Here is a 144179-nt window from a genome sequence, read left to right on the forward strand (position 1 = left end):
TACAATTCATATTTTAAGGTAGAAACATTAAATTTGAATCAACATCAGCATTCTTAGAAAAATAGCAATTAAGACACTTAATTTTGCTGCTACCTGGTTCTCTGCCTTGGCATCTATGTGCATTCTCTGTCTCAGGACATGACAGAAAGTGAAGTGCATACGTGCGCACACATGCACACACACATACACACACACACAAATGCAGACGTTCTCTAGGAAAGGTAGAAGCCTTCTCCTAGGCCTCTGCCACTGGGGACACTCAGCCTGGACCCTTTTGGCCAGGGCAACACCCACATCCCCTCTCCTGGCTCTTTTCTCTTCCACTACACTCAACACACCTAGGTAAATAGGTCACATTCAGATCCTGAAATTGCCATAGGGACCTAGACTAACATAATAACAAGATGTACATTCTGCAATGTGGCACTGAGAAGGTATGGTAAGCATGGGCTGTGTGTGGAGCTGGCATTAGGAATCATCTCCTCCCTTAGTAAGTACCTGGTGTAGCATCCAGGGAAATACCTGCTCAGATCTCCTGCTGTAAGGAGCACAGTTGACTTTCAGCCTCAGCTGTGGCCTTGCCAGATCCACCACTGTGTTTATGCTGAGATCATATTTCCCCTGGGCTGCTCCTAGTCAGTGATTGAGCACAGCAGGGGTATTAGTGTAGGCCCATTGTTGAGGGATGCAGTATTCCTCTAACGGGCAGCTTTGGCTCAAAGATTCCCCATTGGCCTGGTCAAAACTTTCTTATAACTGCTTGCAGTCTTAGGATCTTCTTGATCAATATTCTTTCCTTCCCCCTTAGCTTTTACAGTTGTCAGACGTGCATTGTTGTCTGGTCTCTCCCTAGTCCAGCTTTCACTTCCTTCCCTTTATCCTTCACTAGTATTTTCTCAGTAAAACTTGTGTGCATACAATCCCATCATGGCGTCTGCTCCTATGAGGACCAAAATTGAAACCTACCCCCATTCTGGGACTTTCTCTGTCCCATCCTCAGACTAGAGCTACAGGGTACAGTTATGATTAATATCAAGAAATCTAAATTTTTTAATTCTTTTGTGTTTGGGGTTTTGAAAAACTTTTCATCTAGAGCCATCCATTAAATGCAGCTAACCCCAGGTAGAAATAACAATAAGCTAAAGCCTTTCACTCTTAAGAAAATAAGATAGTTTGAGTTATTTTGACTGTAAAGATAATTAAGATTATAATAAAGATTGTGAGGCTAATAATAAAAGTTATTAAAAGTTTTATGGGATAGCAAGGGCCATTTGGCTCCTCCCCTCCCCATCCTGTGTTCCTGTAACAGATAGTTTGGGAGCTGTTTGTTCCAGCGCATAATCATATCTCCCACAAGACTCAATCACCTCTCCCTTTCCCCACCTCCAAACTTAATCAAGAACCTGAAACAAAGGTTTCTTCTTTCTGGGAGAATTGAGAATTCTGATTAAAGCAACATGGCTAGAAGAGTGTGGCTAGAACTGGAACAGCCCCATGGAGTAGGCCGTTTCATCAGTCAATGTCTGACCAGGAGACTAGAAACCATTTTACTTATTTACAACAGAGGAAATCTAATACAGGGAATGAGTTATGCAGATGAGGACCAAACAAGGAATGGGGAGGTTGCCCTGAGATTAGCAACAGCAGAAGGGAACTATACTATCCCTAGCTGAAGAGACACAAGAAAGAGATCATGTTACCGGGGCCCCAGGGCTGGGGTCTGGGATGGAATCTACACCATGGTAATAAAGAGTCTGAGTAGGTGTAGGGGTGCCTGGTGGCTCAGATGGTTAAGGGTCTGCCTTTGACTCAGGTCCTGATTCCAAGGTCCTGGGATAGAGCCCCTGGTTGGGCTCCCTGCTCAGTGGGAAGTTTGCTTCCTCCCCCCCCCTCCCTCGCCCCCCTCATTCCCCCTGCTCATGCTCTCTCTATCTCTCTCTCTCTCAAATAAATAAATAAAATCTTAAAAAAAAAAAAAAAGAAGAGTCTGAGCAATTACATGCAGAGAAAAACTACTTAAGGTAGCTTTGCTCAGAAAGCATTTATAAGGTTCAATCCACCCTGACTGACAACCACAAGGAGGGGGACAATTTTCTAAAGAAGGGTCATGGCTATTTGTCAGATGGGGACAAATTTTGGCAGACAAAACAACACAGTTTCACTACATTCCTTCCGTTAGTTACATAATTTCAAAATGCTCTTACCTAATATAGAATAATTATCCATTTACTAACCCTGTAATTAAAGAGTAGGTATCAGTAGGTGCTCAACCAACTGATTAGTGATATTAGGCTTTAAAGTCATTTTAACTTTCATCCCAGTCATGAAAAAACAAAAATAGCATTATTCTACAGAGAGCCTACCAAAAAAAAAAAAATGCTGAAACCAGTAATTGATTTATATGTAGTATCTGCATACCTGTGTGTAATATAGAGCTGGCTCCTCTTTCCCTCCAAATTTATTTCTCTCTTTTTTTCATTGGAATTGACTTTTAGCTGGGCCCAGAGCCCTCTATCTGGAGACTACATTTCCCATTCTGCCTTGTGACTGAGGATGGCCATGTGACTTTGTTTTCATCTATGAAGCGTAAGAAGGTGCAATGTGTACATTTTCCACATTACTTGCTTAAAAGGAAATTGCTTGCTCTTTACTGCCTCTTTTTTATTCATGCCACCTGGAACACAGACATGGCAGAGTATAGTACCTGGCAGAGCAACAAGATGGAAGGAAACCAGGCCCCTGAATTGCTTCGTGGAAAGCTGTCTCCCAAAACTGACTGCCCCACTACACCTTTAAAGTATAGAGAAATAAATTTCTACTTTATTTAAACCAGTGAGTTTTCTTATCTCTTCCTTGAGCCACATACCCTTTACCCTACGTGATATAATATATAAGGTATTATATTCTAACTAATTTGATACGTGAAGAATCTCATCAAAGAATGTCTAGATCAATTTTTTAAAACTTAGATAAATTCACTTGCTCTTAGAAGAATCAATGTCAACATTTAGGGATATATGAAGAATATCAAATACTTTGACACTGCAAGGTCCATATTTGCATCATCATGCTATTTATTATCACCAGAGCCTCATGCTCAATGTTGCCTGTAAAGATCTTGGAACTGTCAGAGACGTTAGAAAAAAAGCATAGAATAGAGGTTAAGTGCATAGAACCAGGACTAGAATTGCTCAAGTTCAAATCCCAGTTCCTCTTATTTATTAATGGTATAATCTCAAGCAAGTTATTTAAACTCTGTCACTTCAGTTTCATCTGTGAGATGGATGGGGGTAATAACAGCCTTTAATTTATCAGGTTGTTGTGAGTATTAATTGAGATAACCTACTATTAAGTAAGGTATTTAAACATCTGGTAACCATTCAATTAAAAAGTATATATTGTTTTTATATTATTTTATATCTTGGAATCTTAATCAGAGAAAGTCTTTATCAGAAAAGTACCTCTGCAGTCTGTAGAAAGAGCAAATTATTCTAGATATAGCAATAATGGTTGGGATTCATTGTTTGCACACACAAATTAGCAAATTCTGGACTTTGGGCATCAAAAAGACAGAGGTATTTTTGTTGTACTGCCCAAACATCTTTGATACACCCACAAATATGCCTAAATGGCAATGCAATAAAAGTAATGTCTTAGCTCTATTATTCTGAAGCACTGTATCTCAAAACATTATCCTATAAAGAGAAATAACTCATAAGAGGGAGATAATCAGTGTTGATTTTCAACAATTCTGTAGAAGGACAAAGGAGTCATGATCAAATTATGTAAAGCCATTTCTTTGAAGCTTTTGTTCTCTGTGATAGCATTTATTTCCATTGGATTACTTCTTCTTGGTCAGGTGTGTACAGGTGGCTCCTTAGTAAACACCTTTCAACAGTGATTTTATAGTGTCTGTATTCCATATGAGACCGTCACATTTTTTCCAGGTGCAGGCTTACAATGTTGTGCCAAGAAAAGTGTAAATAAGCACCATGGCTTATACCATTTAGTTCATATCCTTGTTACAGTGTTTGTCCCATTGTGTTATGACCAGCTGCATGAATGTCTGATGCTCTGAGTTCCTCAAGGGTAAGCAGTATCATCTCTGTATCAGCAGTATTTTAAGAAGTGCTTAGCCTCTGGTAGGTATTCAATAAATGTTTAATATGAATAAAAGTAAATATGTATCACATTATGGAAATCATCAACTTGCTACATGATTGAACAGTATTTTATTTATCTATTGCAGTGTAACAAACTACCAAAATGTAGCTGCTTAAAACAGCATACATTTATAATCTCACAGATTCTGCAGGTCCTTTAAATTGGTACATGGTTTACCTAGATTCTCTGCTTCAGTATTATTAGGGACTATTCTAGAGTCTATTCACCACATAAATAAGATGTAAGTACTTAGTCCACTCAAATGAAGAAACTTCCTTGGGTTCACATGCTAATTCATGAGAATGTCCAAGGGTCTGCTCAAATGCATTAATGCTCCAGACACCTGAATGTTACAGGGCAGACAGTCTTACACAAAGATCCTTACAATTTGAATGGATGAGTTGAACCCCAAAATCACCAGACCATTTTGTTGGGATGAATGCCCAACTAGAAGTCCTTTAAACTGGTGACTGAAATACGAACATTGAAGGTATGCAACATCTCTCTGCTAGCCTGGGAATTCAGAACCGAAATATCTCATGTGGTCCTTGGCATGCTCCAGGTGATTCCAACCATTTGGATAGCCAGCCAAAAGCACTAAGCATGCATACAGGGCAGCAAATGCACAAGAACCATCAATAACGGGAGAGGTATTAATTAGCTATTGTTACAATAATGGTGCATAACAAACAACTCCAACATCTCAATGACTTACAGAAGCATTTATTTTTCTCGCTCAGGGATCACAGGTTGGCTGTGGCTCACATAATCTCATTTGGGCTTGGCTGTGCCAAAGTGGGCTAGGCTGGACTCCAGGCTTTGGGCTGGGTTCAGGTCTGTTCCACATGTCTTCTTCATTCTGGGACCAAAGCTACACAGCGGATGTTCATGTTCTGCTCATGGTGGATGACAGAAGTACAAGAGAAGCAAGTGGAAACATTACAGAATTCTTAAGGCTTGGGCTCAAAAGTGACATGCTATTACTCCTGGTCACATTCTATTAGCTAAAGCAAGTCATATGCCTAAGTTCAATATCAATATGATGTGGAAGTCTACTGTGCTTACTTTAGTGGGAAGCAATACAAAGTCCCATGACAGAACATGGTGAGTAATTCCAATACAAAGAGAGACTAAAAAAATGGGAAGTAATGAGCAAAGGCAAGCACAAGGTAGCAACCTTAGAAGCTGGTCAAGTTGCCTGTGACACTATAATGAGCTCCCTGCTTGCTGCTTTAAAAGAACAAGGCGCACCATCACGTAACTAACAATTCAGGCCGTGCATTGATACAACACTATCCTCCCTTGATATGTAATCCTCTATAAAATACAAAATCTACATTATGGTAATATAATAAAGGTAAAGATTTTACAAGCACAAGGGCCTTAAAAATTATAGTTCCCATGGCAAATATAACATAGCTTTTTGTGCCCATATACTGTAAAGACAGAAGTCCTAACTATAAACAGTAATGGGAAATCATGCATATTCAGGGATGTGGGTGATGAAAGAGTTATGGGTTCAGTTAGAAAAATTACTTTGGGAATTTTGTCTTATGGATGAAGCCTCAAGTAATGTAAAGCATAATACAACTGTATGTTTAATAGGTGACTGAATAAAGTAATTTTCATTCAAAAAGGCTGCAATGTTGTAATCCAAATAAAAAGAAACACATTTTCTTAGATGTATTATGGATAGTGCCAATATTTTATTCCTGTGTTTTTGTTTCAAATTTCAGTAGTTTTCTTTAACTGATGGTTCTTTGTCGGGATCTATTTCCTCACAAATGAGTCGGCCTCATGAACCTGGCAAACTGACATATTATGTTTCTGTTTACTTTTTAACTCACAGACCCTCCAAAGAGCATCTGTTCTCAACTCTTATTTACCTATACAGTTAAAATGGATTAATATGGAATCATTTGCAGCTTGCCATTTAGCTTGGCTTATCTGAAGGACATTAGATGTTATCCTATCTTTAATTAATTAATTAGATATCAAATTCAATTTAAATTACATAGAAACACCAGAAGTTGAAACACTATTCTATCAAAAATACTTATAGAACATAATGCTATTCCTTCCAATATAATGCTATTCCTTCCAAATTCTGTAGTGTCATAATAAGTGTCACATATGCAGCCAACTTCTGATATCCAATTATCAATTCATTTATGTATGCCTTAAGACATGAACAGATGTATTCCTGAAAAGCTGGAGAAGAGCTAAATTCCATATATCAGACTATTCTCTCATTTAACTTCTACATCTTATGTTAAAATATTGAGAGGTATATTCCTAGGGCAAAAGCCTTTAAAAGCATGTCTACAATTTGGGCTCACAAAGAGACTGTCTAGAGATGTCTCACAGGCTACCTTACAATTTCCTGTTAAAATGCCCATAATGATACAGAAAAGAAGGAAGACTGGCATAGCACTGTGGGCTTAAAATGAGGTAGGAATAGTTGCTAAAGTCCAGGTGGAATTTCCAAACTGTTTTATTGATGATGATGGACTGAAAACAGATTCTTAAACTACTTCCCTTAAGTTCTTTCCTCTGATATAGACTATGACAGATGATTTCAAAAACCAGGGGAAAAAATGTTACCTCCCCATCCCCATCTGCATTTAACTCTGGCATGCAGCTATTTTGCTGACCATAAACAGCAACTGAGCCAGTGAGAACTACAGTTCTGTCATCCACTGTCTCTTTCCCCACCTAATTTCAGTAGCACCTATCTCTCCATGCATTCAGAAAAAATTCCCAGAAAGAACGTGGCGGAAAGAGGGGCAAGGCAACAGGTTATATGTTGGGATTTTTAGTTAACTCAATGAAAAGTGCTATAAATGGGATAGAGACAGAGAGGGCAAGAAGAAGACTGCCTGCTGGGTGAGTAGACCTTGCTCATATGCTACACTCTTCAAATAAGAATTTCAAACTGCTTCATCAGAGAAACCAATGTTGAAGGCAGGAGAAAAATGCAACATTAGACCAATAGACATATATTAATGTATTAGAACAACACTATTAGTTTTGGAGAAGTGATTCTTTTTTGTGTGGGACAGATGACTCCCCTGGCCTTGGGCACTGATTCAGGTCATGCCCCCTGTATTCTAGTTATTAATATTGTGTAACAAACTACCCCAAACTTGGCAGCATAGAACAACAATCGTTTTTGTTATGTTCACAGATTCTGTGGGTCAGGAATTGGACAGGGCACAGCCAGGATGACTTTTCTATCCTTCACCCCGCCTGGGCCTCAGGGGTAAAGACTCCAAGGCTAGGGGACAAGTGAATGGTTGGGGCCTGGAATCTCCACCAATCATGTATCTGGCATATAGGCTGGGAGGACTGGAAGCCTGGGACTGCTCATCAGAGCCCCTACACGAAGCCTCATGAGGTTTGGCTTCATCACTGCATATGGTGGCCTGAAGATAATCAGACTTATACATGGCAGTTCAGAGCTCCGAGTGTGGTGAGTGCTCTGGGGCAAAAGGGGAAAGTAGCATGGCGTTTGCTGGCCTTTCCTTGAAAGGCACACAGCATCACTTCTGCTGCAGTCTTGGGTACCAGTGAGCCTAAACCCACCCAGATTTGAGGGCAAGGGCATGACCCACTTTTCAGCGGGAAAAATGTCAAGGGAGATATTGCGTCATCTTTGGAAAATAGAATCTGCCTGTTATTGACTATCTGTCTCTTCTTCTATGGCTGCCACAATAGATTTAGTCTCTTAAACAACACAAATTATCATCTTCTCATTCTCTAAGTCAGAAATTTGACACAGATTCCACCAACCTAAATCAAGGTGTCAGCAGGCTGCATTCCTTTCTGGAGTCTCTAAGGGAGAGTCTGCTTCCTGTTTATTTGGGTTGTTGACAGACTTCAGTTCCTCGAGGCTGTGGAACTGAAGCCTTCATTTTCTTGTTCACTGTCAGCTGAAGGCTGCTCCCAGTTTCTAGAGGTCACCCACATTCCTTGGCTAGTGGTCCTCTTGCTTCATCTTCAAAGCCAGTAACGGCAGATTGGGTCCTTCCTAGGTATCACCCGTTTGACGCTTCTATCATCACATCTCTCTGACCACAGCCTGGAAATGTGGAAAGGTTCTCTGCTTTAAAGATTCATGATTAGATTGGGCCCACCTGGATAATCTGAATCATCTCTCTATCTCAACATCCATAACCTTAGTCACATCTCTTCCTTTTGCCATTTAAGGTAACATTCCAAATTCCAAAGACTAGGGTAGGGCATGGATATCTTCGGCAGGAGCATGATTCTGCCTGCCTGCTTACCACAAACTAAGATGCCTACCCACATTTTGAAATTCTCCTCTTGTGGTGGTGCCATCCCTGGTTAAAATGTACTACCTTAGGGACTTTGCACATTAATCTGACCTTCAGGTTTAGGTTTGAGAATAGTCAAGGACATTTGCTCGGTCTATTGGAAAACACTGGGCTCAAACAATAGTGCACTCCAAATTCCAACATGAAGAGAAAGGAAAAAAAAAATCAATTTAGGGGTCTCTGAAAAAATACTGTAGCATCTGGGAGCAGAAACACCACCTTATTATTCAAAGGAAGATCATGGTTCTGAAAAAATAAAGTCTCTAAGAAATACATTAAAATTTTACTAAATATATGCTTGAAATAATAAAAAAAAATGTCCAAGAACATGGCTTCTTGTGAGGAGAACAGAAATGACAAGACTGACATAAAGAGGTCTGTGAAAGGAAATGGATTGAAATGAGAAATAAGAATATAAGAAGACCCCAAATACAAAAGCAGAATTAAAATCTACACAGAACTGACTAAAGGGCAAAACTGACACTGCAAAATAACAAGCCAGTAATGTGGAGGACAAACTGGAGAAATCCTCCTAGGATGCATTATCATGGATTTAGGGCTCTTGGTTGCAAATAACAGGAACTTCATCCAATCTAGCCAATGAGTCTTCCTTTGTTCTAAGAATGTTCAAGTGGAATCTGCCACTTGCAACCAAAATAGTTCCAAAATAATTTGGATAGTATATATCAAGTTTGAATAAAAATAATTATTAAGGCTGATTTAACATATATACATAAGACTTTTTGCTTCACAAATAGAAGTTGTGCCTTTTCAACTCTCCATGGAATAATGTTCCATTTAACTATTTCTTCCTTCTTATAAAAGTCAGGTGGAATTAAATGACTCTGATGATTGTCATCTGAGCATATATATTTGTGTATTTTTATGTAATATATTATAATTCATTGCAAAAAAAAGTCCCCAAAACAGAAAGGAAAACAACCAGAAAAACTGGGAAAAGACAGAGGTATGAAATTGATAAAAATAAAAGCAGAGATTAATTAAAAAAAAAACGAATAGAAGCATTGATAGATTCATTAGGTACTTCTTTGAAAAAGAAGGCAAAATGTAAAGACATATTAGTTTTCATAGAAAGTGGATATAAGCAAAGGATATGGAAATTTTATTGGAAAATTATTCAAACAATTTTATGAAACTAATGAAACTTTGATACCAAGCCTAAAAAATGTAATACACAATTTTATGTAACAGGATCAAAACCCACAACTGACAGATGTTCATAAGTGGAATTAATCAGTTATAATAAAATAATAATCTGCCATTTTTAGTTGTATGTAGGCTTCTAATGTAAAGATGCTCTGATATTAGGAAATCATATATACATATCATATCTTTAGGAAAAAGCAAAAAACTTCACCTCAGTAGAGATTGAAAAAGTTATTTAATAAAGTGAACTTTCATTCCTGATAGAAACTCTTAATATACCAAGAATAAAATTATTTCCTTCATAACTATCCTAAACAATAGCCCAAGTAATTCTTAATAATAAAATACTACAGCACTGTTTCTTAAAATGTCATTTAACATTTACTCAATTTGGGAAAATTGGCTAAATTTGGTGGTAGTCAAAATGGGGATGGGGGTGGGAATAGATTAATTTAGATCATCATCTCACAGGATATCAAGATAATTTTTAGATAGATTAAAAAATGAAATGCAAAAACTGAAACGTTAGATTACCAGAAGAATTAATTAATTAATTAGTCTTGAGGAAGGGTGCTAAAAAACAGCTTAAATCACAAGGGATTAACAGATTTAACTCCAATAAAATTTAAATTTTCTGTAAGTCATAAAACATTTTTATTGACCTTTTTTAGGTCTTTATTTTTTTAGAACCTAAAACTTTAGGTTCACAGCAAAATTGAGGGGAAGGTGCAGAGATTTTCCATATACCCCCTAGTCCAACACATGCATAGCCTACCCCATTATTAACATTCCCCACCAGAGTGGTACACTTCTTAAAATTGATGAACCTGCATTGAGACATCAATATCACCCAAAGACCATAGCTCACATTATGGTTCACTCTTGGTGTTGTCCATTCTATGGGTTTGGACAAATGTGTAATGACATGTATCCATCATCATGGTATCACACAGGCATTTTCACTGCCCTAAAAATCCTTTGAGCTCTACCCATTCGTCCCTCCCTTCTACCCTCCCACCCCTAAGTACTAGTCACAAAAAGTCAAATACTGTAAGATTCCACTTACATCAAGTACCAAGGGTGGTTAAATTGATAAAGACAGAAAGTGGAATGGTGATTACTATTACCTATTACTCTTTCTTACTGTGTCCATAGTTTTGACTTTTAAGAAGAAATACAAAGGGCCATAAAACTTACAAAAAATGCAAATTAAGGAAAAACAAAAATAGTAACAGTTCTTCGGTCTCAAAAATAAACTAAGACTAATAAAAGATGATACCCTAGAATTATTGGATCCAAAGTCATAAATTTACATAAATTTCTTAATACATATTGCCAAATTGGTTGCAAGCTTCCTGTAATTTGGTGTATACACACAAGATTTATATAAATTCATACCCTTAGACCCAATAATTCTACTTCCAGTTACCTTTCCAAAAGAAATTAATCAGCAATGCAGATAATGAGTTTGTAGAAAGATGTTTCCAGAAGATTATAATAGATAAATTGGAAATAACTTAAAATGATTAAATAGTTGTAACAATTATTCCATGAAATGGAATATTATATAGACATTACAAAGAATTTTAATAACTTGCAAAAAACACCAACAATACCCCACAACAGTACCAACAATGTGGTACTGTAAATGGAAAAGGGATACAAAATTATATGCAGTATGATCCCAATTGGTTTTAAAAAATCATTTATAGCTATATATATTCTGCATAGCACTCATATGATATAGTAGACAAACTAGGAGAAACCCACCAAAGTCTTTACAGTGATTATCTCTTGGTTGATAGTTTAGAGACAGTTTTGACAGTCTTCTTTATTCTTTTTTTTTATAGCTTACAAATTTTCTACAGTGAACATATATTATTTTTATAATGAAGTATTATTTGGGGGCACCTAGGTGGCTCAGTTAGTTGAGTGTCTGACTCTTGATCATGCACTGGGCATGGAGCCTACTTAAAAAAAAGGTATTATTTTTATAGCCAGAAAAAAAGAGAGACATTTTAAGATTAGCTCTTCTCTGTAGAACAGAGCATTCCATTATCAAGTTATTGTGAGGCAAGTTAAAATCTGAGGCTTGCACTTTCTTTCCTCCTTGATGATGGTTGATAGAAACTGCTTTATTTCATTTTAGGATACTCTAACTCCTAAATTAGTTTTCTTTCTGGCTGCTCTCGTGGTGAACTTCTTTGCAACAGGCTTGTAAAAGATTAAAACAGCCCCGTTATTCATAATAGCCAAAAGGTGGAAGCAACTCAAGTGTCCGTCTACAGAAGAATAGCTAAATAAGTTGTAGTATATACATACAGTGGAATATTATTCAGCTTTAAAGAGGAAGGAAATTCTGTCACTACAAATGCTACAACATGGATGAACCTTGAGGGTATTTTGTTAAGTGAAGTAAGCCAGTCACAAAAAGTCAAATACTGTAAGATTCCACTTACATGAAGTACCTAGGGTAGTTAAATTGATAGAGACAGAAAGTGGAAATGGTGATTCCTGGGGGCTCCGGGGCGGGGGAGGAGAAAATTAAGAGTTCTTATTTAATGGGTATAGAGTTTCAGTTTTGCAAAATGAAAGAGTTCTGAAGATTGATTGCACAATCAATGAGAATGTACCTAACACTACTAAAAAATTACACTTAAAAGAGAATAAGTTGGCAAATTGTATGTTAAGTATATTTTACCACAATAAAAAAAAAAAGATTAAAACAGAAAGAGAGAGATAAAGGACACAAAGGAAGTATAGATAGCTCTATCTAGCACAGGCATGGTGTACTGCACACTAGCAGAACCTTAGAACTGGACCACTGGGAACTCACCTTTGATTACTGCAAGTCTTCATTTACTAAATCTGTTCCCTGCTTTATTAATTCTGTGAGATGAAAACTCTGCATATCAACTTGTCATCAATTAATGGATACTTGAATAATTTGTAGCACACCCACATGGAATTAAGCTTTCTTAAAGCTGCATCTTTATAGGGGCTCTTAATCTGGACACCACCACTGTGAAGTGGTCCATGAATGGGTTGAGGGTGGTCTTTATTTCCATGCAAAATTCTGTCTGTAACCGAATATGTTAGTTTTATAAAAGAAGCCCCTTTGCTCTTAGCAGATTTTCAAGGGGGCTCCAAAGTTGAGAACCACTGTTACAAGGAGTATTCCCTACATGATTTAGTCTGCTAAATTTCACTACCCACGTACTCTGGCTATCTCTCTAACAATATCTAAAAACTATCTCTAAGTCAGGATTTTATGGATATAACAGACTGAGAGTGATTGACACTTCACTATTAGAAGTTCATGATGTATAGTTTCCTCCATCTTTAGCTTGAGCATGAGTACATAGAGCAGACAAATGTGGTCTAAGTTTTAGTCCAGTACATTCCAGATTCCTCTGTTTTCTGTCTATTCAAGGTCTACTGGTAATTTTTGTGTCCTAAACTATTCTTGTCTTGCCTGTATTTCTGCTGAGATGTAACTTTTTTTTATTAAGACCTTCCTTTGTGAATATTTCTCCATCTTTGCTTATGTGCTTGCTCAATATTCACTTAAAAACCGTAGTTTAAAAAATTCTTGGCAGTGAACCAAAATTAGAAATGTATTTTATAGTATAATCCATTGCACGTACACTCATATATACATATATATATGGAACAAAATGTCTCGAAATAATACCCTGACTGCATGTGAAACATTGATATTTTCTTTTCTATTCTATCCCATTTCACTCCACTCCTTGTTATTCTATGTTAGTTATGAAAAGAATTGCTACCTGTGACCTGAATCCGTGGTTCTCAAAGTGGTTCTCAAATTTGGCTGTACATTAAGGTCACTTAGGGAGCTTTAAAAATACTGATGCCTGAGTTCATCCTTCGTCTCTGCCCCCTTCAATTCCCACCAACCCAAGGTTGTGATTTAATTGATCTGGGGAAGGACCTGAGCATTGGGATTTTAAAGACGCAACCTCCAATCATGGGGAATCATCTGATGTGTAGCCAAGGTTGAGAAATGGACTTAAATAGATTTCACCATCCTCTGTTAGGTCTCATCCCTCAGGGCCAAAAGCATCGCTTGAAATGTCCTCTTTGATTACTGTTTGATGCCATAGAACTTAAAAATATTTCTATTACATTTCTTTTATTTTAAAAATAATATCTATTATCTCTTTATTATTTATTCAAATGCACCGTATAAAAGACTGAGGCTTTCATTTGCTCTTGTACCTCTGACCTTGTGTAAACCATTTGCGATCATTTCCAGCATGTGGACTACACCAGTTCTTCTCAAACTTTAATCTCAAATTTTAACATGCATCAAAATCACCTGAGATCTTTGTAATAATAAAGATTCTGGTTCAGTATGTCTGGGATGGGGCTTGAAATCTGCATTTCTAATGAGTTCCCAGGTAAAGCTGATACTGCTGGTCCATAAATGGCACTTTGAGTTGGAAGGTACTAGACAAAGTTGCCTCAACTCACCTTTCTAATTGGATCCTTCTCTATTCTCTGGCTAGCTAGCTCTATGTTCTTTCCCTTAGTTATTTACAATTTTGCACAAACCTTGATGAAGTGAGTGGTTTTTATTTCCTTCCCATTGATAGGACAAGTGACCTCCTGATTAGGACTCAAGAGGACAGGGTATCCTCTCCCCAAAACCAAATGAACAGATGTGTGAAAATTAGGAATCTTAGACATCAGAGCAGTAAACACCCACTTTGCTATTGTAATTTGAGTGGGTTTCCCTGATTGTATGTCCCCTGCTATGCAGGTGGTATGTGTGTGTGTACTCACTTGTAATACAATAAATTCCCACATTGTAAGCATTCTTTCTAATCATTGAAACTGAGTAATGATTTCACAGCAAGATAATCTGTACTTGAATTTAACACTACCCTACATTGAGGTATTTGTTTGCAAGCCGGTCTCTTACCAGTGTATAGGCACTTTGAGTTCAGGGACTATACCTTACTCACCCTTGTATTGTCAAAGAGCCTATTGGGCACTCAATGAATATTGATTTGTTGAATTGAATAGTGGTAGTATTAGTTATTAATTACCAGATAATGCTCAGTAGTACTCAAATCTCAGTAATGCTCAAATCTCGGTGGCCAAAACTAATTGGCATTTATTTGGCTCATCAGTCTGGATCATCTGATGATGTGTCAGATGGTAGGCTCACTATTGCCAGGTGACAGAGATGACTGGGCATTTTCCTCTCATCCACCAGCAGACTAGCCCACTCATTTTCTCAAGGTGGTGGCAGAAGTGCAGGCATGTAGGTTGAGACAAGTAAGTGCTTTTCAAGCTGCTGCTTGCACATATTTAATAATATCCCATTGGCCCGAACAAGTTCCCTGACTACCCTAGAGTCTGACTGAAAGGGCACTACAGAGGGATACGGCAAAGGACGACAGTAAAGAACTGGAGCCATTTTTGCTCTTAATCTACCACAGCGGTTTTCCTTTCCTCCTTCATCCTCATGATTTCATTCCCCAAGTCTAAAATTTCTGCAATATGTGGAAACACGATAATGATGCTGAAGTCCTTCCTGATTTTAATTTTGAAACCACTAGTTAGTTCTGCCATAATAGAGGCTTGATCTGAAGTGATTTAGTCAAAGACACGAAGACCCCGATTTTCACTGGAGTGCAGCCTGGGTTTCATTATAGTCCATTCTCATGTCAGGTGTATCAGCCACAATCCTACCCACCTGCTGGTGCGCCATCCTTCCAGGCACTGGGCCAATATGCAGGGAAGCAGACAGCCATGTGTTTTAATCAGCATCTGTATCTTGATTTTTTTGGGTTGCTCTTTGAGCCATGTTAAACAAAAACATAAAAATTACCTTAAAAGCACCTTGATGAAAAGACACTGTTACCAACTTTCTCATCAGATGGGAAGAAAATACTGGAGATAAGTGGCTAGCATCACTGAATTCACTGAACCCCAAATAAAAAACCTAATAAATGTCTAGTTTAACAAAACGATCATAAAGAAACCATTGATTGTAATAACAAGAAAAACTAAATAACCAATGATATTCTCGGTGTCCCCTTACTCGTCTACTACAAGGAGATATATTACATGAAACATATGCACATAATTTAGAGGCAAATAGAATTGCTTAAAAAGAGATAATCAATTGACAGCAATAAAATTTAGACCAAAAATGAAAAAACTATTAAGCCTAGCAGTAACATTGATTAGATCTCTATTTTCTTATTTGGTTAGTCCTAGGAGGACCATTGAGTTGCTATTTTGTTTAAGCTGGTGGAAAGGTAAACTAATCTCGTTTAATGGGCAGAAGATGCAGAAGCTGTGCTTTCTCTCTTCATTGCAAAGGATGGATCAGGGTTATGAAGCTTCAGTAAGATTATTGGTTTCAATATTATTTATTTCCTGGAAAGTTAGAGACTTGTAGATATCACACCTCAGCTCTGGGGGGGAAAAATATTCAGCCGGCTCCAAGTAAAATTGTGAAGAAGGTCAGATTTGCCAGATCCCAGTCTCAGCCTTTTCCTTCAGGAGGTACTCCACTGCAAATCATCATTCGGGATCATAAATGGAGACCTGTGGTTTTTCTCCCTACCCAAAAGACCTGAAGCTCATTTGCATGTCCATGTTAATGATGGCTAACAAGTCAAAACATTTTTTTTTTTTTTTGCACCCAAAGGGAATAATGTTCCTGAAGAAAGATTTTATTGGTGAAGGCATAATACCATTTCTACCCCTAAAATGATATCAAGGCAGCTGTCCTTTTACAGGGCAGAGTATAGTTTATGATATGTACCAAAACAAAAACCATACATGGCACATCAGATACAAAGGGAGAGTTTAGGGACATCTGTTTATGTATGGCAGATTGAAGACCTCTGACAGTTTCCCCCTTCTAACATCCCGCCAAAAGTACAGCAAAGAATAAACCCAAATGGCAATGTCTCCTAAGAAAGGAGACAATGGCAAATGAAGATGGTTAATATTTCAGTAAACTGACAGCAGATGGCCTCATGGTAACTAACTAGTATCAGCGTTCTCCACTCTGCTAAGGTTTTGTGGGATGGTGGCAATGGTGGAGCTGAGGAGGTGGTGGAAGAGCACACCCCTTTCTTTCTCCACTGTGGATTGCTTGAGGGCAGAGAGTGCTCCTTTGTATACACTGGACATGTCCTTGAAAGCTGGGTAAGCAGTAACTTCACAGTAAATGTCTGTTGAATTGGACGGAAGATTCTCCCAAGAACTGAGAGTTTACTCTGCTTGTGAGCCAATAGGTTAGCCTGCCACATGGATGTTGACAGAAGACATGGGGTTCCAGCGACAGAGACAAAGGACTTTATTACTCCTAGCACAACAAGCTTCATGCACTTCATATTCCCATAAGGTCCTCTTGCTCCCCAAGTTCCACAAAAGTGATGCAGAACACATCAGGTGAATGCCTATTCATGACTTTGTGTCATAGCTGAGAAACCATAGCTTAGGAAACCCCAGCCTTTTATAATCTTTTCCTTCATGACATGCAAGCCAACTGTTTCAACATTTGCCTTGGGGGTTGGGGGCAGGAAATAGTATCTTTGTTCTACTGGACAGCAAACAAACTTTCCTCTATTCCAGAGAGAGACACTATCCCTACCTTCCAAAGCTATCTGTTATATACATGGTCTTGAAAAAAATAATGGATAACAAAATTGTCAGTGCTCCTGTTCCTAAGAGATGCAGAAATGCAAGAGACCCATGGAGAATTGTCTCCCAATCTGTCTCTGAAGAAAGTCATGAGACTCTTTTGATTCTTCCGATAGCAAAAACATACCACTTTAGCCTGTGAACCAGTCCTTATGGTCCCATAGAGTTTCAACTACGAATTGTGAAAATATACCACAACTACCTTGCCAGTTACTTGCCTGTTTTCTCAGCCCCAAGCCTACTTATTTATAGGCTGTTCTGTGATGTTGGAACTGTCCAAAATGACAGCTTCCAGAGATATTCTACTGATCGGAGGCATTGATAGGAGGAGGGAAGGCAGGGGAAGGGGATAATGGGTCCTCTCCTGGTTTCCAGCTCAGGTTTGCATGCCTCCAAGAGGAGAGGACAGATATAACCGTAGCCTCCAGCTTCCTTTGGTACTTCCAAAGTCAGCCTGCAGCTGCCTCTTAAGGCCTATATAGCAGCATGCTGTTGGAAGAGCAGCCCTGCCACCCTCCCTCATCCCTACCCAATCAAGCACATGTCCTAGCACCTGCCATACTATCCCCAGAATCCCACTTCCATTATCGTCCAGCCCTGTCTCCTTCACTTTCTAGCACCTACATGGTTATGCCCCCTTCTCAGAGATTTGAGCAAAAATCAGCTCTGTGAAGGTATCCTTTCCTATCCTATAAATCCACGGAACTTTTAGATTCTAGCAATACCATCTTATCCTCTTTGCTTTCTTAGTTCTGGAGTGGTAGCTTTCCTGGTGTTTTCTATAGGTTACCTCAGCATCCTACTTTCAAATTTTCAGTGCCTACGTGTCAAATCTCTATATTGAATACCTCTGTTTGAAATACCTAGCATGGGTTTTGCTTTCATGACTGGCCTTTGGCTAATATACACTACTCATAGAATGATCTCATGTTCTAATCCAGGGTTTAAATTTTCATTTTCTCTTAAACTTAATTTCTATCTTTATCAAAGAACATAGTTCAAAATACCAAATAGTACAATAGGCCCTTGTTCAGTGGCGTGATGGTTAACGTTTAACAACCACCTGTCTGGAAGAAGAAAGGTCTTTACTTATAATGTATGCTGATTTCCACATTGTAAATGTGCCATCCATAACCAATTTCAAGTGACTGATGTGACATGACTGGACACAGAGTTGGGAAGAGATGTGTACCATCAGCTTTTGTGGGCCAGCATGAACCAGCTCCAGACATCACTGACCCTTCTACATTCTTCCTCACCTTCAAGGTGACCGCTTTCAGCTCTTGTAGCCAGCATGTTTAGTTTTGACCTCCATATTGCCACGTGTAGATAACTGAAAGGAACCACCTCTTTGTCCCAATGCAGGCACAGAAAATAATTGGCATTTACTCATCACACTCTTTGTCCATCCTTCACTTACTTAACTTCTTCTCCTTCATGCCTCAGTTTTTTTTGTTTTTTTTTTTTTTAAGATTTTATTTATTTGACAGAGAGAGAGAGCCAAAGAGCACAAGTAGAAGGAATGGCAGAGGGAGAGGGATAAGCAGGCTCTGCACTGAGCAGGAAGCCTGAGACAAGGCTCGATCCCAGGCCCCTGGGATCATGACCTGAGCCGAAGGCAGTTACTCAACCATCTCAGCCACCCAGGCACCCATTCATGCCTCAGTTTTAATGGCATTTCCTGAGAGAGGCCTTGCCTGACCACCCCCAATTTAAATTTGGTCCCATCTGCTGGTCATTCTTATACACCTTTATTCTTTAACTTCATGGCACACACCCCCATTTGTAATTCTATTTAGGCTCACTTATTTATTGTGTGTCTTCCACTAGTTTGGAAGCTCCATAAGGTCGGGGATTTCATGTTTTGTTCCTCACTGTATTCTTGCACAGTACTTGGAAAGCTCTTTGAATAGTACTTGCACATTGTAGCTGCTGAATAAATATTTGTAGAATGAATGAATAAAGGAATGAAAAGATAAGAAAAAGAATGTATACCTAATACATGCTAGGTACTCTCCTGAGTTATTTCACACATGTTATTTCATTTACTTTTAACAATGCTCCTACCAGGTATCAAATGCTATCTCCATTATAGGAATAAGGAAGTTATCTCAAAGAGGTTAAGTAACAGGCTTCAAAGTGTTTTCACTAGTGTTGGAATTTTACATAAAAATTAGGTCTTGGTTCAAAGCCTTGCATTTTTGTGCTCCATCACTGCTGAGTTAATATTCAGCCTTATTCCTCTGCTTAGGCCTTAAATTGTACCTTATTCCAAGTTCCCATATATATTGATTGGCAGGCCTTCTTGACCTGAACAACAACAACAAAAAATCAAATCTGATCCTTAATTATGTCTTTGGCCAAATACGTAACCACTTCTTGTTCTTGGTTCCTCCTGGTACTTTAAAATACACGCCTACCATTAAGTGGCTGTGATTCCAATCCTCTCATACAGGAGTGAAATTGGATAAGGTAAGAGGGGTTGGCTGCTGGTGGGCCAGGCTAAGGAATTTGAACTTCATCCTCTCAGCAACATTAGCTATTTTAGCAATCAAAGTAAGGGATGCTAGGGTGCCTGGGTGCCTCAGTCGGTTAAGCGTCTGCCTTCGACTCAGGTAATGATCCCAGGGTCCTGGGATTGAGCCCCAAGTTGGGCTCCCTGCTCAGTGGGGAGCCTGCTTCTCCCTCTTCTCCCCACTTGTGCTCTCTTGCTATCTCTGTCTGTCTCTCTCAAATAAATAAATAAAATAATTTTTGAAAAAGATTTTATTTATTTATTTGAGAGAGAGAGAGAGAGAGCATGAACAGGGAGAGGGGCAGAGGAGCCCGATGTGGGGCTCTATCCCAGAATACTGGGATCATGACCTGAGCCAAAGGCAGACGTTTAACCGACTGAGCCACCCAGGTGCCCCTAAACAAAAATCTTAAAAAAAAAAGTAAGGGATACCAAAGTGAAGGATTTTTCAGAGAATGAAGATGGTGGCAGAATATAGGGTAGGTTGGAGTGGAGAAATGCAGGAATTTTGTCTCAAGGTGTCTTGCTTAAATCTATGTTTGAGATGTTAAAGACCTGAGCTAGGATGGTGTCAGGAGAGATAGAGATGAAGGGATGAAAATAAGGGACCTGAAAAGAACAATCAGCACAGTTCAGTGACAAAAGAGTATATTTTGTGGAAGGAGAATAGGATGGTAGAATTGGATAGGGCTCAGCCACTTACTAGTCACATGTCTTTTGGCCTTATCTTCTTCATATGAAAAGTAGGAGGCAGGCCTAGATGATCTAGGTCTCTTCCAATTTGAAAACTTTGTGATTTGGGGCGCCTGGGTGGCTCAGTCGTTAAGCGTCTGCCTTCGGCTCACGTCATGATCCCAGGGTCCTGGGATCGAGCCCCACATCGGGCTCCCCACTCCGCGGGAAGCCTGCTTCTTCCTCTCCCGCTCCCCCTGCTTGTGTTCCCTCTCTCGCTGTGGCTCTCTCTGTCAAATAAATACAATCTTTAAAAAAAAAAAAAAAAGAAAGAAAACTTTGTGATTAAACGAATAAAAATTAATGCAAGGATTTATGAAGTAAAGGACAGTGAAGCCCATTTACAGAAATGAGGAAGGTGGATACATGCCTAGCTGTGCTCAACTATACGTGTGTATATGTGCATGTGTGTGTGCAAGAGAAGGAGGAGAAGGAAGAACAGGAGATAACCAGCATAAATCAGGACCTTTTCATATGGTAGTAGATAATCATCATGAAAATACGTCAGCACGTTTATCAGCTTGTTCTGCATTTGTCCTTAATCTTACTGGATCTTCCTATACTGCAAAGGCTGGAAATCTAAAAACTGCAACTTGGATTCTGGCTGCAAATTGTATTCAATCCGTTAGATGCGTGTGTCCTAGCTTTGGAAGGCAGAAATGAGGTGAAGGCCATTTGTTTTCTTTGAAGAGCAAAGTAATGGAGACATGTATCTAAAGGGAGTTGAGGTGTCCAGATTTGCTATTTCAGTGTCTGATCACCAGATTCATGGGTGCTGAGATACAGTACTGGGAAACAGCTTTCTGATTTCTAGATCAGGCTTCCTGATGCCTGATACTCCAACTCTTTCAAATGATTTTGCAAGCATCTTGCTCCCCATGTTAAATCTCTTTTTTGTTAAAAATATCTAGAAATATTTGTGTTGCCTGTATTAAACTGACTAACACAGAGTTCAGATTCAACACAAAGTCGGCTTGGTCCATTGATTTCAAAGTCATCCTTTTTGCTTACAAAAAGCCCACAATTTTCTTTCCTATTAAGAGAACAATAGAATCTCCATGTGGGAAATGTCACTGGAGTCTTCTAACAAACATATATTCCTGTCCATAAAGAAGAGAAAAAATCTACTCCATTTTAGGATGGCTATGTGGTCAGAGGCTAGATCACACCTGGCTTTTCCCAGGGACTTGGGTCAACTGCAGAAAGGAAGAGAATGAGACAACAGGTATGCTAAACTGTAAATCCTGCAGGACACCCTTTAATTCCTATGTCATCGTTCCTGGTTGAGAAGAACATGAGAACCCATCCGAAAGAACAAAATACTGAGGAAAAGTGATTGCCCTTGTAGATGAGAAATCCTCAAAAATCAATGGCATTGTCATTTTGAGTGTGTCTTACAGGTATGTACATTTGAATGGATTGTTCACATTAGTTTTCCAGGTGTGGTCATACACCAGCAGCATTAGCATTACTCAGGAATTTGTTAGAAATACAGATTCTTGGGTCTTACCCCAGGCATACTGGGATCAGAAACTCTGAGGTTGGTGCCGGGTAATTTGTTTTTAAATCCTGCCGGTGATTCTGATGCCTGCTAGAGTTTGAGAATTACCAGTCATCAATATGTATTCACAAAGTCCTTCACAGTCAATGATGACTGAGTTTTTCCTATGGGTGTGATGATCTATCAGTGGGGTGCCTACAAGTGCATGACTGACGGCTGTGGATAAGGAGGCTGTTTGTGAGTGCTGGTTTAAGCTCAGGGGTTAAATAACTTACCCAAGAGCAATGGTAGTTCACTGAGAAGAATTTTAGTTTTTCTTTTGGAAATATGTTCAAAATATTTACAAAGATGAGAATAATAATATTTCCCCATATAGGAAAATTTTGGTGTTTTTTTAAATAAGTGTATAATCATGAAAATTATGTATAAATAATATTGTTCAATTAATAAATGAATCATCTTGAAAACAATTTTAGAGACTTGTCTGTGACTTTATTTTTCTTAACATAAAATATTGAGACTTAAACATATGTCCATGCGATATCTCTCAGAAACAGAACCATAATACACTTTTTATGTTTTTTATTTTCATTTTATTTTATTTTTTGATTAATTAATTAATTAACTATTTAAAGTAATCTCTGCTGCACCCAACATGGGGCTCAAACTCAGGACCCCGAGGTCAAGAGTCACATGCTCTACCAACTGAGACGACCAGGTGCCCCCATATTTTTTAGATGAAAGAAAATTCTAAATAGTTTAAGTGGTAAATAATTTTCAGTGATAAATAATGAGATGCCGCCTGAGTTCATAATACTTTAATATATTATTATTTTGCCTAAAACATGTACAAAACAATTTAATATCAGGCGAATATAGTTATGGAGACAGATGTTATCCTGGATCACCTTACCCTTTAAATAAAGAATACAGGTTAATGCTAATTAGTTTTAATAAATGTTTTCAAAGTATATAAGTAGGCATGCCAACTGAATATTATAAATGGATTCTTGAGATCAGATCCTTTAAAGCCTTCAAAAGCATAGAGCCATTTTAATATTATCAAATGCTGAGTCAATGTATTTCACCATCATCAGAACCGGGAATGAGATATTCGGGGCGCAACTAATAATACTCAGACCTTGCTCATATTGTTTCATGAGAGTCTACTTTTATGAGGCGAGTCCTATCTCTATGAATAATTTGTTCCATAACCCAACTCATTCTGTTGGTTAAAATTTGGGTATTATTGCATTATCTTGTTGAGGAAAATAGAGTAACATCTTGAACAGCCAAGTAGCTCTTTTTATTCATTTTCAATAATAATGTAAAAATGAGACCACAAATTGATTTATGCTTGTGGCACTATTTGAAATAAAAATGAAGAAATTGTCTCTTTTACAGGGTTCAATTCTTCAAGGAATCGCAGCAATGTTCTTCTCTCTGTGTTCAGCTAATGTTTTGTTGAATTTTAACCATTTCTTTGCTTTTATAAAATTTCTGATGGGATTTTTCTGCTTAAAAAAGGTTTATGCTAACGTTAACATATATTTTAGCCTGAAGGAATATATGAAGGGCAAGGAAAATAAACACATTAAATTGAATGAATGGAATTGTGTTAATGATTAGAATGGATCATTCAAGGATGTAGCTGAATTTTCCCCCAAAGTGCCTATTTCAATCATTCCTACCTTTTTGAGAGTGAATTGTTTAGTTACAGCTTCCCATCTCTCTTGAATCCTTAATCTCTATCTGGCTCCTTTACTTCTGCCAGAAACATGCTCACTTTTGCTCTTTTCTAAATTAAAAACCTTCCCTTCACTCTGCACTCCCCTCAAGCTATTTTCCTATTGTTCTCCTCCACTTTACCACCAAATCAGGAGCCTTCCAGGGTCCCTGCCGCCATTCTTTCGCCACCTGCTCATTTAACTCTCCCCAATGTGGTTTTAAGCACAGCATTCTGAAAAATCTCTACCTCTTACGGAAGGAAAAGAAAGGAAATGTTATTAGAAAGGAGGAAACAGAAAGGTTCAATCGTGTTGATAATATTCTATTTCTTTAAATATTTTCATAGAGATGAAATATTTTGCAATATTTTTTAAAGTAGCTTCCACCATTGCTATTGTACTAAAACTGGCCAAGAGCAATAGCCTCCCTCCTTCAACTTTCCACATGATCTGATGCTACTGATCAAACTTTCTTTGTTTAAAAATTGTTTTCTGACTGTGAAATATTACTTATCATAAAAATACGGACAATAAACTTATTTAAGTATTTAAATTAAATTCTTTTTTTTTTTTAAAGACTTTATTTATTTATTTGCGAGAGAGAGAGAGAGTGAGTGAGAGAGCACAAGCCATGAGGCGGGTGGGAGGGGGGAGAGGCAGAGGGAGAAGCAGACTCCCTGCAGAGCAGGGAGCCCGATGCGGGACTTGATCCTGGGACTCCAGGATCATGACCTGAGCCGAAAGCAGTTGCTTAACCAACTGAGCCACCCAGGCGCCCCTAAATTAAATTCTTAATGAAGAGGGGCACCTGGGTGGCTCAGTTGGTTAAGCATCTGCCTTCGGCTCAGGTCATGATCCCAGGGTCCTGGGATCGAGTTCCGCATCGGGCTCCTTGCTCAGTGGAGAGCCTGCTTCTCCCTCTGCCTCTGCCCCTCCCCCCCTTGTGCTCTATCTTTCTCTCTCTCTCTTGCTCGCGTGCTCTCTCTCTCAAATAAATAAATAAAATCTTTAAAAAATAAATTCTTAATGAAGAAGCTTAAATCCCTCTTATTCCCATTATCCAGAGATAACCATTGTGAACATTTTTTTTACTGCAAGGGTTGTGTATGTGTCTGCATATTTTACTTAGTAAAATTTCTGTTTTGTATTCTGATTTTCCTCTTAATATTAAATTAAAGGCATTTCCCCAAGTCCTTTCACTATTCTTCAAAAGCACAATTTTAGACAACAGCTTGATATCCTGCCCTGAAAATATGCAATTATTTATTTAACTGACCCCATTCATTAGAACAATCTGCTCAATTGATCCTCCAGGACAACATTCCCTGAATACTTGTCTTATTCCAGGCAGTCTTCAAAGTATTTTGTGTTGCTTATCTCCTTTTGCCCTCACAACAGACTTCATCTGACCAGAAGAAGAGATCAAGGGATAAAACAAGAATGCTCAGTTTCTGTGTCAATGCTCTTTATGTCTCCTGACCTATTCTTTCTTTCCTTCTGTCCTACCCTTCCTTGACCTCAACTACCCCCTCTCTGTAGACCACTTCCAAATCTAAACTTGTGTTCCCAACTTCTCTTTGGAATTCTGGGGTCTCAATGCTTAACTGCTTCCTGGTCTACTACCCCAGGATGGCCACAAAACACCTGAAACTTGAGATGGCCTGACCCATCCTTTTCCCCTACAAACCTGCCCTTCCTTCTTTCCACCCCCAGCCCAGTTAGTGGCCATACAACCCAGGCATCATCTTTCCTTTTGCCTCATCAGTTGCCAAGGCCTGCCCTACCTCCTTTATATTTTCCAAAACTATTATTTCTCCTTTTCCTCAGTGACTTTTCAAATGACTTACGTATTACCTCTCATCTGGACCATTTTAATAGACTTCTGAGGAACTGTCTTGACTTCCATCCCTTCTAGTGTCAATTCATTCTATCTGCCATTGTCTTATTAGTCTGGCTCCACTTTGTTTATACACCTGCACTGGTGCTTCATTCCCACCCCAGCAAAGTCTACATCCCTGGGCCTGATATTTAAGACATTATATCTTCGGGCAAAACCCCTCATTCTGTCAAAAATGATGTCCACACACTCTTGTGCTATTGCTCTTATTCTTCTTTCTACATGGAGTGTCTGTTTCCCCATTCTTTCTCTCCTCCACCCTCCCACTTTATTTGTGCTAAGGATGCCCATCTGTCAATATCCATGTTACTGTCACTCTTGCATGAATTCTGCCTTACCCTCCCATTTGGGACAAATCTCTTCCAAAATTACTTTATCTTCTTTTTTGGACCATATCACTAAAACTGTAGAACTGTAATGGGAGAAACTCTTGTGTCCCCTACCACAATATGAACTCCTGGAGGGCAGGAGTGTGTGTCCTACATCTTGTTGGTCTCCCTGGCACCTGGCACAGTGCCTGGCTCATAAACTGCTCAGTAAATGCTTGTTGAGCATGGGAATTAATAATTCTGCTGACCAGTATAACATATCCACAACATTAACTCCATTTCCTTTCTTTACTTTAACTCTATAATTTTGGCCTGCTTCACTTTCTGTCCACTTTCATACCTCACAGATTACTTGCACCAGCCCCTCAGGAAGCCCCACTTACAGTATCCTTCCCTCCTCTAGTAACAAATCCCAAACTATTAGGTTGACATTTACTTGCCCATGCGTTTCCTATCCTAGGAATTCAGTTCTCCAGCACTATTCAGAGAGGTACATTATATAAGCGTAGATGCTCTTGGTTACAAGTGACAGAAACCCAACTCAAACTAGCTTGAGCCAAAAGTGGGCCTTTATCTGAAGGATCTGGCAATAGCTAGCAGAACCAGAAGAAGAGTTTCAAAAACCTGCTTGGTATTGGGGATCTCAGCATTTGGAACTGGGGACTCCATTGCCATAAAGACACTCTTTCCTTCTTGTTCTTTGTCTTGCTTCTAATTAGTTTAATCCTGGCTTGGCTTGGCTTAGCTTCATTCTCTCCAACTGGAGACATTAGAGGCAAAGACTGGAGATAAGAAAGGGAAAGAAAATCCAGGAAGGGGTAAATAAAGATCACCAGTCCTTAAGTTCAGCACTCATATTTTTGCCCAGGTATGGTAACCAACCTAGCCTGCTAGTCTGCCTAAGCCAACCTAAATTAGTCTTTGTCATTTATAATTAAGAGTCCTGACTAATGTAAGTAAATGATTTTTCACAGGACTGGCTAATTTTTAGGAGCAATTTGGTAAAATGCAGTGACTTAAAAGTGGGATTGAGTCGTTCACATTGTTGAAATGTGTCAGTAGAAATGGCGGGTTCTGTTTCAGACCTCCCCCAAATTTGGATGATTCTGTATGCGCACTTTCAAGGGAGGCATACTCTTTCATCTTTAAACAACTTTTTATTTAAGAAGAAATTTCAGATTTCAACCCCACTCACCAAGTTCTCAGATTCATATACTCGTAATATGCCTTACAGATACTCCTTATCGCTTTCCTCATTATCACTCCTTGTTTTGTATAAATTGCTGTTATGTTGAGCTTTCTTTCTCCCTTTAATTAAGGCAGTTATCCATTTACCACTTTTATCTGAATTATTACAGGAAAATTTATTTTCCCTATAAAAATAATTAGCTTTCTTAACTGCAGTTTTATTCAGTAGTGCCTAAATTTATAACAGTTCTCCGTAAGGTTTTTACTGTGGGGAATTTAACTTCTTTTTATTTAAAATATTTTTGGAGCAGTCCAATTTTCTTTACCTTTGGCATTTCTAAATTCTTAGTAAATGACCAGTAATCCATCTGTTGCTAGATGCTTTGGAAGCTTCCCATTAGCTATGATGTGATGCAATGCTATGCTAAATTAAAATTTATATATTCTTTGATTTTCTTTTTAATGGCTATTAGAAAACTTTTATCTTTGAGTAATGGATTATTGAATATCCAACATGACATCTTTTTATTTTTCTCTGTTCATATTATCTGTATTAATCCACTTCTACATGATCAGATGAAAGGAAATTCTGCATCTGAATTTCTAATGGGCTTTGAAATACATTGTTTCTTTGTATGTTCAAGTATATATTCGGCATAAAGAAAGACCTGTGATTCCAAAATGTTACCTGTATTTCCATGTTTCAAAATTTTACTGGAATCTATTGGCAATATTTAAATAATCTGTATTATGATGACCTGGTTCACAATATAGAAACATGCAATAGTCAGAATTTATGGGTTTCTTCTTTAAAACACCAATTCTGAATAATGACAAATTAAATTGATTTTCTTACCCAAAACGCACATTGCCTTCTGTGTTTATTTTCTTTTTAAAAACTAATCTCAACTATAATAAATCCACATATAATAGGATTGTCTTAAAGAGAAAATTAAATCAGAAGGTAAAAGGAGATCTGTCTTTCTAGAATCAGAGCATATATATTCCATAATACATTTCCTTCTAGATCAGTGGTCTGTGAAGCCTTGTTCCATATTCAGGGTGGTCTCCTGAGTGTCCTGTGAACTAATGCCATGTGGTGGTAATATTTATACTTTGACAACGTCTGTATTTGGTCTTTGGCATAAATTAGCAATGCATTTCCTGCTCTCATCAAAAGTAACTTCACATTTCTTATTAATCTCAGTGACATTTATCTGACAGTGGAAATTGGGAGAAGATAGTAAATAAAATAGTTGGTTTCATGGATTTTTAAAAAGTATTTTTATTGTGGTAAAATATACATGACATGAAATCTGCCATTTTAACCGTTTTTACATTAATTATGTGGCATTAACTGCATTCACTGTGTTGTACAGCCATCACCACTGTTTCCAAAATTCTTTCATCACCCCGAACAGAAACTTTGTACCCATTAAGCAATAACTTCCCACTGCCCCCTTTCTTCAGCCCCTGGTAATCTCTAGTCTACTTTCTGTCTCTATGAATTTGCTTATTTTAGATTTTCCGTATAAATAGAATCATACAATATTTTCCTTTTTGTGTTTGGATTATTACCCTTAGCATAATGTTTTCAAGTTTCATCCATGTGTCAGAATTTCATTCGTTCTTATGGCTGAATAATATTCCATTGTACAGATACCACATTTTGCTTATCTATTCATCTGTCAATGGACACTTGGATTGTTTCCATCTCATGACTATTGTGAACAGTGCTGCAGTGAACATTGGTATGCAAGTATCTACTTGAATCCCTGTTTTCAATTCTTTTTGGGCCTATACTTAGGAATGAAATTTTTGGGTCATGTGGTAACTCTATGTTTAGCTTTTTGAGGAACCCTTACACTGTTTTCCACAGTGACTGCATCGTTGCACATTCCCACCAGCAATGTACAAAGGCCCAATTTCTCTGCATCCTTGCCAACACATATTTTCTGTTTGTTTATCCATTTGTTCATTAATTTATTTATAGCCATCCTATTAAGTTTGAAGTCGTATCTGTTGTGGTCTTGATTTACATTTCCCTGATGACTAATGATATTGGACACCTTCTCATGTGCTCATTGGCCATTTGTGTATCATCTCTGGAGAAATGTCCCTTCAAGTCCTTTGCCCATTTTTAAATTGGTTCATTTGTCTTTTTGTTGTTGAGTTGTAGGAGTTCTGTATATAATCCGGATATTAAACCTCTATCCTATATGTGATTTCCAAATATTTTCTTCCATTCTGTAGCTTGTTTTTTACTCTCTTGTTTTGTCCTTTAATGCAAAAAGTTTTTAATTTTATGTCCAGTTTATCTCTCTTTGTTGTTGTTGACTGTGCTTTTGGCATCATGTATAAGAAACTATCCCCAAATCTAAACATGAAGATTTGACCCTATGTTTTCTTCTAAGAGTTTTGTACTTTTGGCTCTTAGATTTAGGTCTTTAATCCATTTTGAGTTAATTTTTGTATATGGTATAAGGGTCTTCATGGATTTTTTTAAACTAATAAAGAGTAGATTTAAAAAATGTTTTTGAAAAAGAGAACCCTTGTACACTGTTTTTGGGACTGTAAATTGGTATAATCCCTATAGAAAATAGTACGGTGGTTCCTGAAAAAAATGAAAAGTAGAACTATCTTATGATCTAGGAATCCCACTTTTGGCTATATATCTAAAGGAAATGAAATCACCCTCTTGAAGAGGTATCTGCACTCCCATTATCCATTACAAGATTATTCACAATATCTAAGACATGGAAACAACCTAAAGGTCTGTTGATGGATAAATGGATGAAGAAAAACACACACACACACACACACACACACTGGAAAATAAGCCACAAAAGAGAAGGAAATATTGCCTTTTGCAACTATATGGATGGACCTTGGGGGCATTATGCTAAGTGAGAAAAGACAAAAAAACAAATATTATATGTTCTCTTCAATGTGGAATCTAAAAATGCTGAACTCATAGAAATAGAGAGCAGAATGGTGGTTGCCAGGGACTGGGTGCTGGGGGAAATGGGGAGATGTTGGTCAGAGGGTATAGACTTTCAATTAGAAGGTAAATAAGTTCTGGAGATCTAACGTACAGCAGGCAGTTAACAATGAATAGTTATAGCTAACTAACTGTATTATATACTTGAAAGTTGTTAAGAGGAAATCTTAAATGATCTCACCACACAAAAAAGAAATGGTAAGTATGTGAGGTAATGGGGTGTTAACTAACCTTATTGTGGTAATTATTTCACAATACATTTGACCCTTGAACAACACAAGGGTTGGGTCACTGACCCGCTGTGCAGTTGAAAATCTGCATATAACTTTTGGTTCCCCCAAAACTATTGTACTAATAATCTCCTGCTGACCAGGATCCTTACCAATAACATAAACAGTTGATTAACACATAGTTTGTATGCTATATGTATTATATACTGTATTCCTACAATAAAATAAACTAGTATCAAGAGATAGTTTTAAGCAAAGACCACTCACCTTGTGTCATAGATATCTATTGCATGAAATATAACCAGTGTGAAAATTTAAAGTGAAAACTGTGGCTTATGGACGAGAAATTTAAAAAATAAGCTATTCTTTAGGTGGAAAAGTGCAAGGGAGAAGGGCTGGTCTTATAGATAACTATACATGTTGTTTAGCTGAGATGTTTTGAGGAGGTTCTTACTTACCATCCCCTAAATACCATCCTTTGGCTTGTCAGGAAACCAAACATTAGACACATTTTCTTTTCATTAAAATATTGACAACCTTTGGTAAAAACAAAATTTAAAAATATATTATCATAGAATTATTAAAACAAATTAAGTCATTTTCAGAGTCACTCCAAGAAAACTTGTGTCTATCTTTTAGAAAACCATTGATATGCATAGAAATTATCAATGTTTGTATAGGGTGGGGAAACTAGATCTTGTACCCTAAATTTTTAGCCACCCCAGCTCATTTAATATTCTTCTCAATAAAACCACTGTCATGATCATCCTGGTTTTGCATATTTGCCTCACATGGTCTCAGTAGCAAAGTTGAGGCAGGGTTGGAATACTTCCAAGAAAGGTTACTAAAGCAGGTTTTTATTCTGGCTGCGTATTAGAATCACCTGGAGTGTTAAACACACACACGTATGTATGTATGTATATGTATGCATATATATAAATATACATAACCATTTTTGTGAATGTATTGATTAAATATATATCTTACATATGCTGATCATATATATATGTATATATATAGGTTATATATATACACACACTGATTATATATACAAACACAATGCATATTCAGAGATCTCATATATATATATATATATATATATATATATACACTGATTTTATATTTTTATATATATATGTATGTATGTGTATAAACATACACACACACACTTTAAATAGATTGGGATAGATACTGAATATATCATGCTTGGGCCCTGCCTTCAGAGATTCTGATTAAATTTATTCACGTGCAGCTCAGAGAGGAGGTAGTTTTAAAAGCTCCCCCGGTGATTCCAATGTGCAGCCAGAGTTGAGAACCATTGTGCCAGATGAAAGGTAACAACAGGAAACAGATAGTAATAACAAATATTAAGAGTACTGTGAAGCCACATACCTGGTGTCTAAAACATGGCCTGCTCTTCCGATCTTGCAGACCTGCTCTAACTCTTTCTCAAGGTGTCAATAATCATTCTAGCATATACCTGGAAGAAGCCCATGCCTAGAAACCCTGTCCCTTTAAAATTGGGGGCAGGAGAGCTCGATTCACCTCCTAACTTCCACTTTCTTGTCTGAGGACCTGCCTTTTCCCCAGTGGTTGACACTGGAATGTTTAACCCTTTTAGAGAAGAACTAATCAAAACCATTACCCATCACAGAAAAATCATTATCTGTAGCTTTATATCTTCCCTGTCCCTTTTCTGCTTAGCAGCAGGTGTTAAAGGCCTTCAATCTGTATGTAGGCTCAAGCCAAAATTATTCCTCACCAATAGATAGAGCTTAGAGTGAGTTTTACTGACATCAGTTAACAACTGTTCTTTACCTATCAATCTGCGTGTTCTGAACATTAGCCCAAGTAGGACTTTTTGTATACTGGGACTCAGCTGGTGGGCATCCTCTTTAAAGGACCAATCCTGAAGCCTGGAGCTGGTTATTTCCCACAGCCCTGGCCTAATATATTCATGACTGGATGACCTCCCCCCCACAATTCCTTTCACTGCTTGCCCGAAGTAGAGGTCCCAGGATACCACCTCGTATTTTATATTTTATACATATATGTATGTATGTACCACCTCGTTGAGCTTGCCTGACCATTTTAGCTCTCCATACCTTAGTCCAAATTATTTCATGAGACTTCTTAGTAAAACATTTGACTTTCTGTCCCATTAACAAACAATAAATCCTCCACCCCCACCCTCACCCCACCAACAGGATCCATCCAGAACACCAGAACATGAATGAGATGAATGAGTCTCTCTGCACATGTTAAGAAAGGGCAGCTTCTGGAATGAACTGGATTCCTCTGATTTGGCAGATGGAGTCTTCACAGTATTGACACAAAGGTCATAGGATGGTACTGTACACTAATTTGGTGAATACTGGGTGAACTATGCATGTCACACCTGTAACTGTTTGGGAGAAACATAAACTATGACTGGTACTGATGGTAGGGGGCTGGAGTCTAGAGACATTGGACACCCAGGGAGGGTGAAGGAAAATAAGAGCTTCCTGAAAGGGAAGTAGAAGTCAGCATTGAACTTGGCCATCTTCTGTTTCTAATCGGGAGTAGGAAACTCCTGCTGGGGGGGCAGGGTGCAGAGAGAAGCCTCAAGAATTATGTCTGCAGTGAGAGACAAATCTGAGTGAGAAGAAGGAACTAATTACATTTTCCATGCTTTTGGCAAGACCCACTGCGAGGCCTTGGTCAAGGTCTCCTGCAACTGTTTTTGTCTGCATGAATCATGGGAGAAAGGTTGAGTAGGTACCATATAGAAGTGTCAGTACATAAGGACTGCATTAACAGATACAAAGTAAGTGGGCATGCACTTCCCCATCACAGCTGTGACTTTCTACAAGTGAGTTCACTCAGACACATCTCTCTATTTTGTAATGAAGAACATTCTTTAAAAAGACAGAGAAAACCAGGGTGCCTGGGTGACTCAGTCGGTGAAGCATCCGACTCCTGATTTTGGCTCAGGTCATGATCTCAGTGTTGTGAGATGGAGCCCCATGTGGAGCTCCACGCAGGATGTGGATCCTGCTTAAGATTCTCTCTTTTCCTCTCCCCCTCCCACCCCTTCTCCCTCTCTCTTAAAAAAAAAAAAAAAGAAGAGAAAACCCCATGCATTAAGGCTAAGCACTGTCATCACATAATAGGTATCAAGGTTCCTGTTTTGTCAGGATCAAGGGGAGAAACAGAGCCTCTCTGCGTGACTTAGTAAGGCAATTACACTTACCCCTGTGGGACCTGGCGGGGCTGTTAAGGGTGTTGGGCCCGAAGTTGTGGTAAACAGGTCAACCAGACCATCAGGAAGGAAAGACAGACATGGTCAAAACCAAGAACAATCTGAGATCTGTGAGGATGGATGGAAAACTTTTTCCATCTCTAACTCCAACCTTTTTTTTTTTTTTTAAGATTTTATTTATTTATTTGAGAGAGAGAGAGAGAGAGAGAGCATGAGCAGGGGGAGGGGCAGAGGGAGAGGAAGGAGCAGACTCCCTGCTGAGCAGGGACCCTGGGATCATGACCTGAGCCAAAGGCAGGCGCTTAACTGACTGAGCCACCCAGGTGCCCCTAACTCCAACCTGTGGCGCTATGTGTGCCCTGCGGGGGGAAGCTGGTGCCTTTTGCCACTGACAGAAGTATGCTGTTCTGAGAGAGAGCACTGTTAATTCTGTTAATTCTTCTTTCATAATTGCTCCTATTCCCTCATTTCTGCCACTACTATAGGTCATGTTGAGGCTATTTTCCTGACTTAGATCTCTTTTCTCTTTAATTCATGTCCTGTGACAAGCACCATACCTGTGCTCCACTTTCAATGACTATCCCTTGTCATGTTCTTCATTGACTGATTCCCTACTTTGTTAACCTGCTTTGCCACTCAGAACCCCAAAATGGGGGCCATGATTTTACTAGACTTCCCAGGGACTTGTATGTTGTCTCTGAAGCTCAGCCCACAATTCCTACCTGCATTTTGTCTTCCTGAGAGAAGAGTGGACACTCCTGGCTTGTTGAACTCAAGCATGGCTTTGTGATTTGCTTTGACCAATAACATGGTGGAGGGAGGGTAGTTGTTGAGCAGGGGACCTTGCACCAGTTACCAATCCCAGGGGAGCAGAGCACCATGCACTGGTTATCAGTCCCAGGGGAGGACTCTAAATGCTTCTGCCCACGCATCTTGGTATTGGAATTGCCAAGGAAAACACAACAAAGTCAAACACTGGATGGAAAAATGCTTTACTTACATAAAGAGGAGGTAAGCCAGATCATCTTGAATAGTGGGTGCTCGTTCCCCATAGCCAGTGCATCTCTCCTGCAGCCAGCGCAGGGCAGTTCACCTAGGCACAGCCCTCTTGTGCTGCAGAGGAAGGACCCTCAGTCCTTTTCCCATGGAGGACAAAGATAACAGTGAAGTTGGTGCCATTTGAAGCATATACTTTAAGCAGAACAGAAGAGCAGCACTGAGCCTGAAACAAGGAAAGATATTCCCACACAAGGTGATGAGCCCAGGATGGGCTTTGTGGGCTCTTTATCTCTTGATAAGGAAGCCTTATAGGCCAAGCAGAGGCCTTGTGTGATTCAGTGGGGGTCAAAAGACTGCACACATGAGACTCTTTGCCAATAGCTGTGATGTTTGACGTGGGCATTTGTGAACAGTAAGAAGTTGACATGTTCTTTGTTATTTGCCACACTGGATTGCTCCATCAGCTTGGGTCACAGAGTGAAGACAACATGCAGCAGAGCATGGCTATCCCCCAATGGACATGAAATGTGAGCAAGATATAAACCTTTGTCAACTGATCCATTGAGATGAGGAAGTGGGCAAATTTGAGAGCTATGCCTACAACAGACAGAACGTGGTGATGGATTGGACGTGAGGTAGAGAGAGGTGTCATGGATGATTTCTAAGTCCTGGTTTGCGTAACTGGATGGGTGCTAGAGCAATTCACTGTGGTCAGAGGGGTTGCAGAGGGTGCAGCTGTTTGATAATCAGTAGTGTCAAGGTCTGCTGATAGCCATCGAATTGTAAAAGCAGATGAGCCAGGAGCTCTGAATAAATATTTGCATCAGCCACACCAGCAAGACTTGAGAGCCTGGAAACTCCACACACCCAGTGCAATGGCAGTGGACCGATTGCAGGAAATGGGTAAGGCAGGCAGGGGAAGATCCATCCTGGGTAGGTATGTTGTAAGGCAATTGTGTTGGTCCGAACAGGTCATTGGGGTATAACACAGGTTATCTCTCCTGTGGCCAGATGAGCCTGGAAATATCAGCTTGGGTGAAGGCAAAAACAGTCCCAGGCTGCAGCTATGGACACAGCAGATGGGAAGGGCTGTGGGCCTGAGGTTCAGAGACAACAACATTCAAGTCCCTGGGTAGTTTAGTAAAATCATGGCCCCCCGTCTTTGTGGTTCTGAGGGACAAAGCAGGATAAAGTAGGGATTTAGGCAATGAGGAATATGACACCACTGCTATCTCTTCCACAGGAAGCTTGAGAGATCTTTTTAGAATGTAATGGATCACATCACTCACCTGCTTAAAATAGGTCAATGGATTCTCTTCACTCTCAGCTTAAAGACAAACTCCATACCTGGGCTACAGGGTCTCTTGCTGTCTGACCCTTGACTACCTCTCCAGTCTCACCCTGTACCATGTTCCCCTCATGCTTTAAACTATAGCCACAGTGAAGTTGGTTTATTCCTTCAAATTCCCCATATTCCCATAGGCCTTCTGCCTGTGATATTCTCTGTGCCTGAGAAGGTCTTCTTTTTCTGCTTCATCTGGTCAGTTTCTAATCAACCTTTAGCTTTGACCTCGATTTTTTTTTCCCTTAGGGAATCTTCTCTTTTTCCTCTAATAGGTCAAGTTCCTTTATTATGTATTCTCATGGCCGTTTATCAAAGCTACACTTTTAATTTATTTGTAGTTCTTTAACTAATATCTGTCTCCACACAATACTGTATGATCTAAGGCAAGAGTCAACATATTTTTTTTCTGTAAAGGGCCAAATAGTAAATATTTTAGACTTTGTGGGCCAAAAGTCTCTGTCACAACTACCCAACCCTGCTATTGTAGTGCAGAAGCCACAGACAAAATGTAAGCAAATGAATGTGGCTATGTTTCAATAAAACTTTATCTACAAAAATAAGCATGGGTTATATTTTGTCCACAGCTCTGAGACTTGCTGACCTCTAATCTAGAACATTAGACATTGTCTGTTTTGCTTACCATTTTATCCTAAGTCCCTAGCACATTGTTTTGTATACAGCGGGTACCAGTAAATAGTTCCTGACTGAATGAATGCTGAATGAATTCCATTCACTGCCATACAAATAGACTTCAGCCATTCTGTCTTTTCCATATTTATATACTACCAGGAATACCTTCTCCCAAATCCAAATTGGCTTTTTCTTCTCAAGACTCTTCTTTTTTACTACTTTTTTCATAAAGCTGTCCATGATTACTTGAGTTTCCAGTGCTGGGGTTCTAAACTCTAATAGAAGTAATTTTTTATACCAGTAACTTGACCAAACACACTTAAAATAGGACTTTATAGTTTAACAAGCTCTTTCCCAAGTTTGGCACTTTGGGCCAAAGTCCCTTGAGTCCTGCTTGCGTCTGAGAAGTGAGAGAGGGGAAAAATAGTGAGAACCAAAAATAGTGACAAATTATCCTACTGTATATGTGTCAATAAGAATGCCTTATTCTGGTACTTGTACTGGGGTAAGATGTGAGCCCACGATGCAGAGGGTGAAGATCACATTACTGAGGAGACAACATCTAACGTAACTTCTTTAAAAAAAAAAATCCACATATTACTTACAGTTGGTTTAAGATAACACCAAGAACTTACTTTAGTTCCCCCCACCCCCCCAACTGTCATTATGAAAATTTTAAACATAAAGGAAGTTTGAAAAAAACAACTCAAGGAGCATCTGAATACCTACCATTTGGATAAAACGATTGTTAACATTTTGCTATACTAGCTTTATCTTCTCTTTATATATTTTCTGATCCATTTGGAAGTAAGTTACAGACATCAAGCATTCCATCTTAAATAATTCATGTGCATCTTTTAAAAGTAGGGGCATTCTACTACATAACCATTATACCATTAGCAATGCTTCCTACTATGATCTAACATCTGGGCCATATTCAAATTCTCCAATTATCCCCCAAACTGTCTTTTATAGCTGTATTCTTTAAAAACATGATCCAACCCATTTGGCTATTAAGTGAGTGTGATCCTTTAAAGCAAAATAGGAATTCTTGAATATAAAATATATAAAAAGTCCAAAGCAGAGAAAGCAGGTGCAAAAACAGGGCATGTTGTGGAGAAACAGCAGAGCAATAGTCTGTGACCCAACAGCACACAGAATTGACGGAAAATGTCTTTGAAGGAGTATAAAGAACCAGATCATGAATGGTCTTGAGTATTACTCAGAGGAGCTTTGGATTCATTTTTCTGTTGAGGTGGGTTTTACCATCCTATAAAATTGGACAATGTCAGGACTGAATACTCACCTGTAGGAGCAATCTCACCAGTGTGATATTCATTAGCACTAGTCTCCTTTTCACCCAGCTTCTTTCACTATAGCATTTTAGATTATTGTATTTTTAAAGTAGCCCTCTCCATCTATTGGCTTATAGTTGACCGAGTCCTAGTCTTTTCCACAGGATAGGAGTTTAGATTATTGTCAGAGGGACGGCTGAACATATTATTCCACCAAGGGATGGACTTGCCTCCTCATAGAGCATCCTGTGAGTCCTAGGCAGCTGAAGGCCACCGGGGAACTTGACCCCTTTCTTTCCCCCAGAAAGCCTGTCCTAGACACCTCCATCACGGCTTCTCTAAGGCTGGAACCTATGCTGTGCTGGTCATTTATATGGATGAGTATTTGCCTTTTCTGATGTAAAAGTGGAAATTCTTTGAACTAGTTATAATTAGATTACCATTGATGTGAAAACCACATAGAATTCAGCATCTTTTCCTTTTATTTATAGTTGAGGACTTAAAGGCCAAGAGACGGTAAATTACTTGTCTAGGGTCACAGTACAAGACAGTGCTGACTAACTCCCCTCCAGTGGGTGTACGGCTATGTGTCAGTCCCTGAGTTCTGTGCTTTACCTAGTGTCTCTCTGATGGGGTCACCTGATGAACTCACCTGGCATCAGACGTGCAGGGAGACTGGTAGTTGCTTTATTTCTCTATATCTGCTTTGACCTTCCTCACGGTCCTCCAGCCCTTGAAGAGCTATGACAGTGTCCACTCACTAACTACTATTTCAGTCTTTCTCAGGTTCAGCTGTTTCTTTTCAGTTTAATCACTCAAGATATTCAAAGTATAACTTCTAATTATAATTCCTTCGGGTAAAAGATTAGACTCTTCTTGGATTTCCGTTTTCTGCCTCTCTTTTCCCAAGAATGGCTTCTGGACGTTTGGGTGAGGACAAAGAAAAAGGACTCTTGGGTCCACACTGTCTGAGGTTGGGTTTCTCAGAAGCAGACCTCAAGATGAGGATTCTTTAAAGAAATGCCCCCGGGGTGCCTGGGTGACTCAGTCATTAAGCGTCTGCCTTCGGCTCAGGTCATGGTCCCAGGGTCCTGGGATCCAGCCCCGCACCGGGCTCCCTGCTCCGCGGGAAGCCTGCTTCTCCCTCTCCCACTCCCCCTGCTTGTGTTCCCTCTCTCGCTGTGTCTCTCTGTCAAATAAATAAATAAAATCTTTAAAAAAAAAAAAAAAGAAATGCTCCCAAGTAGTGTCTGAGAGAGTACTCAGGGGGCTTCTAGGGTGCTGGGGACAGAAAAGTCCTTTATATTGATCTAGATAGTTGTTTCACTGGTGTGTTCATCATTAGAAAATTTATCGAGTGTACCTCGCTCTAGGTAGCAGGTGGATAAAGCTGCTTCGGTAGCCTGATGGTGTCCCTCCAAAGGAGAGTGTCAGGTGCAAGCACTAGAGGTGAAAGCACACTTGAATTGTATGTGGGTGGGTGTTGGTGCACGCAGAACTTGTAAAGGGATCCAAGAGGGTCTGGGCAGAGCACTGACAGTGTCCACCTCATGGTGTCTTCTGGCTTATCTGGTCTTTGTGGAACTGTCCTTTATCTACATGGTCGCATCTTACCACATAGGCCAAGAGGATAGACTGAATTACACAAATTGATAAAGGGGTAGCGTGTGTAACCGAGAGTACAATTTCCTGGCTTGGTCAGGACCTGGAAGTCTCCCACAAGTGACCATCCACTGTATAACCTATGCATCCATAGGCATACCTATTTGGCCTTGCCATGGTTCACATTGGCACACCCTCCTGTGGTCATGGCTTAGGCAGTTTACCACATGGTCCCTGCTGTGTGGTGACCTTGTCCCTTGCCACGGTGAGTTCCAGAAAGCCCTTTTGCTCTCATCTCAGTTTCTTTTCTATCTCCTCTTGGGGCCATGGGAGAACTTTCGAGTTCTCTCTACACCTTTGACTCAGAAAAAATCAACCACAGCTCTTGCTCTGCCTAACCATACTCTTGTTTGACTCTAATGGGGCTGTCCCTGAAGTTGGAGTCAGGACAGCCTGTGAGGCAGTGTTTTCCCATGCCTTCATGCTGCATTTGGAAAAATACTCTCTGGTCTTCATTTCCTTCAACTCTCAAACATGCTATTTCCACACTTGATCTTAGCCAAAAGGCCGAGAAGCGATTCAAACATGCTATTTCCAGAAGAGATCATCTCCTTCCTCTTTTGTTTCTCACTTCCCTAAATCCCTTTGTATGGGAAGCAGCAAGTGTTGGGCTTTCCATTTCCTGTATATAATATCCTCTTTACCTAGAGCATCCTCTTTACCCCATGGCCTTGGCTGAATGTGGATGGGATACTTATCTTCACTGTGGAAGACACTCTGAGACTCTATAGAGTCAGCTTCTCCCTTGACAAGTTAAAAGGGGAGATAAGGGAATTTAGAAATTCCTATTGTTTTGATAAGGCCCAGCTTTTAAGTCTAGCTGCATATTTGAAAATTCTATTTTCCAAGTCAGAGGCCAAACTATAGCTTTCTTTTTCTTTGCATTCCTGTTTAACAATCTCAATTCCCCCCAAGGCAGATGGATGCCTCAGGCTGCCTAGAAAGAGCTGTCTCTAGCCGAAAGTGTAGCGAAAAACACATTAATGTTATTATTAGAGCAGTACAGTTCTGACCCAACATTCTGACTCACAACTTGATGGTTGGTATCAGGTTTTAGATTCCATCTAAAAATACTATCTGGTTAGAAGACAAAGTGCCTGAGGCCAGTATCTGCTCCTATCAGCAAGTCATTGATGCATGTGCAATCTGCTTTCTCGATATCCCACTCAGGGTGTGGTGCCCAAAATTGTAAGAAGGGGCAAATGATCACAAAAATTATCATTCCTCATAGTAGACTATTATTTTTTCACAATACACTATGATTTCAGAAAATGGCATAACTTCCTTGTTAGTGGGCTCTTTAGTCACCAAACCAAATAGTCTTCTATTGATTTTTCCTTTTGCCTCAGACTCCAATAAGGCTTTGCATGGTACTGTAACCTCCCCAGTCTTTCCTTAAAATTTTGGCATTTTGTTCATTATAGATATTTTTGCGTTAATTTTGACTTTAAAAATTATACATTAAAATATTATATGTCTTGATTGCTGAGTTTTGGGTACTTCCACAAACTTTGCTCTTGGGGCAAGGGCCTCACTTGCTTCACCCCAGTCCCAATCCTCTTGTTCTCAAGATCCAACTCCACAAAGCCTTCTCTCATGTCACTAAAGGCATTCAATATTTTCTTTGAACTCGTATCTCACTTTTCGTTACTATTCTCATGACCTTACAACTAGAATCATCTATGTACATGTCTTTTATCCGCTCTCTTTCCTTCAACTGTTAACCACTTAAGGTTGGAATCCTGTGTGATTCACCTTTGCTTCCTTTTAACATCTACTAAAGTACCTTGTATAATAAAGGTTTAAGGAGTGAAGCACATTCTGTTTCATAATGAAAGAAAATGTAAAGTATGTTCTAGCAAAATTTATATCAGAATGGTTACAGCTTTTTTAAAAAGCAAGGAGGCTTGGATAACTTTTAGCCTATCTTGTAAATTTGCTTATATTGAACACTTTATTCTTGTAGAATGCAGTATAAGTGAATTATCACTGTATTTCACTAAATTTCTGTCCCCTTACCATGCTATGACTGATAGTATTCAGAAAGGTGGTAGAGAAATACACTGAGAAGAGGGATAAAAACCTGAAATTAAATGTTTGCCCTTGATAATCTACAATAAGGATAATCCACATGCAGACACCCAGAAGTTGATGGTACAATTTATCTTTAAGCAGGTTGATACAATGTTGCCACAGGACATGACACAGTAATTTATTTCTAAAATGTTAGATTCTGTTAGTATTTTCAGATCAAACTTTGTTTTCTTCTTGACATAATTGATTACTGCTTTCATTGGGATTTATTTTAAAGTAATTCTGAACCGAAAAACTGCAAGGAAAGTAGAAACTGCACATTTCTCTATTAGGGCAGCTGTGTCTAGAACAGCACAGCAGAATTCTTTTTTTTGCTATTTGATTTCTCTATCTCTTTATTGCTCTATTCATTGTAGATAGAACTGCAGGTCACACATCAGTCTTTTGAATGAAGATTACTTAGACACACAGACTGAAAACATCCCATCATCAGCAGTAGTGATTTCTTACATGAAACACAGAAATTTGAGGGTACTGTGAATGAATTATGCTTTTTTAGGATACTTGACTTCCACCACACAGCCAAGTCCTTTGTTGCCTTCCCTCACATACAACAGTTAGCTATTGCTGTATAACAAACAACTTCAAATTTTAGTAGCTTTAAACAACAGTCATGTATTATTTCTTATGAATTCACGGGTTGACAGGGAGGTTCTGCTGATCTGGAACAGGCTTGCCTAGACTTGAGTAGCTCACTCCTAGGTCTGTGGTCAATTGGTGGGTCAGCTAGGGGCTAGGTGGTCTAAGACTCTCCAAGATGGGAGTTTATCTTTGTCCCACAGTGTATGTGATTCTGTAGCAGGGGATCCTGGGCTTGTTACCATGGCAATGGTGTGGTTTCAAGACAAAGAGAACAAAAACATGCGATCTTCTTCAAGTTTAGGTTCGATACTCTCATACTGTTACTTCAGCTGCATTCTGTTGGCCAAAGCAAGACATAAGACAGTCTCAAAATCTCTTGGATGAGCTTCAACGTCACACTGCATGAGGTATGGATACAGGGAAGGGAATAATTGGGGTGGGCCGTTTTTAGAATCATTCTATCATACGATGGGAGATGTTCTCTTAAGATTCTATATAACTTATTTCCCAAAATATTTGCATACATTTCAGAATCAATAGAGTTATGCAAAAATTTTTTTACATAATAAACACAAATTTAAGATTAGGTGTGACTTGCAGAATTCTAAAATGGCCCCAAAGATTCTTGCCCCTTGGGGGTACAGCCCTCAATAATCCTCTTCCTTTGAGTATGAGAAGGATCTGTGGATATCATGGGATAGTTATTCCCTCAATTAAGTCATTTTATATGGCAAAAGTCATTTTATATGATCCAGATTCCTTGATTATGTGACATTTTCCTAAGATTATCTTTGCAGACTGGAGAAGCTCTCCTCTGGTTTTGAAGAAGTAAGCTGCCATGGGGTGAGACGGTCTGAGAGGACCATGTAGCAAGGAACTAGGAGGACCTCCATGGAGCTGAGATGGCACCTGACAGCCAGCCAGCAATGCAGGGCTAGTCACTAGGAAATGAGAGGCAAAGATGACCAGTACAGTAGGAGAATTTCTAGTCAATGGTAAAGATCAGCTGTGGCTGCCAAACATGGTGTTTTCTGTATCTCCTCACCACCATTAGTTGAGGGCTACTTCCAGGGGCATTAACTCAGCACTTCTGACCTGCCCTGTGTACTCTGATGGAGTCTCTCCATAGCCAGGAAAAAGTCTTTGGGGATGGATGTGCAGGTAGTCATTATAGGCAATCTTTGGGGGTGGGGATAAATGCTGAGGAGGACGAGTGGGGTCTCAGTATGTGTGAAAAATATCTAAGTCTGGGGACAGAAAGGAAAGGTTACATGAGAGTTCTGGCAGAAAAGTGGTTGATATGACACACTATGAGCTCTAACCTGGATAAGGAAGGGAATAAAATTAGGAAGGGGTTGATTGGTTGGGAGGGAACAGGAGAGCTCCTTGAACCTGGATCTCTTATGGAGGTCAGAGCAGGTATAAGAGTAGAGAAATAATCAAGTGAAGAGAACTAGTCATTGTGGTTAAAAAAAAGTTGTATATTAGAGTTGAACTTTTTACAGATGGCCCCATTATAGATGAGGACAAGAGCACAGCATGATCACAGGAATGGGTTGTTGAAATAGAGAAGGTGTAGATTATAGGACCTGAAGAGGTTCAGGAGCTGTGAGGCAGGGGTGTTGAATGATCCTCCCCCTGGATATTTATTGGACAATGTAAGATTTGGTCTGGAATAGTAGACTGTGATCAGGTGCCAATGTTTTGATGATTGTGAAGGAAAGACTAGGGCATGAGTAGTCTGTAAGGTTCATGAGGGCAAGGGATACCATTTCTCATCATCACTGTGTTCCAATGCGCCAGTGTTATGCTGCATAGTGAATTACCTCAATTGGCTCAATTAGTGGCTTAAAACAACAATAAACATGTGTCAGCTCACAGTTTCTGTGGGTTAGGTATTGAGCAGCTTAGCTGGCATTTGGCAGGCAAGTTGGTGTTAGTTGTTGGCAGTTCAGTTCTTTGCTATGTGGCCATATACTGAGGTACAGAACATAAAAGGAGAAATAAGTTTGCAGTTCTAAGAATGGGGGGTTCAGTTTGGAGCATTTCCCTTTAAGACACCTAGGGATGACTTCAGGGATTGCCAAGGACCGTTAGATATATGAGTCTGGTGGCCAGAGGAATAGATGGGATGGAAATAAAGATTTAGTAGTCATCAATACATAGACAGTAACTGAAACCATGGATGAATGAGATGGCCGAATGAGAAAGCTCAGGGGAGGTGATGGGTTCGTGGGAGAATCCATAGCTTCAATTTGAGAAGGTTGTCTGGGAGACACTGTTCCTGGAGGAGGGTCACATTTCAGTCATGACAAACAGTCCCAGAGAACATAGAGATATCAGCTACCAAGGTAGTAGGGGAAGCCAGATGAATTGGGGGAAGAACAGGGTCATAAAAGCATATGAGGACATGAGAGAATTTCTAAGAGTGACAAAGATGAGGGTTATAGATGGAAATATTCACAGGGTATAGAAGTTGGGTTAACAGTTTTTCTGCATTATCCCTTATTAGAATGCCGGGGTTGGCTTCCTATAGGGGTTGGCCCTGTGATAGGTGCTATCCTGAGTTTTTAGGACACAGGGCCTAACCAAGCTAAAAATAGAAGAAATCATGATTGATTTTCAATATACTTGAGTGGCAGGTGATGACAAAATCTGGCATTGTTGGTGTTCTAGCTGGAGTGGGGTATATCCCTTATCAGATTCCTTACCTGATCCCAGATGCCTGTACCTGGAGCCATGGACTTTGCATAAGAAGCCACTGTAACACCTGAACCTAGGATCAGAACTCTTCCCACCGCACCTTACTTCCATCATCTTTGTATCTCAGCACAGGTAAGCTGACTCTTGTTAGCAGCTTGCTGAAATCCACCTTCCCAGGCCTTGTTTTGCTTTGGAAATCTTGCCCAGATGGTTGGGGCTAAGACATTCCCTTAAAGACTCTCAACCTTTGATAGAATTACAACCGCGTTGGCTTGGAGGCCTGAACTATCTCCTGGTGAAACCATCAGCTAGATCCCTTAGAGCTAGACCTGGGGGGAGGAGCTGTGCATGAGATAACAGCCTGGAGAGATCAAGCACAAGAGGCAAATCCAGAGGACGGAGACCAGAGACAGACCAGGATCCATGCATTTGCTTCTACAGATACAAGATCACAGTGAGAACAGACCAGAAACAAGAATTAGTAAGAACCATAATCAACATTTACTGGGTGTTCACTATGTTCCAGATCTTGTGCCAAGCTGCCCTGCATATCTTGTTTCATTTTCATAGGAATGTTATGAGGTAGTCCTGTTGTCATCCTTACTGTATAGATAAGGAACCGAGGCTTAGAGAGCTTCAGTAATTGGCTCACGATTACACAGCACGTAGCAGAGCCACATTCATACCAGTGCATTCTCACCCAGAGCCTACCTTTCCATCCAGTATGCTATCTCCTGAGCTATAGCGGAGAATACTGTTGGTGTTTGGGGGTCTTCTTCACTAATTTTGATGTAGTTATTGGCCGAAGCTCCAGATGTCTGTGAGAGCCTTCATGACATCCATTCTATTTCCATGCCTTGGCTTATGGCTCCAAATAGAACTTCAGGGAAAAGCCAGTTCCATGAGGCTGGTTCTGGGAGGGTGTATCAGTTAAGAAAATACTGGGCTTAATGGGGCAGAAACCCAACTTTAACTCACATTTTATTATAAGGATCCAGGGGATTTCAAGGATCCCAAAGACAGGCATGTAGCTGGGATTTAGAAACGACCAGCAACAATCTTTGAAAATTTCCAGGATAGTCTCTGTGAATATCACCTCTGTATTTCAGGTACTCTCTCTCTCCATCTCTCTCTTTCTCTAGACAGTTTTTTTCCCCCAGCCTCTTTAATTGTGTGATGTTAACTATGATCTTGAACCCTCATAGTTCTGGAACTTCACATCAATCTCAAACTATGGTCCCCAGACCAGCAGCATTAGCCTCAACAGGGAACTCACTAGAAATGTAAAATCCCAGGCCTCTCCCGAGACCTGCAGAATCAGAATCTGGGGTGGGGCCCAGCAGTCTGGTTTACAAGATTCTAATGCATGCCAAGTATGAGAATCCCTGGTTTCTATCTCACAGCTTCAGCCATCTGGATAAAGACTGACCAATTGGCAATCCTAAGATCAACATTTTCAGCAAGGGGTTATGCATACAGCTGGTCTGGGGCCCACCTCTGCACTGATTAGCTGTGGCTGAGAGCTGGGTCATGCCAGGCCCTACCTGTCCCACAGCAAAACACCTGGACAGAGGTGAAGTTGAGAGCAGTTTCAGAAAACAGACAGTTGGAAAAGAAGTTGAGTGCAGGGGTAATGCTACATGGACAAAACAATAAGAAAAATGAGGGCCAGGTCTCCACGCTATAAACCTGAGAGCCATTACTGGCCAGGTAAAGCCTTGACAGGAGTGGTCAGGGAAGTTAATGAGACCCAGGTGCCAGCCTGCAGAATCAAGTTCCGACTGTCCAGGGATTGGCCTGGCGAGCGTCATGGTTCAAGAGCATTAAACATCACACTGACTCATTTCTTGTTACTTTTTAATTTTTTTAAAGATTTTATTTATTTGAGAGAGAGAAAGAGAGCTCACACAAGCAGGGGCAGCAGAGGGAGAGGGAGAAGCAGACTCCCTGCTGAGCAGGGAGCCCGATGCGAGCTCAATCCCAGGACCCCAGGATTATGACCTGAGCTAAAGACAGATGCTTAACCGACTGAGCCACCCAGGCATTCCTCATTTCTTGGTACTTTATGTCCCTTTTCCTCGAGCAACACCCATCCAATCTATTGCCTGCTTTAGGGCCTGGAAGTTTTATTAGTTAGAATAGCGATTCTCCAAGCCAGGTTCCTGGGTCCTCACGGGTCTCAGACTCTTTCAGGCATTCCGTAGGTCAAACTATTTTCATAATAACACTAAGATTTTATTTGGCCTTTTCACTGTATTGACATTCCCACTGATGATACAGAAGCAAAGACAGGCAAAATTGCCGGCGCTTCAGCACAGATCAAGGCCCTGATACCAAAATACCAGCAGGGAGGGTATTCTTCACTCCCACACACTCGCAGCATACAGACAAAAAGCCCATTTCATTTAAGAATTTCCTTGATAAAGAAAGAGAAATTTTATTAAACTTATTAGCAACATAAAACTAATTTTTACCAAATTTTGATCCACGGGCTCTGTGTTTTTAAAACTCTGGGTGACAAAATGAGCAGCGCCCATAAGGCACATCTACAGCCATGATGGTTGTCTCAAGAAAAAGGGCTCGTGTAATTGTTGGAGCTGTGAGATGAATTAGCCACTTTTTCACGGAAAACCATTTTACTTGAAAGAACGACTGATAGACAAGCTATGCTGTTTGGCAGGCATTTCCTCAAAAATGAAGTAAGTAAGCCTGTCACTTCAAGGAAAACAACTGACAGTATTTGTTGCCAATGATGACATTTGAGCTTTCAAGTGAAAATTATAATTTTGGAAGACTCGTATCCACCACCATGAGCCTGACAGCTTCTCAATTCTTAAAAACTTTTTTTTTTTTTTTTGATGAGACCCACGGTAATGTTAACCAATGTTATTCTTTGATATTGTATAATGACATGTGTCAACATTTAGAAGATCTGCATAACTCGGTGAGCCAATATATTCAAAATGACCAATTCATGATGTTACAAAACCGTGTAAGGGTTAGAGAGCCATTCAAATTACAGACTGAAGGATTTTAATGGGACAGAGTATAAAAGTTCAGTGATATGGCTTCAGATTCCACATTACAACAAAATTAAACTACTGCTTGTCAAGTTTTCATATAGTATCAAAAAAGAATGCCCACAGTTATTTGAAATGGCTATTAAAAAATTCCCCTCTTTCCCATACCTGTGTGAGGCTGGATTTTCTTCATATACTTGAACCAAAGCAACAAAGTATAACGTGAATGCAGAAGCGGTTATGAGAACCCAAGATGTCTTCTATTAAACCAGACACTAAAGAGATTTTCACAAATGTGAAACAATGCCTAGTCTTTTCACTATTTTTTTTTGTTTTGGTAAATACAGCTAGTGTTCATAAAGATGTTATTTATGTTAACATGTAATAGGTTTATTATTGTTATTTTTTAATAAATAAAAATAAAAATTTCTCAGTTCTAACTTCTAACATGGTAAATATTGTTATATATAATCCATACAAAAGATGTTTGAGGTCATCAATAAAATTTTCAAGATTGTAAAGGGGTCTAAAGATTAAAAAGTTTGAGAACTGCTGAGCTGGAGTACAGCTCAACTATTTTTTTTTTTTTTTTGAGAGAGAGAGAGCGTGCACATGAGTGGGGCTGGGGATGGGGGAAGGCAGAGGGAGAGGGAGAGAGAGGATCCTAAGCAGCTCCATGCCCAGCACAGAGCCTAACGCGGGGCTCGATCCCACAACCCTGAGATCATGACCTGAGCTGAAATCAAGAGTCAGACGCTCAACCACTGAACCACCCAGGTGCCCCACAGCTCAACTATTATAACTAAGAGATATATACAGAAAAAGGCATGGCAAAGTGGTTCAAACAATATAGAAATTTCTCTCTTTTTGAGGAACAGTCCAGAGGTGCATACGGAGGGAAACTAGGGCAGACAGGTGCCTCTATTCCATGGGTCATCCAGGGGCTCAAATTTCTTTCGTCTTGTTGCTCCAGTATTCTCTATTCTGGGGTTATGGATGGAATTCAGGATGTCTATGAATGTGAGTAGGAAAACCTCTAATGGAAATGTAGCATATCTCTCAATTATAGGCAGCAAAGCATAGTAGTATTAGCAGGACTAGTGACTTTGTCACCAATCGAAGTCAAGGTATTTTCATATCACATTATAGTTACTGCAGTTATCTCAAACTACCATTTAGACTCATCACTTTAAAACTATGTTAGTCATTAGACGCCCTTGTGAAATCTTTTTATGTAATTTATCAATAAAGAAGTACATAGAGTAATGTATCATACATTTATTTATTTTACAACTGTATTTCATTATGATTGATTTCCCTTATAATCCTTTGTACCTTTATGTATTTAAAACATCATTCTGTTAAGGTCTCAGGGAGTTCACCAGCATGCCAAACTGGTCCATGATACAAAATGAGTAAGAAGTCTTGCTCTGGGGTCACAGGGGACAAGAAATGTCCTTCTGATGACAAGAAAGAGGACAAGAAATGTCCTTCTGATGGTATGCACCCAGCACTTTCTGCTCACGTGGCATTGTTGAGAACTTAGTCACAGGGCCATATCTAGCTGGGAAATATAATTTCAAGCTGGAAGTCATCAGTCTTGCTAAAACTTGAGGATGAGTGGGGATTAAATTACTACAGGAATAAGGGAATATTGAAAAATGAGGTGCAGGAAACTTGTAGTCTCTTCTTGGGGTTCTCTAGGGCTTTATTTTTTTCTCTGCTGACCATTCTCACTTTGCCTCTCTACTCCTCATCCAGTCCCCTGGAGGCTGTTCTTCCTTCTCCGTAATGAGTAGGTTTGTTCTATGATCATCCACCCCAACCATCTTCTGAACGGTCACATCGAAGAGTGATTCTGAAGTCAGTGTCATACATGCCAAAATTAACAAGCAACCTATTATGTCAACATTAAAAATGCTGGCAGGATGATCTCAAAGCATCTTCCCCCAAATAAATATGTATTAATTGCACAGTGAAAAAATAGTAACCTAATTTAGAGTGGGACACCTGGTAGACAACACCTTAATCAAGTGATTGAGGCTAATATCACTTAATAGTAAGACATATTGACAACATGTATCCTCTGCCATCATATACTGGGAAGGCAAATCCATAACTTTAAGTTAATCATGACAAAGCATCCAGCAAATCTAAACTGAGGGATATTCTACAGTATAACTGACAGTACTCTTTAAAAAGTGTCAAGATTATAAAAGACAAAGAAAGGCTGAGCAAGTGTCACAGGTTGGAGGACACTAAGGAAAGAAAAAAAAGTAAATGAGATGACGGATCCTGGATTGGATCCAAAATTCAAATAAGATCTATAGCTTAATTAATACAACTGGAGCAATATTAATTTCCCAACTTTATTAATGGTACTATGGTTACATAAGATGCTAACATTAGGGGAAACTGGATAAAGGACTTATGGGAATCCTATTTTTGCAACTTTTTTTTTCTTATCAGTACAAAGTTATTACAGAATAAAAAGTTAAAAAAAGGGCGCCTGGGTGGCTCAGTTGGTTAAGCGACTGCCTTCGGCTCAGGTCATGATCCTGGAGTCCCGGGATCGAGTCCCGCATCAGGCTCCCTGCTCAGCAGGGAGTCTGCTTCTCCCTCTGACCCTCCCCCATCTCATGCTCTCTCTCTCTATCTCATTCTCTCTCTCAAATAAATAAATAAAAAATCTTAAAAAAAAAAAAAAAGTTAAAAAAAAAAAGACTAGCAGGTACAGAGATAGGGCTGCCCTGGATGGTGGCACCTTGTTAGGGGTCTTATTACCCAGTGAGGTTCGAGGACGACAAAGCTGAGAAAGCCACTCCATCCAGACAGTCTAGAGCTTCGAGGCCAAACCTCCACTGAAGCTGGTGATGTGGGCAGAGTGTAACAGAGCCTTTTGGCTGGAAGGACAGGCTTTGGCATCAGGGGGACATGGTTTCGAGTTGGCCCTCACTCTTCACAGCTGTATACCTTTCACAAGGCACTTACCTCTCTGAACCTCAATTTTCTTATCTTTAAAATGAGAGCACATAATACTTCTCTTACAGGGTTATTGGGGTATATTCAAAGAGACAATGTCTCTGAAGCATAACCAATGTTCAATAAATAACTACTATTATTACACTATAAAGAGTAATCTGGGAAGAGTCCTATTAGCACTTAAGCTTAAGCACAGCATCCACATAAGTATTTATAAAGTGCTTCAAATATAACACATACGCTCCAAGTCAAGTTGCCATTACTGATGTTAAGGTCATTGTAGTGCTATGGGCTTTAACTAAACTTACAGCACTGTTGGGGAATCTAATTTAATTGAGACGCACTCTAATTTGGATTACATTTTTTTCTAATTGAATTCCTCATGCCTTATATTTTCACATAGTTGTTAGTGTATAAATTATTAATTTAGTCACTTTGTTTGATTATATTTTTTCTGGCATTGCTCATCAGCGCTAACATGTTTAAATATTGGTCTCAGTGGTTGCTTAAAGCGAAGTTGTGTAGGAGGGAAACCCCCCCAACCACCCAAATCTAATAAAAATGCTGCTTTGTTTAAATTGTTTCATGATACAAATGTGGACGTTGTGTCCGACCACTTCTGTCTAATAGTTTTAGTACTGTCATTATTCAGTCTCTTCAGGGAGATTAAGCGAGGGGGAGTCTGCGATGCTCTTGGAGGTGGTCAATTTTCCTGTGCTTCCATACCTCTCACTATGCCCATCTGGACCTGGGCTACTCATAGTGTGGTCTGTGCACTTGTGCCCATCTGCAAACTCCTACTGGCCTGTGGCAGACACTGGAAGTAAACGTTCAGAAACTCTGACAGCAATTTGACAGAATTATTTTACGTTTGCTCAATAAAATTAGAAAAAGGGCTTGCATTTTGTATTTTTTGCTTTTTCATTCCATTTTTTGAGTAATTTACCATTACTGTATTAGACAAAAGTGTCAGTGTGCTACAAATTGGAAAAAGAAAGCCTGGTCCTTTCCCACAGATAGAGAAGCACTGATCTAAATCATAAGGCATATCTGGCAAAAGACTATCCCAGGTAATGTGTAATTGAAAGTAATCAATAAAAAGGAAAGCATTCTCATCTAGCTCTATGCATTTCATAAATACAACTTGAGCTAACATTACTGCCTGGAAGCATCTATGTACAGATTAGGAGCATTTGTCTGCATGAAATTTCCTGTTGCTTGTGAACCTGCCTACGGGTTGGGGGTGGGGGGTGATTTCTGGCTAGGAACTTTGTCATAGTGTGTTGGCTGAATTGGCATTGTCATAACTACGACAGTTGTCTCCTGACTGGCTCCCCGTTTCCATTCTGGCCCATAATTTATCCTCCACGCTGTTGCCAAAATAACAATCTTAGTAAAATGCAAAATTTTACCATATTACCCTGATGCTTAAAAACCTTCAGGGATTTCTCCATTACCCACAGGATGGAGTTCAAATTCTTTAGCCTCCTGTACCAGGTCCTTCATGATCCAGTCCTGGTTTATTTTTCTAGCCTATGCATCTTTTTTGTTTACCTCCTTGGCTCCTCCTGTCCTTGAAAAGCCTTCTCAAGTGTTATTTTATCTATAAAACCTTTTCTCAACCTTCCTCCCGAGACCCCCCCCACCCCAACCCAGGTAGAATTGACTCCTCCCTCTTTCGGGATGCCTACCAGTTTCTGGGACTGCATCAAGCATCTTTACTGAGTTTGGAAAGCAAATTGAGCCAAAGCCAAAGATTCACTATCCAGTTCTCAGATTGAAAGTTAGATGTTGAGGGCTGCTTTTTGAAGCTACTTGGAGGGGAGGCACAACGGATACTGAACTCTGATGAAGTTCTTAGAAGACCGTGGAGAAGGGAGTGGGACAGGTGCCTGACCATGGACTCTTCTAAGGGAGAGTGAATGCAAAGGGCACATGCCCCTGCTGCAGTGGCTCCCTGGGGCAGGGCGCTGCTTAAGGGAGGCAGGGTTACTCAGTTGCGTAACTAGATTATGATTTAGTTCAGTAAGCTGGGCGTTTGGCCGTTTACTAAATGACATTCTAACTGACCCAAAGAACACCCAGTGGGTGAAGACTGGTATTTCCTTTCATAACACATTTTGATTAATTTGGCGTACTCTCTTTTTAGATAACTAGGTTAAGAAGTTGTGCAGGAAGTTTCGTATGATTCATTTAAATGCAATGTCATGGTTGTAAAGAGGTAAAGACCTCTGTAGATTCCACTTATTCTATAGCAGGAGCTTTAGCATTTGGCAAAATGCAGTCTGATATATGGAAAGAAGAGCCCCCACGATTGGCAATTTTTGGATTTAACAAACCATTACTCGTTCAAAATCCAGTCAATGTATTTATTACAATAGCTTGGTTTATCATTGATGCTAGAATATATTAAGTTAAAAATATGTTCAAGGTGCATTAGTTTTATATTGCTGCTCTGATGGCAGAGTTTTACACTTGGATCTTAGCTGGATATAAATGACCAGTTGGTTCAATCCCTTGATTTTTTTTTTTTTAAAGGAAGAATCTGAGTGCGTAGAGGTAAAGTGGATTGTCTAAAGTTACACGGCTATTTATTGGCTGCGCTAAACCTATAACCCAGATGATAACCATATTTCCTAAATAAACATCAGGATATATGGCTTGACAAAAGCAATTTTCTGATTTGTAAATTTATTAATAAGCAAAGTCTTTCAAAGGCATCATATTTTGTACCGCATTAAACAAAGAACCTTCACTGATGGAAGTAAAGTGAGATGGAGTCTGTCCTAGTTTATCTGGTTCTCATGGACCCAACAACCTAGAAGGAAGATGTCCACTCATGATCTCTGGCTGGACGTCTACTTGTCTCTTCAGTCTTTGATGTGATTTCCTGATTCTGTTCAACTGCCTTTTCCCAGTAGTTCTTCTCTGTCAGCAACCTCATCTGACATGGAACAAGCTATGTTGCCAAATTGCCACTCTGTGTTTGAGTGTCTTTCTTTGCATAGAGCATAGAGAGTTGGGAAAAAGAAAACACAAAGAACGGAAAGGCACGAACCTGTAGCGGGCAGGGCAAGCTGCCCACAAAAGTTTATGTGCTCCCTTTCCACTGTATAGAGTCATTCCTGGAAAGCAGTCGTGGAGCCCTGAACTACCTTTCCTAGTTCTAACTCCCTAACCTCCGCCCACCCCCCCATCCCCCACCCTCCCTTGCCTTACATCTAGATGTGGCCAGCTGACTAGTCTTCACCAGTGGAATTGGAGTGAGAGTGATACACTATCTTCAGGCCAATGCTTTAGGCTCTCTTTCCTTTCTGCTAGCTGGATGCCCCAGGGGATGGCGAAACCAAAGATGGAGGGAATCCAGGTCCCTAAAGCCCTACGTAGAGATCTGCCTGCTAACTAGGAAGAACTCACTCAGACTCTTAGATGAGCAAAAACTAAACTTCAAATGTGTTTGAGTCTTTACACATTTGGGGTTTGTTAGAGCAGCCAATACTCCCCTAAATAAAGCAGAACCTCTTGTTCTAAAGGGTTCTGTTTTCACTTTGAAGGTAGACGTTCACTTACAAATTAGTCATATGTATTTTTACAAGATATTTAATTTAATTAAGTACTCTAAGTATTCAGAGAGGTCTCAATTTTTCTCGAGAGATTAATAAAGCAAAATAAATTAAAACACTTGATGAACATCTAATAAACAAATTACTTACTTGTCTAAATTTTGCTGATACGATGCAGTTCACTTGCAAATAAGTTCACTTTTAATTTTAATATCCTTGTACGGAGGTGAAGGATGTTGTTCTTTGGATACAGACTGTAATTTTTATATATTAGGTTCATTCTACAATTGTGTTTATTTATACTTCACCTCTTTCCAAGAGTTTGCAGTGACTTATTAACACGACTTAGCAACAAGGCTAAGAAAATAGAAAAGCAGGACATAGAAAAAAGGACAAAGGAAATATGCTAACTCTAACTATTGATGTGGCTGCTGTGATTGAGTTTCAACCCTGTGTCTAAGCTCCTTGGCAGGCTGGGTAAGAGGGACGCATGATAAATTACAAATCAGCCATCAGAAAGGAGGAAGTGCACTCGTCTCTCAGGGGAGGCAAAGCTTTGTTTCGTACCAAAGTCTCAAAAACAAAACAAAACAAAACGGTCCTCAATGTTTTCATCTCAGGAGTAGGACCTACCAGGAGTGAAGTCATAATAGAATTTTTTAAACTCTCCGACTTAGTTTTGGGAAATGAATTCTTGACGGTATCGAAAAGGAAAGAAGCTGTTAGGCCAAATAATTACAGAAAACCTTTTGTTTATTTTTATTTTCCACCTATCTTAACCGTTGGGGACTTAGGTATAGCTTGCAGATGACAATCTTTGATATGTCCACTTACAAAAAACAAATTTCTTTGGTTCAGGATGCGTAAACTCTGGACCGAATTGCTGGTTTGATTCTAAAAGCATTTTGAACAAATAACGTCATTAGTCAAGGTGAATTGACGTTTGAAGGTGATAATCTTCCTTGGGAGGGAACTTGGTTTTCTCAGTGCCTGAGCTTTGAGTTCTCATAGACTGAGTGCTCTTAGGTTGGGATTTCTAAAGAAGTCCATCTATATTTTAGCACAAGCAACCCTACTTAGACATTTTCAGTTACAGGTCTTTCTCAATTTGGATTTCATGTGCTCAAAGAATATTGCAGCTGGAGATTTTCTCATTAGCTATCACTTTTTGATGAGAAGACTGAGACTAGGTACATGATCAGCCAGTGGTCTTACAGGTTGTGAAAAGAGAGCTGAAATAAGGACCTTAATCTCCTGATGCTTAGCTTGTTTCTACTGTGTAACAGATGCTTCTTTTAAGTACTAGTTTAATGCACTAAGCATTTGCTAAATGCCAGTGATAGAAAGCACCCCCCGAAATATTTCTAAGCTCCTTAGAATTTTTACTTATTTCCAGATTATCTTAAACTCTAGCTGTTTCCATGAAATATAGGTAGGCAGTGCAAAAGAGATCAAAGTGAAAATATCAAAATAAAATGAAGAATTAAAATATTAATCTCTAATAAGATGATGTTATGTTCCAGATGGGTGATACAGTATATCGTCCTTCCCACTCTCTGAAGATTTCAAAGCACTTAACAGTACCTTACAACTCATTAAGCCATGTGCTGAATCAGACATTGGATGTTATAACTTTATTCTTATTATTTATTTAATACCATCAAGGGAGTTGGTTCTCAGTAGGAATTGATAGCTCTAAGAGGATAAAAACTTTCTTTCAATGTTCTGAAAGGACAAGTACCATTCAGCCAATACATCTCTTCCAAAGATAATCAATAATAGTGTAGGAAGAGGAATGCAAGTCATTCATAAAAATCTTCCCAAATGAGTAAACAAATAATTTCAAAAAGTCTTTGTAAGTTTATATTGGTTTGATCTGATATGTGCTGCCTTATATGAATAAAGGAGTTTATGGAAATGTATTAATTAAGGAAGAAAAGAAGATGAAGTCATTTATTCTTTCTTAGCAATTACAACTTAGAATTTTTTCCTCTTAAAATACAAACTATTGCAAATTCTTTCTTCCTTTTTGAATATAGGAATACTCTACTTAAAAAAAAAGTAAATGGTGCCTTTTGAAGTATGTTTTATTATTATGCAATTTATATAGTTGTTTTTGACTTTTTAAAATATTGGTCAATAAGAGCCTCCTTTTGTATCAAAAAATGGTTACCTGTTTTCTTGATAAAAGTTTGCCAGAATTTGGCTAATTTATTTAAAAACATCAATCCATTAAAACATAAGAGTAATAAATGGATCATCTATTTGGCCCTGTCTCCCTTTCAATATGAATAATTGACCGTTAATTGTAGAGCTTTGTATGCAGTCTAAAATTTTCCATATTCAAAATTAAACTTTCAACCTTTTCTAAAACGACAGAAGCAAATGACATAGATGCAGTTTTGAGAAATGATAGCCTACACTGATAAAAGCTACTGTGAGCTTTTTAGGTGTGTAAGACGTTCATGTAAGTTTTCGATCACTTGCTTTAAAGGTGAACACATCATCGTTTTGGATATGGTGCCTGAAGTTCTAGCTTAAAAGCAGAACTCTGGTAGGTTCATTAAAACAGATGGAGATCCCTGGGCAGGAGATTTCAGACTCATTTCTTTATTATGCAAATTACAGAGGCTGTGCTGGGGTGAGGGGGTTAATGACTATTAACTGATAATAACAGGTTCCAGCCTCTTCTATCATTTATTCTGTTAGTGAGGGAGAAAGGAGAAGGACTGAGGTGTCAGTGAAGAAATAACTTTGGATTTATAATTTGGGCTTATTTCACATGTAGTATTTTAAAAACAGGAATAAACAAATGAAAATATAAAGTTACCCAACATTGTATCATCTGAAGATAACACTATTGATATTTTGCTCCATATAGCATTTTAACATTATTAACATATGCTCTATGCAATACAGTTTAACATTTTTTCTTCCAAAATTGTACCATGTTATATATGCCATTTTAAATATGTTGTTCATTTAACCCATGATTTTCCTCCATGTCAGTTATTAACGGCATCATATTCCATCCTTCACTGCCGTACCATCATTTATGTAACAAAACCTTCAGTTTTTGGATGTTTAAAATTTTTTTTGGTAAGATAAAAAATGCTGTGATAAGCATCTCTCTATATACATCTTTGTCCAATTAGGTCTTAAGATAAATTGCTAGAAGTTTGGGGGGAGGGTATGTGCTATGGTAAGCGCTGTGAATTGTGTAAGACTGTTGAATCACAGATCTTTACCTCTGAAACAAATAATACATTATATGTTAAAAATAAGTAGAAGATAGTAGGAAGGGTAAAATGAAGGGGGGAAAATGGGAGGGGGAGACGAACCATGAGAGACTATGGACTCTGAGAAAGAAACTGAGGGTTCTAGAAGGGAGGCGGTGGGGGGATGGGTTAGCCTGGCGATGGGTATTAAAGAGGGCACATATTGAATGGAGCACTGGGTGTTATATGCAAATAATGAATCATGGAACACTACATCAAAAACTAATGATGTAATGTATGGTGATTAACATAACATAATAAAATAAAATTTAAAAAAACTGCTAGAAGTAAAGTTACGTGAAAGGGAATACAGCTCTTTAAGGTTATTTTAAAAACTTCCTTGCAGATACCAATGTATAAACCCTGTGGACGTATGAAATTCCCTTTTCCTCCAAATCTTGAAAATACTGTAATTTTTCCAATCTTTACCAACTTGAAAGAACATAGAGATCTCATTTTTAATTGCTGTTCTTTGATTACCAAAGAACAAATAAATTGAATATTTCCTTAATGTGTTTATTGGCATTTTCTAGTTCTTCTTTTTAATTGCCTGTTTATGTCAATTTTGTATTCTACTAATGTATATATCTTTTTCTTAGTGATTTTAAAGCACCCTTTGATATTAAAGACAGGAACTCTTCATCTGGCATATATGCTGCAAATATTTTTTCCAAGTTTTCTATTAGACTTTTAATTTTTTTGATGGTGATTTTTTGTATGTAGACATCTTTGCTTTTAATGTATTATATCTTCCCATCTTTTTCTTTCTTCTCTCTTTTCCTTTTCCTTTTTCTTTTTTTTTTTTGGCTTCTACTTTGGATGTCATGCTTGGAAAGATTTTACCTATCCCAACATTTAAAAATATTTGTGTATGATTCATTTAATGATTTTCATTTTTATATTTAACCTTTAAACTATTCTGAAATGTTTTACACATAGAAACTGGTGTAAAGAATAATACAAGAGAGGCAATGTACATAGTGGCTGAGAGCACAAACTTCTGAGCCTGATTTCATTAGTGTGGTGGTTTGAAAATAAGTCCACAATTTCTTTGATACTTCTTATCATAAGGTGGAGCCTAATTCCCCTTCCCTTGAGTATGGGCTGAATTTAGTCACCTGCTTGTAATGAGTAGATATTGTAGAAATGATGGAGTGTGTCTTCTAATACTAGGTCATGAAAGACATTGAAGCTTTTCTCTCTGTCTGTTGAATTTCTCCCTTTGTGGGAAGCTAACTGGTATGCCACAAGTACACTCAATCAACTCCATGTGATGAAGAACTGAGGCCTTTTCCTAGCAGCCAGTGGGGAAGCCAATGGAGCCAGCTGCATGAGACAGGTTGGAAGTGGACCCTCCAGCCCCATCAAGTCTTCACATGACCACAGCCCCAGATGACATGTTGGTGCAACACCATGACAGACCCCGAGGTGGAACCAGCCAACTAAGCTGCTTCTGGATTCCTGACTCAGAATCCGTGTGAGGTAAGAAATGTTTGTTGGTTAAGATTGCTAAGTTTGGAGATAATTTCCTTTGTAGCAATAGATGACTAATACAATGGGCATGAATCTTCAAGTCGTGAGATCTTGTGTCTTATTTTAAAATGGGGAAGATAATAGAACTCTCTTTTGAGATAGTTCTGGAGGTGGGCGCCTGGGTGGCTCAGTCAGTTAAGTGTCTGCCTTCGGCTCAGGTCATGATCCCGGGGTCCTGGGGTTGAGTCCTGAGTCTGCTTTTCCCTCTGCCTCTGCCCCTCTCTGCTGCTCATGCTCTCTCTCAAATAAATAAATAAGATATTTTTAAAAAGATAGTTCTGAAGTTTAAGTAAATTAATGTATGTATGGTGCTTATGACAATGCTTGATGTGTGGTGAGCTGAAAGTTTTTTTTTAATTTTTTATTATTATGTTAGTCACCATACATTACATCATTAGTTTTTGATGTAGTGTTCCATGATTCATTGTTTGTGTATAACACCCAGTGCTCCATGCAGAATGTGCCCTCTTTAATACCCATCACTAGGCTAACCCATCCTCCCACCCTCCTCCCCTCTAGAACCCTCAGTTTGTTTTTCAGAGTCCAGCGTCTCTCATGGTTCATCTCCCCCTCCGATTTCCCCCCCTTCATTCTTCCCCTCCTGCTATCTTCTTCTTCTTCTTTTTTTTTTTTTTTAACATATATTGTATTATTTGTTTCAGAGGTACAGATCTGTGATTCAACAGTCTTGCACAATTCACAGCGCTCACCATAGCACATACCCTCACCAATGTCTTATCACCCAGCCACCCCATCCCTCCCAACCCCCACCACTCCAGCAACCCTCAGTTTGTTTTCTGAGATTAAGAATTCCTCATATTAGTGAGGTCATATGATACATGTCTTTCTCTCATTGACTTATTTCGCTCAGCATAACACCCTCCAGTTCCATCCATGTCGTTGCAAATGGCAAGATCTCATTCCTTCTGATGGCTGCATAATATTCCATTGTATATATATACACCACATCTTCTTTATCCATTCATCTGTCGATGGATATCTTGGCTCTTTCCACAGTTTGGCTATTGTGGACATTGCTGCTATAAACATCCGGGGCAGGTACACCTTTGGATCCCTACATTTGTATCTTTGGGGTAAACACCCAGTAGTGCAATTGCTGGGTCATATGGTAGCTCTATTTTCAACTTTTTGAGGAACCTCCATACTGTTTTCCAGAGTGGCTGCACCAGCTTGCATTCCCACCAAGAGTGTAGGAGGATTCCCCTTTCTCTGCATCCCCACCAACATCAGTCATTTCCTGACTTGTTAATTTTAGCCATTCTGACTGGTGTGAGGTGTTATCTCATTGAGGTTTTGATTTGGATTTCCCTGATGCCGAGCAATGTTGAACACTTTTTCATGTGTCTGTTGGTCATTTGGATGTCTTCTTTGGAAAAATGTCTCTTCATATGTTCTGCCCATTTCTTGATTGGATCATTTGTTCTTTGGGTGTTGAGTTTAAGAAGTTCTTTATATATTTTGGATACTAGCCCTTTATCTGATATGTCATTTGCAAATATCTTCTCCCATTCTGTTGGTTGTCTTTTGGTTTTGTTGATTGTTGCTTTTGCTGTGCAAAAGCTTTTTATCTTGATGAAGTCCCAACAGTTCATTTTTGCCCTTGCTTCCCTTGCCTTTGGCGATGTTTGTAGGAAGAAGTTGCTGCGGCTGAGGTCGAAGAGGTTGCTGCCTGTGTTCTCCTTTAGGATTTTGATGGACTCCTGTCTCACATTTAGGTCTTTCAACCATTTTGAGTCTGTTTTTGTGTGTGGTGTAAGGAAATGGTCTAGTTTCATTCTTCTGCATGTGACTGTCCAATTTTCCCAACCCCACTTGTTGAAGAGACTGTCTTTTTTCCATTGGACATTCTTTCCTGCTTTGTCAAAGATTAGTTGACCATAGAGTTGAGGGTCCATTTCTGGTCTCTCTTTTCTGTTGATTGATCCATGTGTCTGTTTTTGTGCCAGTCCCATACTGTCTTGATGATGACAGCTTTGTAATAGAGCTGGAAGTCCGGAATTGTGATGCCACCAGCTTTTCTTTTCTTTTTCAACATTCCTCTGGCTATTCTGGGTCTTTTCTGGTTTCATACAAATTTTAGGATTATTTGTTCCATTTCTTTGAAAAAAGTTGATGGTATTTTGATAGGGATTGCATTGAATGTGTAGATTGCTCTAGGTAGCGTCGACATCTTCACAATATTTGTTCTTCCAATCCATGTGCATGGAACGTTTTTCCATTTCTTTGTGTCTTCCTCAATTTCTTTCATGAGTATTCTGTAGTTTTCTGAGTACAGATTCTTTGCCTCTTTGGTTAGATTTATTCCTAGGTATCTTATGGTTTTGGGTGCAATTGTAAATGGGATCGACTCCTTAATTTCTCTTTCTTCTGTCTTATTGTTGGTGTATAGGAATGCCACTGATTTCTGTGCATTGATTTTATATCCTGCCACTTCACTGAATTCCTGTATGAGTTCTAGCAGTTTTGGGATGGAGTCTTTTGGGTTTTCCACATAAAGTATCATATCATCTGCAAAGAGTGAGAGTTTGACTTCTTCTTTGCCGATTTGGATGACTTTCATTTCTTTTTGTTGTCTGATTGCTGAGGCTAGGACTTCTAATACTATGTTGAATAGCAGTGGTGATAGTGGACATCCCTGCCGTGTTCCTGACCTTAGGGGGAAAGTTCTCAGTTTTCCCCATTGAGAATGATATTTGCTGTGGGTTTTTCATAGATGGCTTTTATGATATTGAGGTATGTACCCTCTATCCCTATACTCTGAAGAGTTTTGATCAAGAAAGGATGCTGTACTTTGTCAAATGCTTTTCCTGCATCTATTGAGAGGATCATATGGTTCTTGTTCTTTCTTTGATTAATGTATTGTATCACATTGATTGATTTGTGGATGTTGAACTAACCTTGCAGCCCAGGAATAAATCCCACTTGGTCGTGGTGAATAATCCTTTTAATATACTGTTGGATCCTATTGGCTAATATTTTGGTGAGAATTTTTGCATCCATGTTCATCAAGGATATTGGTCTGTAATTCTCCTTTTTGATGGGGTCTTTGTCTGGTTTTGGGATCAAGGTAATGGTGGCCTCATAAAACATGTTTGGAAGTTTTCCTTCCATTTCTATTTTTTGGAACAGTTTCAGAAGAATAGGTGTTAATTCTTCTTTAAATGTTTGGTAGAATTCCCCTGGGAAGCCATCTGGCCCTGGGCTTTTGTTTGTTGGGAGATTTTTGATGACTGCTTCAATTTCCTTAGTGGTTATAGGTCTGTTCAGGTTTTCTATTTCTTCCTGGTTCAGTTTTGGTAGTTGATACATCTCTAGGAATGCATCCATTTCTTCCAGGTTATCTAATTTGCTGGCATAGAGTTGCTCATAATATGTTCTTATAATTGTTTGTATTTCTTTGGTGTTGGTTGTGATGTCTCCTCTTTCATTCATGATTTTGTTGATTTGGGTCATTTCTCTTTTCTTTTTGATAAGTCTGGCAAGGGGTTTATCAATCTTGTTAATTCTTTCAAAGAACCAGCTCCTAGTTTCGTTGATCTGTTCTACTGTTCTTTTGGTTTCTATTTCATTGATTTCTGCTCTGATCTTTATTATTTCTCTTCTCTTGCTGGGTTTAGGCTTTATTTGCTGTTCTTTCTCCAGCTCCTTTAGGTGTAGGGTTAGGTTGTGTATTTGAGACCTTTCTTGTTTCTTTTTATTTTTTTATTTTTTTATTTTTTTTTATTTTTTTTTAAAGATTTTATTTATTTATTTGACAGAGAGAGCGAGAGAGCACAAGCAGGGAGAACAGTAGAGGGAGAGGGAGAAGCAGGCTCCCCGCCAAGCAGGGAGCCTGACGTGGGGCTCGATCCCAGGATCCTGAGATCATGACCTGAGCCGAAGGCAGACGCTTAACCATCTGAGCCACCCAGGCGCCCCGAGACCTTTCTTGTTTCTTGAGAAAGGCTTGTATTGCTATACTCTTTCCTCTTAGGATTGCCTTTGCTGTATCCCAAAGATTTTGAACAGTTGTGTTTTCATTTTCATTGGTTTCCATGAATTTTTTTAATTCTTCTTTAATTTCCTGGTTGACCCATTCACTCTTTAGTAGGATGTTCTTTAGCCTCCATGTATTTGAGTTCTTTCCGACTTTCCTCTTGTAATTGAGTTCTAGTTTCAAAGCATTGTGGTCTGAAAATATGCAGGGAATGATCCCAGTCTTTTGGTACTGGTTGAGACCTGATTTGTGAACTAGGATGTGATCTATTCTGGAGAATGTTCCATGGGCACTAGAGAAGAATGTGTATTCTGTTGCTTTGGGATGGAATGTTCTGAATATATCTGTGAAGTTCATTTGGTCCAGTGTGTCATTTAAAATCTTTATTTCCTTGTAGATCTTTTGCTTAGATGATCTGTCCATTTCAGTGAGGGGGGTGTTAAAGTCCCCCACTATTATTGTATTGTTGTTGCTGTGTTTCTTTGCTTTTGTTATTAATTGGCTTATATAAGTGGCTCCTCCCATGTTAGGGGCATAGATATTTACAGTTGTTAGATCTTGTTGGATACACCCTTCAAGTAGGATATAGTGTCCTTCCTCATCTCTTATTACAGTCTCTGGTTTAAAATCTAATTTGTCTGATATAAGGATTGCCACCCCAGCTTTCTTTTGGTGTCCATTAGCATGGTAAATGGTTTTCCACCCCTTCACTTTCAATCTGGGGGGTGTCTTTGGGTCTAAAATGAGTCTCTTGCAGACAGCATATCGATGGGTCTTGTTTTTTAATCCAATCTGATAGCCTGTGTCTTTTGATTGGGGCATTTAGCCCATTTACATTCAGGGTAACTATTGAAAGGTATGAATTTAGTGCCATTGTATTGCCTGTAAGGTGACTGTTACTGTATATTGTCTGTGTTCCTTTCTGGTCTATGTTGCTTTTAGGCTCTCTCTTTGCTTAGAGGACCCCTTTCAATATTTCTTGTAGGGCTGGTTTCGTGTTTGCAAATTCCTTTAGGTTTTGTTTGTCCTGGAAGCTTTTTATCTCTCCTTCTATTTTCAATGACAGCCTAGCTGGATATAGTATTCTTGGCTGCATATTTTTCTCATTTAGTGCTCTGAATATATCATGCCAGTCCTTTCTGGCTTGCCAGGTCTCTGTGGATAAGTCTGTTGCCAATCTAATGTTTCTGCCATTGTAGGTTACATATCTCTTCTCCCGAGCTGCTTTCAGGATTTTCTCTTTGTCTCTGAGACTCGTAAGTTTTACTATTAGAGGTTGGTGTGTTGGTCTATTTTTATTGATTTTGAGAGGGGTTCTCTGTGCCTCCTGGATTTTGATGCCTGTTTCCTTCCCTAAATTGGGGAAGTTCTCTGCTATAATTTGCTCCAATATACCTTCTGCCCCTCTCTCTCTTTCTTCTTCTTCTGGGATCCCAATTATTCTAATGTTGTTTCGTTTTATGGTATCGCTTATCTCTCGACTTCAGGCCTCGTGATCTACTAGTTGTTTATCTCTCTTTTTCTCAGCTTCTTTATTTTCCATCATTTGGTCTTCTATATCACTGATTCTCTCTTCTGCCTCATTTATCCTAGCAGTTAGCGCCCCCATTTTTAATTGCACCTCATTAATAGCCTTTTTGATTTTGACTTGGTTAGATTTTAGTTCTTTTATTTCTCCAGAAAGCGTTTCTCTAATAGCTTCCATGCTTTTTTCAAGCCCAGCTAGTATCTTTAAAATCATCATTCTGAACTCTAGTTCCGACATCGTACTAATGTCCATATTGAGTAGGTCCCTAGCAGTCGGTACTGCCTCTTGTTCTTTTTGTTGAGGTGATTTTTTCCATCTTGTCATTTTGTCCAGAGGAGAATAGATGAATGAGAGAACAAAATGCTAACAGGGTAACAACATCCCCAGAAAATATGCTCTAAACAAATCAGAAAAGACCTGAAACTGGGGGAAAAGAAAGGGAAAGAAAGAACAAAGTAAAAAAAAAGAAAGAAAAAGTTAAAAACAAACAAAAACAGAAAAAAACAAAAAAAAACAGAATATGATCAAATATGATCAGGCTGGTCCATAGATCAGTGCCACACACTAGATTTTGGGTGTATTTTGGTCTGTTAGAAGAAAGTGCTTCCCACAATTTTAAAGAAAGAAAAACTTATATATGTACAAAAATAAGGGTTAATACGATGAAGGGATGGAATATGACTGTAAAGATGAACATTATAAAAATTTTATAAAAGGAATTGATAAGAAGTTATTTGAAAAAAGAAAGAAGAGAATTAAAAAAAAAAAGGGAGAGAATGTGATCAGGCAGGAGACTAGAACAAAGCCATACACTAGAGATTTAGGGTATATTTTGATCTGTTAGAAGAAACTGTATCTCAAAATTTTAAAGAGAGAACAACTTATATATATATGCCAAAAATAAGGATAACTACTATGAAGGGATAGAATATGACTCTAAAAATGAAAAATAAAAATGTTTTTTAAAAAAGGGATTGTAAGATGTTGGTCGAAAAAGGGAAAAAGAAAAATTCAAAAAAAAAAAAGACAGTTAAAAAAAAAATTAACTTTGAAAGACTAAAGAATCAGGGGGAAAAAGCCATGGATTCTATGTGCAGTATTCCCCTAGCTCTGGAGTTCTGCCGTTCTCATTGATCGGTAAACTTGGTCTTGGCTGGCTGTTCTTGCGGATCTTCTGGCGGAGGGGCCTGTTGCTGTGGTTCCCAAATGTCTTTGCCGGAGGTGGAATTGCCCCGCCCTTGCCGGTCTGGGCTAAGTAATCTGCTCGGGTTTGCTCTCGGGAGCTTTTGTTCCCTGCAAGCTTTCCATATAGCTTTGGAGGCCGAGAGTGAAAATGGCGGCCTCCCAATCTCCGCCCCCGGAGGAGCCAAGAATTCGGGGCCCCAGTCCTCAGTGAGCCCCAGAGAAAAGCAGTCAGTCACTCCCGTCTCCCCGGTCCCTGGCCGCACTCCGTGCTCACCCGGCCTGTGACCGAGTGTTTCTATCTCTGGCACCTGACCCCTTGTGGAGTCTCCAAACCCAGCAGATCCCTGCCGTGCGCTCCTGCGCCACTCCTCCCGGGGGAGTTAGGGGAGTCTCCCCGGATCTGCTGCTTGTTGGGTCCCTGCTGGAGGAGCAGTGGCCCGACTGTGCCACGGATCACGCTTTATGGCTACCCTGAGCTGAGAGCCCGCGCCTCTGCTCCGTCTCTGCAGCCGGCTTCCCTGCTCCAATACCTGGGAGCTCTGCCACACTCAGGCACCCCCGGTCTTTCTGTGACCCCGAGGGTCCTGAGACCACACTGTCCCAGCGAGGGTTCCAACCCCACACCCCCCGCTTAGCCACTGGAGCGACGTCCCTCAGCAGAGCAGACTTCTAAAAGTTCCGATTTTGTGCTCCGCGGCTCTGTCACTTGCCAGAAGCGGCAGACGGAGGCCCCCCCCCCACCGTCTATCTTGCCGAATATCACCTTGGATTCACTTCTCCGCACATCCTACCTTCCAGAAATTGGTTGTTTTTCTGTTCAGAGTTGCTGCTATTTTTTTCTTCGATCTCCTGTTGACTTCGTAGGTGTTCAGAATGGTTTGATTCCTATCTAGCTGAATTCCTGGGACCAGACGAAATCCAGGTCTCCTACTCCTCCACCATCTTGCTCCGCCCATCGAGCTGAAAGTTTTGTTGTTGTAGAAGAAATATCCATGTACCCCAAACCAGCTTAAGAAATAAAATCCCTACTAATAGAATTGAAGATCAATTTATGTCCCTTCTGAAATGTATATATTTAATTATTTAAACTCCTGGGACTTACTTTGGTCATGGAGTGAGGTAAAGATCCAATATAGATATTTTTCCCAAACAGGTAACCAATTTTCTCAGCATAATTTGACTAATCATCAATCCTTTTCCCACTGATTTGGAAATCACAGTTTCAATGTACTAAATGCTTTTATATACCTTCATTTGTTTTGGGGTTTCTATTCTACTTCATTGAGCACTGTCTATTCTGCCATCAGTTACATGCTGTTTTAATTATTTTGGCTTTATTGTACATTCCAGTGGTGACAGTACAAATTCTCCTTAATTATTAGGGTAGGCAACCTCTAAGGTGGCCTCCTAGGATCCCTGCCTTCTGGTATTCATGCCCTTGGATATTCTCCTTCTCTCAAAGGTGGGCTACATGTAACAACCCTCTAGGGAATAAAATGTGGTAAAGGTAATTGGATATCATTTCTGATATTAAGTTACAAGGAGACTGTGGCTTCCATCTTGGATACTCTGTCTTGTCTTCTCACTTAATTCGAAGCCAGCTGTTTTGCTGTAATCTGCTCTGTGGAGAGGGCCATGTGGCCAGGAACTGAGGGAGGTCCCTGACAACAGCTAGTGAGGAATTTAGGCCCTCAGTGTAACAGCTTGGGAGGAAGTGAATCCTGCCAACAAACATATGTGAGCTTGGAAGTGGATCCTGCCCCAATTGGGCCTTTCATGAGATCACAGCCCCAGCTAATACCTTGATTCGCCTTGTGAGAGAACTTGAGCCAGAGGCATCTAGCTAAACCAATCTTGGATTTCTGATTCACAGAAGCCAAAATAATAAAAAGTTTGTTGTTTTAAGATTCTAAATTTAGGGGTAATTTTGTAATGCAAAAATAAATGCTAACACAATTATTCTTTTCAATTTTGGGGGGAATTCTTTCCCATTTGTCCTTTCATGAGAATATGGTTTTGTCTTACTCCAAAAATTTTTAGAGGGTTTTAATTGGCATCACATCATATTTCTAAATCGTTTTGGGGCCAGTTGATCACTCATATGAGCTTTTCTGATACAAGAACATTATATTCCACTTAAATTACACAAGACATTTATGTGCCTCAAAAATTTAGACTTTTCTTTATACATATTTCTTATGAGGTTTATTATTAACTATTATATACATTGCAAATGGGAATAATTTCTACTTGGTTATTGTTTACTTGATTATTATTTGTATACAAGAATTAAATTGATTTTTGTACATTTATCCAGTAATGTACTATTTAATTGGATCCCATTATTAGTTTTCATTGTTTTTCCATTTTATCTTTTGGGATTTCTATATACACACACACTGATCTGTTATTCTTTTTAAAGTGAACTTAATGATACTGAGCAGAGAAGCAAAAATGTGTGTGTGTATGTGTGTGCATCATGTTCATGATGATAGGATGCCAAGAATTTGAAAAGAAATTAAAAGTAGGTAGCTATGTTTTATTCATTTCATTCTGCATCATTTAGCATAGCTATCAGGACATGGAAGTTGCTATGTGGATGGCAATTAAATGAATGAGTGAATTAATGATCTACCCTCCTCCTAGTTTGGTTTCCTCAGTCCTGCCTTAATGTTCCTCTATGAGGCAGTTCATCACAAGGTCCTACCCATGTCCTGAGCTGAGCCCATGTTGGATATGACATCTAACAAGTCCTCAGAATACTACTAACATGACCTAAATAAGTAAGTACATTACTTACCCTCAAAGATCTAATGATCTATCAGGGCAGACAATATAAGTACAAATGCAAACATTAGAGAATAGTTTAATGTTAGAATGTGGTGCATCCCTGGACCCACCATGGCTGGTATGAATAGCAAACATACTTCCTATCTGAGCAATGTTTGTGTAGAAGATTCTGGGCTTATACCGAATCAGGGAGGGTATGTAACAAAGCAGTGTTTGAGGGGGAGTTAAGATCCTACATGAATAAGTGTATTGGGTGCCCAGTCTAAAGGGCAAGAAGAGGCACAAAACCAGGCCAAAAAAATCTGAAAACTAGATTGACAGAAAGTCTCATCAAGAACATTTTGGGACAAATGTCTTAAAACCAAAGTGGTGGTAACATAGGGATTCTGCATTTACCTAGTGCCTGGTACATGACTGGAGGTGGGACTGGTTGCAGAACACTTGAAGGAACCTCATTGGGTCGGGATGAACCCACTGTGAGAGAATGTGTTACTCAGAGGAGAGAAACAATCATGGGTTCTGTAGGCCAAGGTAAGGTAATGAGATTTTTCTCAAGATGCAAGGGAAATCAATAGAGGATTTTCAATTAGGGGTGACATGACTTATGTTTTTAACAAAAATCTTCTGTTCACAGTATGGAACCTGAATGGGGTTGGCGGACAAACATGGATTGGAAGGAGTTAGTGGGAGAACATCACAGTGAGCTGGAGAGAGGTGGTTGTGGGCTGGAGCGGGAGGCTGGTGGTGGAGATGGAATGGTAACCACTGAAGCCTACTTGGAAGTAAACAGACAAAAAACATTCTCCAGTCAGGGACTTACTCAACTGGACTTCTTTGTCATTCCAGTGAGGATTAAAGAACTCAAACTGGAGGTGAGAACACTCCAACAATCTGGGTGCTTTGGCCATCTGAGTGGAATTTTGTGGCTGCATTAAAGGTAGTTCAAGCATTGGGAAGGGGAGTTGATGGCTCTGTGAATAAAGTTTTCAGTGCTAACAAGTTTTGCTTTTTCAATCTTTAAAGTATATTTTATTTATTGTAATATAAAATAAATTTATCGTAATGAAAATACTTATTTCTGATAGTTCCAAGATAACCCCATGCAAAAACTTAAGGTGGACTTTATATAATTCATTTTATCTGCTTAACAAACATTATAGGAGAATGTCTTTTAAATAAATGCATAACCATGCTTAGAAATTTAGAAGTTTTATGACCTGTTTCTAAACTATTTTTCATCTTAATTTTTTCCTTTTAATTCTAATATATTCTGTAAAAAACTATTACTGCTTTCCTGCCTGTAGTTTAGCCTATTATAAATCTGGTTAAATTAATGTGAAGTTAATGGCTATATTTTAGAGTAACCTCTTGAAGTGTAATAGCTTTATTGGAACAAAACTATTTTTTGCCAAAATTATGTGGAACTAATGAAAAATTAATTGCTTTATAAAATGCTGGCTTTTATCTAAAACTAATAATTCCTGTACATCTCTTAATCCTCCCACAAACAGTTGGCAGGAAATAAAATCTAAGTTTACCAGTTCAAATTCCCTAAGATCTTCAGAGTCATTTTTATTTTTGCATGATCCAACCTTTTAACTTTTTCACAACTTTAATCTTAAAAAAACAGATTTCTAATTAAATTCAGGCCTATCATTCCCCTAAAGGGGAGTTAAAAACACCAAGTCTAACTCAGACTTGGGACCTGTCAGCTAGTACTTTTCCTTTCTTTACAGTTCACATTGGCATTTTTATATGTCTCCCTCTAATAAAATGTAATGATTTTTATCTTTTAAGTTGATGCCTGGGACTATGTCTTTTATCTGTTGTTTACTGTGTTTCAACCCATAAATAAATCATGCAACAAAATAAATTACTTAATCCTGTGTTTGATTTGGAAACATATTAAAGGATAGATACAGAAGAAAAAAATCACTTTATGCCTCTGAATTGTTCACACTTTTATGATTTTGCATTGCATTTGAACACTATCAAGGTGTCCTATCAATAAAAATTGTACATAGGAACCATATTTGGAGATTTTTAAAAGTTTTTGCTACTTTTTGGGCGCCTGGGTGGCTCAGTTGGTTAAGCGACTGCCTTCAGCTCAGGTCATGATCCTGGAGTCCCGGGATCGAGTCCCACATCGGGCTCCCTGCTCAGCAGGAAGTCTGCTTCTCCCTCTGATGCTCCCCCCTCTCATGCTCTCTCTGTCTCTATCTCATTCTCTCTCTCAAATAAATAAATAAAATCTTTAAAAAAAAAAAAAGTTTTTGCTACTTTTTGATTATGATGTGTTCAAATAAAACCCCCCCAACCTAACCTTTGTCATTAGCACTTGCCATGATTCTACTCTTTTAAATAATAATTCATTCTAGTGTATAACTATTTAGCAGAAAGATTATTAATCCCCAGCTACTTTTTAAAAACGAGGCAACATATGATTATTTTATCCCCGTTTTATGCTTAACCATCCTTTCTGTTTTCGTTTAGTAACAGAAGCTTTCTTAACACTCTGAAAGAGAAAAATAAAACATCACCCAACCTAATTGTTTATTAAACTCTTTTAGCACGAAAGGGAAAAAGTCCAAATTTCAAAACAGGTTTGGAGAATGCGATACGTGTGTTATCGAGAAGCATTCTCCTCCACAGACTTCTCCCCTTGAAAATGTTTTTTTTATACAGAGAATGGACCCTCGTTTCTTAGGTTAATTGCTGGAATATGATGAGGTTTGGTTGAATTTTTAGTAATTTCCAGATTCTATTCCAGGACATTTGGGATAGAGCCCAAGAGCTTAGCATGTTTTCCTTTTTTCATGGTAAAATTGTGCAAATATGCATTAGAGTGTGAAAACAAACAGTCTAATACATTTTTGCAAAGCTCTTTATGTTTACTGTTTATTGCAGATACCAGATCCTAATTAAAATGCGCCAACAAAAGCCAAGATACAAAGAACAAAGATATAACGAAACTTCATCTTTATAAAATATTTGTGATTAATCCTGGGGGATGTATGGCCTCACAGCACTGCAGTGGAATTCTAAAAGCCTTCTTCAACTACACCAGGAAGGTGATAGAATTCAGTATTGTCAGTGGTTCTAGAAAGACAAACCAGGCCATGGTTGTTTTGGGGTGCTATATACTTCTTAGAGAGGGCCTAATAATTCTTTAATTCAAGATTTTGATTTCTTATCACTACACATTTGAAATGAATAGCAACCAATTTCAAAGAAGTAACCCAAAGAAGAGGTATTAAAAGCATATTTTGCAGGGAGAGATGGATTTAGATTTTTTTTTTCCATTGACATTTTCTATATGAGTGTGAGAGAAATTACTTTTTGTTTTTTGTACATTTAAGAGAATTAAAAAGGTCAATGGAAATATGAAGGACAGGGGCGCCTGGGTGGCTCCATTGGTTAAGCGTCTGACTCTTGGTTTCAGCTCAGGTCACAATCTCAGGGTGGTGAGATGGAGCCCCGCATCAGGCTCTGAGCTCAGCGTGGAGTGTGCTGGAGATTCTCTCTCTCCCTCTGCCTCCTCTGCCCCTTCCCCTGCTTGTGTGCGCACACACTCTATCTCTCAGATAAAGATAAGATAAATAAGATCTTAAAAAAAAAAAGAAATATGAAGGACAGTGTCAATCAATGGAAAAGATAGGGATTTGAAGTCATACCAACCTGAATCTGAGTCAGTACTCTATAGTTTTGTGATCTCAGATCTTGTGATCTTTAACTTCTTGGAGCCTCAGTTTCTTCATTTCTAATATGGGGATAATAATAGTGTGATCTTATGGAGTTGTGAGAATTAAAAAGGTAAACTAGGTAACACACTCATCTTGTTAGATGCAAATACTTTTATTTCTTCAGGAGGAGGTGCATACGACACCTGTGTGGTGAGGTTGAAGGAAAGATAGGAGAAGGATCTAGTGGATGAGGAATGCGAAACATCACTTTACCCTTGCTCTATTTTGTTTGCATTTTAAAATATCTCTTGAACAGCTTTTCTTTCCTATTTATTTATTTATTCATTTATTTTAGAAGGACAGATTGCCAGAGAAGGGTACTCTGTATTTTTTCAAATGGAGAAATCTTGGGAAAGTCCTTCATGTACTGCAATAGTCTTCATAGTGTAATCCTTGACCAGTTGTTTCAGCATCACCTGGGAACTTGTTAGAAATGCAAATTCTTGGGCCTCACCCCTCAGACCTACTGAATTTGGTAATGGAGTCTTATAATCTGTATTTTGACAATCTCTGTAGCTGGTTGTAATGTACATTAAATTCTGAGAACCACTGATGTATCTAATTTTTTTGTCTTCCTTTCTCTGTAACAGCAGCCTTAATAATGCACAAGTCCCAACATTCATGGAGGTTTTCCCTGTATATAACTATCTTAAGAGATGGTATGTTATAGTTTTTAAGAACATGGGACCTCTATCTCAGCTCACTACTTATTAGCTCTGTGTTTTGGGGCAAGATAGTTGATGTCTCTGTGCCTCAGTTGCCTCTACTGTAAGATGGAGAAAGTAATAATATCTAGCTCACAGGAACTTTGTGAGAATGTAGTACACTTAAGACAGTGCCAGACAAATAGAAAGCTCTGAAGAAATATGAGCTATTACTTTGTTATCTAGTGAATGTAGAAGACATTGCAAATGTAGAGAATTAGCAAACCAACCAGCCCATGAAGTGTGGAATCTCAAATTGTGGCATTTATTTTCTGTAATCATTCATTATTTTTTCAACAAAGATTTGTTGTCAGCTCAGTACAAGCTAGGCATTGTGAACGGTAGTAGAGATATGGTAGAAAATAAGAAAGATTTGATCTCTGCCTGTATGATGCTTAGAAGGAGAACAAAGCATTGTAAAATAAATTCACAAGTAATTAATTAACCACAATTGTGATGAGTGCTTTGAAGGAAGAGAATAGCATACTATGAGAGTGTTTAACTGGTAACCTTGACTCAGCATATAGTGGGTGGTGGTGGAGGGTCAGTGAAACTTCCCTCAGAGAATCTGAAGCTGAGCCCTGAAGGATAAGTGGGAGTTTGCTAGGCAAAGAAGGGTGTGAGGCAAGCATTCCAGGGAAAGAGAACAGCATATATAAAGACACTGAGGTGGGTAGGAGCTTGGTGCTTTGGAGTAGCTGAAAAAGGCCAGCGTGGCCAGGATAAGGGGCAAGACAAGACTGAATTATCCCCAGGGTGATGGATAGCTATTGAGGGATTTAAGCAAGGAAGTGACGTTTGTTTTTAGAAAGGCCCCTCTAGCAAAGTGGGAAGAATGAATTGGAGGGGCCAGAGATGCTGTAAGGACAGTGGTGGCTATAGCTGTAATCCAGGAGAGAGGGGATGCTGGAGGAGGTGGAGAGAGGTTAGTGGAATTTGGGGATTGTGGATTTGGTGAGATACAGAGTAGGAGACAGAGGGAGATGTCAAGTATGCATCCCCAGGGTTACTGACATTCAATTTCTTCAATAAGAAGCACATAGAAGGAGCAGGTTTTCTGGAATATCATAGGTTCAGTGGAATATGAGGGGCCTGTAGAGCACCAAAGAAAGAACTTAGGGAAGACAATTGGTTACCTGACGTCGGAGATCTGGAGACTTGTCCAGTAAAGGGTGTGGTTGGTACGTATAGAGTAAGAGAATCAATGGGAATGGTTAAGCTTATCCAGGCAGACTTTAGATAAGAAGTTCTAAGATCGAGTGCAACAAAACACTGGCATTTACAAGTGAAGTAGAGGAGGACCAGGCCTTAAAGGGGGAATGCCAGATAGGTAGAAGACCAGACTGGGATGTCACAGAAGCTAAGGGTGAGAGGGCTTCACCATGGAGGAGGGAGTCAATGGGGCCAGGTATGATGGGAACTGAAAAGTTTCCATGGGATTAAGCTAAAGAAAAGTACTTGGCAACCTTAGTAAGATCAGTGTTTGAGGAAAAGTATCTTATGGAATGAATGGGAAATGAGGAAATGGAAACCATAAAGTTAGACATTTTTGGCTGGGCAGGAGCAAACAGAAATAAGATGATAATTTCAGGGTGCTATGTAGCAGAAGGGGGATGGTTATATATAGAGGAGAGAGTTGAACATATTTTAAAAATGGCAGGGAGACAATCGGAAGAAGTTGAAGATATGTGAAGAGGGTGTGTTGACAGTGGGGGTTTTGAGGAAGCAGGAGGGAGAAAGCTACAAGAGAGAAGGAGGGGTTGGCTTTAGGCAGCATTAGAAAGTAGAGGCAGCTCCTCTCTTATAACAGGAGGTCAGAGGGATGTGGTGAGTGTGGGTTTGTAGGTTTGGTGGTGGGAAGTTGAGGGGTTTCTATTTGGTGGCTTCTATTTTCTCTGTGAAGGAGTAGGCAAGGCCATCTGTTGAGTGTGATAGAGGAGGTGGGAAGGTTAAGGATTTGAGGAAAAGTGAAGACTGTTTGAAATAATCATTGAGAACGGAAGAGGGAGGTGATCAGAGACTTGTGGCATGATTATTGTGAGATTCCAGATGAGATCGGTGACTGAGGATTTATAATGGTGTGTATGTTTGTGAGCCTCTGCTCCCAAAAGGCTGATAGACTGGTCGGGACACAAACACACAAACAGTTATCTACCACATAGAAATGCAGGGCACTGTGGGAGTTCACAGGAGGGAGGCTTCTAACTTGGGACCTAAGATAAGTAAGCATTAGCCAGGTAAAGAGATGGAAGAAAAATGTTTCAGCAGAGAGGGCAAATGTGAATAAGCTAAGAGGTGTGGGAAAACATGGCTCCCTTGGGAGGCTGAAGAAAGTTCCCAGGTGGAACACAGTGTGAGGGTGTGGGGGTGGGGGGATGCAAGTGGGACTGAGTGGTTAGAAGAGAAGTTGGACAGGGGGTAGGTGGGCAGCTCAAGCACTTTCTAAGCCAGTGGTTCACCGGGTGTGGTCCTTGAGCGAACAGGAGCCCGCATTGCCAACATCACATCACCTGAGACCTTCGCAGAAAAGCTAATTCTTGGGCCCTGACCCAGACCTAATTTTTCAGAGATTCTAGAAGTGAGCCCAGTGATCTGTGTTTTACCAATTCCTTCAAGTGATGTTGATGCACACTAAAGCTTGAGAACCAGTGTTCTAAGCAATGAGGAGCCATTGATGGAAGTGACTTTTTGGCAAGAGGATGACATGATCAGAAGCATGTCATTTGGGAAATTGAAGGTCCTATTTGTGGATCCCAGCCAAGGATCTCAGCCGGGCTAAATTCTTCAGCTGGGTTACACCTCTTGGGGCAGGATCTCCCAGCCAATGTCTCCAGGACGACCAGAACCAGCGGCACCCTTGGAAGATCGCTGATGAGTGTGCCTCTCCAGCAGCTCTCTGCTGCCCCCCTCTGTTCACAGGCCACATTCATGGTTCCCAGGCCCATGCTTCCCAGATGTTGATAAATCCAGTTTCATATCCCCCTGACTCTTTCTGTACCCTCAGGTTTGTCAGACGATGGGGAGGGAGAAAGGGAGGGAAACCTAGTCGAATGTCAATATAGTACATTACTTAGACACTATCATTTGACATTCTTTGAGTGGATAACTCCAGAAAGCTCAGGAAAGAGTACCAATCAAGCAGTTACTTGAGATATCTTTGGGACAAGGCTGTATCTTATATCCTCTTGCATGTCCAGGAAACACTTTTGTTTTTAATACAGCATGCCGATATCTCTTCATAAAAGCTCTTTCAGGGGCAGAAGACAACTTGCGTCTGAAATAAACTATTCGAAGGCTTTTTCCAAGGGTAATAAGGATGTGACATCGGAAGACCTGGTGTGGGATAAGCTGATTCCCTCAAATTCCACTGTCTATCCCTATCTTTACAATGAAATCTTGGTGAGTTGGCTAGTCTGCTCTTCATTTCATTTAGAGACATAGAGAAGGATGGCTTTCCTACAGACACAGATTGGTAAAGCTGTTTAAAGATAGTGGAATCATTTCAGGAAGAATAATATAGGTTACCTTTCATCCAGTGATAACCAAGCAAAATAATATGATGCCTCTTAAACATGTATGGGGCCATGTCTTCCGGTTGTGATGTCCAAAAGGGAGTTGCGTGGCATTTGAACTCAGCCGTGTTGGTGTTAGAATCTTGGTTTCACCAGTCACCAGAAGTAATTTACCAAAAGTAACATGTTGGGCCTCCATTTTCTCTTTTGTAAAATGGGTTGTTGTGATAATTAGAGAGGATAATGTAATCTAGGGTAGCTAGTAGGTGATCACTAATTATTAGTTTTTATTGTCTGGTAGTATGTGAATGAAATTTTAGTCTTCTTACATTTCCCTAATCACTTATCACTTCAATTTATCAAAAGTATTTCTCCTTTTCTCGAGTTCTTATTTTATTCTTTGATGATCACCTTTAGGTTATCAGCACCTTTCTTGTGTGCCGTAACTCTACCCACACATGTATCTACATGCATGACCATTCATATATCCTTCTCTTGAGTCTCAAAGAATCATGAGGGATCTCCCCTGCTCCTCTTCTTTCATAAACTTCAAAAGAAGTACTGTTTTTACTATAGCATTCATTAAGATAAGAAATAGTGTCTGAGAATTGTAAGAATTTCATGCTTATGAATGGAAGTTGCAATACTTTCTATGGACAAATAATGATGAATTACTAAAGACAGGATGATAAGCAATAGTATCCTAGGATAGTTGATAGACAGCTCTAGAATATACCTTGACTATGGTCAAAGTTGATGGTAGAATCTAATCTCCCCAGACTAGACATCTCAGCTTGGATCTTTAATCTTAACTCATTTCAGACCTTCAATTATGCATATGCATAACTTATTATGTTTCTTCTGGAATTGCAAACTAACAGAAGTCTATGATGTATCACACCAGAGGTTCAGTGGGTAAGGGGTGGTTCAAGAATCAGGAGGAAAAAGAGGCCATTTGGACCCAGACTAACCAAACTAGGCTAACATGTTACTTTACTAGCTATGTCCAGGGCACTCTATCATAAGTTTTAAAGCTTCTGTAAGGAGACAGGGCTTTAGCCGAGTCATGAAATTTGGGGGAGAATTCTGATAGAAAGTGTAGAATATTCTAAGTCGGGGAAACAGCGGGAACAAAGCCACGGAAAGGGAGATCAACTGGCTGTGATCTAAGGACAGTGAGTATCCCTGTTTGGCTAGAGTGTAGTAGGAAGGATTATTGGCAAGGTACACTGGGTTAGACTGAGAAAAATCTTGAATGGTAGAAGAGGAATTATCAAGGCTTTCCTGGGAAAGATCTACTTCCTAGCTCACTCATGTAGTTGTTGGCAGAATTCAGTTCCTCATGGGCTGTTGTATTGAAGCCTCAGCTTTTCAGGAGCTGTTAGCCGGATGCCTCCCTTGGTTTTTTGCCATATGGGCCTCTCCGTAGGGTGTCTCACAATGTGGTTGAATGCTATATCAGAGTGAGCAAGTGAGAGAGCAAGAGAGGGCACCAGCAAGAGAGAGAGAGCAGCAAGATGGAAGCACAGTCTTTTGTAATCTTAACATGGAAGTGATATGCCATCACTTTTGCTGTATTCTATTTGTTAGGATGTGTTAGAATTCTTCTGTCACTAGATCTGGCCCACATTCAAGGGGAGCATTACACAACAGCATTAATACCAGGATGTGAGGATCAACGGGGACCATGTCAGAAGCTGCCTACCATAGCTACAGTTATTTACCACAATTTTTGTTGTCTTCCCAAAGGACTTTAGGCTTCTGGAGGGGGCTAGTGCTTTCCACATAAGAGCTTAATAAATACTTTTTGAATAAGCGAGATGACGTTTGCAAAGATTGTTAGAGGTCTCTAAACTGTAGTTTTTGACTTGGATGTTAAGGCATTGGTGGTCTCTTCAATTGGTCAACTGTGTACTGGGGATATAATGAGTCCCTTTGACAAAATTCTAAGTACAAAGGCTTAATTCACTTCATCGGATGTAAGAATTCAGGGCTGAGTTGTATGTTTGTGCCATGTACAAAAATGCCTGGCTATGGGGGTGAGTGGGTGCCTAACTCCAGTCCATATTCCACTCACCAAGCTGTGTGCCCTGGCAGGGGGCTGTCAGTCCAGTGGGGATTGAATTAATCCATACAGAAGGGATATTTTTTTTGTAAGTAGTACAAGGGCTGCAATTGTGGTTCTCTAGGAAAACATCAGCCTTGACCTTCCTCCTATTTACTTTCACCTGTTTTCCCTAACTACATCCTCTAAAATAGGCTTGAGGGAGTAAGGGGGAACAATGTCCCATGCCACACCTGACTTCTGGATTACATTCTGTTTTGGGAGGACTTTGAGAGCCCAGGAGAGAAGGTGATATGCAAATGCAGGCAAATTCCATCATTCTTATTAAACTGCCAAGAAAATTCTATGCACATAGTGATACCACCCTCTTCCTGAGTGCTTGGTCTGACCTGACAATAGCAAACAAACAGCAAGCTGTGATCTGTTTTTAATTCCAAATGAAAAGCCACCCCAAATAGAGGCAAGAAGGGAAAAAAGCAGCTCAGCAACAATGTGTGCTTTGGCTGAGGACCCCAGGAAGGCTTGCTTCTGTTAACCTCAGCCCATCTCCCTCCCCTACTCACCCATTATTCCTGAAAAACTCAGCTCACACCACTGGAATGGTTGTGTATTGAGGATAAGGATGTTGACAATAGGGTTTAAGCTGCATAAATAACTGCAAATTGCTGTTAGGCCCAAGCAATTGCCAGCAAAAAAGAGGAAGGAGATGATATATGGAGCATAAGTTATCAGGAGGGGGGCCAGGAAGTACTTAACGTGGAATCTGGCAACCAGCTCTGGGTGTAAAAGACACTCTGACAAGGTGATCACAGGCCACCCACAATTGTTATGCAGCTAGAAGAAGTTATTTTGACAGGACATGTGGCACACTTCAAAGGAATCAAACCCTCAATGATTAGTGGTATGTTACAGAAAAGTTCTGGGTTAAAGAACAAGCTATTATAGTAACTGGGGGGAATAGCACATATATAGGCTCCAAATATTCATTTCGTATTTTCCATTTAGTTCTGTTGGTGGTGATGTGTGGAGAGAGAAGGGAGGGAAGACAGAAAAATGGTTTATAAGAAAAAGGAGAAATGCCAGTGATGCCTGTCATTTTGTGCTCCCCAGTCCTCTTGCTTTCTCTTGGCATTATTTTCAATGGGTCTTCCAACATGCTTTCTCAAAGAACTCTTCCCATTGTACTCTGCAGGATGCAGCAAAGGTAGAAAAGACTAGATCAGCATTGTGTGTGCCCTGTCAGGTCAAGTGTTTTTGTATAAGTCTTCATTCCACCCCACCTCTTTGCTTTCTATCCTCTCCTACGTCCACCTGGTCCTTCGTTCCAGTTTCTCCCTCATACTACTGAGGCTTTTGCTTGAAACCACGTGGTCTCTCTCTTTCTCAGAGTCTTCTTTGAATCTCACCAACTCCAAAAAAGCACTTATATTAAATTGTAGTAAAGGAGTCTTAGGTGAGAGGAAAAACTAATTCATTGGATGAAGCATTTTATTGAATAAAGGGATGAAAACACAAACGGAGGTTAGGGAATTCCAGCCTCTGGTGCATCCCTATTGATTTGTGTGCCCAGCACACTCCTTACTCCTTGCCACAACCTTCTTCTGAGAACCATTCCCCCACCCCCACCTTTTTTTTAAATGTTGTAATTTGCTGTCATAGTCATGCTTTCTGGTCACAAATTATTGGTACTGGAGTGGTCATCTAAATAAAACTGGATGTATCAGTTAGTTTATGCTGCCTAACAAATTACACCAAAATTTGATGGCTTAAAATACTATTCTTTCTCATGAGTCTGAGGGTCAGCTGGGGTGGCTCTGCTTCATCCTGCAGGACTCCAGATTCCTGGGTTGGCTCTGTTCAATGCATATTCATCCTGCAGTGCAAGGTGAAGGAGCCGCAGCAACCTGGGGAAGGCTCTTCTTATGGCAATGGCAGAAGTGTAAGATGACAAGTAGAAACACAACCATTTCCCCTTTGTAAGCTCCTGCTCTTCTCTGGTCTTACTTGGGCCATGATGTTTCCCATTTCTCCACAACTTCCTTTCTCTATGAGGCTGGATGGAAGATTAAAGAGTAAGGTGGGAGGTCCTACTCAGACATTGTCTAAAGGAATGCTGAGAGATCAAAATATTTAGAAAAGGAAAGAAAAACTCACTTGCAGAGTGCTAGGAAGTCAGACTTCAGAGAGACTGGCTGGCCTCTTAAAAACATAACTAATATTTAAGGAAAAAACTGCAAAATTATCAGTTATCAAGCATCCATTAATCTATTCATGGTGCAAACAGCAGCTTGCTTACATGATTATCATATCCACAAAAGTCATGATGTATCTTCAGATATCAGCTTAGCCAAAGTTAGGGATAAAATTGTTTTTGGTAGAGTTGCAGGTTTTAGGAAATATTAAAGGATTTTTGATTTGGGAGACTAGAAGCATACAGGATGATCACGGTGCTTTTAAAATATGTGTACAAATTCTTTGAAACTATCTCTTCAAGTGGTGGAGCCTAAATCTTCCTCACTTGACTGTGGGCCAAACTTCATGAATTGCTTCTAAAGAATATAACGTGGTGAAAGAGATGGTGTGTGGCTTTTGAGATTTGGTCATTAAAGGCATTAGAGCTTCCACTTTGCTTGTTCTTGGATCACTTTCTCCGGGAGAAGCCAGCTGTCATGTCATGGGGACACTCAAGTACCCTATAGAAGGTCCATGTGTTAAGAAAGTGAGACCTCGGGGCGCCTGGTGGCTCAGTCAGTTAAGTATCTGCCTTTGGCACAGGTCATGATCCCAGGGTCCTGAGATTGAGTCCTGCTCAGTGGGGAGTCTGCTTCTCCTTCTGCCTGCCATTCCCCTGGCTCGTGTGTGCTCTCTCTCTCTCTCTGTGTCAAATAAATAAATAAAATCTTAAAAAAAAAAAATCTTAAAAAAAAAAATGTGAGACCTCCTGCCAACAACCAGCACTAACTTGTCAGGCGTGTGAGTGAGCGCCTTGATAGCAGATCCTCCAGTCTTAGTTAAGCCTTTAGATGATTGCAGGCCCGGCTGACATTTTTAAAAAAATTTTTATTTAAATTCAGTTTAGTTAACATATAGTATGTTATTAATTTCAGAGGTAGAGTTTAGTGATTCATCAGTCTTATATTGTACCCAGTGCTCATTACATCATGTGCCCTCCTTAATGCCCATCACCCAGTTATCCCATCCCCCCACCCTCCTTCCCTCCAGCATCCCTCAGTTTGTTTCCTAGAATTAAGAGCCTCTTATGGTTTGCCTCCCTTTCTGTTTTTATCTTATTTTTCCTTCCCTTCCCTTATGTTCATCTGTTTTGTTTCTTAAATTCCACATATGAGTGAAATCATATGGTATTTGTCTTCTCTGACTGACTTCTTTCACTTATCATAATATCCTCTAGTTCTATTTATGTTGTTGCAAATGACAAAATTTCATTCTTTTTGATAGTTGAGTAATATTCCATTTTATATATTATACACGCACACACACACACACACCACATCTTCTTTATCTATTCATCTGTCGATGGACATCTGGGCTCTTTCCAAATTTTGGCTATTGTGGACATTGCTACTATAAACATTGGGGTGCATGTGGCCCTTTGAATCACTATTTTTGTATCCTTTGGGTAAATACCTAGTAGTGCAATTGCTGGGTCGTAAGGTAGTTCTATTTTTAACTTTTTGAGGAACTTCCATACTGTTTTCCAGAGTGGCTGTACCAACTTGCATTCCCACCAACAGTGTAAGAGGGTTCCCCTTTCTCTGCATCCTCGCCAACATCTGTTATTTCCTGTGTTGTTAATTTTAGCCATTCTGACAGGTGTGAGGTGGTGTCTCATCGTGGTTTTGATTTGTATTTCCCTGACGCCAAGTGATGTTGAGCATTTTTTCATGTATCTGTTACCTGGTTGACGTTTTAACTACAACCTCATGAAAGACCCTGATCCAGAACCATTCACTCAAGTCACTTCTGGATTTCTGAACTAAGAAACTATGCAAGATAGTAAATGTTTATTGTCTTAAGCTGATAAGTTTTGGGGGTAATTTGTTATGCAACAATAGATAACTAATACAATGACCTTATTGTGTTTTGTTTATCACAGGTTGTAATTTTTGATTATGGTAGTTGTAGTGGTGGTTATTTTTGATTATGTTATATAAAATGTTAGATATATTGGAAGTAGGACAGAGTGTCAATATCTGCCCTAATATGAGCAGTCTAACTCACATTTATAGGTTCTGCATTAAGGTAAAATGCACCAATAAGGTTCTAATAATACGCTAATTCTTTGTATAGCAGATGCAAGCTTATTACAGAATGGTAGCGGCACCTGGCATGGAAGGATTCAGACTATTAGATTCCAAGATCCTTGAAGGCAGGGACTGTGGTTGTTTTGGTCTCCCCAGTATAAGTCAGTACCAAGCACAGTGCCTGGCACATACTATGTGAACTCAATGAATGTTTACTGAATGAATGAATTCGTGGGTGCAAGTGATAATATCACCAAAATACTGTCAAAATCCTACTCAGGTACTTAAAGAGATACCTAGATATTGTCTCTACGAACTGTTCTGTGTTTTGGCCTCTATGCTGGTTATAGTCTCTCTGTAATAATAACATTCTTCAGTGCAGGAACAAATGTTTCCTGATTGGAATATAAATTGAATACAAATTCTTTCCATTTGAAAAGCATAAGGACACTTCTGTATCACCATCAAACGTCCTTTGGGAAGTGGTAGATTGGGACATTCCATTTAATTACCTACTGCCCAATACTGGTAGGATTTTTACTAGGATCCATGAGCTGTTAGAACATTAGGGCCTTAACTTTTGACAACCCCCACTGTCATTCTTTTAAATGTTATAATAATGACATTGGGCCACTTAATATATGAAATGAAAGACATTAATTATGTAAAAACTGTCCTGATTGAATTCCACTCACATTACATTATCAAACTCACTAAAGGTTTGAACTAAACCTCTACCTTTGCTTGACTTATGTCTAAATCTTATGCCTAATGGTTGTACACTAAGAATGAATTTCCAGCTCATCACTTATTGGTAAAGAATCCCTGTAATCTGTACACATATGCATATTAGATCCCTGACTTCAAAAATACTTATTAGGGTGCTTGGCACAGAGTAGGTGCTGTGAATATTTGATGGATAACAAATGAATGAATTGAATGAATAAATGAAAACAATGCACATATGTGTTTACTAGCAATTTCTTTACTCTGTGACCCTCACCGGCGGCAGAAAACTGACCTGGCAATATGATAAGGCATTGTGGCAAAAGTGAGATGAAGATTGACGCTTACTGGCTCGTTGGGGCCAATTTAATCATCAGACATTATAGGTGAGTATTCATAGACTATGAGCATTTCAAAGATCTATAAAAATGTTTGAGAAGTGAAATAAATAATTTATTTACCTAGCCCTTTATTGATGGACATTTATTTTGTTTCTACTCTCTTATTAGAACTGAGGCTGAGTGAGTTACTTTGTATATATGTCATTTTCTCTGGGTACCAGTATATCTGTAGGATAAATACCTAGATGAGAAAATGCTGGGTTAGTAGTTCTATGAATTTGTAATTTCAATAACTATTACTGACTGACACCCAAAGTAAAAGCAACAAAAGAAAAAATAAGTAAGTGGTACTACGTCTTACTAAATAGCTTCTTCACAGCAAAAGAAGTCATCAACAAAATGAAAAGGCAACCTATGGAATAGGAGAAAATATTTGCAAATTATATATCTGATAAGGGGCTAATATCCAAAATATGTAAAGAGCTCATACAACTCAATAGCAAAAAACAAAACAATCCAGTTTAAAAATGAGCAGAAAATCTGAATAGACATTTTTCCGAAGAAGACATACAGATGGCCAACAGGTACATGAAAAGATACTCAACATCTTTAACCGTAAGGGAAATGCAAATCAAAACCGCAATGAGATAGTACCTCATACTTATTAGAATGGCTATTATCAAAAAGATAAGAAATAACAAGTTTTGGCAAGGATGTGAAGGAAAGGGAACAAAATACACTGTTGGTGGGAATGTCAATTGGTTTAGCCACTATGGAAAACAATATGGAGATTCCTCAGAAAACTAAAAATAAAACTACCATATGATCCAGTAATTCCACTTTTAGATAGTTATCCAAAGAAAACAAAAACACTAACTTCCCTTGAAGCAAGTGAATATGTATGGGTCAGTATGTGAGTAGAAATAGTAGGTGCAACTTACGGGTCATCTCCTTAAAAGACAACCTTTTTGCCTTGGCTCACTGTTCTGTTTCCATTCCTGTGAGCTGGTTCCCAGGTGTGCCCAGGAGCCCATGCTGACAAAGCAAATTAAGACAATTATCTAGGGGGAGGTAGAATAACAAGATGAAGGGTAACGGGGTCTGTGAGTGAACGAGCAGAACAGACATACTCGAATCACTGGATTATAAATTAGGGCTGCTACATGAGAGAATTCCACTGCTGTAATCTCTAGCCGCTATATTTTTGCAACACTTTATTTACCCCAATTAATTTTAAGTAGGTATACTGTTATTCTCATTTTACAAATGAGAGACTGAGGCATGGACAGTTAAGGAACTTGCCTACGATTGTGTTGCATTCAGGCAACCTGATTCCAGAGGCCACATTTTTAAATATTACATCATCTTTAGTGACCTCTCAACCCATTGGGCCATTTGGGCGTGGCTGTGATAAGAGCATCCTAAATTCTCCAGTGTTTATTCTGAATTTCCATTCTGTGAACTATCATATGTAGGAAACAGAATGGTCGTGAGTTGCCTTTACCACATTATCTTGTCCCTCCATTCGGGGAAAGGTTTAAATTAACCCTTAGATCTTGCCTCTTTCTTTTTTGCCTACCATTTATGGCCTTTGAAAGCTTAAGGTGATTGACACCTTCCTTCTCGGCTCTGCCCCATTCCCATTTATCCTGAAGAAGTTTCCTCAGAACAGACTGTGCTCAAATTATATGTATCCTTTAGGTCTCACTTAGGAATACTGGTCTGAGGCTGACCTTCCAATCTAGCAATTAAAGGAAGGTTCTGAACGCTGTGGTTGACCACTACATTTAACTGCCCTAGAAAAGACATCAGGAAGATTTTTATGTCTATTAGGGCTGTCAAAATTGGTATAAGAATATAGATTTTCTTGTCTTGTTAAATCTGTCTAATCTCAGTCAACAAAGATGTGGACAATATAATGAATAGACATTTTATACAAAAGAAAAACTGTCATACAGATACGCACTGTGAAGCCATGATTATTACTTCTTTGAAAATTCTACCATGACCACAATATGCCTTTTTATTAGCTTTATACACACCGAGTGACTTTCAGAATATTCCATAATCAATATTTTCTCCTTCAGCACCCTGGGAAAATAGATATTAAAATGACGGCACCATATATATCTGTGGAGAATAATCACAATGCCTAAGATGTTTCTTGGCAAAAAAGCATCCTCATGATTTCTATAGGAACAGAAATACTATGTTTCTGGAAGCTAATAGTACGTATATAAATATGGCCACTAAGATGTTCTTAATATCCACTCTGTTAGGGATCACCTATGCAAATCTATCTTCCAGAAGAAATAATAACTAGCCCTTTTCTTTCAATGATGCTTTCATTGGTGGTGGTATAGGAATCATGGGAGATGTCTTGTAGAAACTGGGTATTTTTATACTTTGTCAGAGTAGGATTATGATTTCCTCCTCTATACAGTAACAGCGTGCTGCTCTGTGCCAGTTATTAAGTTATTATCTCGAAGCTCCAAACTCCCCCTTTGCTTTGTGATCCTGGGCCTGGGGTTCTGCAAACATTATTGCTTTACAAGCTGATCCCACTTAGTGCCAGTAGGGGGCCCTAGAGGGAGACTGTATGGTTGGAGAAGGAAAGGGGGATCTGGTCCTTCCTGTTCAAGTTTTGCTTCCTGTTTCTGTGACTGTAACCCGGATGATGCTTCTTTACTCAAGTAGGGGCAGTTCTTCCCTACAGTAGTGTTGGAGTGTGGTTAGAGTTCCTCCAGTGCTTGTAGAACTTTCATTGCTCCCACCTCAGACACCAGCATCAGGTGTCTCAGGGTCTGGGTCCTAGCCACAGGACCATCTTCTGAACCCAGGGACACCAGCACCAGGTGAGCAGTGCTCCCCTCTCAGAGGCCCGAGTTTCAGTTCCGTGGAGCCCATTTTCTAAGCACGTTTTAATAATTCCAACCTATTTATTCCCTCAGGGTTGGGGGCAGTGGCTGTTTCTTGAAGTTGTTACCTCCAAGACAGCTTAGAGTTCTCTTTTTATCCTTTTATTTGCCCAGTTAACTAATTTTTTAAATTAAAATTTCTCTGTTAAGATATCTGATGTCAGTTTTTATATTTTGAGTGGATTCTGATACATGTTCCATATTCTGTGTCAGAGAAGTAGCTTAGTAGCATGAATGTACCTCCATACTTACAATGTAAAGATTAAATGTGGAGGCTGAGAAATAATTCTTTTGAGTTTGCAAGATCCAATCACATACTGGCAAGGAAAAGTTTGGGTTGGTGACGAGATTTACAAAATCCTTCGAGAAGTCTGTAGGGCTACAAAGTTCAGGGCTGGGCATACCGGGGAGAGCATGAAAAAACTCAAGACAGAATAACTTGAGCATTGTTGCTTCTTTAGGAATTTGCTCCCAGCTCAATGGCCACTGCTATGAGAATGACAGGTTACACTGCCGTATGAAGAAGAGCCCATGCACCCTAAGAAGGGAGAAAGAGATACTGGATACATTACCAATAAGTGTCCGTTAGCTACCCAGCACCCATACATACCCTTCTTTCCATTCATCTTAGAAACATGTTTCCTCACTAGAGACAACTGAAAGATTAGTGCATTATTTTATTTTTTTTTTTTAAGATTTTATTTATTTATTTGAGAGAGAGAATGAGATAGAGAGAGAGAGAGCATGAGAGGGGGGAGGGGCAGAGAGAGAAGCAGACTCCCTGCTGAGCAGGGAGCCCGATGTGGGACTCGATCCCGGGACTCCAGGATCATGACCTGAGCCGAAGGCAGTCGCTTAACCAACTGAGCCACCCAGGCGCCCGAAGATTAGTGCATTAGCTCCAAGTTTTGATTATCTGGATGATGTGGGGTCTTCTCCATCATGTCTAAGTGAAACTCCCCATAGTCTAGGGACTTTTGGTAATACTGTGTTTTCCACCTATAACACAACCCATATAAAATGATGAAGAAAGCTCAAGATAATGGCAATAAAAAATTACCATTTGGAAAAGAGAAGAATGGGAAACAACACACAACAGTCCTTAGTCCATGCCAACATCATTCCTGCTGGGCAGAAATGGTAAGGACTACATTCCAGTAGGGAATTCTTTATACAGTTATGCTGGCTGTCCAAGGACTTCTCTTTAGGAGTCTATTCCTATTTGCTATTTTCCTTGGCTCCATATGAGAGGCAGTATGTTATTTGGGTTAAGAGCAAAAACTTTGGAGTCAGAATGCCTGCATTCCCATAGCTGGCTTTTCTACTTTCTAAGAATGTGGACACATTTCTTAAATTCTTAGTGCGTCAGTCTCCTCAGATGTATGGGGATATTAATAGCACTTCCTCTTAGGATTAGTAAGCATGTAAAGAGGGAATGGGTAGCTGCAAAATGCTTAGAATGTTGCTTAACATGTATCAAGTGTTCAGGAAGTGTTATGATTATTTCAGGTGGGCATTGGGGAAGATGATCTTTCTGAGGGTTTCTTTGGCAATAAAACTTCCTTTTGGCTTAATTGCTTGTGATTGGTTCCGTTGTTAGATATCTGGCTACAGTTAAAGATCAAATTCATAGTCCTTGAATTTGAGAAGTAGAGTTTTTGAGCCTCAGTGTTAGGTTACGTGGAACTGGGCATAAATTGCTACCCAACTTGTGCAGAAACAGAAGTATCTGAGATCATCTCACTAATGTATATATCCAGTGAGATCCTCTTTATTTGCCTTTTCTTGAACCAAACCCGTCAGTAAGAATACTCACAGTGGATATTTGCCAAACGGTGTATCAGCCATCAGGCAAAATCAGAAGGGTAAATCCCTAGCTACCCAGTGCTCAACCACTTTGCTCTACTGAGGTTGGCGTTGTCTTGGCTGACTGTACAATTGTGGACCTTATATCACCTTTATCTTTCCGTATCCAGGTTGGTAGAAACAGTTCACAGACAGAAGAATGTTCCATGACAACATGTCAACAACTGACAAAATGGATACCTGTCCTCTATATGGCATTATATCAGACACCGTCCCCTTCTACTGCCGTAACTCCAACACTAGCTGAAGTTTGAGCTGCTCTATAAGACTTTTCTTTTATAAAGATCGATGGGGAGAAAATAGGAAGACAGGCCCAAACATTTATAGAAAAGCTTTATTTTGTACCCATTTTCACACATCACTCAGATGAACCATGAATTCTACTTTCCCCCATTTTCATATAAAACTACATACACCGCACTGTACATGTAAAACAAATTTGGAAAGGAGCCTCAAGCTGGCCTCTGAAATTGTGTAAGCAATTATCACATTTTTGTGCGCAAATGCAGTAATTATATGTGTAATTTGGCAGCTGGGTTTGAAAATTTGGCCTTAAATGGAACATAGACAGGAAAAATAAATGTTGGAAAATGCCAATATTTTATAAAGATTTTGAATCAAATAATGGTGGAATTATTGCAAGCCATCTTAATTTTTAATTATAATGATCATTACACAATATACAATCATTTTTTTTGAGGAAGAAAAGAACTATAGATCAATTGCTCATCGTTTTTGTCAAAAAAAAAATATGCCTCAGTTCTTGAGGAGGATAATTGTATTTTTTAGAGGTTATGGTACATATTTCAAAGGCTTTTTTTCCTTATGAAGAAAAGATAGTGATTGCCTACTAGTTCAAGTTCTATGACATATTTTACTATGGGAAGAATAGAACTCTTTGTACTGATTATTTAAGAGAAAAAGTAGTATTAACTCTGTGCTTATATTTGAGCTAGTAATTTTAAATTAGATAAAGCTTTCTTATAGGCATTTAAGCTTTGGAATATGAGATTATAACCCAAATGACAAGTAATTTAGATTTCTTTGATCTAGATTTAAATTGAACTTACATGGTAAAATCATAGTTTTTGTATTGTCACCAAGATTGATTCTAATGCATGTGGCTTTTTCATGTGGTTATAAGGGCTAGTGACTTGGATATAATGTTAAGGATGACCCTGAGCAATGTTATATTCTGTTGTTAGCATGGTAATGTAGAGGTTAATTGTGCAGACTCTGGAGCCAGACAGCCTGGATTCCAGTTCTGGCTTTACCATTCTATTAGCCCTGTGACCTTAAGCCAGTCATTCTATGTTTCAGATGCTTATTTTTAAAATGTCTTGGTAATTGTGATTGGTTCATATTATCATCAGCTATTACAATTCTATATATGAATATAATAATCATTAACCAATATGTCAAGATAGAATATATACATAGGATGAATTTCATTACTAATGAAAATAAATGTAAATCCATATTTTAAATGATCTTCTGGATAATTTTGAATTTTTAAGCCTATTTTTTGTAACTGATTTTATCTAATAATGTGTTAGATGAAGAATTTGTACTAGGGGTAGAAATGTTATGTCTGCCATTTTCTTGTTCATTTGACCTTGCAAAAATGGTGTTCTCTTCCATTCATGATTTCTTTGCAGGAATCTTTAAGCCAGGTGTCCATTTTGTGAGGGTTAGTTTAGTTAAAACTCAGTTATATACTTAATAACTCCGCTTTTACCTGTATACACCTAAACTGTAATGCACTGAATGTGCAAAAGAGGTGAAGGGGTCCTGCTTATCTCCTCTGTTTGGATATCTCAGGTCTCTCATATACCCTTGACATTCTTACACATAGACCAGGGAAAGACACTAGCAAGAATTCATATAGTAAACATTAAGCTCATACAATTTCTTATTTTTTAGATAATAATAAATATGTATATGTATGTATAATTTCTAATACTTTTTTCTGCACACACAAAAATCATCTTGCTCATTTCCTGTGCACCCCTACTTGGAGACCACTGCTCTAGAGAATAAACCTGGTGGTGGAAGTACAGCCAGACCAAAGGGGAGAGAGACGGATGGCTGGAATCAAGTTAAAAGACAAATACGGTTTTCCAGGCACACCCAAGAAATAAAAGACATGTCTGATCTCCTGGAGCTTTAAATCACATAAAAAGATGGGGCATGTTCTTGTGATGCAATTCCAGGACAGTTACAGAGCAGTGAATCAATGATTTGAATAGGGCTGTAAATTGAGGAGTATGAGGAAGAAGGAGCTGGCTTTCCCCATGGACTCTCTTACTCTCTGATGCATGAAGTTGTAACAGAGTGATTTATTTCTGTTGATTATGTCAGCTTTATCCAAGCAAATAACTCTGAGGGGAAAAGAGGAAGTCCCAAACACTTTAGTATGAGTGAGTTTTAAGATATCTTCACACTTTTTAAGGGTCGTGGTGGGGACTAAATGTCCACCACAATGCCTGGCACCTCATATGTGCTCCATGATGAACAGCTGTTACCATTAGTGACAAGGTCAGCATGAGGGGGTTGGTTGCGGGGAGGGAACATCCTTCTGTATGTCTATGAGATGTGCACTGCAGGAAGGGCTAAAGAAATGCTGGATCTATTACAGAACAGTATGCAGTTCTGTAAGGATGGACAAAGTGCATTAAGTATACTCTAATTATGTATGTGCATTATCTAAGGGGATTGAATAAAATGACTCGAATGCCGATGGAAATGGTTATGTCAGTCAGGAGCTTTATCTGGGGAAAGGAAGTTTGGGGATTTGAATTTTGAGTTGAGAGGTGGCCAAACTAAGGAGAGTGGAAAGAACAGAAAAAATTCCCGGTGGGAGCACTGACATTAAAAGGCAGGTCATGAAAAAACAGAAAAGGCAGGCCATGCATAAAAACCTGAGCTTCTCCAGTTCTGGGTTTTTGGAAAATAAAATGGTGCTTGATTCCATACTTGCAAACAAACTTCTCATTCATTCATTGTCTAAACACACTTATTTAATGCCTATATGTGCTAGGCAGTGTTCTATCTATTGGGACTATATCATCGAACAAAAGAAACAGTCAATGCTCTCATGAAGTTTACATTTCACAGGGGAGATGGACATGAAGATAAGTGATGACAAGCAATGAAGAGAAATAATACAGGGTTAGAGTTTGGAGGATAGCTCTGTGTGTGTGTGTGTGTGTGTGTGTGTGTGCGTGTGTGTGTGTGCATGCCCGCACGTGTATCCAAGTTAGATTCCCTAGAACACCAAGCCTAACACAGAGCTTCCATCCTAATACTTTTGGGAGGTACAATCTCAGGGCAGTAAAAATGAGGGGAAAATGAAATGTAAAACAGAGAAATCAGGGAAAAAGAAGGTGTGTATTTTTGAACTGGCCACAACATCAGAAGAAACAGATGGTTGCTGGATTACTCAGGACTTTCCCAGAGAGACCATATGGAGCTTTGTGCTTGGGGGGAGCAAAAGAGAGCAATTTATGTTGATTTCCTTCTATCCCTGGTCTCTCATTGATCAAAGTCCACCTAAGAGAGTGTTTCACTTCTGGTTGTGTTACCTAGCTCTCAAGGGCAGCTTCTGGAGAGCCAGAACCCTTCATGGGTCCAGTTGGGTTGGACCTGGGTTCAAGAACTTCCCAATGGAAAAGATGAGTTAGCCAGCAAAGGTAAGGGGTGAGCAGATGATGATGACAGTCAGGGCTTTGATCACATGCATTGCGTTTGCTGGGGCTCCTCCATCTGGGAAGTAGGGCAAATGGGTGATGCCTAGAGACAGGTGGACAGAATGAATCTGAAGAAGCACATAAACTGAATCCAAAACATGAGCTTTTTTTGTATATGGGAGCCAGACCTCCCTGATAAGGTATTATTTGAGCAGAGTTCCGAAGCAAGTGAGAGAGCCAACCACATGGATATCTTGCAGAAACTCAATCTAGGCAGAGAGTACAAGTGCAAAGATCTTCTTGAGGCAGAAGGTGGGGGGCATAGTGTGTTTGAGAGCAGAAAGGAAGCCAGTGAGGCTAGACTGGAATAATTGAGGGCAAGAGTAGTAAGAGATCCGTTGGAAAGGCAGTAGAGGCTAGGCCATGAAGGGCTTTCTAAACTAAGGTAGGTGCTTGGCTTTTACTCTAAGTGAGATGGACATCATTGAAGTTTGAAGCAAATGAGTGACATGATTGGATTTACATTTTTTTCCAAAGGGATGCATGCACCCCTATGTTTATCGCAGCATTATTTACAATAGCTAAACTACGGAAGCAGTGTGATTTATGTTTTTAGAGGATCATTCCAGGTTCTGTTGGAGAACGGATGCTAGAGGAGTAAAGAAGGAAGCTGGGAAACCATCTTGGAGACTCTTGGGTCAGGCGGTGGTTGTGGACGTGGTGAGATGCTGGGTTTCGGTCATGTTAAATTAGGTCTGTTAATTTAGGTTTGCTAATGGTTGGTTGTGGGCTGTGAAAGAAAGAGAAATCAAGTATGATTCCAAGAGTTTTGGCCTGAGTAACTGGAAAAGGGAAATGAATCTCATTGAGGCCAAGTTCATTTCTTTTGGTAGGACTATTTTGTGTGAATATATAAGACTATTTTGGTAAAATATCCAATAGGATATTTTGATAGAAGAAACTGAGCAGCATCCTCCATTGTAAAGTATTTCAAGTTGAGTTCACTCATAATGCATAATATGTTCAACTAATTTATATCTTTTAGATCCATTTGGTATGAGCAGATTGAAATTTAAAATTTCCATTAGGCATTAACTTTGGTTATAGTATCTCTATTAAAGAGAAAGGCTTAATTAACCCTAGAAGTAATAACATGCCTAAGTGGTATGTGTGTGTGTGTGTGTGTGTGTGTGTGTGTGTGTGTGTGTGTAGGGGTGGTGAAATGTACTTCTTTTTAGTAGTCCTCCAATGAAAGCAGGTTGGAACTCCCTGTACGGTATTTCAGATTGCTTAAGATGTTGTCATGTTGGTTTTCATTGTTATTAGTGCTAAACACTCTAAGAATGTCTCTGGCTCATGCAAAGGGTCCTGAAATATTTCATTGATTTATGAGACAAAGAGACTTCCTTGATGTTTGCAAATCAACTGCGGTGACTTCAACGAATGCAGTAGTAAGCATTTATTACAGCACATGGAACTCAGTTACCTGGCTGCTTTCTGTTCCATTAACACATTGTGAAAAAGTCTTGATGGAGCTTTTAGCCATAAAACATGCTAGAGTGTAATCTGTTTTTAGAAGATTAATTTCATCTGAAATAGTGGAGCAAATGATAAACAGCTTAAAGGAGACCAGAGAAATAGATCATGTTACAGTTGAGGGCAATAATATTGTTCCACACTTAAGAAAACTTTGCAGGAGAAAAAAAATCTGGTAAGAAAAATGGGTTGAACCATGCTTATTGGATCAAATTGGTTAGGATATTACTGCCAATATGTGTTAAAGGGGAGGGAATATATGGGACCATTTCTAGTTAAAAGAAAAAGATGTCAAAAATTTTATTTTATCTTAAAAACATTTTAAAAACTTCCCCCCAATCTTCCAAACTTTTTATCTATCTATCATCTATCTATCTATCTATCTATCTATCTATCTATCTATCTATCTATCATCTATCTATCTATCATCTATTATCTATCTATCTATCTAATCATCTATCTGTTTATTTTCAACCTGAGGTGTCTGAACAAGGTGGGCTCAACCCCAAATGAGTCCTGGGGCCTAGCCAAGAAGGACACAAATGAGATCTAGTTGGCAGAAGTTGTACTTGGGGTAGACAAAGATTTTAATTAAGAATAGGGGAATAATTTGATTCTGAAAGGAATACGGTTAGACTGTAAGATTTTGCTTGTTACGTCTTAATTTCTTTTTTTTTAAAGATTTTATTTATTCGAGAAAGTGCACATGCTCAAGCACAAGCAGGAGGGAAGGGGGAGGTGGGAGGGGGAGGGGCAGAGGGAGAGGGAGAAGCAGCCTCCCTGCTCACCCAATCCCAGGACCCTGGGATCATGACCTGAGCCAAAGGTCGACGCTTAACTGGCTGAGCCACACAGGCGCCCCTAAATTCTTAATAATAGATGTCAACCCACATTATTACTGCAATGTCAGTAAGAAGAAAGTACCACCTCTGTAACTCACCACAGCTGAGCAGGAGAAACTGATCCAGGTTTTGGTGCAGCTCAAGACACCCTCTGAATGATTAGCAAACACCGAGTACGCAGTTTATGCCCTGTGGAAAGACACCCTTGATGACAAATAACACTCCTTAGAGTTTTAGACAGACAGGCACAGGGAAAGGATATGCTAATTACCCAGGGGGTAGTAGCATATGACATTTACCACCCCAAGGAGATGTTGCAGATGGAAAATATTATCCATTCCAGAGGAGTTTTTAGACATATTTACAGATGATACACCCATGGAAGTTTGAGTGCTTCTGGAATATGCCAGAATCTTTGGACTTTGATATCATTCACTAAACATCCTTTGATGATGATCCTGATGCGCCATTCTTTAGGCCTTCATAATATCTTTTATATTACAATTCCAGGGAAACTTGATATGGTGAAGTAGTCATGCATTTCTTTATTCTTTTAGTCAGCATTTATTCAGCACCTATTTGTAGGATATTAATCTAGGCAGTGATAATTAAACGAGAGACATTTTTCTTATAAAGATTGCTATTATCTGATAAATAATGATAGTAATTATTATTACGCTTCCCCAACCTACGTAAATCCTGGTTGAAATGGGATGGCATTAGCAGTAACAACACATACTTCTCTGATTCTCCTCTTACCTGTAATTGCAGGACCTCTACTTCTGGAAAAGGGTCTGGTAGTTATTGCCAGGAGTCCCACAGTGTTCCTGATGGGTACCGCATATGGCCTCTGTTGTCTTAGTCTGCTGCCCTGGCTTCCTTATGCTTAGGCCTCTAGTCTCTGGCACTTCATTGGCTCAGGAGCCCATGACCAAGCTGCTCTATGTGGCTTCCGCCTCTTCTACTGTGTATCATTGCTGCCGATGTGGGGGATCCCTTAGTTGGCAACTGTGCATCACACTTTCTGAACTCCTCAGGATGCCATAGCCACATCATATTCTTGGAAGAAGTAGATAAAATATCTCTCTCCCAAATTGGGGTCACATGATGAAGCAGGGCTATCTGTGCTGTCTTACGGAGCTTCTCCCTGTTTTTCTTCATAGCCTTTCCTCCCTGATTCTTCTTCCATTCTCTCTCCTTCTCCTCAGCCCCCATCGCCACAAATTTAAACAAAGTTCATTGGGATTAAGGGTGGAGGGCAGTGAGGGTAGGTGGACAAATCCAAGCGACACCTCTTAACTTGGAATCGTGCCCTACTCCAATAACCACTGTTATTAGACTGGCTTCTATACCTGATTCCCTTTCCTCATAGGGTAGAATTCTCCTAGTTCTCATTGCAAATAGACTTGTAGCTAACCCATGTTATCAGGCCTGAAGGCATGCTCCAACATGATAGGCTGAAGTCAATTAATAATCCACATCTGAAGCTCATCACAAAGCATTTTCATAGATAGCATCTCATTTTTCTCACAAGAGCCCAGAAGGGTTTTTTTTTTTTTTTTTTTTTGATCCATTTTACAAATGAAGTCATTGGTAGGTTTGGAGAGGTTAACTCATCAGGATCATACAGTTTAGACTCTCCATGCAGATTCCATCATGTGGATCTCCCTACCCTCTGGACTCCATGTAGCTGTTAATTTCCCCTCTCTCCACCTCTCCCTCTCTCTGTGTAAACCCTAGGCCCTTGCCATCGAGAAAGAACCGTGTGTGATCTTCTGAAGGCTCAGTGCTCCCTTTTCTTTGTGACTTTACACATGGGTCTTAGATTGGATTCCCTGAAAACAGACTCTGAGATGGATAATTGTACAGGAAGTGCTCTTGGGAGGTTCAGTCACAAAGAATTGAGGAAGGAAAAATGATAAGGAATTGAGGAAGGTGAGTTTGTAAGGAAGTGAGAAAGGCAGAACTGGGCTTTGGGAGAAGCCGATGTGCAATGTGGTTGCAACTAAGGCCTCAGATAATCCTATCAGGAACATAACCTTGGGCAGGATAGTTCCTAAGGCTGAGGACAAGTCCCAGTGAAGAACGAAAATGGAAGCAATCAGCACCTGATATTACCAGCAGCTGGGGGACAGGGGAGTCAGCCCTGAAGAAGGCATATGAAAATATCCACTACATATATTTTCCTTTCACTATAATGTCCTTACCCAGCTTATTGCTCAAATAAAATATGGCCATATTTTAGTTTTTTTCGTATTTGAATCATTTTTTTTGGTCATATACAGCTAATTTTTCTTGGAGTTTCTGACATTCTCCCCCCACCCCACCATGACATAATAAACATGTTTTAATCTAATTGCTAAGCTCAACTTAAAAATGAATGAAATGGAATATATGTTCTTTTTAGAAATGTTTTTCTTGGATCCCCCTGACCTCCCATTCTATTTAGGAACAGCTGTTGCCTAGCTCCCTTACCCAGCTCTCCTCCTGGGATATGTTTGCACTGAACTCCTGCGCTAGCAATATTACTGCTAGCAGTAATATTTCTTAGATTCCACGTCTTCTTCCTTGTGTTTCTGTTGAGAGCCCCACTCTCCACTAATCCTCCACTAAAGGATTAGTGGAGATAAACTTTTTGTCAAAAAATGCCTTCTTTTGCCATGAAATAGAATTCTAATTTCAGAAAAATTTCCACTCCTGACTTTAAAGAATTACTTTCTTATCTAGTAGCTAATGTTGCTGATGAGAAGTTTGGTGCCTCAATGGTTCTCCTTCCTTTGTAGGTAACCTGTCCTTTTTTGGTGGTCATTTTTGGATCTTCATATCTTCTTCTGTGATTTGAAGTCTCATTATCACTGAGCATGAGTCTCTTCTGTTTTTTTTTAAAGAGTTTATTTTTAAGTAATCTCTACACCCAACATGGGGCTCAAACTCACAACCCAGAGATCGAGAGTTACATGCTGTACCGACCGAGCCAGCCAGGAGCCCCTGAGCATGAGTCTTCTTAAGGTCATCCTGTTAGGTACTTTGTGGCTGCCTTTAATCTCATGGCTTCTGTCTTTTCTCAGCTCAGGAAATTTGTCTCCAATTATTTTCTTTTCTTCATTTTCTTTGTTTCTTCTTGTATTTTGTTCATGAATCTCCTCAATTGATTCCCTGTGCATTTTCCATTTCTTTATAATTCTCCTCATTGTTTTGGAAAACTTCTTCTTTTTTTCTCACCCTTTCTGTCAAATTTGTTACAACACTAATATTTTTAATTGCCAAAATCTCTTACTTTGATTGCTCCTTTTTATGGCAATCAATTCTTGTTTACGAATGCAGCGTTTCCCTAGCCCATGGCAAGGGAACTGGGCTTTCATACCTCTGAACCTCTCAGATGTTAGAATGCACAAAAGTATGTTCCGGTGGCTTGAAAGCAGTTCTAAAAAAAAAAATAAAGGATACTGAGAGATCTGTGGGAATCTACATGGAGCACTGAGGTTATACCCTATGGATACAGTTTTGACTGTGGTGTGACATTCTTTTGTTGAGCTCTATGAAAATGATTAAAATGAGTTGCGTGTTATTTTAAGTTTGTTAAAATCCTATCTTGGAATTTCCTGGGGTTCATCATGACTTTTCAGGCATTCTGTGGGCTTCACTTATTGGCAGGATATGATTAACCCAGACAGGGCAGCAAAAAAGGTCAAGGTTAATTGGATTTATTCAAAGTGAGGAAATATTAAGGACTGCTATTCCTTTTAGACGAGGGAGCCAATAGAGAGATGGTGGGCAGTTTGGTCTTTATGAGAAGTCCATAGAATGTGGTCACTTGTCCGAGGTTTTTTGGTAAAGAATAAGGAGAGGCTCCAATTGCAGGTATGTATTCTCCCTTATCCATGATCTTCACTGCTGAAGTGATTCCAAACAAATAAGTGCTTATTGTAAATAAAGGATAAGAGACTAAGAAATAATTTTCAATGCCAGGAGATGACAAGGACGACAAATCACTTCCCTCCTAAGAGCTGTAGAGAGTGGAGATTTCAGAATTCAGTTTCATGTAATATGGTACCGATATTTTTACATTATAAATTCTGATATTTGTGAGTGTTGCCTAGGTTATAATAATTGAGGTTGAATTATTCCTTAAGGCTTTTTGGCAAAATCTTTACTGTATTTTTTTTTTTTTTTAGGCATGAGGAAAAAGAATTAGTAACTTCCAGCCCTGGCAAAACTTCCACATTTCTCCCTAACCCCTCCAATAAAAGTATCTTTCTTTATTTTGAAAAAGCCCTAGATCAAGAATTTAATGCCCTTGGGAAAAATCTTCAAAAGGGTTTTCCATTGATAGATGGGCTGGTCTGTGCCTCCAAGTGTTTAAAATATTTTCATTAATATCAATATTATATGATGGCATTGTTCAGAGATATACTATCCATCTATTGAATAACTTGTTTTTGTTATTAATGTGACTGGATTAATGAATGCATTCATATTGGAGTACTAATTCCAATCAACCCCTTTTTACTTCTGTGGTGTCACTCCAGATGAGGTAGGGCAGGGTTTGGGCATGGATGAGGTAAAGGCTATTGACCTATTGCTTTTCTCTGAGACTTTGTTGGCAACCCTTGGTAATATCTAATATTAGTATAGATTTTAGAGTTTACTGAGAAATATGCTCTAAGAGAACACTCAACTTTGGAATTTTGAGAAAGCGAAGTCACGGTCATATGGACATAGAGATGAAGACATTTGTTAAATTTAAACATTAAGTGTAAAGTCAAATGAGCATTACTCTTTAATCTTCTAAACTGTAAAATAAAATAAATCAAGTCCAGTAGCTTCAAGTTGACACAAAAGACAGGTTTCCCCCACTCTCCTCTCTTAGGATTCATCATATTAATACACGTACAAAAACAAAACCAAACATCATTATGCATTTTCATCTATTTCCCCACTATCTCTTTTTTCCCATTAGCCCCTTTCTTGGATTTTGAAATAGAGAGGCATTGATAACACACACACCAGTGGGTAGGAAAACATTTCCCGTGGTTAAAGAGCTCTTGATTATTTACCACTCAACAGTTTCTCTAGCTACCTTTAAAAAGGCTTTCAGGTTAACTATTGCAAACCCAAACGTTGTAGTCTGATACCATCCATCTTCAGAATCCAGGAAGCAGATCAATATTTGAGCTACAGGCAGTTGAACCTATGAGCAAACCTTCCAAAGAAGCTTAATACGAGCAAGTGCAATTCTCTAATTAATCACATTACATTTTAGAAACCTATTTTATTATAAGTACTCACTATATAAAAATTTGGGGGCTTTGTTAATGGTCTGTGATAAGGTAAGTGTACAGATTTATGCCTAACCAAGAAAAGTCCAGCTGAACATATTTTGTTTAAATTAATAAAGAACTGTGGAGGGAATTGGGGGTTGACGGATTAGGTAATGAATAAGAGAAACAGATGCAGATGAAATATGACTTCCTTCATGTGGTGTATTTCAGGGAATCTTTAATTTACCTGAATATGGCCATGAGTTATGCTTAGAGTATTGTATTAGAATTCCTAGTAGAAAGGGATTTAGATATACACGTAAAGTTAAATATGGTTAGACAGTAAAATATTGATTGCTTACCACAAACAATGCAGCAGGGTATCTAACACTTGTTTTCCTTGTGGGACATAATAAGGTAATTAATTTATCTCTAGCTGAGTTTTATTTGTGAAAAAGAAATTTTTTTGGTGGAATAGATGTGAATGTATTTTGTGTGTATCTCAAAGAGCTCTGTTTGTGCTGTAATAACCATGTGCTGTTTGTGGCAGCGCTTTAATAATCATCACCTTGGAAATGGGGCAACTTCCTTCTTCTTTTAAATAGTAAAATACAAGGCTCAGTAGTAAAACAGCACTCTGGATATAAAAGCTAATGACTAATAGGAGAGTTCTGACCCTCTGAATTGCGTTTACTGTTCACCAATGATTATGTCATTAGGAATGAATTAGATAGTCAATGAGGTGAATCTTCAAATCAAAGCTGCCACTTTGAAATTTTCAATAATTTGTTCACTTGTAGGATTAGGCTAGTATTTAACAGCCATTACTGTTCTATTGCTGGGCTTATGTGGCCGTGAAAAGCAGTTTTCGTCTGGTATCGTTCTTTCTCTCTCGCGCTCTCTCTCTCTTTTTTTTTTTTTAGCAATTGTATTTTTTAAAGCTAGAGTTCTCTGATTATTTACTCCTGATAAGAACAGCAAGTTAGAGCCCAAATAATCTACTATTTACTATCTGGAAATCACAGGAGGACACAGAGTGGGAGGTTTGAGAAGAGGTCAGGGGACATTCCAGAAATGTTGAGGGATGGTGATTCTTGCTTCCTGCTTCTTACTATTTTTCTGCCTATTGTTTTGACTATCTAAATAATGTGAAAAAAACATAATGGCTATCTTTTTTTTGGTCTACTGGGAGAATTCACTTATGACTCTTTTTTTTTTTTAAAGATTTTATTTATTTATTTGAGAGAGAGAGAACGAGAGAGAGCACATGATAGGGGGGAGGGTCAGAGGGAGAAGCAGACTCCCCGCAGAGCAGGGAGCCCGATGCGGGACTCGATCCAGGGACTCCAGGATCATGACCTGAGCCGAAGGCACTCGCCCAACCAACTGAGCCACCCAGGCGCCCCACTTATGACTCTTTATATCTAGTTTTGCATACTCTCTTTTATTGCAAAAACACTGGTTCTTTTGTGGATACTCAACGGCTGGTGCAAATTGGAATAATAGCTATAACAATAGCTTCTACTTCTCGTGTGTTTGCTATGTCTAGATGCCATGCTAGGGACATTATCAGCACCCCCACCATGTAGTTGCTACTGCACACTGTGGAGCTGCAGGTGGGAGTACATGGGGACTGGCTGAGATGCAGATAGTAACGCGCATTTTCATTGGTTGCACAGAATCACATCATGGGTTGCAAACCTCCCTCCCCCCCCCTCAAAATTATTAATTTAGAAGGACAGACCTGCAATATTTCCTAAGAACACAGAGAAAAAAGATACGGTAAAGCTGAGTTGGGGGGAAGAATTGGAGGAAAGAAAGCAGACGAATAATAATTAAAGTAACAAGGAACAACATAAGAAGAAAACTTGCATTAAAACCAGACCAAAACAACTCCGGGCCAGTAGATTGGGAGAGTTTGCTATGATTTGGGCAAAATCCTTAAACTGGAAATTATGAAAATAGCAATTATTGACAAACAAGTCTGGTGAATTTTCTAAAGTCTAAGGATAAAGAAAAAAATTTCTTTTGAGATCCCCTCTTTGACCCAGGGGTCATTTAGAAGTGTGTTGTTTAAATTCTGGTTTCTTCAGATTTTTCCAGTTGTCTTGAAAAAAAGTTCCTGTGAAGGTGGTCCACGTGATGCTGGGCACCAAGATTTGAATTGGAATTTCCTAAATATGTTTGGTGGAGTACTAAGGTAGGATTTCTAAATGGTTAATGTGAGGACAAAGTCCAAGAGGTTTGGGAAATATCTGGTTGAACAAAGTTAAACAGATTATTTCCTGCAAATATTAGTTCCTTTAAACAAAGAGGAATTAAGAATTTCCAAGAAGGGAGTAAAGTACGTAATGTTTCCTAAACCTTCAGTCATTAAGTCCCCTTCCCTGTTTTTTTCTTGATGAATTCTTTTGGATTTGACTCCGGGGAATAAATTTTGGGAAATATTTTGAGTTATGATTGCTGAGGAAATTTCTGGGGATGTTCTCCAGGAAGGGTCACAGCACCCATGTTTCAGAGCAATGGGTGGTTGATGGTTTCTTTCTCCAGGCTGGAAGTAGATTTACCAAAGAGAGCTTAAAAATAGAACTAACCTATGACCTAGCATTTGCATTACTGGGTATTTACCCCAAAGATATAATTGTAGTGATCCAAAGGGGCACCTGCACCCCAATGTTTATAGCAGCAATGTCCACAATAGCCAAACTATGGAAAGAGCCCAGATGCCCATCGACAGATGAATGGATAAAGAAGATGTGGTATAAATACATACATATATATATATATATATATATAATATATATAATGAAATATTATGCAGCCATCAAAAATGAAATCTGACATGGATGGAACTAGAGGGTATTATGCTGAGCGAAATAAGTCAATCAGAGAAAGACAATTATCATATGATCTCTACCGATATGTGGAATTTAAGAAACAAAACAGAGGATCATAGGGGAAGAGAGGGAAAAATAAAACGAGACAAAACCAGGGCGCCTGGGTGGTTCAGATGGTTAAGCGTTTGCCTTCGGCTCAGGTCATGATCCCAGAGTCCTGGGATCGAGTCCCACATTGGGCTCCCTGCTCGGCGGGGAGTCTGCTTCTCCCTCTGCCTCTCTCTCTGTCTCTTATGAATAAATAAATAAAATCTTTAAAAAGAAAAAACAAACAACAACAAAAAAAACAAGACAAAACCAGAAAGAGGGAGACAAACCATAAGAGACTCTTAATTATAAGAAACAAACTGAGGGTTGTTGGAGGGGAAAGGGGTGGAGGGATGGGGGTCACTGGGTGATGGACATTAAGGAGGGCATGTGATGGAATGAGCACTGGGTGTTATATAATACTGATGAATCACAGACCTGTACCTCTGAAGCCAATAATACATTGTATGTTGATTAATTGATTTAAATAAAAAAAAAAAAAACATAAATCATAAAAACAAAAGCAAAACAAAAAACACCTCTCCCATGCCTCATGGCTGAGGAGACTGTTGATTTTACCTGCCCAAGGAAAACACAGAGTCACTGAGCCCTTAGGTGAGTTGGGGGTTGGGAGGAGAGAGGAAGGGAGAGAGGAAGAGAGAAAGAGAGACGGGGAGAGAATCTGAGACTGGTATCTGGTTCATTGTGTGTGTGTTAATTCATCTATAGTTCTCTCTACAGAAACAAAACTAGTTATTCTGAACACATTCTTTTGTGGGCATCACAAATGCAAATTTTAAGCATCTCTTGTTTTCTCTCAGCACATAGAAATCCAGACCGAATGGGTTTCTACAGTGTGATTGTGAATCAAGATTCTAGTGGTTAGCCTCCAAGGACCTGGTCATTTTAATGGAATTTTGGCTTATTAAGGCTTATCTCTGTTCAGTGGCTCTATGTGTTATGAAAGGGCCGTGATATGTTACAGATGAAGGAATGGAGGCTCAGAGAGTTAGGGATTTGCTAAGGTCACACACATAGTGAGTGGTGGAGCTGCTGCTAGAACTTTTTCTAATGGCCAGGCTTATTCCTGTTGGCCACACTCCTCAGGATAGGTTGTAGTTCTTGCACAATGGGGCCATGAAATATTTCCCAAAACACCTCACAATGATGAGCTCGTAGGAATATGATGAATATAATGTTACCATGTAATAGTCACTTATGAAACACAACAAATTGTATGAGATTTCCTTCCCTAAGTAAGAATACCATTCTCTGCCAAGAATGAAACTTTTATTCAGTCCATAACCTTTGTAAATGAAAAACTGAATTATTTTAACATGGTATTTGAGATTGGTTCTATATTGTTTTCAGAGTATATGCTCAAATAACTTATTTCCTGAATATGCCTCTTGAGAAAATAACCAGTCACAACAAAGTCTGATTTTTAAAATTACCTCCCTTTGAAACAAAATTTTTTTGCCACAATAAAATACAGCCAATTAATGTTCTTTAGAGCAAAGGACGTTCAATTAAGTTCATATTTCAAAAGTTAACCTCTCTGAAGGACAGAGTTCACATTTAAAAAAATGTCCTTGATTCTAGTCGCCATACTTTATTCACTGCTAAACATTAAGCCCAATTTGGGGGAGAAAAAAAATACCTGGTTTAGAATGGAATTGTGTGAGAACTGGCTGAATTTGAATTTTACTTGACTGAAACAGTTGATCTACTTATGTTGTTAAATGGCATTCAGAGCTGAACCAAGTAGAACCCAAATGCACAGAGACCACGCTATAATTTTTGTCCTTTTAGAATTCATTGATTTTTGAAGTTATTGGAGCATTTGTTTTTTAAAGATGTCTGCCATCCGACACATCCTTTGCTGGGTATTTAGAAACATGCTTACTTGCTCTTTGTTTTGTGTTAGGAAGTGGATTCTTTCCTCTTGGCCTGGCTTATCTGCATCGGCAGTAATTAGTTGGGTGGTGAATTAAATAAGTTACACCTGAGTTAGTTGAGCACTTTAATCTGCCTGCATGAGTAGGAAAATTCTAAGCTTCCACTGAACTGAAAACCCAACTCACTGGCAGGATAGAGGGTGACAATGGTCACAGCTAATGAGGTTCTGTTGGAAGGGATTGAATAATCATTTAAAAATCCATTCACTGGCTGATCTGGCTGTCAGGACAGGGCACTGTCACACGTATGGCCTGGCTGCCTAGACCTCTGTAGGCTGTGGTTAGTATAACCTTTCAGGAGAGTCCGCTCCCGAAGTCATCAACAACCACATTTTAACAATAGGAGCAAATGTATGATGGACTTGTGTTTCTTAATCAAACTGAAATTCTGCGTTTGGCTAACAGTATCCTGTATTGAGGGAAAAAAATGGCTGTTACATCTTCTGTTTGTTTCTAAGAGCCAGCAACAAGCTCTTGGCATCAATATTCACAGTGGGTTTTCAAACATTCGGCAAAAAACATCAATAGCATCTGCTCACACCCCATCACCCTACCCTACATTCATTTGGTGGATAGCTCTAGCTAGCTGGATGTTAGATTCTGCACCTTTCTGTATTGAAACTCAGGATTTACACTGTGGACTAACTCCAGCATAGTTAGAAAGTTGCTTCAAAACAGTTACATTTTGGCTTCAGCCTGACGCATGAGGCCCAGCCCACTTGACCAATTAGCAGAGCCAAAGACTGTGGAATCTAGTCCCAGCCTCTCTCTGACTTACTGAAGGACCACGAGAATCACTGCATAGAGTCAAAAGGCCAAGATTTAAATCATGACTCTGTTTTGGCTAGCTTTGAGATTTTGGTCAAGTACTTAAATTTTAGACTGAATTTCCTTCATCTATATTATGGGGACCAAATTATAATCCCTGTGTACTCCACAAGGTAACTAGTTCCAGTTGAAAAGAGCTTTAATTTTATTTCTAATATTAAATTTAAATAAGTGTGTACTGTCTTTCTGGTCACAGGTATATCCTCTGGAGAATGTCTACCACAATTCCCCATAGCAGGTAATTGTGATCAGCTATCTTACAATTCTTAAGCCATTGTATTGCCACTGTAAGCATCCCTCCTTGCTGCAATCATGGCATATTTTCCCAAACCTTCATCCTTCTGCTCATACTCCTTTAGGAGGCTACTGGTTTTCTCAATGTACCTGTTAAGATGTGGCACCCAAAACTTGAACACAGAACTCAAATTTGGAGCCTGATATGTGCTTAATATATTCTTATTCTGCAGAGTTCAGAATGAAGTCTCAAGACTGCTTTAGTGATTTTTAGCAGCTAGGTCCATTGACCTTAGTGAGATTCTAGCCTGTAAAACCCATAGGTCTTTTTCATATCAACTTCACATGCATCTGCATCTACTCCCTATACCTAATAATAGTAAGTGATGACTAACTTTTATCAGGTGTTCTCAATGTACAAGGCACTATATGATTTGCATATATTAATTGTTTAATTCTCACAACAAACTTATAGGCAAATTCTATTACTTTCCTAATTTTACAGATGACGAAGCTAGGACTTAAGGGAAAAAGAAATGCAATAGATTTTTATGTGTTAACCTTGTATAGTGCAATCCTGACAAGTTCATTAATTCTAGGAGATTTTCTTTCCTTCTTCCTCCCTCCCTCCTTTCTTCCCTCCCTCCCTTCACCCCTCTCTCTTTCTTAATAAGTTCCTTGGAATTTTCTGTGTACACAATCCCATGTTGTCAGTAAATGGGACAATTTTATCTCCCCCTTTCCAGTCTGTATGTATTTTCTTTCTTTTTCTTGCCTTATTGCACTGGCTAGGACTTCTAGAACAATATTGAGTGGGCATGGTCAGAGTTGACATCCTTGTCTTGTTTCTGATTATAGGTGAAAAACATGCAGTGTTACCCTATTAAGTTTGATGTTAGCTACAGATTTTTTTTGTAGATGTCCTTTATAATTTTGAAGAACTTTCCTTCTATTACTAGTTTGCTGAGAGATTTTAAGATGTCATGAATGTGTCTTATATTTTGTGAAATATTTTTTCTGCATCGATTTATATATCACATGTTTCTTTTTTTAGGCTATATATATAGTGAATTATATTGATTTTTAAATAAACCAGTCTTACTTTCCCAGGATAAACCTCCTTGGTTGTGTTGTATTATTCTTTTTATAAATTGTTGGATTTGCTAATATTTTGTCAAGGATTTTTATGCCTATTTTCATAAGGGATACTGGGGTGTAGTTTTGTTTTCTTGAAATGTCTTTGCTTGGTTTTGGTATAAGACTAATACTGGACTTGTAAAATTAGTTGGGACATGTTCTCTCCATTTCAATTTTCTGGAAGAGAATGTGTAGGGTTGGTGTCATTTTTTCCTTTAAGCTCTTGATAGAATTTGCCAGTGAAACCATCTAGGCCTGGACATTTTTTTTTTCAGAAGGTTTTAAACTAAAATTTAATTCTTTAATATTTTTAGGACTCTTTGGATTATCTATTTTATTTTGGGTGAGTTTGGTAGTTTGTGGTTTTCAAAGAATAGGTTAATTTCATGAGTTTGTTTCATCCATTTTCTCTATTGTTTTTCTGCTTTCAGTTTTGTTGATTTCTGCTCTTATCTTTATTATTTAATTTTTCTGCTTAAATCAGGCTTATTGTGCTCTTCCCTTTCTAATTTCTTGAGGTGGAGGCTTGAGAATTCTTTAACACAAGAATTTAATATTATGAATTTCTCTCTGAAAATTTTGTTATGTTTAAAATATTTTCTAGGGGTGCCTGGGTGGCTCAGTTGGTTAAGTGTCTGCCTTGGGCTCAGGTCATGACCCCATGGTCCTGGGATTGAGCTCAGCGGGGAGTCTGCTTCTCCCTCTCCCTCTGCCCTTCCCCCAGCTTGTGCTCTCTCACTCTCTGTGTCAAATAAACAAGTAGAATCTTTAAAAAAATTTTTTCTAATTTCCCTTGGGAATTTTTTTCTTTTACCCATGGATTAGAAGTGTGCTGTTTAATTTCTAAGTATGTGGAAATTTTCCTATTATGCTTCTGTTATTGATTTATAGTTTAGTTCTGTTATGGTCAGAGAATATATTTTGCATGATTTAAATTCTTTTAAGTTAGTTGAAGTTTGATTTGTAACCCAGGATATGGTTTCTAGCTACAAGAGAAAGTCAGTCTTTAATAGCCCTGTTCCTTTCCAGAGTCAAATCTCATGGTGAAGTGTGAGAGGGTGGGTCACTTGCGAAATATGAGTTTGATGTATGGGTGGTATGTTTTGTTTTACAGCAGTGAAAGGAAAAACAGACCAAACTATTCTGAGAAATCAGAGATAAAATCTACATTAGCAACCTAAGAAGTTTAATGAGTCCAGGAGTCGAGGTACAAATTGTGAGGTAATTAGATTTACATTTTAGTATATAAGATAGAGCTTGTTTGTGATCATATTCAGAGTCCTAGCTGGCAATTAAAACTATTTCTTCAGAAAACAGAATAACCTCAGTGTTTGCAATAGATTTTTACATAGTACCATAATATAAAAAAATTAGGTGAGAGTAGAGGTGCTTGCTTCATCCAGAGCTCCCTTATGCCTTTCCTACTGGCCCTCAGCTGCAATTTCTGGCATAACAGTCCAGATTACTAGGATTCTACCAGATATGGTTCAAAAACTAGTTCTGTGGGTAAATGATAACATCCAGCATTCCGAATTTCCAGACTTTTTAGTCAATAGATATATAAACAAACAAATAAATTCAACAAATATTTATTCTATTTTCCATATTCCAGAGACTCTATTAGGTGCCAAAAATAAAGTGATGAATGAGATTAGACAGGTCTTTATTCTGATGGTTCCAAAAACTGGGAAGGGGAATATTGTTAAATTTGCCCTGTTTGACAACCTTGCTGATGTTTCACATTTGTTCTAATTGTTAATTTTCTTTGGTTTTTGGAGTAGCAATAAAATCATCTGCAAATAATGATCTTTGATTTCTTTCTTCCAAATATTTATATCATTTCATTTTCCTCTTGTATAACATTGGCAAACATTGACAAAACAATGACAATCTTTGGGAACATATTTTTCTTGTTTTTTAATGGACTGCTTGTTTCATCATTAGGAATAAGTTGGTTATAGTTTATTTTTTGATAGCTACTTGTAGTATTAAAGAAATAGCCTTCTATTCCTGATTTATTAAGAGTTTTTTTCTTTTTAAAAAATCAGGCACTGGGGTGCCTGGGTGGCTCAGTGGGTTAAGCATCTGCCTTTGGCTCAGATCATGATCTCAGGGTCCTGGGATGGAGCCCTGAGTTGGACTTCCTACTCAGTGGGGGGTCTGCTTCTCGCTCTCCCTCCGTGCCCCCACTCCCATGCTCTCTCTCTCTCTCAAATAAATAAATAAAATCTTTAAAAAAATCAGGCGTTAATGTTGAGTTTTATTAGATATCTTATTGGTATTTATCAAGATCATCTTTTCTTTTTAACCTATTAATGCAGTGAATCACATTAATAAACTTTTCTGCAAATATGGAAATAATTTTAAGTTGGTCAAGGTGTGTGTGTGCATGCATATTTAAAATAACGATCTGGATTACATACATTTTATTTTACTAAGGTTTTTTTACTTCTGTATAAGTAAGCTTGGTTTATAACCTTTTGTGCTCACATTATCACGTTTTGGGCAGGGATATGCTATCCTTAAAAAGGAATTGGGAAGTTTTCACACATTTTCAGTGATCTAGAATTATACTGTCCAATATGGTAGCTATTAGTCACATGTGACTACTTAAATTTACATTTAAATTAATTAAGACAAAAGTTCAGTTCCTAATCCCCACAAGATTATCAGCAGTTTCTCAAAAGGGAATTTAGAAGCTGCCTCTAAAACCAGAATGCCTCTCACACTTTCAAACTGGTCTTTATATTGCTGCCTCGCTTACTTTTCTTTAAATCCTTTTGCCCACAGTTGTCACCATGGTGGGGAGGAGGTGCTGTGGGACAGGAGATGGGGTGAGGCCAAGGGAAGGGCACTAAACAGAGGAGACACCCTTTGACTTCCTTTTGGGTCTCATTGTCTGACCACCGATGTTTGAGCTGCTTATTGACAGCTGGCTCTTGCTTTCACACTATGTCCTTTTAATGTTTTTTCAAAAGAAGGTGTCACTTTTGGAGGATATACTCAGGTGAGTTGTTCTTCCTGTTTCTCACTATCCTCTTCCCCTTTTCACTCGGTAGGGTAAAAATCTTTTATCTTGCATTGCAAGAAGTCCAAACATTTTTGTGCCCAGTTTTCAAGATTTTCTAAAACCACACACTAAGTGCACTCAGTCTAGATATCTTATTTTTTTAAAAGATTTTTTATGTATTCATTTGAGAGAGAAAGCGTGCAAACAAGTGAAAGCACGAGCAGGGGGGAGGGTGGAGGTCAGAGGATGGAAGGGGGAGGGTCAGAGGGAGAGGGAGAAGCAGACTCCCCGCCGAGTAGGGAGCCCAATGCCGGGCTCAATCCCAGGACCCTGGGATCATGACCTGAGCCAAAGGCAGACGCTTAACGACTGAGCCGCCCAGGCGTCCCGTAGTTAATCTGGCTTCTGTCCACCACTCTGAATCACCCTGTCCTCTGTTCAGGCAGTCATCTATGTGGTCCTTAAGTGGGTCACTCTCATGCCTGCTGCTCTGCCTTCTGGGTTGATTTACACAAAGTCTCTCCCCTTTTCTAGTTTCTTCAAGGTCCAGCTGAAGCTGTGGAACCTCTGCCTCGTGGCCTGACACAGTGGTTCTCAGAATCACCTAGAGGGCTTGTGGAAACGCAGATGGCTGGGCTCCTGCATCAGAGCTTCTAATTCAGGAGACCTGGGGTCGAACTAGAAGTAAGTTCTCAGGGGCTGCTGATGCTGCCACTCCACTTTGAGAACCACTGTTCTGAGGCATCACAGCGATTGGCATCAGTGTCACGTAATTCAAGACTCAGTGGTCTTGTTCCCTAATTATGTCACATGTCTTAGATGCATCTCCCTAACCAAAAAATGGAACACCACGAGTGAAGGAAACTCAGAAGTTTGCAGTGTTCTTCCAGGAGGAGGGTGATCCCCTCTGTCTTAGTCTTTGGCTGAGTCTTCTCCTTTGCAGGCTGGTGTCTGCCACTTCTTGTGGTCTGCTGAACCCCCACTGGGGTGTGGTTAGCCAGCAACTGCCGCATCTGCTTGCCTGCAGCTGTGGCTCATTGCAAATTAACCCTTGGCCACTGGATGCCACTCTTCTGTCAGAGTTTTGGGCCCACCTCTAGCTGTTAAACTCCTACCAGTGAAGTATTATTCGTGGTTTTGCCCAAGGGTTACAGTGTGAAGTTTGATGAAATTGTTTAACTGATCATAACGTCCATCTCTCCGGCAAGTTGATGCCTGGCTTAGGCAAACCACAGAGAGTTTCAGTTCTAGTTGTTGCTCGTGTCCCGGTTTAATCTGAGTCATCAAGAGCCTCTTCCATTCCCCAGGCTTCCCCCACTGTGATGGACTTGCTGAGGCCAGAGCTTGGCATTTTCATGCCTGTGCCGCTCCTCAGTCAGGAGACCCTGGTGCATAGTTACATTCTTTCAGCAGTCACTGTTTGCTGTACCTCTTCTCTGCCTCCCTTGGCTGAGTGGCATGCCCCTTCCACCATACTTTCCCAGCATCTTCGATGTATTTCTATTGGAGATTTACAGGGCATTGTATTTATTTGCTTATGTTGGGAGGCTGGCAGGATGGAGGAAAGTGTGTAGGCTTGGAAATCAGACTCAGACTCTGGTGGATTACCTGAATGGCCCCAATTCTTCACCCTTTTGCCATGTGACTTGGCAGTTCTGGTCACTAAAAGCTAGAGTATATTCCTCTGACTTACCTGGGTTTGTCCTTGTAGCTTTCTTTGGCCAGTGGAATTTAGCATAGATGATGCAACCAAGTTTGAAAGGTGCGTGCACAGCTGGATTTGCCCTTCTGGGTGTCTGCCATGCTCATGAGAACAATATGTCCAAGATAGCCTGATGATCCCAGAAAGATGGTAGGCACCGGGAGCAGAGTCATCCTGAATCAAGCCCAGCCTGGATCAAATGGCCCTTTGCTGACCTGCAGATTACTAAGAATAAATGAATGTAAGTTTAATCTACTGATATTTGGGGTGGTTTGTTGGCAGCATTTTTGTGGTAATACATAGATAGACGGGGGGGTTCGAATCTGATCTCTAAAACTCACCAGCTGTGGTTTTGAGATATACCCAGGCTTTCTGATGGTCTCACATTTAAATGGGGTCAATAGTAGTTAATTTTTAGGGTCACTGTTAAGTAGGTAAAATGCCAGGCATGGGGCCCTAAACTCACCTCTACAGCTACTGGCCCATAGTACACACCCAATAAATGTGTGTTGGATGAATGGGGACTTAAAGAGTGATAATGGTGAGAAATGTCACATTGTGGGATTCAAGGGCTTGTTTACAATATTGTAAGCACAGAATGAACCTACAGAAGTTTTCTAGGGATGTCAACCTCCCTAAATTTCTGGGGAACAAGAAGATTCCACTATACCTAGAGTGTAGTATGAGAAAGTACTTCTATGTTGTCTTGAGGCCTCTTTTGTCCTGGGATCTGCTGATCCTAGGATCCTTGTTTCCTGAGCATTTATTTCTTCCCACATGTCCTGTGGCTGTCTGATCCTGCTTGTTGGTGTGCCGTCTACAGCATGACTTCTCTGCTCTCATACAGCCTGGTGGTTATTGAGCACTTCCTGTGTGTCAGAGACTGTCGGTAGCACCATATTGTTATTATCTCACTCCACCCTCACAACCCCACCAGAAGAATTCCTATAGTATAGAGGAGGAAGTGGATGCTTGGAGACACCAAGTAGGTCACCCAGACAGGAAAGAGGAGAGGTGATATTCTACTCAACATCTGACCCCTAAACCCTTGCTTTTACTTTTATTTCATGCTACACTATAGATGATTAGCTTTTTTTTTTTTTTTTTAAATAAATGTTTAGCAGAAACTCCAGAGTTACCCTATAGGAATTAAAAAGTGAGTTTGAATGGAGATGTTTGCAAGAGCACAGGGGGTGTGACATTACACAAAAACCCTGACTACAGGTTTGCTGGGGGTCCTGTTTGCAACTCAGATGCATATGACTTTTCTTTTTTTTTAGGGTCTGAAAGTGGTTTCCCAGTCACGCAGTCATTGTTAAGTCTCAATGTCATTTGCCACTGAACCTCAGGAAAGGTGCTAGGTGGCCTGCCTGTTTGTCCTCAGAACTAATTGTGATGGGCAGTTGAGATTCTAGCCCTGCTCTCATCTCACGAGGGTCACGGATCTTTCGTAATTAATGTTTATAGCTCGCCCTGAGATGGAAGCAGAGAGAAAGACTTGCCAAATGATTCCACTATGATTTTCATCCCACCGATTGATAATGGACTCTCGAGATCATCTAAACTCCCACCTTGGGTTTAGGGCTGGCTGGCCCAAATGTGTGGGTGACCCTCGTGTGGCGGGTTAACTTAGACACAGGATACACCTGCAGGTTTGATACTTCTTCACAGTTGCCACAGTTGGCCCCTGCCTAGGATTTGCTCTTCGCCTCTTCCTCTCACCTGAAGAGATCCAGGATGCAAAATTAGACTGTCTTCTTCCTACCCATTGTTTATTGCTTTATTTTTACCACATTGAACTGATTGGGAACACCATTGATGAACCTGATGTCACTGAATTCCTGCTGCTCAGAAGGTGGGACTTCTTCTGAACAAGTCAACAGAGTGGAAACTATACTATGGATTACCTCAACTAAGCCCCCCTACGTTTTTGTTAACAGACCTCCAATTTCGTTTCGCCTTTCAGGTGACGCTATCCCCACCTTGGGGGTAAATCCTGATTGGTCTAAGCCACGTGTGGTCTTCTCATTGCCCTAGACAGTTACTGGTGTGGGGTGGGCATGTGACCCAATTTTGGCTACCGAGATCTGAGGAGAAGTCTGTTGGTGCAGAGACACCGGGAAAATGTTTCCTCACTCTGGACGAGGAAACTTCAGGAAAAAATGGCCTTTTCTGGCTGGTCATTGTCCTGCCTGCAGGTGAAACCTAAACTGTGGCAACTTTCTTGTGACCAATTTCTTGTGGAAGCTCATTGAGGAAAAGAAGCTAAGGACAATAGGGCAGAAAAAAGTTGGTCTTTGATGGTTTCACTGAGTCTCTGAATGAACCAACCCTGGAGTCATCCTTCTTTGGTGCTTATGTTATATGAAATAAGAAAATACCTTCATTGCTTAAACCATTTAAAATTGAGTTTTTTGTTAAGTGCAGCCAATAACATCATAATGATACCAAAAAAAGTTATTTGTAACAATATGAAAATTCCACATAGATTTTAGGATTGCACTGGCTGTTTTAGCTCTTCTGTAGCGGTCCTCTCTTTGTTTCACTGCTCTTTGACTCTGGCTCATTCTCTTGTATTCCATTCAACACTGGCCCACTCTGCAGTCTAAGCTCCTGCTTAGACATGGTGCTTAATGATGTGATGCAGAGGGGACACATTACCCTCATGGAGGCATGATAGGCAATCTCTAAAGATCTTTGAATACTCTGAGCATTTTTGAGCAGTGGCAGGGAATAAAATGGGATAATCCAGGAAAGCAGATATGCTTGATTTCCACTCAGCCACTTACTAGTGATGTGACCCTGGATTATGTTATGTAAACTCTGGGCCTTGGTTTTCTCATGTATAAAATGGAATCCAAAACACCCTCCATGTGAGATTGTTACAAAGATTAGATCTAATAAATGCCGGGCCTTAGCCTGCCCCTCCAGTCTCCTTCTGTTCCAGCCACTCTAACCCCTTCCCAAGTCTTCCAAAGTGCTTTGCCTTCTCTCACCACAGGACCCTTGCACATGCTGTTTTCTCTGTGAGCGATGCTCTTTCCTCACCCTCTCATCCCCCACCATTTGATGAACTCCTATTTGCTCTTCATGCTCTCAGCTCAGGTGTCCCTTTCTTTCCCGAGTCTCCTCCATAGATCATCTTTCTTTGTTCTCATGAAACCAAAATCCTTTCAGAGCACTTATCACAGGTCTTAGTTATTTCTTACTACCTATTTCTTATTACTGTGACTCTGGGTGAATGTTGGTTTCCCCCAGGAGCCTGAAGTTCCAAGAAATCAGGGATCATGTCTCGTGTTGATATCTGTGGTATCCCCAGGTGGCTAGATCAGTGCTAGTCCTATAATAATATTCAATAAAATTTGTTGAATGAATGCACGAATATGCAAATTTCTGATATTTAGCAGGGGCTCAGTAAATCGTAACTGCCATTGTTAGCGTGTTCTCTTATCAGACTTTCCGGCCATTTCATATTTCCTTATGTTCTTTTGAATGGAATCCAGAGTATTTCATCACTAAGTTGCCCTTTACATATGGTACAAAGGAGCAGATGGTAGAGTATCATCAGAAATCCCAAAGGACTTTACTTTTCTGAGCCTCAGTTTCTTCGTTTACGCAATGAGTCAGATCCTTACTTTTCTGGTATTCTTAACACTCTCAGGTGTAGAGCAAGTCACAGGGGGAATATGGCACATTTTCTTGGTTCATTGATTGTACCCGAATATTTAGAGAAAAGGAAATCTATATAATTAATTAATAAAACAAAAATGCTTTATTGAATCAAATTGTAATGTGCACAAATTTTAAGGCAAAGGGATCCACCCCCAAGTTTCTTGGTGATGTGCATTCATGTGTCAGAATCACCCAGGCCCTGTCCTAGGGATTTGGTTTTAACTGGCCCAGAGTGAAGCATCAATACACACACACACACACACACACACACACACACACACTTATATATTTATACATATATATGTATATATATTTATACATATATAAATATATATATACATTTAAAAGCTCTCTGTGGGATACTAATGTTCAGGCAGGGCAAAGACCATTGCTCCAGGGTATTTTGGTGAAAAAATACGACTCAGTGCCCTGGATGGATTCAAAGGTCCTTTCTAGTTCTGACCTTTTTTTCCTCAGGTCTTCTCAAATGATCTTGCAGTTCTAAAATTCTACATCTAGATCCTTCAAGAGCTACTTTGGCTCTTTCCTGTGGGAGGGTGTTCACTAGCAACCCAGGCAATAAACTCATGGGAATTTTCAAGGGTGCTTGGAAACCATCCTGTGGCCCCTGTTGGTAAGCCTGCCTTTATTTTTTCAGAGAAGAAAAATGCACGCGTTAGGCAGTTGTCTCCCATCTGGCCGGTAACTGGATTTCATTGACCAGGAGTCTGACCCATCGCCTGGGCCTTTGTCACTGTGTGAAGAATGTGAAGGCTTCTCCCAATAAAGCATCTCCGCACACTGCCTTTTGAGCAGGCACATCTAGAGATCTTAATGCTCAGCATACAGGGAGGCTAGGAAAATCAAATGTGTTTTATTTATAAGTCCCTGTGCTCCCCCCTTCCAACCTCCCCAAGAAAAAAATCACAAGCAGTGAATGCAAATAATTTTTCAAATCGATTGTTTTATGAAAATGCCTGTTTTTATTCTATCTTTTTTAAGGACTGGAGAATCACATAAATGACAATTCCAGAAACCATAGATTTATGACTTTTTAACTTTCCAAATATGTTGGCACAGAGTAAAAAAAAAATAAAATTTTGTAATTTCGGGAAGAGAATAATGTACTTTTTTATTAAAATGGAAATGACACACTGCAGCATATCTAAGTTGATTTAGTGTTTTTATTAGTTATATAACTGTTTTAATACCTCACTAACTATTGCATTCTCCCTTAAGGTTTCCATTGTTCACATACCCTAGAAACAAATTGATAATTCTGAAAAAATAAAGTATTTCTTGGTTGTTTGCTAACAGCAGAATAGCAATCAGTCACCACAGGGTTACTACAATGGGCATCATTATATCTGGATCCTTATCAATTTCACTATACGGGTAAGTATTATTGCTGTATACCGGAACTCCTTTGGTGTTATTGCTTAATTTTAATTGTGATTGTAAAATGTGAACAATGTGGATCTTTAAACCACAATTAAACACCTGCTATACTTGTTGTCTGTTGGCATTTAAAGATATATTGAGTATTTAAAAACTGCTGATTCAGATATTACATTGAGCATAAAAATAGATTTAATTTGAGAACAAATGTTTGCTGAAGGAGGAAGTTCCAGGAAAGTTTTCGGAAGTCAGATAGGTGAATCCAAATTTAAGTTTGCTGGGAAAACACAGTCCCACTAGAAAGTGTAGTTGTCATGCAGGATGTTCTCAGGCCTCCTCCCGCCGCTCTCATGCCAATTTCCTTCAGCAGTGGGGATCTGACTCTCTGTCCCATTGACAACTTGTTAATGAAGAACCTCCGTACAGGAAGCACCTGCCCGATGTTGATGAGATATTAATAGGAGAAATAACAGAGCTACAGAGGCGCAGGGGAGGGTAGTGAGGAGAAGGGGGAATGAGATCTGCTTTCAGCCCCAGGTCCCAGCCCAAATCAAATGTGAAAAATAGATGGTTCTGGCCTTGGGGGCTTAAATCCTGCAGATGGAGGGTGATTGGAAGTGTCCTGAAATCCATATTCAGAGCGAGCATTGGTCCCCGAGCTGCGTCTGTGGTCAGCAGACTGAAGGTTTTCTTTTGTTTTTTTTTTCTGACACATCAGTGGATGGCTTCATCATCTCCACCATCACAATTAACCATTTACACGGTGCCCGCACAGCACAGAACTCAGCTCCACGTTTCCAATATCATTGAAAACAACGTCATTTGCCTAAGCTCAGATATGCTTCAGTGTCTTTGGAAAAGAGCATTTCTTGTTTTAATTTCCCAGCAGTGTTTTTATAAACAGTGAAGAAGGGAGTAGTCTGGGTGGGACAGTGGGATGATAAACAAATCTTTCCTTGGAGAAATAGGACCATAGGTTGGATGGGAGGTGCAGGAAAGAATAAAATATCCTGGGTTATGTTCATCTAAGCTTAATTTTTTACTTACGAAAAATCAAATCAAAATAGATTTGCAAATCCCAACGTTCCATTTCAAGTAAACAAATCTGATGGTGCGCGAGGGAGCTGCTCAGCTGTGTGGGAAGGTTCATACAAAACGATTAAACTTTTTGCAAAGACTGCAGAGCATGCAGCTGAGAGGTGGATGCATGGTGAGACGTGACGGGGGTGTGGCTTGCCTGTTGGGGAGTTGAATTAGGAGTAAAGAACACAGGTAAATTCCATCCAAGTCTAGAAGTTGGAATGGCATACTCACATACGCAGTCAAACTCTGGGGCCCTCTCTCCTAAGCTCTGTCTCAGTGCCCTGAAACACTAACGAGAAGCAAGCCAGCCTTAACAAATAATCCTGGTGTTCCGTGAGAGTCACTTGCAGACCCAGAAGAGGGGATCACCTAAAAAAAGAATCAAAATCTTTCATTTCACAGGGGCAAGCCATTCTCCCTCCCTGTGTCTCTCTGTTGTCACCAGCACCATGGAAGCGATATCCTCCCAGATTGAAGTTCTTGTGAAATTCTTGATCCGAACTGAGGGTGAGCAAGGAAACCTCTTGGGGAAATTTGTGCTTCTTTCTTTAAAATCATACAGCCTGAACTCTTCTTCTGCTTTGACACACAGGTACACAGGGGTGGAGGTGGGAGGGGTGTAGATCGGGGGAAGAGGGTGGACATTAAAGTGTCTACAGGTACATTCTGCTTTATAATTATAGCTTGAAACTGAGTCACTTTAAAACAGAATTTGAAGAATTGTTCCTCTTGGGTCTCATTTTAAGGGACCCTTAGATATGATACTTGTACCCAATGAAGACACACAGTAGGTACTCGATAGATAATTTTGAATAAGTGCTGAGATACAGAGCAGGCCCGTACAATGGATTGTGACAAGAGTTGGTACATAAAGACATTCTAATTCACCGGCCAACCTTGCACAAGGATGGAGAAAAATAGTTGGTATCTTTGATTATGAAGGCATGTTAATGAAGGTAACATCAGCTGCTCTAATACACAAACCACCAAATCTCAATGGCATAACGCCATGTTGGATTTCTCTCTCATTTAATGTCTAGAGTGAATGTTCCTGACTGGGGAGAGTCTCCTCCAAGCCCTGGTTCAGGAACCCTGGCTCCTCCAGTTTGTGGTTCCTGCAGCTTCAGCATGAGGTTCCCAAGCTTGCTGGAGGGAGGAAAAGAGTATGAAGGACCAGGCATGGGAGGTTCTTAGGGGGCAGGCTGGGAGGTGCACCATGCATCTCTTCTATCCACTGTCATCCAGAACCTTGTCCTGAGGCCATACCTAACTGCAAGGAGGAATGAAACTAGTCCAAGAAGAAGAGAAAACAGTTTGGTAAACAGAGGAGAGTTGTTCCAGTGTGTGTTAGAAGAAACTAATGGATTAGGAAGCATGCCCAGGCTCTTCTACCTGCTGAAGGAAAATAAAATATGCCGAACAGTTTGGATTATCTTTTATGGATGGGAACATAAAATGTTTCCCGCTCATGGTATGAATGTTGAAATGGCCAGAGTGTCTCAGACTCAAAGCAAGGAGGGGAAGAAGAGGGTGACTTCTTTTTGGAATGGATGGACGCTTTTGTTTTGGGAATCGCCTTAGATCTAAGCATGTGCCATTCTTAAATAAGTTCACACTCTCTCCGATTGCTAGTATGGTAATTGGAATTAACTGTTAATACAACCCTGGAAACCAAATCACCTATTTCCCAAGGACTGGCCTTTCCTCGATAATGCAGTGATAGGTATAGGTCAGTGAAACTGACATGATGTATAAGCTGGATTTATGTCATAAAACCCATGTGATTTATTGATATGTTCTTATCCCCCCTAAAAAATTCATTAGGAATTTTGTGTTTCTTGCACAAAATTGACTTTTTCTCAAGCATAGTGCCCAGAATGGAAAAGAACGGGAGTTTGTCTGGTGTCCTAAGAGGATTTCCAGCACACTCTTTAGACCAGTACTATTCGGAGTTTTTACCTGACTGGTGCCAGCTCTTGAATATTACTGGTATATGACAAGTCCAGAGTTTGACAGAAAATATTTGGAAGCTTTTAAAGCAATTTGAGGATATTTTTTGATCTGTTGAAATCTAATAATAAAAAATGTGGGCTTATATTTTGTACATCTTTATTATAGAAATGAAACAAAGAAACAATTCATTATTTTACAAAAGTGTTGGTCTGGAATGGATTGGAAACAGAAAACTAAAGTGGTTCATCACCAGCAATAGTTTGAGAAGCACTGCTTTGGATTTCTGTCTTAGGATCCACAAGGTGGGGTGCTGACTATATAGGAAACTGTAATTACTCTACAAATGGACAGCATTTTCATCATTGATGTGTTCATCAAGTTGATACACTCCCAGGAAGACCCTGCCTTTTCTGCCCCTCCAGAATGTTTGAGAATGAGATAGAGCAGGAAGACACACAACAGAATGTTTTCTGAAACCACTCTTTACTGTCCCAAAGGGCTTGGTCTGTGTTCTGATCGATCTGTGGTCCAGGGGCTTACCAGATGCTTAATCAGGGCACAGACCCAACAGTGGGATGGTCCTTGAGGGATGTCCTCATTGTCCTCCGGGTCTCAACTCGCTTGTGGGGGTTTGTTTTCTCTCCCCCAACATGGAATGTTGTTGAGCAAAGGGGCAGCATGATCAAAGGATATTTCCAGAAAATCAGACTTGTACACATGTACAGGATGGGTTAGACTAGGGAAAGCACAGGAAGCCCCTGGGACAATGGCTTTGATTGTCTGGCATATCATTTTTTGAAATGGGTCACTGGAATCACCTTGATCTTGGTGTTACCATGGTTGCACGCACAAGAACCCCAGTGCTGTGAGCCTGCATTCCCCATTCCACGGATTGGGGTGCTAGAATACTGTAGGAGCATCCATTGGACTCCCATGTACAGCTAAAGAAAAAAATCTTTTTTTTTTTATCACTTTCCTAAGAACAACAAAGGATTTGTTGACAAGAACTACACCCCTATTAAGGAATAAGCTATATGGAGGTTTTGAACTGTAACTTACATCTATTACTAAAGGTATGGATAAAAGTATCATTGCATAACTTCAGTAAGTCCTAAACCTGAAGAGGTGTATTAGATTCACTGACACAGGCAAAGAGGAGACCCTTCTCCTGCCCAGATCTGGATGGGAGTCCTTTCTTCAAGGCCATCTTTGCTGCTTCCTGGCCCTCTGTCTGCTCTCCATTATGGAACACCATTCACTCAAGTATTTATTGAGTCCCTATTACGTGCCAGGCATCGTGCAGGACAAAGAGAATACAAAGATTAGTAGGATGTATCTCCGCTCTTTTAACATTTATATCTCAGTCTTGAATTGGCTGCTTACATAGCTTTGGTCAAAGTGCGGATCAAATAATTGATATCCGAAAACCAAAAGATTTTCCAGCTTCATTTCTGCAAATTCTCTAACTTACACCTTTATATCTGGTTCGACCAACCAAATGCTACATATCTGGATATACTGCCTATATGTGATATCATAATGTGGACTTAGCTTTTAGTAAGCAATGATACCAGAAACATAAAAATATAAAGAGCAGAAATTCATCTTTTGTAAAACTTGTGTCGAAGGCTTTGACTATCTAGTGTCCCTATATAAGAGTTTGCAAAGTAAATTATTTGTATAACTCAGTCCTAGTGAAAAACTTCTCTTCTGGTATTTTCCCTTATTAGAAAATAGGATTTATGCAAGTTGTAAAATTTTCTCTCTTGCTTTGGCTACCAGGATGCTCGAGGCTAGGTTTCTGGTAAAGGTACCTATTTTCCTTTCTTTATGACATTTTTCCACCAAAAAAATATTACCTTTTTCTGTATCTTTTATTTAAAGCCATTTCAAATTCCTAAATAAAACATAAGAAAAATATAACAAACACATAATTCTATTATAATTTCTCTTTTTTACAGCTACTGGGAAAATTCCTTAATGGCAGAAAACCCCCCAGAAACCGGGAGAATCAGCTCTCGAATGCAGCACTATTTTCAGACCCATCCCTAAGTGTGGTGGTTGGGATTTTACAGACTACAGTCATTTTAGGTAGAAAAAAAGAGTATCTTCTGGGCTAAATGCTCATTGGAACAATCTTTGCCTTACCCCAAAGTCTTTTCCTTATAGGCTGATTTCTGTTTGTCCTAAAAGCCAGCGGAACTGCACCTTTGTCATATAAAACTCCTTCATGACCTGAACCTATGTATTATACTGTTATGTAACTTTGTAACTTTTTCCTCATTAAGGGGAACAATTTATTTTTGCTTTAATTACATTCATTCATTTGTCTAGGTATCATTATTGAGCATGTTTCCTGTGTGTATCAGGCATTACTAGAGAGTAGAAATGTATAGCAGATGCCATGCTGATGTTTTTGAACTGACCAGGTATTAGCCTTGAGGAGCCTGCAGTCTGAAGAAGGAGACAAGCACTAAGTCCAATGATTCTTTTTCAATCATGAAGCTGTTGTTCTCCCCAAATGGACAAAAACTCAACAAATAAAAAAATTTCTCTGTTATGGTGTGTTCTACCATAACACATTATGGGAACAATAGAGTTGGTGATCCAGATAGAATCTGTGAAAGCTATGGAAAATAATGGCATCTATGGAAATGAAACTCATGAAAATTAAAAAAAGATAGCACATAAAGTAAAGAGAATATTGTTATGAAAACGTCTTCAAAGCGTGGAAATCAGGCATGTCTTACCATGACATATAGGAGCATCGTCTAACAAGGCCACTTAAAAATAGTTATCTTGGGGATGTGCCTTTGCTTGACTTTGTTGTTTACTATTAATTAAGGGCTCAAATTCTGTGAAGTTGCATGTTAGCTTGTAAATCTCGTATGGCAGAGATGCAAATAATTTCTGTCTGGTAGCAATGATGACCCCAAAGGTCATGGTTTTTATTGACCTGTGGAACATTAATCCTTTTTGTATCTAACCTTGCAATCTAATTCTAACATTTCTTTTTAAATGCCTATAAATACCCCATTCCTCAAAATGCTCTCTGGACTGGATTTACCTACTTACTGCCTCCCTCATTAATGAGTTAATAAATCTTTGACAGGTGCTCAGTTTATATTGGTATGAGAGTCTTATTTTCAACTATGAAAAATTATACTTGACACTATGTATAGCATTTTGCACATCTTACATTATTATTAGTGCAAAATCAATTTCCATTCACCATCCTTGCTTAGTAGAAAACTTTCAGAATCTCTCTTTGCCTGCAGTTTCAACGAGACATATGGAAAGTTGTTTGCTTTGCTGTAGATGCATGGAAGGGCCCAATTATGGTGTGTCTGATCTTCCACATGACAGTTCAACAATTTCACCTTTTTATATTTTTAACTTCTGATTGCATCGTGGGGTCCCACCATGGTCCACAGCACAAGGATCCTTGATGTGGAGACAGTTACTGGGGAGTCCTCATTTAATCTACTTAGCTCATTATAGCAGAGAATTTCTCTCTGACATTCTTCCCAGTATCTTTGCTGATAATAATGCCATGCCAGAGCCCATAAGGAGATAGCAGACCATATCATCAATGGCTTCTATCTCTCATGTTTGATTTAGCTCTGTTTCTGTATTCCCAACCATAATAATTAATTAACCGATTCAACAAACATTTACTGTGCACCTGAAAGAAACTTACCACAACTATAGAACAACAGCAGTAAGCATTTGTTGAGTGCCTACTATGTGCCAGGCATGGTCCTAAGCACTTTATGTTATTAACTCAGATAAACGAGATTCCTATATATAAAACCATAAACAGCTATACAGCTTAATAGGATTAAGAAATAAGACTGCATTAAAATGACTTTACTATCTGGGGGTGCCTGGGTGGCCAGTTGGTTAAGTGTCTCACTCTTGATTTCAGCTCAGATCATGATCTCAGGGTCATAAGGTTGAGCTCCCCGCCTTCCCCCGCCCCGGGCTCCATGCTCATCGAGGAGTCTGCTTGAGATTCTCTCCCCCTGCACCCTCTCTTTCTCTCTCCTACTCTCTCTCTCCTCTCAAACAAATAAATAAATCTTTAAAAAAAAAGAGATGACTTTACTATCCCAGAAAATTTTTGTCCAGAAAGATTAATTTGTGAATACGGTAGACCGCCCTTATCCATGGTTTTGCTTTCTGTGGTTTCAATTCAGTTTTATCCAGAAGCAGATGATCCTCCTTCTAACTTATCATTGGAAAGTCAATAGTAGCCTTACGTGAAGTCATGTTGCCTGCGTCATGTACCTCGCTTCATCTCCTCATGTAGGCATTTTATCATCTCTCATCATCACAAGAAGGCGAAGTGTGGGTACGGTATGATAAGATATTTTGAGAGACCACATTCATGTAATTTTTATTACAGTAGGTTGTTATAATTGTTCTATTTTATTGTTAGTTATTATTGTTAATATCTTACTGTGCCTAATTTATAGATTAAACTTTATCATATGTATGTATGTCTAGGAAAAACATTGTATATATAAGGTTCAGTACTATCCCCAGTTTCAGGCATCCACCTGTGGTCTTGGAACATGTTTCCTGTTTGTATAATGGGAAACTACTGTAAATTTATTGTTTCAGGAACTTGTGGAAGTCCATTTTTTCCCATCAGAATAACAGGTTAGTAAATCAGGTCTCATGAGGGTAATAATAGCTCTTTCTCAGAATAATACTTGACTAGCTTATCCAATACTGTTTACCCTTTAAGGATCTCTTCAAAACCCTTGTCCACTGAGCCCACCAATCCTAAACTCTTCTATCACAAACTTTACTCCGGTCTAATCAGGATACCTGCATTGAAATACTTGTCCTAAATGAAACTCCCCAAATTTAAAATACCTGCTTTTCACCTCTCCCTTCTGAGATGCTAGTAAGACTTGTCAAGGCATTGGGTTCCTTTGGTGCAAGCAATAAACTTGGCTTTGCTTGATCAACAGCTCATTTTGGTGGTCTTTTCAGGGAGTCAGTGGTAAACACCTGCCTTCCTGGAAGTTACATTCTAGTGAGGGAGGCAGACCTTAAACAAATAAACACATACATAATATAATTTAAGGTAGAGGTAGGTGCAATGTAGGAAAATAGGACAGGGGAAGATAACAGAGAATGCTAGGAGGCCAGAGCTACTTTAGGAGGGCTTCTTTGAGGACATGAAATTTGAGCAGAGACCTAAAAAAAGTGAGAAGATCTGGGGAAAAGATGTTTTAGCTGAAAGGAACAGGGAGTAGAAAAGTCCTGAGGTAGGAAGGACTGTGGTGTGTTCAATAGCAAGAAGGCAGGAGCCTGATGAGGTGAAAAACTGAGGAAGCATGAATTTGGAGACATAAAAGGGAATCATAATGAGATGTTTGGATTTTGTTCTAAATACAAAGGAGAAGATGTTGGAGGAATTTAAGTGAGGAGCGACATGATCTGATTCAGATTTTTAGAAGATCACTCTGGCAGCTCTATGGAGACTGGACTGTGGGGGAATGAGTGGATTTTTGATGAGGATTAGGAGGCTATCATAGAAGTCCAAGTGAACGATGATGTGGTCTAATTTGAGTGCTCTTGGTGGACGGGCTGGTTGAAGTCAGAGCTTAGTTTGGGGAATGATCTTTAAGTTTGAACACTCTGGTCAATGGTGGTGCCAGAATGAGACCAGAAGACTAGAGGAGAAGGAAGAGGAGGGAAAACCAAGAACTCTGATTTGAATTAAACTTGTGATGAGATGGATAGACAAAGGGGGTGACTTAAGGTCCGGTTGGAATTATATAAACTCACTCCCTCTCTCTCTGATGGCTTGATGGCAAAAACCTGCTCTTAGGTTCCACTACCTTCCTTCCTTCTCCTTCCATCCCCCAATATTCTCTTTTTCTAATCATCCTAGTAGGAATGACTTGGAATTTACATATGCTGAAGTCAAAATGAATATACAAGTTAATCTACATATTCTAGAGTTTCACCTAAGGGAAATTTATAGTGGGGAGAAAGATTATTTAATTAGCAATATATTGTGAAAAGGGCTATAGTATAATTTTTTTAAACAGTTACATTTTGGATCCACTAGTGGGTTGCAAAATCAGCTTAGTAGGAGGTGAAATCAATTTAGTGGGTCACAAACAGCATTTGAAAAAATGAAATAGAATACAGAATAAAAGAGTGCATCACACTTAATAAGGGTAAGTATTATGTGAAATTTTTGTTTCATACACACACATATTGTATATACTGGACCACAGTGTAAAATGAGTTTTTTTTACAGTGAATTGTAAAAGACTGAAAGTCACTGCTATAGGAGAGGTGTGTTGCAAGTATTAGTTTTCAGATGGATAGCAGCAATTTCAAAGTCTAATGTTATATTTGCAGTTAGAGCTAAGCCACATAACCTGTGGTACTTTAATTTTTCTTATTTATAAAATGGAAATAGTATTTTCTCCTTATATATTAATCTGGATCCCACTGGTGGCAAGTGAGAGAAACTCAGGTCAAAATAGATTACATTAAAGGAATAAAAGGCTTTTATTGGAAGGATTCTGGGTCAGCTTATGGAGTCTGAAGCAAGAGCTTGAGGAAGAAATGGACAGCTTTGGAGCCTGGGACTGGACCAGGGGACTTCATTTTGTTAGGACCCTCTCTCTCTCTCTGTGCAGCCTGTCTTTGCTTGGTTTCATTCTTTCCCGTGGCAGACAGGTGTCTTCCCATGGCAAGAAATTATAATTATCATTAGCCTTGGGCTTATATTGTTCTAGAGGCCTCCCTTGCTAGCATCAATTAGATAATCTCAAGGAAAGGATCTGATTGGTCCATTTCTGGTCACATGCCCATCCCCAAACAATCATCCTGAGGAGGGGGATGAGGGCTTAGATTGGCCAGGCTGGGTTTTGTGTATAAATAGTGTGTGTGTGTGTGTGTGTGTGTGTGTGTGTGTATGTGTGTGTGTGTGTGTGTGTGAGAGAGAGAGAGATAGTATGCACACATGCTTTTAGAAGAAGTTGAGGAAATATATGATAGGAAGACAAGAACTACTACATCTTTTATATGCTACCAGAAATGTTCTGAGAATTAATAAAATACAGTTCACGAGAGGTTCTGAACTTGTAATTTACCTTGAGGAATAACTTAAATGTCTTCACAGTAAACTAGCATCTGTGGAACAAATTCTTGGGCTCATAAAAAGAGAAAGATGTGATTAATCCTACAAGAGGTGCCTTACAGGCCACCCCACCCTCTGCTTGACATGTGGAATGCCTTCCCAAGTCCTCTGTGCATCAATCCTAGCTCAGCTGGGTCTGTGCAGACTTTTGTGATTTATTAAGCATGTTGGTTAGAGCCAAGTCTACATAGAGAAGACCCAGAAACACCCTGGAACCCTAAAATTCTCCAAAAGATCGTATAAGATCTAAACTTTGCTCTTTCTAAGATTCCAAATGCTTCACGTTTAAAATAAGCTTCATACTTAGGAAATGATGATATCTGGTAATGGTGAGGAAAAATATTTGCTAATGAAAATCTAAATGAGGGATGATGAAGCTGAACACCATTAGATTTGGTTAGTTTCCCTACATGATTGGTTGAGGGCTATCTTATCCACAGGAAAAAAGTTTATTTATGCCAGCCATTCTTTTCTTAGAAGTATCACCTCACTGCAAGTAAATCATTTAAATATCTTATGCTGCTCCAGAGAATGTCCTGGCTACCCAAATATTTTCTTGTCAATCTTCTGTAATAGGTTCTGTCACACTGGGCCCTCCTGGGAATGAAACAGGTTTACTTTAAAATTTTATGAGATCAACTCCTCTATATCCAATGGCTGGTCATAGGATGGGATTATTAATACAGAATAAGTAACAGACAACTGAATTAGAGGACTGTAATTCCATTGAGAGGCTCTAGATTTTTAAATTAATTTAATGCTCATGAAAGCTATAAGACTGACAGCCCAGGAGAATGAAGTGGGCTTTTTTACCCCTTGAATAGGTACATCTGTATCAGAGACTATGACCGAAACTTTTGGCAAGGCATGTCAAGGCGCTTTCTTCATCAGTAGTCTTTGTGGGGATAGATACATCTGTCTTTGTCTGACCTCTTTTTGCAGAATGAGAGATGGTGGCAGGGCTTTGTGGTCAAAGAAACCTGGGTGGGATTCCCAGTTCTGTCTCTTGCTTGTAGTGCGATTTAGGTAAAGCTGTCAGATAAAAATACAGGATGCCCAATTAAATTTGAATTTCAGATAAATTTTCAGATTTTCACTATAAGTTATGCCCTAAATATTACATAGGACATACTTATATTTAAAAAATTTTATTTTTTGGTTTCCTGATATTCAGATCTCGCTGGGCATCCTATGTTTTAATTTGCTACAACTGGCAACTCTAGATTTAGGAAAAATCACTTAAACTCTCTTTGTCTTAGTTTCCTCATCTCTAAAGTGGAACTAATAACATTTATCTTGCAGGGATGCTGAAGGGTTAGATGATATAATGTATCTGACAAATCTTTATTGACTGCCTACTTTGTGCGGTGAACAAAGCAGATAAGAATCTATGCTCATGAAGTTTATATGCTATCGTGGGAGAGACAGACAATAAAGAACATGAATATTGTGTCAGATGGTGATATGTGCCATGGAGAAAAAGACAGCAATAAAGGGGTAGGGATTGGTGGTGGGGAATTGGAATTTTAAGTAAGTTGGTCAAGAAAGGTTTCACAGAGAAGGGAATATTTGACTAAAGGCTGGAAGGAAGTAAAGAAGAGATCCAGTCCTGCAGGTAGCTGGAGGGAGCTCATCCCAGGCAGAGAGACCAACAAGAGTAACAGTCTTGAGGCAGGAGGTGTCTGGCGCATTGAAGAAATAGTGGGAAAGCCATTGGGGTGAGGAGGAATGAGGCAGGGGAAGAGGAGAAGGATAATATATGTAAAATGTCTGACACGTGCTTGGTGCTCCTTATTCCTTCTGTAGACTTATGTGAACCCTGATGAATGCTAGTTAATGACCAAAGAGTCTTTTGGAGGGTCATAGTCTTCCAAAGCTGGCCTTAGGGCCTCAGTTTCCTCAGTCATAAAGTGGGGATGAAAATGACATCATGGCCTCTGTTACAAAGTTGTTAAAGGGGTCAACAGAGTTAAGACATATGAAAAGTTCTGTGAACCATAAACTCTCACACATAGGTAGTATTATTATTATTCAGAACTGCACAAAGCCTATTAATACTCTTTCTACTTTCCTTTCCAATAAGGAAGAGGTTTGAGTCGGTAATTTCTATAATTGAATATACATTCCTGCTTTCAGCTGATTAGTTCAAAGCTCTCAATTGATGACTCTAAAGCTATGGGTTTTGGTGGCAGTGACAGCCAATTAGTTTTACTGTGTTCCAAATTGCAAGGTATAGAGTAAGTTCCACTTTCCAGAAACTCAGATGGTGTAAGCCCATATGTCATGAAGATCCTTGCTGTGAGCTTCAGAAACATACTAGGAACATGGAGGGAAGGCTGGGGGTGGGCAAGTAAGACATATTGGAAAAGGCCCTAGGAGTTGGTGGGCTTGGTAGAATCCAAGGTCAGCAATAATTAGGTGAGTACAGAAATTAGAGCTGGGATCAGTGCAGAGTTCTTAGTCAAGTCTTGAAGGAACAGTTTGGTACTGAAGATAATTTGTAACAAAGAACTCAGGAGCTCAGGCAAGGGCAGGGGGGCAATGGACTGGGAGGCCTGATGCCTAGATCCCAGAGGCAGGGCACTGCTTGCTAGAAAAATGGGATAGAGTAATGGGATGGAGTTTTTTCCTATGTGTGGTTGGAAACCACCTCTACTGAGATCATTTGGAGAGTTAAAATGTGATTGTTAGGCCCCTCTGAGTCAGAGACAATGGGGTGGGGCTTGAGAATCTTAAAATAGAAATGACCCTGGTGATTCTGATGGAGAGGGTCTGAGACCTGTAGGTGGAGGTAAGTGTGTTCACCTGCTTTAGTGAGATTTGAAGGAGAAAGGATTGTTTTTGTATTTTTTTTTAAAAGATTTTATTTATTTATTTGACAGAGAGAGACAAAGCGAGAAAGGGAACACAAGTACGGTGAGTGGGAGAGGGAGAAGCAGGTTCCTTGCTAAGCAGGGAGCTCGATGCGGAGCTCGATCCCAGGACCCTGGGATCACGACCTGAGCTGAAGGCAGATGCTTAACGACTGAGCCACCCAGGTGCCCCTGTATTTTTTTTTATTTTTTATTTTTTTTATTTTTATTTTTTAAAGATTTTATTTATTTGACAGAGAGAGACACAGTGAGAGAGGGAACACAAGCAGGGGGAGTGGGAGAGGGAGAAGCAGGCTTCCCGTGGAGCAGGGAGCCCGATGTGGGGCTCAATCCCAGGACCCCGGGATCATGACCTGACCCGAAGGCAGACACTTAACGACTGAGCCACGCAGGCGCCCCTGTATTTTTGTTTTTTAAAATTTTTTAAATGTAATCTCTAGCCGCAATATGGGGCTCGAACTCATGATCCCAAGATCAAGAATGGCATGCTCCACCAAATGAGCCAGCCAGGTGCCCCAAGAGGATTGTTTTTAACACTAAACTGAACTATCCCTGTTGTAGTTTGTGTTTTCATGCCAATTACTGTCTTATGTCTCTGTGTAATTCTTTCTTTCCTTTTCCATGAGTATTAATCTTGACTTCTCTGACTAAATTAAAGTTACCTGATGGTCAAAGACCATGTCTTTCACTTCTTTGTGTCCTGAGTAGTACCCAATATAGTGCTGGCCATGTGGAATTTCAATAACTACCTTCTGACTTTAAGAATTAATTACACAGCCATCCTTGCTTCCACCTTACCTGTGAACAACATTTTTGCAAATGTGCTGATGGTCTTAGAGAACTAGTGTGGTAAGATGTGGATGCATCTGCATAAAACTTTTCTCACTATTTGTAAAATGGCTTATTGCAATGGTTCTTTACCTTGGATGCATAATAGTGTGTTTAAAAGTCCTGATCCCAGGGCATAACTAAGACCAATTAATTAAGAATCTCTCGGGGGAGGACTCAGCCCTTACTAGAGAGGGAAGAGGAAGTGTTACCAGAAGCTGGGAGTTTGGAGGAGGAAATTCTGCGGGGCAAGTGAGTAAGTCTTGGAGGGGAATTTTAAGGGTCTGCTGCTCAGACCTCTGTGGGAGGCATGGATGTATGGTGCTCTGAGCTCTGGTGGGGGCACAGCCAACCATGCAGGTGGGAAGGCTCGGTTGGTCCTCAGGCAGACAAAAGAGCAAAGCCAGCTGGTACTCATTAAGAAGGGGGGGGGGCACTAGCATGGTTGCTACTGGCATTGCTGAGAGGGTGTGGTAAGCCTGATGCCATGAATGCTGAAGAATTAGGTTGGAGCCATAGCTGTCCTCCACTGCTGGAGTGATGTAGACAGCAGCTGGAAGCAGGAGGGTTAAGTCTCCCTTCCTCTTTTCTTACAATCTGTAAAATGGTAGCCCACCCGGCAAGAGTCTGCAAATGCAGTTTGTAGACTACTAGGCCAATTTCATGGGGCGCCATAGAGAGGATGAAAAAATAGATTCATTGCTGATAGAAAAATAGGAAAATAACCAGCACACCCAGCAAGTAAATGATGAAGTTAGGACTGGACCCCAGATAGTCTTGCATCAGAGTCCATGCTAACCAACACACTTGGCTGAAGAGGCTGGCTCATCTTCCCTCCCCTGTGGGCAGTACTTGCCTGGTCTTGTTTTCAGAAGCTGAGAGAGCGAGGGAAACTAGAACCTTGTTCTTTGGTTGGGTGTCTGCCGAACCTCTGGGTCTGCCGATCCGCCCCAGTGCTAGCCGGGTGAGGGAAAAGCACAGAGGAGAGATAGCATAATGGTTCTGGCAAGAATGGGGGACAAGTTGCCTTCCTGAGTTCCCAAACTGAAGATGGACCATCATGTCTCCAAGCTGTAGAGCTGAAAATCTCCATGGGGAATGGATGAGATTAGGGACTGCTGGGTTTTGGGAGACCTCTCCAGTGTGGGGTAGAGACATTCACACATTCGAGAGCAGCCGCTTGGGGTCAGTGATGTGTACAGTTGCATTTCTCAAGGAACCACCAAAGCAGGGGGAAATAGCAGGGATAGATTCTCCCCTTGTGGGGCCAGTGGAGGCCTCAAACTGCCTCATTAGGGATCAGGACCATGAGACACATCAGTCACCTAAACCAGGATAGAGGGGTGTTCGTGTAAGGGAGCAGTGCTTTTGCTCAACAAAAAAGGTGGCCACTTGGCCTGTGCAGTCACATCAGGAAATAACACTTTTCTGTTCCTCCTTCCTGTGGAACACGAGAGGAATAAGCGTAGGGAAGAAGGAGGTATGGGAAAGAGAGAGCCGATCATAGTCCCTACGCACCACAGAGCCACAGTGCTCCCGCCCAGGGGGTGGGGGGACCCTGAATTGAATACAAGTTCTTAAGCACTAAGGACTATGTCTTGTAACCCACATGGGACCATTTTATAACTGAAAGTGACTAACAAGTTATGGAATCAAGCTGAGGTATCACACAGGATGACCACTCATCTGTAGAAAAATTGGGTGATTTGGCAGAGCACAGTTGGTAGCAGCTAGTAGAAAAATAAAATACCTTCAGGTTTATACCTTGATAAGTTCAAACTCCTCAGTCCAACCAGCTAGAGTTTATAATCCTTATAAAACCAATGTCCCATATGGCTCAGGCTGGAAGCCGCATCTTGTTCAAGAATCATATTTTCAAAGCCAAAAGTAATTAAAAAGGAATTCTCTTCTCTATTTGGATTTTGGAACTCTGTGATAGGATTGAAATACAAATCTACAGCAACTCCTTTCCCTTCAATCAACTCTCTCCACGTTGCAATGACTCCAGCGCTCTCCTGTCGAATTACTTTAAAAAATTCCTCTTTGTGGGATGTGCACCACGCCTTCTCTCCTGCGTCTCCCTGGCCCTCAGCACTTTTATATGTAAATTGTCTTTAGCCATTTTTCTCCCCTTCCCTTTTTTCCCTGTTTGCTTTTCTTGTCTTCTCCCCCTCCTCTTTTTTTTTTTTTTTAAGATTTTATTTATTTATTTGACAGAGAGACAGAGAGAGGAAGCACAAGCAGGAGGAGGGGCAGGCAGAGGCAGAGGGAGAGGGAAAAGCAGGCTTCCCGCTGAGCAGGGAGCCCGATGCGGGGCTTGACCCCAGGACCCTGGGATCATGACCTGAGCTGAATGCAGATGCTTAACCAACTGAGCCACCCAGGCGCCCCTTCTCCCCCTCCTCTTAATTCTTCCTCAGAAAAGCCCAAAGAGCCAGTTAGGGGAAGATGGACTCCTTGGAGGGTGCCGCGGAGATGCTGGGGCAGGACAGAAGAGGGGAACAACAGGAGGGGGGTGCTGTCTGTCAGGCAGGCAGGTGCTGTTGGCGTGGGGGCGGGGACAGCCACAAATCCCCAGACATTGCTAATTCTTGTTGGTCACACTTGCAAAGAATCGAATATTTTCTGCTGCTTACAGCTCATGAGATATTTTTACCTATCTTATCTCCGTTGATCCTGAAAACCCTGAGAGTGAGTATTATGTCTGCTGTACAGGTGAGGAAACTAGGCTCAGGAAGGCTCCCGGACTTGAACAAATGAGTAGGACAGAGCCTCAGGATTTGAACCATGACTCTTGACTTTGTCCAGTGTTGCTTCTCTTCTGCCATCTTTCTCTCCGACCTGTACTTGATTCTCTCCATCTGCTGCTCTCTCAGAGGAGGCTTGTCCCCCCTTTCTTACCCTTATCTCTTTCCCCTACTGTTTTGGACCTACTGGCAATTTCCTTCCTGATTTGAAACCACATGATTCTTTTTTAAATTATTTTTTATTTTATTATGGTATGTTAATCACCATACATTACATCATTAGTTTTTGATGTAGTGTTTCATGATTCATTGTTTGCGTATAACACCCAGTGCTCCATGCAGTACGTGCCCTCTTTAATACCCATCACTAGGCTAACCCATCCCCCCACCACCCTCCCCTCTAGAACCCTCATGATTCTTATTGATCAAGAAGCAACAAAGACTGAGAAATTTCAGGGTTTTTTATTTGTTGTTTGTTTGTTTGTTTTTTACTGACAAAAGGAGAAGACTTTTAAAGAGACTTCATCAAATCCATTATTCCGCCAAATGGCATGTATGTTTGTCCTGGATGTTTATTGTTTTATAATAATCCCTTATAACAATTCTATGAGGTAGAATTGTTATTTCCTATTGTTATTTCCATGGCACAGATGAGAAAGCTGAGGTTCGGGGAGGTGAAGTGACTTCTCCAGGACCACAGAGCTTCTGTGATGGTGAGGGGTGGGGCCAGGATTAAGTCTGAGTCATTCTGCTTTGAATTTGGGCCCATTTAACCATTATGTTGTGGAAGAAATAACTAAATATACTTCAAGTATCTTAAAAGCTTCGATTAAAAACAAATATTATTTTTTCTCTTCAAGTTCTTAAAAATTGCTGGTAAGCAAGTAATGTTAACACCCATGCATTTCCTAATTATCCATGTGCTTATCTCGATTGAAAATCCAAGGTATGTAGCAAAACCTGGTAAATGAGTTTATTTGAAAATGAAACAAATATTACCCCTCTAGGAAATAACCAGTGGTGGGGTCTTCTTTCTAAAATAAGTCTAAAATTTGGAGAAAGGCAAAAAGCTAAGTTTTGCTAAGCAACATTAAATTTCCCAAGTTTCCCTCAATATAAGGAACTATTTGAGAGTCTGTGTTGTAGAAACACAGAACGCAGCACACCTTCAATTGAGCATTTCCTTGAAATCCTCCATTGCGATTTTTTTTGGCTTTCAAGATCCAAGGATTTTGAATTAACTTTGGCATGTGAATTAACTATAGGTAACAAGAAAAATGCCTTCTGTGGTCTGTTATAGTGGAAAGAGCAGTTGATTATGACTCTAGAGAACAGTTTCCAGTCGACTTGAGTCAAACTAGCTGGTGTGACTTTTTGAAAGTTACTTCATTTCTCTGAGCCTCAGTTTTCTTATTTAAAATGGGTGGGATCAGACCATTTCTTTGGTCTTTGATGGCTTGATAAAAGCTGTGAACTCTCTTCTCAGAAAAATGCCCATACACACAATTTTATACACAAAGAATTACGTGCTTCCTGCAGCCCATTCATGAACCTCCAAGCTGTCTGTAGACCCCGAGTTACGAACTCCGCTGTCGACCATCTCTGAGGTCCCATCTAGCTCCAAGAAGCAAGGATTCTTTTAATATCCGTATGACCCTAATCTCTTAGAGGGGGAACTATGTGTGACTTTATGAAACAGAAATCCTCCAATAAACAGAGAATGAGGGGAAGGCGAGGTGAGAGCTGACAGAAAGGCACCTGCTTTACTACAGAGGAAAATGTACATATTTTGAGCATCCTCCTAGAATACGAAGACCCTATGAAAGTCTTTCAATAGCCTGGCACATGCTGAAGGGGTTTGACTTTCAAAAGATTTTGACTTTTGAGTTTTCACAAAATGACATTTTCCATCTGATGCCAGGGAGGCCGTACGGCTCCCGTCACAGCCAGGATCCGAGTGAAATGGCTGTTGGCAGTTCCAAGGAGTCAGGAAAAGTTCATGCGGCAGAGGGATCATGCCCCGTGCACACAGAAGCTGTGCCGTGCTTCCAGGGTGGGTTTGTGTGCGAGCTGGCACTCCAAGGATGCTCAGTTGGCATGAGGGGAGATGCCCAGAGACAAGATTTCTATCACAGACACAACCCAATTGTTAGAGCTTATGTGTTAAAGGAATCACACTTGTTTTTGTTTTTGTTTTTCTGAGTTGGTTCTCCTGTGAAAGCCCTATTGCTTTGCTGTTTCCATCTCCCCACAACCAAGTTGTCACAGAATTATTTGGTCCTGTGGGCTCTTGATTAGCCGAGGTTTGGTTGTTGACACTGTGACCCCCGGGGAAGGCCTGCGCGGCAAGAATGCGATTCTGGAGGTGTTTGTCCTCAGTTTCCTGTTAGAGATAACTGACCGGCAGGTGAGGTCGGCTGAGCAGAGCTGGGCTTGTGGGCTAACTTTTCCTTGGGGCCTCAAGACGCTTCCTGTCATGGTTGCTCGTGTCAGCCTTGTTCGAGTACGAGTGTATGTGTGTTTGTCTGTGTGTGTCCACACATACAGGTGTGCGTGAGATTCAGGATGATAAAGACAAGGGAGAACCAAAGAGGACCAGGTCCCATGGCTACAATGAAGAGAACCGAGTGTCAGACTCTATCTCCTGATATCCAAATCTAATCCTGCTGCATTGTTCTAAAACACTGTCCACTAGAACTTTCTGCGGTGATGGCAATGTTCTTTATCTGCACTGTCCAATAAGGTAGCCACTGGCCACATGTGGCTGTTAAGTACCTGAAATGTGACTATGTGATGGAAAACGGAAAAATTTAAATTAAATTAATTTTAATTTAAACAGCCACATATGACTAGTGACTGCTGTACTGGACAGCGCAACTCTGGACGGTCCCTTCTATTTTTCATCTTTAAGGAATATTCTCCAAATATGAGACACTGTCTTAAATCACTGTCATCCTTTTGATAGGCAAACCTAATGACTAGCTTAGAGGAAAAAAAAAGCCTTATTAGTTTGTCTGTATAAATAAAGATGTGCTCCGTTTCTGCCTGCTCAATAACTTGGATTCTTAGTAATACCTGCACCTACCTATGTGCACACGTGTCGTACGCACATCAAGGCAGTCTCCTAATGGGTGGCCCCTGCTTTTTACTTATCCCTGTAATTTCTGCCTAGGTGGTACCTGCCAAATCCTCCTTTTCCTACCCTTAGAGTTTTTTGTTCTTATTCCATTCACTTCAAAATATCATTACCATTGCAAACAAGCAAAATGTGTTTATCAGAAACTGCAAACTCCTTTAGGGCCTCATAGGATTAATCACGGTTATAAAGTTTTATTAAACACAATTTTTGTTTAATGACAAGCTCCACCAGTCCTTCCCATTCCAAACCAATCCTGTCCTCAGGGTGAATTGCGCTTAGCAGATTGGTTTCAACAGACTCTTCAAGACAATCCCTATTACTTTGTCATGCACAGAGATATTTTTCTTCCTGGATAATTTGAACTTCCTTAAAAATCACATCTGTTTCATACTTTATTTATTTGTAATTTAAATCCTTAAATTGAATCTTTCATTACTAACATCTGGGCTTGAAATGCAGCCCACTTGAAAAAATACAAATTTTATTTTATTTGTAGTTACCCCCCTTCACTCGGTAGCACTGGTACAAACATTCTCTGGCCAGAGGCAAAACAGCCGGGTATCTTAAAGCTGTGATGCTGTACCACGTGTAACGTGGCTCACTTGATTGTCCCTGAAGTGACTGGCAATTTGCCCAGAATTAGACTGAATGCACGTAATAAGCTGTAGAATTTCCACAATATTGACAATTAGATATCTCTATACAGCAGCAGCTGTGTATTGTTCTCATGGTATGGTCCCCTCAAAGCACCTCCTAAAAAGAAAAAAAAAAAAACAACCTGGCAGAAGGTTGCAGGCAGCAGAAAGGTAATATACATTGTATGAAATATCTCAAATTCAGATTAATCGGGATGTTTCTATTAGTACAGTTTTCTGCAATGGAAATCATGGCTGAAACAGAATGCTTCGGAATAAGAGTTTATAACAGCACATCTGTATCGGGTAATTGCTATATTTTTAGCATGTTTCGGAAGAAGATACCTTTCCTCATTTCCATTCATTGTGAAAGGGAGGGAACTGTATCTGCAGCCCTCCTGGGGCATTTCAAGTCTTTGAGAGCCAGCAGTTCTGACCCCATGGACGTGTTGATATGCTTTTACCCTTCTGAAATGGCTTTGGTCATTTAAAATAACTCTCACTATTCCCTGAATGGAAATTAGCCCCAAGAAATCATCTCGTTTGTGGATAGTTCTGATGAGAAATAGCTCCGCTTCTAATTTGTCATTTTTGCGCCTTAACACGCAGGGAGCCGTTTGGATAAACAGGGAAACATCTCTCCAGGTTTTACCATTTTTCATAATATTTTTCCACCAGCCCATTTGTTCCATGATTATCGAAAAGAAAGGAGAACATGAAGGAACTGAACTGATAGTTTCTCACTATCTAGAAGCCACTGCCCACAGTCCTAGGATTTGAATATTATTTTAAACCACACGTTTGAAGTTTGCCTTATGAGTGGCTCATCTTTGATATTTTGCCCAGCGGATCTGGGGCGGGCTGTTGTCTGGAGCCAGACTCAGCAAACTTCGGGTTTTGTTGTTTGTCTCCTTGCAGTAGAAGTGCATGTTTTAAAAGAAAGCTGCTGTTTTTAGAAAAATACCATAAAACCTCAGGAACAATAAGATGCCATGTTTTCTATTGCAGATCTTAATTTATCAAGCTAATTACCGACAAAATGTAGCTAAATTGCTGATAGTCTTGAGACTGATTAATTCAGGAACAAGACATTGTTGAGCTCTTCAAAGGTTAGCAGCAGAGTGTTTGGGAAGCACAGTGGCGGAGGGTTCTTTCTCACCTCAAATTATATTGTATCCTTCTTTTAGAAAACTGCATTATTAAGACTGCATTCAATTTTGGTTCAACACATACATTTATTTCCCCATTAATGCTAATTAGAGAAGAAAAAAGAAACCAAATTTCCTATTAGTGAAGAGAACTTACTTCTCTGTTGCAATCCAGTTTAAAATTCCTGCGCACTCTCTCTTTTAGAATTTATTTATATTTATACTTCCATTCCTTTCCCTTCCCTGGGTCTAATCTTCCATGCCTACTCATTAGTGATTGCCTTTCGTATGTACAAAGCACCAGGAGCTAGGTGGGAGCCCCCTTCTAGGAACTGGGAATTCTGAATTCTCTCGCTTGGGCTCTCTGCTCCTAACAAGCTGGGGGACTTCAGACTAGCTGTTTCTGCCTCTCGGGGCCTCAGGTCCCCCACCCGTGAACGTCAGCAGAACTGGATGATCTAGAAGATACAGTTGATCGCGACAACCAAGTAACAGGCGCCGTGGACCCTAGAGGTGGCTCCGGTGAAGATTTCGTTCGTCAGGCGTGGGACATGGTGCTTTCTCGGCCGCCGCGCTCACCCACCTTCCGACCCGGGTGCTTGCGCCGGACTGCAGCGGGATCTGTGCCTAATGAGGTCAGAGCGGGATGTGGATCCCTGTGAACTGAACACAGGGCTGAGACGGCACGAAATGGCATCGCTCGGGTCTTTCTGTTGCCAGCAGCATTACACTGAGTCCCTTTGGTGCCTAAGGTACTCTAATAAAGGAGGTTAAAGAGCCAGTCCATTAACTGACTCCAGTCCTAAGTCCCTTTTATAACCTGTGTTATCAGCATAAGTACAAGTGTGGCGTAGTAAGGAATATCATTATGAAACAGATTTCCTGAGAGAGGAATTAGCTGGCTCTGGTGGGCATCCCTCCTGTAATGAACACACTTCCCTGTTTATGAATACAGTTATAGATGTACTCTTAACAGTTCTATGGGGGGGGGGGGGGAGGCGGTGAGAGAAGATTCCCTGGATGTCTCATGCCTAACGGAACATTTTCTCCAACTGGTTCTTGAAGGGTTAATTTGCAGTTTACTATTGAATAACATAAAATGAGCTGTAAATAATGTAATGATATGTATTGTTAAGCGACATATACTGTACCAGGTGCTAGTACACCCACTCCTCACTTAGATATAATCTGGGGCAGTCAACAAACACAGATGTATTTTAACAAAGAGAGAGAGAGAAAGATAAAGACAGAAAGAACAAGAAAAAAAATTAAAACATATGTAAGATAATTTAACCAAGATAGAGATCCAGGTAAAACTTGGCCTATTTTTTTTTACTCAGAGTAGCTTCCCTGTACTGGGTGAAATACAACAGCATTTTGGCTTGTTTTTGGAACACACACGAGCCAAACACGTGGGAAACACCTTGACAGGCCTTTTGTATAACTACAAGGAAACTGATAATCCTAAATAAATTACACGGGGAAAAATATGAATCTTTGAATACTAGTAATTATAATGGTTATTTTTCACTTTTGTAGCACCTGCAAATGATGTATATATAACAAAGCTTCAAAAAGCTCTAATTAACTTTTTATTTTTTTCTATTTACTGGCTTTAACCAGTTTGCATTAATTGGCAATTTATATCTATATATTTTTACCAAATATTTCTATTACTTTTGAGTGGTTGGAAATCACACATTATTGAATTTATTTTCACTGAGTTTGTTTTTAATTTTTGTCAGCCACTTGCTCTAAACTTCTCTTTGCCTGCCCTGCTCCATCAAGAGAGTGTGAAGGGAAGTGGAAATTTCTAGGTTGGTCTTGCGGGCAGGAGAGACTCACGCTTGCTTCTATGGTGCAGTGACATGACTTCTGACTAATAGTGCCAGTCAGAATTCCTAACTGCTCCTACCAAATGTGCAAGGGCTCCGTTTGGAAGACCTCCAGGCTCAGCTTTTCGACAGATTACTCTGGGCTATTCATGGCACCAGATTAGTCCAACCGCCATGAAGACGATGCTTTGTTCTGTTTTTGGGCTTAGGGCAAGTCAGACCCAGATGAAGCAGCGCTCTGAGGGGCCTTAAAACGGACACCAAATTTAAAACCTCCCAATTTGCAATCCTGATTATTCTGAAATCACCCAACTGCTGCCACTTTGGGTGGCAATGCCAGGGAAGAAGGGGGGCTAAACTTGAAACCTGGGAAGGAGAAAATAGATACTATTTACCTTAGGAAATCAGGAGGAAGGAGTAAGCAGCCCATACTTTATTATTTTTTCTCTCTCCCTTCCTTCCTTTTCCTTCCTTCCTTCCTTCCTTCCTTCCTTCTGTTTTTAAAGGAACATCTGGGTGCCTATGTCATCTATGCAGAAGTAGACATGAGGGGGAGACATTTTTATACTTTTGAGAAGTATAAAAAAAAAAAATCAGTTACCGGGGAAAAGAAAGCTACTGTCTAGGGGTTAGACTAGTGATCTGGAAAGAGGTAAAGAGGCATGTTTACCTCAGGAAATCTGAAGTAGGAAGAATCAGATCAGGGATGTCTCTGTGAGTGTATTATACTTTTTTACAGAAACAAATATTTTTTAGCTGCTATCCACATAGAAGTGGAAGCTGGTGGAAGGTCTTGGCTAGTGTCAAGTGCATCTCAGACCAGGGATCTTTCTGGCTGACCGCGGGCCTAGGCCAGAGTGAATGCTGCCTGAAAGTAAGACGTGGGCCTCTCAGGAAGCAAAGGCAAGATGGCCACCACAGCCATCTGGAGGACATCAAAGGCTGCTGCCTGATGGCGCTCGGGCTGCCAAAGCTTCTAAAGGGTTTGGCGCCTGACTGGAAATCGGATGCAAACTGTCCATCTGCCGCATGGCACTGGCGACAGCTGATTCTTTTGCAGTCTGCAAGATGGACCCGGCCTAAGCCAATCGGCCCCCGTCCCTGATTGCACAAGGTTTGTCCGACCCGTTTCATTAGCCAGACACACAAGATACAGTATGTGGTTTTTCATTTTGCTCGGTACGTGACACTATAAACACCAGTGCTGGGGACGAACTGAGAAACCAAAGGGGACACACTGCTGCTTCTGCGGAGAAAGCATATTGGCAATGTTCAAAGCATATTGGGGCATAACAGTAGCCTAAAAACCCCAATATGGATTGGGACAGCTGACCAGATGTCTTGACTGACATTTTTTAACAAGTTTCAAGGGTATCCCTATAGGACATAAATGCTAACTCTACATCTGTGTACTTCTTTTCTGTCCACCCCCTCCCAGCTTCAACTAAGTGTGCGGTGCATGGAAACTCAGAATGTAGCTAACAGCTCCAGTGACAAAGAAAACCTTTGATGTGCTCAGAGTGTGGACTTCTTACCTAGGAAATGCCTGAACTCCACTGGGAGGGAATGACCAGCTGAGGGAATAAATGAAAGCATGACCCCAAAGAGGAGGTAGGCAGCTCTTCTGCAAGCTGCCCCTTTGAGGGCAGAGGAGTATTTTTTGGAAATGGAGATGGTTTCCTTCACTCTCCTCTGCAGCAAGCTTTTATGGGCACTCCAGCAATTCAGCATCACATGGTGAATTCAGTTTTGCTCCTGGCTAATCTGGTTGGGGCTGCTGCAGTTGGAAAGCCAGGCAATATGCAATCATTCCATGGTGAGATGGAGGGTGGTGGGCAGGAAGAGACAGAGCTTTGGATTTTAGGAAAGAGGAGCAAATTTATAATTTTAAACTTCTAAATTATAGGCTTGTTGGCAGGAGAGAGTAAATTGGGTTTTAAAAGTTTGAAAATCAAAAAGAAAAGCTGTAGTGTTAATATTTGGGTTCTCAAGTGTTATGGTTAAATTCTGGACTCTGTGGTAACGGCATATTTAGGCAGAAATGATTCTTACTTAAGACTTCATATGTTCCAAAAGATTATGGTTTTTGTTTGTTTGTTTGTTTGTTTGTTTTTGTGTGTGTGTGATTTAAAATTGGCTAGAGGTTAATCCCAACCCGAATTTTGAGCTCTTGGAGGCTATAGTATGGATTAAATACAGCACCTCCTTTTCTTTAAGAGCAAATTAAGCATGTAACTTGCTACTGGATAGCTTTGTGAGACTTCGTCTGAATATCTGGTTAGCTTTCTATCTGCATTCATTTGATCAGAGCAGAATATAATATTGAACCTGCAAATTTACCGGGGCTGATGGTAAGGATCTGTAGGTTTCTTAGCTCAAAGCTTTCTTTTCCTTAATAATCAGCATTTAAATGCACTGGAAATAAAATTTTCACATCCAACTAAAATGTGCACAATAGCAAACTAGGCTCTTCTTAGAGCGTCATGGACTCATGTTAGAGTTGGAATGGAAATTTGAGATTATCTTGGCCAAGATTCTTTTTATATCTATGGGGAAGTTTGATGAAGGAAGAGATGAAGTGATGTCTTCAACGAAACAGTCTCAGTCCTGTGTGTGTGTTTCCCTCTGTGCTTAAACTAGGTTAACCCAACAACTAGACTTGCTCTCCTTAGCAGAGCAAGACAACTACATACCTGGATCATATTTTCTGGGGTTACAAAAAACAAAAACAAACAAAAACAAACAAAAAAAAAACAAAGGAAGGATAATGCTTTTAGATGAAGCTAGAGACTTTGTAATTAAAAACTTGAAAATCTTGCTTGACTAGGAGGAATTATGCAACGAATGAAAAGATTTCCTCAGTTCGACCTTCATCCATCTGCTGTCTGCGAGGCTATTTCGGAGACCATTTTTACCTGGAGATGGGGAAGGACTGAGATTTGTGCGCTGCAGTTGGGAGCTCAGAGCAGAGCTCCCGGGGATGATCCTCTGCATTGCAAAAGCTGGGAGGCAGACCAGCTCCTGGAAAGAAGGCAGGCCCACCTCCCCTGCACCAGAGTTCTTCAGTCAGAACCCATGTTGCTGATGGCAGCCCGGGGTTCACACACACATGACAAAGGTTTATATTTTGGACGCAGAAACACACTATTTCATTGTCGGAGTTGGCACCGGCAATTCTGTCCCACAGATAGTTAAAATTAATGCCAGGTGCGGCATAAATAAAAGTTCCTAACAGACACTGCGCCATTAGACTTGCTTTTGTAAATGAAAGTCTTCCTTTGTTCCCTACTTCTTGCTGAAACAACTTTTATGTCGGCCGATGAAAGGAGAAAGCTCTCAGACTCAAACCTTCCGAAAGAACGTGTTGTGCAAATGTGGAGTCTTGTATCCAGTGGACTCTTTATATCCCTTCTTTCTAGCCTGAAATCCACTTTGCTTGTTTGTGACTTTTCAGAGGTGGATGGATGTTGTAGAAAATCTTTTTCTTACCAGATGATGCCAAATTATATGACAGTTTTGACTC

Source organism: Phoca vitulina, unplaced genomic scaffold (assembly GCF_004348235.1).
Source record: "Phoca vitulina isolate PV1807 unplaced genomic scaffold, GSC_HSeal_1.0 scaffold10, whole genome shotgun sequence".
Taxonomy (NCBI): Eukaryota; Metazoa; Chordata; class Mammalia; order Carnivora; family Phocidae; genus Phoca; species Phoca vitulina.